A 144,179-nucleotide genomic window follows, 5' to 3' on the forward strand; every position below is an offset into this window, starting at 1 on the left:
TCAAGGTCTCATTACCAGTGCTTTCACCGTCGGGGTCATGTTCATCAATAGCTTCGGTGCTGGTATCGGCGTTATTCTAGGTAAGAAGAGATGATTTTTTGTTGTTTAATCTATCCACTATTTTATTTAGTATAATTGGGTTGTTTATTATGTGTATCAATCAGAAATGATAACTTATTTCTTGGACTGACCTGTAACGCCACCATCTGGAAAAAACATCATGACCATCAGGATTGAATAAAACAACCCGTTCCCTTTGGCAGTTGTACACAGTATTTGATATATAAGGGGGTCTTACCGTCCCCGGGATCGCCTTCCATTATTATTATGGACTTTACTTACACTGCTTGGCAAACAGTATTTAGTGTAATAGTTATCAACATGTTTAAATCATTTTTTTACCTGATAACGTGTTCATATTCAATGTGTCCCTTTTCTCTCTCTCTCTCTCACGGTCCTGTTAACATAAGGTCACATAACATCCATGCATTATGTGCGTTGTATATCACCCCTTGTCATTTCCTCATTCTAATTATCTAACCCCGTGAACGTGTCTAAATGTTAATAGGCCATTGATTGCTCTTCGAATCTAGTTGCAGAGGTTATCTTAAATGAAAATAGGCATAGGCCTACAGAGACAGTAGCTGTTGACCTTTTGACATGACAGCTTGCACCGTGACATATTACAGGACATGGCCCTGGGAAGCAGGGGTGCGGCGTGTATTATTCTCCATAGGCAACACCCTCTTGAATTCTGGAAGGTGGGACAAAATGGAGAAATGTAACAAAAATTACCTACATTTTGTATAGAAACCCCCTTTTTTTTGCTTGTCAAATTTGGCGGAACATAAATGACCCTCATTTTGTCGTGGAACCCTACTTTTTATGTTGCTTCCTTGCTTACATCAACACCCCTAGTAAAAAAATGTTCCCAGGGCACTGTTAAAGGGGTACTCCAGGCTGAAAATAATGTGATTTGGTGAGCCTCTAATAAATATATCTATAGTCAGACGTCATACATCATTATAATAATTATTAAGAATGTAACAATCAAAAGTGAACCTCTTACAAATATATATATTCGAAATTTATACATAATAGGCCTAATTGTTAAACAATAATTAAGCAAGCGATTCGATTAGCATAGGGTATACTAATTACGGGTGAGACACAGATCTTCGGACCTGTGCATTAGAGTGATGTATGGCTTTAGGGACAAAATAATGATTGTGTGAAACGGGTTTTCTGCGTGCGTGGTGCACATAGACGAATCCCTGAACGGTTGTAGGTGAAGTTGCACGCTCAGGTTTAGTTTAGAAGCGATACTCTCTTGGATCATCTAGGGATGGCAAATCTATTAAGCGTTGGACCATTTTGCTAGGTTCATTAAGTTTCTTCGAGTCATATTCCATTGCATTAGCAAAATAACTCACAATATTATATCAGAAGACTCTGGATGATGGACTTGTAAGAATAGGACAATTATTCTATACGAACAGCTTTTTCAAGGCCTTTACAAAATAAAGCCTTTGATTTGCTTTTTTCTGCAAATGTCAATATTATTTGACCAGTTTAGTGAATTACATTATGGTCGTACCAAGATACTTGTATTACTTGTTCCACTTCTTCGCCGTGAATTGTAACTGCCATAATGCTCGGGAGACCTTCGTCTGAAATCTACAATCACCTCTTTTTAATACTTTTACCATTAGAAAATTATCATCACATCAGTTTACGAAGTTTTTTCGTGTTTTAGTGTTAGCTTCAATATCATCGTCTGCAATGTAACCTTTGATTACGTTATCATCTGCATATTTGATGATGCGATACGGGTTTGAGGAGCATCGGCAGTCACTTGTGTATAAATAGAAGAGTACTGGGCACAAAACACACCCCTGTAGTGCTCCTGTGTTCAAGATTTTCACACTAGATTGCACATTACCCGTTGTAAATTTCTGAGGTCGGTTTCTGTGGAAGTTTTGGGTCCTTTTAGAGTAATCTGAAGTGGCGCTAGAGAAATTAGTTTCTACGTTAGGACTTTTTACGACATCAAAATTGAATAAAGCATTGTTAAATCGTTGAAATCTACTTCACTTCGACAGTCACCCTTACTCTGAAGTGTATATAGATGGCGGGCGAGGGCTTTAGGGTCACTGGAGACCTGACCCCCCCCCCCCACCCCCGGCCTCGAAATAATAGGCAAAGTGGGAGAAATAGAAAGAAGGAAATGTCAAAATCTATATCGCAACATTTGATTTTCGAGACCCTGGCGGCTCTTCTGTATTATAGTTACGTTAATCTCCCTTGTAACAAAATAAGTTTCAGCAATAATTATCTTACACATAAAATGAGTGGTCACTCCAATGTTTTATTTTTTTGGATATTATTTCAAGAAACATAATTTCATATGATAAAATACAAAGGAATAAGAAGTGATATAGGCCTACAGTGTGCTAAAATGTGAACCCCCAACAGAAGCTGAAAATATTTCAAGTTTTCCGGTTCTGCCATTGTTGAAGTCGGGTCATAAAATATTACGTTCAATGAAGTTTGAAGTGTTGTCTACATTCAACTCTCGGTGCGAAGGAGTACCTTTTGTGGTGGGGTTCACTAAATTTTAAGCACAATTATTGTACAGTGGTGATAAAATGTTATAGTGAACCCACCAGAAAATGAACATAAAAGTGTAATTCTGAAGTCAGGTGATACAATACATGTATACAATACATGTCCGTTCAACACTCGCATGAAGGAGTGCATTTTCTGGTAAGGTTCACTAACTTTTTAATACCACTGTATATCACATTATTAGCTTACTGCTTTGTTGTTTCAGCGAAATAACGCTAAACTTTATAAAATGCCATATAACTTCGTTATTCTTTGTCCGATTTGATGGAATTTTTCAGTGTTCTTTTTGTCTGAATTTTCTTTTTCTATTGATCTATATTTTCCTTTTGCCCGGAGTACCCCTTTAACATGTTTAATGTGCAGCACACAGATTGACTTTAATTTGTGCTTTTGATTTCACCCATTGAAAGGCAAGCTGAAAAGCAAATAATAATTATATTTGCTTGGATTGCTTTGCGTCATTGCGAATTGAATAGAGATTGGTTCCAGAGGAATCAAATGAAAAGAGGTTTCAGCTGCGCTATTGTCAAATAATTCTGGTCTGAACCAGATGGGATTGAATGCGTGTTTGCAGATGGGACTGTTAATTTACTCATTCGTACAGTTTATATAAAAAGGGCGTATGAATATAAACAAGAATCAAGGTTTTCGGAATAAAAACTCCAACTCCCTTCTGTTTTTCTTCGGGTTTATTGAAAGGGGAAGGAGCATATACGAACAATAATATTGAGAGTATTGGAGAAGAATTATTTTATATCGGAGAATGGTGTATAAATTAATGTTCATTGTTTACAATTAGTGGAAAGAAATCTTTCAATTACAGATTCCCCCCCCCTCATTTCCAAAAGAAGAGTACGTATTCCAGGACGTAGTCCATGGAAATACAATTATAATGCGCAATTGAAGTAAGAGCAAACATGTTTATATGATGATTTTGACGACGTGAGGGTATGGGGTATGTGTGCATCAGAAGCATACATTTGAAACTTAGATGTAATACTATCTACAAAATATTTAAACTATCAATTGCGGTATGATTATGATAGTTTATGACCTATCTTCGTTTCAAAATTAAAAATAATATTGATATTTTTGTGCCTCTCAAAGGCACGAAAAGGAATGTATGGGCCCATACATCAGTAATTTGCCTTTCACTCAAGTATAGGATTACCATGGGGGCGATACCCCGGGTAAGGAGGGGTGATACACCTGAGAATATGAACGCCATATCGGAGGCGAAAGAAACCACAGAGACTTCAGAGCTGGGCTCCAGAAATTCAATGAAGATGCAAAAAAAAATCATGAAGAAAAACGATTCTGATATTTTATTGTAATGGTGTATGCGTGCTTGCTTTATATATTTTGTTCAAAGAGCATGAATTGGGCCTGTGGGGATACATATGGATTATTTGCTTTGTCAGATTACTCTCAAGCTCAAACCTAATTGGAAATTATCGAATGTTTGCATTGCATATTCGATTCAGTATTCCACTATTTACACGAGTATGTTGATCACAAACAGATATTTACCCATTACCCCCCCCCCATATTATCTCGAAGCCAATAGAATATATGCCGCACAGACAGAAGAGAACATGAAAGGGACAACGAAGGTTTGGCCTCTCCAATATAATAATAATGATTATACAGGGGCGGATCCAGGATTTTCCAGAAGGTGGTGGCATTTTTGCACACACACAAAAATAATATTGATATTTTTTCTGCCTCTCAAAGGCACGAAAAGGGCACGAAAAGAAATGTATGGGCCCATGCACAAGCGTAACAGAGTCACTATTGTCACCAGACAATTGGGCCCCTGAAATGCTTTGTAGGATCTGATGCTGGATACGCGCCTGAAATGGGGGGGGGGGGGGGGGGCAGGCTGGATACTCCACTGGATAAATAACAAAGCTTCTTTGTATGATAGTTATTGATCGTGCTCAATGAATATAAAGCTAGTTTGACATTAACATAAATGATGGATGGAGTTGACATGGCAGTTTTCCACCACGGACGTCTTTACTTTATACATGTAGTGTCTTTTGAAATTTAATTCTTTTATATGTAGTATCATCCCATCACCGATTTTTTTCGTAAACATGGTGATTGCTTAGAATAGATGACGAAACATTATTGAAATGTATTATTTTCCTGATCTGAAATTATACCAGAATTTCCCATGCATGTTGTTTAGCTACATGATAAATCTCCGTTCATATTTTACCAACATGTGCACCTTGAGGTAAAATACTCCCCAGCAGAAAGTTGCCAGATTAATCAATAAAGAAAATTCTTTAGACTTTAAGCATAGAGCTATGCTTTAAGTATGGAATTTTCATTAGATCGGATGTACGTTGCGAAAGTTGTTGAATTTTCGTTATTTCCAAAACGGTAATGTACACATCTTTGGTGTGTGAATGAAGAAGTCGACAATGTCTCACGATATTTTGTATGTTATTACGGCCTATCATGCCTATTTTCAAAAGTAAATTTTTTTTAAATGTTTTTATTGAACAAAATTAATAAAAAACAAATCACAAACAATCACAAGCAATCAAAACATTTACAAAATATTGTATCATTAAATAAAACAAAACAAAAAAGAGGAAATGAAAAGATAAAAATAAAAAATAAAAAGGCAGCCTTTTTGTATCCAATCTTACATCATCTCTAATCACTTATGGTTGTCATGTAGGATTTTATAGATAAAAGAAATCAAACTTTTGAATTATCAAGATGAAGCAGTCACACCTGTCCCAATAAAAATGTGCACATTCACTGGGTAAAATTCTTAAAAAGCATATACAATATAGGGGTGATCACAATTGGAATCCCCACTTTTGGAAGTGACAAGAAAGAGTAGATTTGATGATTACGTAGTTTTACGAAGTCACTATATGTTACATTATGAATGTTCCATGAAAAGGGTTACTTTCATTCAGATTACATGCTACAAAAATATGATGTGCCTGTGACATCATCGGCTCCCCATTTTTAAAATTATTATTTTCATTTTCACCCCCCATAATTTACTTATCACTGTATTTTGGAAATAAGCGCAAGATCAAACTGTGCTACTTTTCCTACTTTACACCAGATCTTGATTAAATTATTCATGCTTGTTTGGTTTTTCTTTATTAATTTGTTGGGTACATCCTTGCCTTTCAATTTCATTTTTTTTATGAACCATTACTTGCAAGAATATTGATTTAATTGATGTTTGTCTCGCCTGCATAGCAGAGCGAGACTTTAGGAGCCGCTTTTCCGACTGCGGCGGCGGCGACGGCAGCGTCGTCAAATTGAAATCTTAACCAATTAAGGTTAAGTTTTTGAAATGTCATCATAACTTCGAAAGTATATGGACCTAGTTCATAAAACTTAGACATAAGCTTAATAGTGTATCACTGAAGATCCTGCCTGAGTTTCAGATCACATGACTAAGGTCAAAGGTCACTTAGGGTCAACGAACTTTGGCCATGTTGGGGTTATTTGAGAAATTGTCATAATTAAAAGTTATGGATCTATAGTTCATGAAACTTGGACATAAGAGCACCCATGTATCCCTGAATATCATGTGCGAGTTTCAGGTCACATGACCAAGGTCAAAGGTCACTTAGGGTCAACGAACTCTGGCCGTGTTGGGAGTATGTGTTGAATTGGCATCATAAAGTTTATGGATCTAGCTCATGAAACATCGACATAAGGGTAATCAAGTATGAATGATTGGTTTGCTCATGTCTTAGGTCACATGATCATGGTCAAAGGTCATTTTTGGTCAATGGACAAAATATTTGTTATCATATTAGTGTTTTCTTCTGTAAATAATTATTCTTTAGCAGTTTTCAAAGGCAGCACTGCTACTATATCGAATTGCGTAATGCAGGCGAGACTGCCTGAGCCGTTCCACTTGTTTAGTCATTACTGATTACTTTCTTTCGTCCTTTACACTATAGCATTATATGCTTTAAGAGCATTTTATCGACATTTTGTTCTCTCATTGATGGTCAAATCTGACAAGTTTCCTTGATTTTGATTGGCAGAGGCGCACTGTTACCACGGTAAATGTCAGATAAAACGGAATAGCGTTTCATCAGCATTTTTGTCCGACAAGTTGTTGGATATATATATCATTCCTTGATTTGGATGTTATTGAAAGACAGTCGAATCAAAATATACATCTCAATGACATATAAATGAAAATATATATATACTCCAAATGAAATAAAAGGCACATTTAATCGGCATATTACCCCATTGCACATTATTATGAATTTCTTTTATCTTTCTGTAGGTGTTGGATGTATGCGGGGTATATACCAGGTAGTTCCATACATGAGCTGTGTAGAGATCATTGGCACACGATGGGGAGACGAGGCACAGACCCTAACTCTCGTAGTCCAGGGCTTCGGATACCTTGTTGGGGCCCTTCCTTCAGGTAGGTGAACCAGTAAATTGCCAATTGGTATATATGGAAGTTTTAAAAGTACCACCAAGATGTTAAGATAATTATCTTGGGAAGTCGACATCATATTAGGAAAGGTCAGATGATGAGATCCCAGATCTCGCAATGATCAGATGACGAGATCTCGTAGCTCGTCATGTCTACATATTTTAGGAGAGATGATCCGATGACAAGATCTCGGATCTCGTCATGTCTACATATTTTCAAACAGATTTAGATCAGATGACGATATCTCGGAACTTCCTTCAGAAGATGTCTATGGAAGCTCCTTCTTCTACAGGATGTATACATGCCGAGATCTAAGATCTTGTCATCTGATCATCTCTCCCACGGGATGTATACATGACGAGATCTAAGATCTTGTCATCTGATCATCTCTCCCACGGGATGTATACATGGCGAGATCTAAGATCTTGTCATCTGATCATCTCTCCCACGGGATGTATACATGACGAGATCTAAGATCTTGTCATCTGATCATCTCTCCCACAGGATGTATACATGACGAGATCTAAGATCTTGTCATCTGATCATCTCTCCCATGGGATGTATACATGACGAGATCTAAGATCTTGTCATGTGATCATCTTTTCACTGGATGTAGAGTTGACAAGATCTAAGATCACGTCATCAAATCATCCCTTTTACAAGATGAGACATGACAAGATCCGAGATCTCATCTTTTTCCCTGAGAGATGTAGGCATGACGCATGACGAGGTGATTATCTGAACATCTGTGTGGCACTTTTAAGCCTCCCTAAATATCAGTTGACGAAATCTGGAATCTCATCATGAGGACTTCCTTCAAAGGAGATGATCAGATGGCGAGATCTCAGATTTCATCATGTCGACATCCTTGAGCAGTGATGATCATGTAGACTTTTTTTTAGACAAAATCATAGTCATGTTATTATCTTGTGTAAAAGGTCTTGACTTAACTAGATCTAAGATCTTGTCATGTAGTTATTCTTTTTACAGGATGTTGACATGGTTAGAAGATTATACATCTTGGTGTATTGTTTTTTTTTAAAGATACATGTAAACATGAATGGGTTGAAAAAACACCAGTATTAGATTGGTTCATATTTTAGGTTCGTTAGAGGACTGCTGAGAATTTTTTTGGTTGTGTTTTGCCAATGAAACGGGACCACGCACCAGAGCAGCATACATAGTTTATTCCTCTGTCTCCCCTCTATTTATACTCAGCTTTTACTTCAGTAACTTCATTATCATAAGTTTGCATTTGACAACTTGCGAGACCTCGGCCTTCCTCTCCCCCATTTGCTATTAAGTTTCCCTTTTACCTTGTGAGTAAAAAAAAAGACACCTCATAAATCCCAAATTTAAGGGAAAAAATATTTCATGAACACATTATCATTATATGACCAGAAACTTCGGAAAGAGTATCTTCCAAATAATTTGATACCACATTTATGTGGCATGTCTCCTGTGAGGTACGCTTGGATAATCAGTATGTATTCTTTGCAGTCATGTGACCTTTGATTTGCCCCAAAGTAAGGCATAACTGCAATTAATGATTTCAATTCATTCAATGACATAATCCTACTTCCATCTTCTGTCCTTTGAAATCATCAAATTTTCTGAATGTTTGTTAAGTGAATTGTAATGACCTTCGCTCCCTTAATTTTCTCTATACAGGTGCAATATACGACCTAACCCAGTCTTACCAAACGTGTCTTGTAATGGTTTGCATTCTCTTCATCGTGTCGTCGGTGGCGCTGTTCATAATACAGATCTACGATCGTTTCTGTGCCAGAAGACAGGAGAAAGAACTGTCTGCAGCCAAAGATATGCGTTTGAAACATTTATCCTTGCAAAATGAGATTATTGGCGACAAGGTCACGACTGTATAAGAGAGTGAATGGTAAGATATGTGGGTCGTGAGAGATAGATCGTGAAGAGGAAAACATGCGGCATGTGTGATTTGATTGGATATCCCGGGGGGGCCACTTACATTGACAAGTGGATACCATGCGCGACCAAAAAAACACGTAAAAAGGATGCCTTTTTCAAGATAGGGCACGTTACTACGTAACGTGATAAGGGTGTCAAAAACTCAATAATAATGAAAAAGGGTATCTATTTCGCTAGGAAAGCTACGTGTTTAGGGTCAAATTTGCGGGGATGATAAAACAAAATTAAAATGTTTTATAAAGGATGTTCTTTTAGCCCCAACACTACGTGTTTAGAGTCCGATTTGCGCGAGGTGTGGAAGGTGGGGCCGTATACTAAACCAAATGGTGTGTAAATTAAGCTTAGTAAAACCGACGACCGACGGACCCGTGACATAACAAGACAATATCGCTGTACTTGTTTAGGGGTTCATTTCAGGGAATACTTGCCAAGAGTATCGTTTTGTTTCCAATACTTGTTAAGGGTAGGGTTTCAGACGGCAATACTTGTTAAGGGGTGCATTTTCAGAATATGGAAAATACGTGTTTAGGGTGCTTTTTGAGACCCCATGGTCGCGCATGGTATCCACTCGTCAATGGAAGTGCCCCCCCCCCCCCCAGGTTGGATATCTACGAGGAAATGAGAATGAATCAATGTTGCCTTAAAAACATTCTGCCTTACAAAATGAGATTATCAGCGACAAGGTCTTTACTTTATAAAACAGTGAATGGATGAGAGATGTATTTTGTGAGAGGGATGCGATGTGAGTGGATATCTAAAATGAAGTGGAAACCACTGTTAACTTTAAATATTCTCTCATAAGAAATGAGTTTAATGGCGACAGGGTCACGAATGGACTTAGTAAGAGATGTAGATTATGAGAGATAAATAGCGAAGATAATAAAGAGGGGAGAACGTGATGTGATTGGATATCTAAGTAAAAACGAACCTCTGCATGGTCTTCAGAACATTCTGTTAAAAAAAAATAGGTAAACGGCGACAATGTCGCGATAGTATAAAACAGTGAATGGACGAATCATTGAGAGTAAGAGATAGTGCTTGTTATGATTGACAGATATTTAAGAGGAAGAAATAGGCAGTGTGCTATATGATTAGATATCATATACCGTGTTACACGCTGCATCGGCTCAGGGTTCAGAACCGCGAGCCGATGCAGAATCGGCTTTTTTGTTACATGTAAACGCGATTAACTTGCATCAGCTCTCGGTGCAGAATCGGCAATTTTGCACCACCAAAGTAGTAGGTTCAGAAACGCGAGCCGATGCAGGATCGGCTTTTTTCTACATGTAAACAGAAAGCCGATTCTGCATCGGCTTTTGGTTCTGAACCAAAAGCCGATGCACGTGTAAACACGGTATAAATAGAAGTGAAAAACGGTACCACTGGCCTTAACTTCAAAACACTCTGCCTTTAAAAAAATTAGGTTAACAGCGACAGGGTCGCGAAAGTTTCAATTAGTGAATGGACAAATTAAGCGAGATATTCGGAGTGTGAGAGAAAGAGTTAGGAGAAAGGATATGAAAATGTGTGTAGATCGGATATAAAAAATGTCGTGAGATGTACTTACAGCGATTAAACTTCAAATCATTCCGTCTGCCTTAGAAGTGAGCCTAGTAAGGTTATCAGCGACATGGATAACAGGCTCATTATTTTATAGCAAATGGAATGGACGATTTTTTTGTGAAAGTTTAGAGAAAGACTAAAAAAATATTGGATAAAGTGAAAGGAATTTTTATTTACAACCACCGATTAAACTTCAACCACACTGCCTTACGGAATATGGTTCTTTGGTTAATAGCGACAGGGTCACAATTGCGAAAAAATAGAAGAAATCTACTGAGAGATTAGGGTATGAGAAACAAAAAATAAAAGAGAGAGAGAGCAATAAAAGTACAGAACAAGCGTATCATTCTGCTCTCTACATTCTATAAAGAATATTCCAAACTTTTACCTAATTATTTCTTGTGTGTGAAATGAATTTCTTCAGGATAAATCATATATAATTACAGGGTCTATTTTTCAAGTCCCATTATGGCTAGTGTCTTTTGCAAGACATTAATCTATTTTTGCCACTTTTTCACCCAGGTTTATAACAGAGTGAATTCCTAGAATACTGTGAGCTCTTAATTTGTTTCCCTGATATCCTGCAGAGATGGAATAACATTGAAATGACCACGGTTGCTTTGAACACTTTGGAGAAATTGTAAATATACGTATATTATAATATGACGATTGTTTACTTTTGCAGAAAATTAATGTTGATTGAAAATCATGAGGTTTGTTGAAATGTGAACCATAGTGAACGTACAAACAATTTTAAGTGTTGGTATTTCATTTTTAACCAACATTTAAAATCAATAAAATATTTTTTTCTTTGGAGAGGGGAGCATTAGAATTTAACTTCAAAGCCTAGTGTATGAATGAGCAGTGGGTCTTGTGTACGTTTCATTGCCATATTATTTCCACATACTTTTATTTTTACTCAAGGTTGGAGCACCCGTTCTTGAGTTCTCTGCACCCCCCCCCCCCTCTCCCCCTTTCTCGCCAAATTATCTGACCTGTGTGGCTCAGTGAAGTAGACAAATTTGTCAGAACATCGTCCACTTCAATCATAAAACACTGGTGTTCTTATTCGACGTCATGTTCTCCTAACTAGACGTACTTTGGTTTATTATACTAAAAGGACAAGTCCAACCCAACAAAAAGTTGGTTCGAATAAAAAGAGAAAAATCAAACAAGCATAACACTGAAAATTTCATCAAAATCGGATTTAAAATAAGAAAGTTATGACATCTTAAAGTTATGTTTAATTGTACGAAATAGTTATATTCACGTTTCTTTTGTATTTCATTACATGGAATATTCTACTATTCTCATTGTCATGACAAACAAAATTTGATACCTCCCTGAACATGGCTTGTGTAGTTATCATTGTTTTAACGTTTTGTGGTTCAAACAAGAGGGTCCTTGTAGTTAAATTAAAAAAAAAAAAATTATATAATTGTTTTGATTTTTTTATGTTTCTCTTTTTAATAAAATCATTTTTTAGGGGGTGGACTTGACCTTTAGTTTTTTATATATCTAGTGTTACTGGTGGATTTCATTTTTTGTGTGAATATGTTAACAGGAAATCGAAGAAATACAGCTTTGCTGATTCAATTGTTTATTTTGTTATCATATATATAATTATGATGAATAAAAAGAAATATATAAATAAATGAATGAATGAATAAATTAATAAAATATATTTTACAGATATTATAAAGAGCATTTAATGCATGTTGAATCAGACATATAGAGGTGGATAATTTTTTTTATCATGATGAGACATGTAGTAATCTGTACATAGTGCATGGGCATTCTTGTCTTTCATTTCGCCGTTGGTGGCTATTCTGTTTCTACGCACAATTCATATTACCAATGTTATTTTGGCATGCAGGAATCTGTGAAGTTATTGTTCTTTTGGCCTATCCGCCTGTTGGCCAAAAGTCACTTATTCTTTGTTTTAAATCTATGCTACCGTTTTCAATCATTGGCCAGTAAGAATGAACAATAATAGTTATTGTTTATTTCCTCCTAGATATGTTTACATGATTTACTGTGATAACCTCGAAAATATGTTATACTCTGTTGAGTAGTTATATGATATCATGTGTTATGAATCGATGCACTGATCCATATACAGTGCACACAAATATCGCTTTGAAATGCAGGAAAAATATACAGAGAGTGAATCAACGACAGCCATTATTTTTACCGAGGAAGATTTTTTTTGAAATAAGAAAAGGGATAAATATTGTCATTAACATTCTCCCAAGTAGTGTAATGCGAATTTTGATATGGTTTATCATTTACGACTGGAGTATCAGGATGTATTCTAAGCTTTGATTTAAAATTTGATTTGTGCCAAAGCGATGTATGCATTATGACTGCGATTCTTTTACAATATATAGTAACATGTAGGCTCAATCCATGTTTAATATTATTTGATGTTGTGTATAAACATTTGATGTCTAATTTTTTAATTTACAATTCCAACCACATTTCTCGCTTTCCTCGCGCATAGAGACCTGTAGGTGTTATGCGTATTAAGAACTGTACTATTATTATTATTTATTATAATGACTCCATGGACGTCTAGATTCATACATTTCCAGGCGCGTTTCAAGGGGAGAGCTTTGGGGACTAAACCCCTCCAAAAATCGCTGAGACCCCCCCCCCCCCAAAAAAAAAAAAAAAAAATAAATAAATAAATAAAATAAAATAAATAAATAAATAAAAAATTAATAATAATCGACCACAAAGAAAGAAAAAAAATATATATATGTTGGTCCCTATATGCATATGTATTGATTAATGCAGTACCCTATAATACGTCGTCAAGTGCTCTAATTTGTTCTAATAAGCTCTAATAATCTTTTACTATTCAAATCCGAAAATTTTCTCGCTCGGTCGCTCTACGCTAAATTGTTATGTTTTGTGTAAAGAAAATTGTCCGTTCGCTATATTCTCCCTGACCGATGCTAGAGTTATTAAAACGAGTATATTTTAGAGTCAGAGATATCAGTCCATATTTCGGATTGGGTGGGGGGGGGGGGATACTCGAAAAATATTCTAAGTTTTCGGAGTAGACTACGCGCCAAATTTTAACACAATTTTTTGCACATGAAGAGCGTCAAATATTTGACAATTTCTGTATGTTGAATGGTGTCAATTATTAAGGTTTCCAATGCTTTTTCAAACATATTTTTTGCATTGAATACTATAAACTTTTCAAGTTGTCAAAATTATTGGGGGAGCAAATCGATATGTTTGTCCCCAGGACTATACAGGGCAACGATCTCAGGGTCATGTTCTTTTGCAGTTTATCTTCATGTTGAGTATTACAATCATGAAAATTTTTTAGATGTTCTATATCATAATAAGGTGCCCCAAATGCTAGGTTTCACTTCGAAAATTGTATCCCCGCTCACCACAGTAAAAGTGGATTGACATTCAAAACCCCATTACCTGCCATGTTATCTCCTTATTACGTTCAAATGTCTCAAAATATCACTTTTGAAAGAAAGAATTTCCGCTTGTTCACTAAATTGGCTCACTCCCATATAAATAAAGGATACACTTGGAAAGAGTGACAATTCCCTTCCTAATTCTTGCCCCCCCCCCCCTTATCGTGAAGTAAAATCGAATGCCCTCATCTACATGTACAATACCAATCGGGACCTGATGGATGTTATCCATTTAGGTGTAATGTTTATTGAAAATTCTCAAGTATTTTTAATATGTGATTTTTTTGTTCGGTCGCTACCCTCGCATAAAGTTAAAAATATTTTGAGGGCCAAGGGCGGGGTCTAGCTACTTGATCAGGTCAGTATAGTCTCCCACGTATATGCTGCCTACGTTAGGCCATTTCCATCGTATTGAACAAAACAACGTCGAAATTTTCTCAAGCCCTCGATCAGAAGCCCCCTCAATTTTGTTTACTCTATAGAACCGCGCAGGTTTATTTCAGTCATACCTTACCGAAGCACACATCGAATTTTATGTCAGATCAAAGAATAACTCCTGATTTTCCAATCATGAATATCTAACACCTAAAATGGATTCAGGTAATTTGGAGAAGATACTCCCGATAATACTTTTGTTTTTTATGGCAAGTTTCTCACTATTTTTTTTTTGTGGAAGTATGAGTTTCCTTTTTATCCCACTTGGTATATCTATTAGAAATATTCTATGCAATTGTAGATTACAGCTAAAATATAATTATATATATATTTAAGTCTGGATGATCGTTTACGATTATAAAATTTGTTTTTTTAAAGCAATTATATGATAAAATATTCATGTGCTGTCTTGCTCAAATCTTCATATCAGAGATTTTAAATACAGCCACCATAATAAAGGAATGTTGTATGGAATGATAATGATGCTATTAATGTTATTGGTTGTCGTGAACTGATAATGTGGTATTTTCTGTGTAATATCAAGGCCTTGGGTCTTTTCATATAAAGAGCTTATGAACATGGTGACTTTGCCAAATGTTAACTACCATGGTAACATGTCGCTGCAGACAATCACAATCAAGATTCATATTTTGATAAGCCTTATATTCATACTTTGGTAAGCCTTAGAATTTAAATAATTTATACCAGCCAGAATGTGTCTGGTAACCATGCACATTCGACCTAGATTCAATTATTCAATTATATTTAATTATATTCAATTATATAATAGACGTAAAAATATATCGACTTACATACCTCAAATCAAATATCGTTAAATGATTTTACCTGAAAAATATTTTTATTTAAGAAAATCAAATCAAATATCGTTAAATGATTTTACCTGAAAAACAATTTTATTTAAGAAAATATATATCTGAAATTAGTGATCGAATTTATATACTTATCACACCAAAATATATTTGCTTGTAACAGAATATGTAATGTAACATGATGAAGCTAGAATTTATTCCCATGATGAATGTTGTAGGTCATTGCCATTACCGTATAAATGTATATATAAATATTTATTTCTTTATAATTTTCAACGAAAATTTGCTAAAAATTCATTTGGATGAGATACAAATAAAATTTGTACCGTTTCAGTAGAATCTTATTTCCAATTGGCGTTCCTTATCGTGTTCGAAGAGATATTTTGAATAGAAACTGAATGCATGGGTGAAGGAATATGAAAATGTTGAATACCAATCGGAGTGTACGAGAGATATCATGTTTCGGTATTTTTTGTTATTTAATTTGCGAATTGTGATTTATCAAATTAAAAAAAATCAAAAGTTGTTATTTCTGACTTATGCCCTGATGACACTTTTTTTTTACTCATTCATTTTATTTTCATGTAGTACAGGGAGGCAGAGATCTTTTGACTATTTCTTGAATTGTTATTACCAAAGAGGCCGTACGATAAACATACATGTATACCTGTTCTGGGGCGGGCGGTGAGCCAGAAGAGACAAGGGTGTCGAACAGACACGATTCGATCATGGAAGTTATATATACAACCCCTCCCCCCCCCCACCATTCAGGCCACCCCTTTCATGGTCTTCAACGAAATTGTTATTGTGGTTTGTGCATTTAAGAACAACGATCATGATGATCCCGCTTAATGTTTCCCGATTCCATGGATACGTCATAAATATGGCCTAAAGTTCCATTGTAATTTTCATTTCATGAAATGTTAATGCTTGTTTGGATAAGCCAGACGATGGTAGAACTTAGCAACCACCAAATGCAAAAATAGGATGAGATCGATCGAAGAACAATAACCGACATCAAAAAGTGAGAACCATTAAGAACCATTACAATCATTAGACATGTCAAGGGTAAAACAATGTAGACGCTTCATAAGTAATTGCCAATCACATTCACATGTAATGGACCGAAAGGCCTTATGTTTTTGGTTCGAGGTTTGCACCAAACGACGGACTCGAGAGTCTCGCCCATCCATCTCCCTGCTATGTGCTTCCTGTTCTTTTTGTTTTCATTGTTCCTTCTTTTTCTTGTCTTCTTTTTCTCTCCTTCAAATTACTATTTTCTCCTCCTCATCATGCTAACCATGACCATCAGCATCATCATCAACATCCACATCATATTGTTATCATCATCTTCACCATCATCATCTTCACATCATCATCTACATCATCATCATCTGCATTTTTATAATTATTACGATTATAATCACGATAATAATTATTTTGATATTATTATTCCTCATCTTCTCCCCGCTCCTCCTCATCCTTGATAAAAAACGGGGTATGAAATTAAAATAAATTCGCATTCTCATCCTATTCATCCACCCTTCTTCCTATCACCCACAGGTATCACCATCCTCTGTTACGCACGCTGTCATTGTAAATCCCATCTCAAATAGTCAACGATTTGATTGACACTGATCGGATTTCATATCTCCCCTTTATAAATTGCAACATGCTCATTATTAAAATCCGTATCCACCAAGCACAGGCCGGCACCTATGTATATGGTCTTGATTTCTTTTGATACTACTGTAAATACGCCTTTCTTTTTTATTTGTTGGAAAAGAGGTCGAATTACTCTAGAAAAGCAAATCCTATTTTTTTATATGTTCGTCAAGAAAGCAGTTATACATAATAGTATTAGTTACGTTATCTGAAAAAAAAATCCTCTTTAAAATTATTGTGACGATAGAAAATTTTGCACTTGCAACAGCGATAAACCTATTATACTAAGTTTCTTTAAAAATGTTTAGCAACTATTGCTTTAAAAGAAAAGACTTCTCATTCAACTTCAATGAATTTTTTCTGTCAAAAGGAGCTGTTTAAGAACATTATCCCTGTTTTTTTTTTGTAGTTTTGTTCTCCACACCCGTCTGATCTCATTCTCTTTATTTCCTTTGCTTTCCTCCTAATATTGCGCGATTTTTTTTACAAATACGAGGGTAATATTATACCAGTCCAAGATCCGATTGTTTCATGTTAGGTGAGGTCTCCTCTCATTGGTGTATGGATAATAAATTCATGAAATTTGACGAGAGGAAGTTAATGTTGAGTTGAAACCAATGAAAGGGGAAGAGTGTCAATCTCAATAAAATAAATTTTATTGACTCTATCACTGTCTTGACTGACATTACATTGATAATGTCATCAAGGACAATATCCATTTGCTTTCTTTTATCTCTTTTGACAATGCTCACACGACGTCCTCTATAATCTATTTTCCGAAAGTTCCACATGAACATCAGTCCACCGAAAGACACTCGATTATTGACCAAAAATAAGAGGTAACGTGACTATTGTATCAAATACGGTTAGCGAAAGATCGATAATAACGCAGAAAGGATGAACAATAAGGCGGGAAAAGTCAATTTCACCATTTACAAATGATGAAAATATTGGCAGATGAATCGAGATGATATAAGCTGAAACCTTTGCGATTGCTTCACAATGCTCCAGTGATAGCGCCGGGTAGTACCGTTGATATACTTATTTCATACTGACAAAAACATTTGAAATTGACTTTGAAAATTCTGTTGAGTTACGCGAGGGAATATATTTGAATCACATTGAACGCAGAGGGTTGGTAAGCTACGATGCATACTGTATTTAATTTAAACATTATTTTGTATATAATATATATCTGGTATTACCCTTTTCTATTAAAAGAATTGATTAAGTGTTTATTACTTTAGTTTCTTATAAAAGTATTAACTGAATTTGGATAAATCTATGAATCATTCATGCTCAAAGTTTGACTTCATTGTTAGATATTATAAACCCAATATTAAAAGTAAATACATTTTTATTGTAGTTTTACTCACGAATGTTAGATTTAAGATTATATATATCACTCAATATTTTATTAAAGAATAATCATTTGACTATAACAACATGAAAGAGTATTCATTACAAAATTGAGTCAAAGATAAATCTAAAATCTAATATGAGTTAAATCAAAATGTCTTTATACTTTCGTGGGGGGTGTTCTCTTTTTTCGTTTTTTTTTTCTTTTTGGTATAAAACCATTTCTCAAGGATACAATCGTCCAATACATCAAGCTGATATAAAAGTTAAAGGGCATTATGTCAAGTAAAAATCAAATTGCCAAAAGTTTATGCTAAAACTGTTTAAATTTCGTAATCAAATTTCCAAAGGACCAATAAGTGGAAAAGGGACGTTAGACTGATGGTCCAATGTATTTCACATTCGAGCCTTTACCACACGGAGCCTTAGGCTACAGCCACAACCCCCATTGGCCCCAATATTAGCCTGCTCGGCTCCCGGGCGGCGAGTTTTTAGCCCATTTCGCCCGGGCACCGAGCAGCGGCCGTCTGGGCACCACTGTTTTTTTTTTGGGGGGGGGGGGGCATCGCTCGGTCGCCGCTCAAGATTCTTTAGCGCGGAGTTATAATATTCTGGAGGCGCCTCATCACTTTACACTCGCCGCCCGAAATATGCCCAGGTGATCGCCGTTCGAGCTCCGACGTAATCGAGCGGTCGCCGTCGATTTAGGTAAAAAATTGAACTCGTTGGATCAGAGGCTGTCAAGTGGTCACCGGCTGCTCGTAAACCGGTCGATGATCTAGCGGCGAATTCAAGATCGGCCGGGCGGTTCCGATCTTGAGTTCGCCGCTAGATCATCGACCGGTTTATGAGCAGCTCCGACGCCAAACAGAAAAGTTCCCCTGAGTTAAGATCTGGACGTGAGTAAAGGGTAATCGACAGGGCACCTCTCGGCCACTGATAAGTCTTTAAAGCCCGCTAGACTTCTACAAAAATCGTTCGGCGATGCTTTAATTCAGGCGATGCCCGAGCAGGCTACTGATCTGTCGGTCGCCGTTCTGAGTTGTGACTGAAGCCTCATCAGACAGAATTTTATATTCCAGTTCTGCAGAACATCTAATAAAATCGCAAATTTTTCAGAAAATTTGATTGCTGCAAAAGGCGTTCTGTCGAACCGGCATATTAACATTTGAACATTACCATTTAGGCCTAAAATAGACAGGTACCGGTAGGCCTATATGAACTTGGTACATTGTGATTCAAGGCTTATAGGACCTAATGATCATATTTTCCTGCATGCTGGTGCTGGTCGAATTTATTTTCTTTCAATTCTCATTTCAATTCCAATGTAGATCCGCCGTAAAATATTGATCAGAATGGATAGCACAATGTTTACATCGAATACAGAACATGATCGACAAAACGTGACATTGACTACCCAATCAACGCCCGCCATAACGACGAAAGCAACGATACTGTTCAGCGTTGAAATCTTCTTGTCAATCATGACAGTGCTCCTTAACGTCTTGATTTTACGAGCATACCACATCGAGAAGAAACTGCAAACCTACCCCAACCGATACATCCTTAATATCACCGTTTCTGACCTGCTGGTTGGATTCATCATGGTGATTCGCAGTACTACCGTCCTCTACAACCAATGGATATTTGGACATGACCTATACCACGTGTTTATCGGGATACAGAACACGCTTCTAGGGGTGTCTGTCCTCGGTATCATCGCCATATGCGTGGACCGTTACCTGGCAACAACGTATCCACTACAGCACTTTCAACGTCGGAAAAGGAGCATTGCGGATATCGTCAATGTCATCACTTGGTTGGTGTCCTCGGCTTTCTGGATACCTCTGGTGACAGTCTGGAATTTAGTGAAGCCCACGGAGTTTGCACCTAGCGGCAGATACAAAATGAATTTTCATAACAATATATATATTGTGGGTGCTATCAGCGTCGCCAGGATAGGTATACCAGTGGTTCTCATCATTACATTTTATGTGAGGATTAACTTCCGGATCAAAGCTGCTCGTAGCCAGCGTCTCTCTGGGATGTTAGGCAGAAGTGCAAGAAATACTGGAGACATGCACACCAGTCAGAGCGATGACTTGGACAACTGTACCTCTTCAGCAGTTCGACAAGGAAAGAAGCACGAAGATGGATGTAATGAAACAGCTGTATCACAGTTTGATTTGTCTTTAAGTGATCTGAAGGGAATGGGGTTTGATGAGAAGAGTCACCAGGATACTGAGGGTCAAGAGAATGCCATCAATAGCCAAGATGGTGACTCAGATTCCAATCAAGGCAACATCAAGTATCATCACGATGGAATTAAAGATGGTGAACAACATCGAGATTCTAGTGATAGTCAGATGGACATCGATACTGAACAACAAAACACCAAGCAACATCAATCTGATGATGTCCTTGAAGATGAAGACTATAAAAACAAGGATTTTGATGTTGAACCTCCGGAATTTAGTGGTGGTCACGTGGACATCGGTACTGACCAAGAAAACACCAAACAACGCCTTGAAAATGAGGAAGTTGTTCTTGGAGACCTTTCAAAGAATTTGCCAAAGCAAAAAAATGAGAATGTTCCATCACATCAAGACATATCAACTCGAACCATACCTTCAAAGCACTTGCAACCCAAAAGTATCAAGGGCAAGCTAAGACACCTAGAATCGTCCAATAACAACAAAGTAATACGAACTTTGACCTTTATCATACTAGCCTTCTTTGTGACCTGGCTACCAGGGACTATCAACTTGATCTTTTTTGAAAACAAGATATTTGCTGAAGTTTCCTTTTGGTTGACTTATAGTAACAGCCTCATCAACCCAATAGCATACGCCATAGCACAACCTTTATTCCGTTCATCCATGTTAAAGATCATAAAATGCCAATAATGAACAAATAGGGGCATCACCTATTTCATACTAGGCAAATCATTTGCACCTGTGCTTATTCATACAATGTTGATAATGAGGATTTATCTAAGGAAACTTGACGTCCCTCTGGCAAGCACCCCATAATATACAGTAGTTTCCAATCTACAAAATTAATTTTCATGAATTAAACCTTCAGGAAAGTAATACTTGTATTTCCCAATTAAGGTTCCTGGAATGAATCACTGAATCAATGTTTGATGAAACTGATGAGTTTAAAGACATGACTAAAGCCATAGTTGCCATTGACGAGCCCTTGCCTTTCAATAGAATTACTTTTTGTTTCTTTTATATACACACAGCCATAATCAGCCCAAGTGCATAATTTGTAATGGACTGGATGGGTGACAATCTTAGCAATATTAGATCTATGAAAGTTAGTCTTTGTTTTCATAGAAATTCAGAGGAGTCACTTTACTCAGTCCAACTTAAAGAGCTTATGTGTGATGTTTTGTATATTATTGTGAAAGAACTTAGTCTTTAGTCTCATATACTGAATATACCATGAAAACTTCAGTATAATTAATTGAGAGGGAAATTTAAAAATCAGCCCATGTCAGATTAGTGTTGCTAGGTCAGTGATTTATGTTCACTTTTATTTTAAGAAAACAATGATTATATTCTACGTTTTAATAGGATGCTAGCTTTCATCATCTTTGTGCAATATCCTTGACAAAGATGTATATAAAGATATAGAAATTAAATTTATATTTGTCTTCTTCTTTCATAGCAAAGTACATTTCTGGGCATACCAATGACTAATTTTATTAGTTCTCTGTTTTTCTTTCTCTCCTTCCATTTCCTGTTCTCATATTTTATTTAACACAGATATTTAACTAATTATGTGAAAGATAAATATGGTTATTCAATGTCCTAGAGATAAATGGAATAAATATGTAATTGGGTAAAATAATTTTGTTGTGGATGTTTTATAGCTATATGGGCCTCGTGTCAATGTCAAAGGCCCTGCATCCCTTATACATTTTGTCCATATTATGCTGTATTTTTGTCGAGCGCTCTCAATTTTAAGCACTATATAAGCAAGTATTATTATTATCATTATTGTGAATATGTTTATTATTTTTATCACTATAATATTGTTATTATTATTATAAGTAGTAGTAGCAGTGGCGTACCGTGGGTCACGGCATTGGGGGGGCACCAGCAAAAATTTCGAGTCACTTAGGGAGCGCGCGAAGTTGCCAGGTATACTGACCTAATAGAGACATTTTAAGGACATACAGTGCCATTAAACAGATATGTATCTCACTGATTAAATAATGCGAGCGCGAAGCGCGAGCTGAAGATTTTTAATATTCAGACCTAAAAAGGGACATTATAAGCAAATTTTTTGTAATCATGATACATACCTGCATGCCTCGCTAAACAATGCAAGCGCAAAGCGCGAGCTGAAATTTTTGTATATATTGACCCCAAACAGGGAATATATTTTAGGAATCCATTAAGAGTATACATATCTCAGCATAGTCATCTAATGCTAGTGCCATCCTTTGCTGATTTTGTTAGAATTACATCTAAACACATTTAGCACTTTTTGTAGACATGGTAATCATGATTATCATACGCATCTCACTTATCAAATACTGCGAGCGCGAAGCGTGAGCTGAAAATTTAGGAAATTCAGACCTGAAGAGGGGCATTCTAAGGCTAGTTTGCAGGAATTCACTAAGACCGTACATATTTCACTAACCAAATGGTGCGAGCGCGAAGCGCGAGCTGAAAATTTTTATATCGAGATCAGAAAAATTGACACTTTAAAGACTGATTTTAGGAATTCATGAAGAGCAGACATCTCACCAATCAACTAATGCGAACGTTAGCACGGACAGGAAATGTTTTATATTAAGACCTTAAATAGGGCAATTACTTTAAGTAGTCATGAAAAAGAAGCAAATGTCACTACATGAAATAATAATAACTCGAATTGCGAGGAAATATATTTGGTGTACAGTATATTGATTTGAAAATGGGAGGTTTAAGTACAACAGGATTATATATCTCGTTAAACAGTCTATGCAAGCACCAGGAACAATAAAGACATAGACCCTGAGCAAATAATGTTTCATAAAGTTATGAAAAAATGCTTCTCATGTAATATAACATAATTATAATATAACATTTATAATGGAACATAATTTCTTCTTTCCCCACTACGTTTCTCTTCCTTTCTCCCTCTTTTTCTCCTTTCCCCCCGTGTTTTTTTTTTGCCAGCCAATTGGGGGGGGGGGCACATGCCCCCCCCCCCCCCCGTAGTTACGCCACTGAGTAGTAGTAGTAGTAGTAGTATTGATTTTTAATGTGATTGCATTCAACTCGATTGGAACATGTTCATATCTTTGGTAGATTTTGAAGGATATTTTATGATTCTTCACTGTCACAGGACCCCATCTCACAAAGGAATGTGATTGATCGAGTCATTCAATCTCAAGTATGGAGAGCAAGCATTACCATCATCTAGAATGGACATTCCCTTTCAATCATGTCTTCTAAATGTGACCTATACTCATGCAATGTTATAATGGGGCTTTGGAGAAAAATTATGTTCAATTGTAAACCTTTGTGAATGAAAAATAATATTCTGCGATCCAAAAAGCTGGTCTTTTTTTTAACAGAAATTATTTTATGATACAAAAAATCTACAATGCTATGCAGAGTGAAAAAAAAATATTGGTCATAACGCTCGACCTGCTCAGGGTAATTGGCAGTAACATGGGAAAAAATGTATCAAGACAGAGGAATGATGTATGCTAGTATTTTCGTCTTAAAAATGATACCAAGCAGGTGAAAATGAAAAGTGTACTGGTTGACGGGTCTAGCAATACAAAATATTGTCCACGGTGAAATAAGGAACAGTAAAAAAACATTCACAAATCAATAAAAGAATATGATAACACCACATTTACATCATTGCCTTACCACTTGCCATAACTGAATCTCAGGTAGAAAATAAGAGAATTCTGAATACGGTACGAATAGTAATATTCTCAATATAAACATGTTTATTAAAAAAGAACACAAGTTTAGCAATGAACAATCAAGTGTCAAGTCATTACATCAGAGCTTGGCCTGAACAACTTAACATAACTTGTATCAGCAATAACCAAACGTGTATTTCTGAAACAACTAAACAATATAATGATAATAATATTCTGCTCATACTAAACACTTTATCCGAACTATGACCGTCTCTAAAGTGCTTTACAGATATATTATTACAACGGTCACTGGATTTAACTGAAGTTAAAATGATACAGCTTGCACACTTTCCGTGGGACGTAATGTACTGGTAAATGTTAACCCACGGTTAATTAAAAACACTGAATTTGTAATTCACTGATCTCAACTATCAAATAAAACAAAGGTAATTTACATTTAATCAAAACATACCATGAGATTGTATTCAAGAATACCTTATATAAGAATGAGCAGGCCAGATGCCAACTATCAGTTTTAAGTTTTTCATACATATGCCTGCTTTTTGAATGGAGCAGTGCACATACAATATATATTGTTATCTACTGCATCATGTAACAGCTTTAAAAGTATATATATATTGCCATGATTTCTATCACATAGTATTAATTTTCTTGAAAAACAATCATGCTATCAAGATTTTTTTTTGAGAACGAGAAAACCTCTGATAAGCTCTGAAAAGAGAATGAGCAAGAGAAAAAATATGATTTCATTTCTCTGACTCTGTTCATCCAAAATACCAAGCCCAAACAAAATGTACGGAATATTGGCAGCTTATCAGCATACATCCAAGATATCAAATTTGTAACCTATTTGCATGAAATCTTAATTTTTTCACAAAAAACCTTCAATTCTATGATTTATAGTTTCCAATAGTATAGATCGATATGGAAATGCATTGTGGGTAATGGCCGAAATCATAGAACTTCTTTCACAAATCACAATCAAGGGCCTTACAGGTTGATGACTGTATTTAGACGAGCTGTTTTGCTACTGTACTTGATAAGGCACTTCACAGCATAATGAATAATAAAAGAACAGGGTCTAGTAACAGTGATTGATCATACGCTTGATTTTCATGATTGATTGTACCTTGTAGTCAATGGAATCAATCATAAGAATATTCTTCTACAATGATTTGTGTTACGGGCCCCCACGCCCTCCATATCCATTAGACCTTAATGGCTCGAATTCACAAATGTGGTTTTGAAAACCCCATGCTGATGCGCGTTTTTGTCACAGTGTGCCAAATTGACGCCTGTTACCATGGTTAGATACGCTATTTTATACATTAGTCCACTGTTTTGAGTAATGAGTCCACTCTTCAAATAGTGGACTCATGAATAAAATAGCGTGGATAACCACGGCAACAGGCGTCAATTTGGCGCACTGTGACAAAAGCGCGCAACAGCATTGGACATTTTTAATATACGCGGTAAAATAAGCGTAATTTATACAGGAAATCTGCATAAACCATGGACTCAACCGTGGGTTTTCAAAACCACCGTTGTGAATTCGGGCCATTGAGTCTAGTAATCACCTGCTTGTGTACTGTAGCCTATGCGACTAGGTGTGATTAGACTTATTTAGCTTCATGAATATGGGCCCCGATAATAAAAAAGAATAAAAAAAAAATAGATAAAAATACTTAAGGGTGTTAAAAAAAATGCTTTAAAATATATATTTTTTGCTTGTAAGTGCATGAATAAAAACTAAAGCACACTGCCATATACCATTTCATGATCTATCAAGTGCTATGTGAATGCATGGCAACAATGCCTTGATAAATGATGACGGCACATTTGTATCATGTGCCAGCCAGAAGCAAAGCATACGGGCAATTCTCTAAAATAGTGAACCTGTTTTTATACTTTTCAACCCCCACTTTCCTCAATATCTACTTATTTCATGAACTGGTCAAGCCATGATAGTTCAAGAGCATGAAACCTATTCATATGACAAGTGGAGATGAAACAATGCAGTACTGTTCTGCATATAGGGATCATATGTGTATTACATGAAATTGCCCAAATGCAGATAGGATCGTGATAAAAATAAATCATACCTCACTCCAATAGCATTGTCTCCCTTACACTTCATTATAGGAGAATGAAACCCTGGGAACAAATTAGTTTGTGTGAAGAAAAAAAAGTAAAGAAACAAATCAATGAAAGTTTGAGAAAAATTGAACAAACAATAAGAAAGTTATAAGATTTTAAATGTTGACATCACTAATGATGTTGACATCCTCCCAAGGGCAACGTGACCAATGTGAGTTATATTCAATTTGTTGTACAAATTCCCAATTTCTTTTCTACATATTTTAATTAAAATTGCAACATATATGAAATGTATCCACAGATCACAGGTTACTTTTTTTTTTTTCACAGATGATGTTACAGAGATTCAATGAAATCATTGAAAAAGGGGTTTGTACTATCATAAGAATGAGCAAATTGTCTGTTGGAGGTATATTATCAGTGTTAAAAGGGGGTGACATCACAAATCTTGGTTGCAATGCCAATGGGAGGATCTCCATAGCAGTCATGATTTTGACATTCAAATGCTCATAACTTTTTTTATTGTTTGTCCTATTGTTCTCAAACTTTCATTCATCTTATTCTTTGATTTTCTGTTTTCATACAAGCTAACTTGATACAAGGGTTTCAGTCTCCTTAATAACAAGAAAGATTAGTGACAGTTTTGATAAAAAAGAAAATAAGCATGGAACTAAATGATTAGTCTTAAAAAAAAAAAAAATACATATTAGATGCATGCATCAGGTAAATATGTGTGATTGTTAGTGTTGTCTGTCCAAAATATAAAGCCACTTGCAATATACCAGATACCGAGAGGAAAATGTGCATTACAGAAATAGCATCACATATCTTTTGCAATCTAATTTTCATCTTTTATGTTTTGATGTATTGGTGTGTTAAAACAATTTTTGTCTGTGGATAGCACATATCACAGGACTCCATTTCAAAATCAATAGTTATAGCAGGGTTGCACGACTTTGTCTCAACTTCTAATTCAAGGGAAGTAACATTTTTACATCCTATTTGAGGGACTGGGCCTGCATGAGGACCCTCTTGAGCTGCTTAGTCTGGGGATGGTTTGGTTGTGTCTGTAGGACCATGGTGATCTGACGACAGAGTTCCGTGATGATACCAGATAGATGTTCTCTTGTTACTGGGAAGGTGGTGTCTACGGCAAGCAATGCCTCATCAATGTATCTGCGGGGAAGAGAAAAATCAGAGGTAAATAGCTTGGGCCTGTTTCATAAAACTTGTTAACAGTTAAAAGCTATTGAAATCCTCCAGTCTGATTGGCTGATAGTAAATTTGTTATAGAAATTGTGCATTTGTTATAATAACAAGTCTGAATGAAATGGGACCCAGGTACTCACAAGGATGTATGATGGGGCGACCTAAAGCTACGCACTTTGTTTACAAACGATAAAAGGTATGCCAATTTCAATATTTGAACAAATTATCTTTCACTTATTTATGGCAAACTTTCTAAAGATCATTAGCCAAGAAGAAAATATCACTAATACGAAAATCCCCTGTGTTTTCCGGGCACCTCTTGATTTCGCCGCCCGAATTAGGAGGGGTCCTAAAGCTACGCACTCATTTTATCATGCCAAAAAAAAAAATCCATGTGCCCCAATTTCTAAAATATGTTCATATTATAGGAAAATATGAAACTCAAGTCTATATAAATCCAAAATTACAAACAATTGTAGATTTTCTCTGCATTTAGATATTTAATTCAGCCTCTGTAGAAAAATTGAATAGGAATTGTTTGTCACGCTGTAGTCACACAGTTCCACACACAGAGTGCGCATTTTGCAATTGAAATTACATGCGTGATGAGTGGTGCGTAGCTTTAGGACCTTGTAGCTTTAGGACCCCCTACCATACAAACTTAAACTTGAAATCACTCCCTACATGAACACAAAGTCACACAAAAGGTTTTACCAGTCGTTCAGCTTTGTGAAACACCCATCAAGTGAGATACTTACGTGCACTTGATCTTGGTCTGTGATCCCAAGTCCTGAGAAAGCTGTTGGATGAGAGAAAGAAGCACAGGCTGCTCCAGCAGACATCCGTCAGTGAAGATAGTGTCAGGGGTCACTTCGTTACACGTGAACACCACCACTCGAAGGTCTGATGCGTTCAGAGCCTGGGATGAGAAATTTACCAAAAGGAAGATGGCATGAAATGATGACAGAAGACAATCGAAGCATGACAAAATTAGTATCAAGCAGTTAAAATATAACAATAAACTTGAATACTCCTCACCAATGCTTAAATTCCCACCCTCCCCTCTCCTTGGATCTCTTCTCCTCTTCCTGCTCCCCTTACTTTGTCCCTTCCATCCTTCTCTTCTCTCCTCCACCACCTCCTCCTTCTCATTCTACTTCTCCTCCTACTTAAACTTCTCCTACTTAACCTTCTCCTCCTATTTCTCCGGCATGTAATTCTCATATCTTGTCCATCTCCTGCTCCCATCTCCCCTTCTCCTCTATCTTATCCTCATCCCTAGCATTACTCACATGTTGGAAAGCTGCATTGATAAGCTTCTGTTCTATCAACTGTTTAATCTTGGCCTGTATGTGTTGTATGTCCTGTGCCTGCGGTATGGGTGTGGCTGCCTGCGACCTGATAGCAGCCATCATATCCTGCTGGAGGGTTGCCTGATGAGCCTTGAGCGCCGTCCCGATCTCCTCCTGGACGATCACCTGAACCTTGTCCAGCACGTCTCTCTTTAACCTGTAAATGGGTCAAGTTCTTCCAATAGCTAATCACTTGTCTACTCACTGGAACCAAGCGGTCCCTTTACAAAATCGTAGAATTCAGTAGACAATATGTTAGGTGTTTGCTTTTTCATCCAACAGTTACAGATTTCATGTATGCTTACAAACATATGCGTTGTTTCATAAAGCTGTTCATAAAGGCAGGGATGCCACGAAGGTTTGATTAAAAAGTTCTGAAAATCATCTAGAACGACCCCTTACCTGAATGAAAAAGGTGTTTCTATGGCTAAAAATATGTTGAAAAAGGCTGAATTAAGACTTTAGTCTGAAAAGTTGCATCTGTGTACAAAGGTTAAATATTCCCTTACCACCAACAGAGAAATGAATAGCCAAAATCTGACCCAGAATGCTTTTTAATGAAATATCAATGTATCAATGCAAAATAAATAAATAACTAATAACTTGCCCTGCATCAAGAGTAACAATTTTTAATCAATATCTGCAAAAATGTAGCCTCAGCTATCAAGACACAAACTTGGATGTATTCCATTACTTCGTAATGGTGTGCTTACATTTCGGAAAAAACAACCCCATCTCACACAGAGTAAGGTCAAAGAACTATGTAATGATGAGTAATGCCTCACTACCGGATACTAATGTATAAACCTGATTTTGCCAGATTACATATCTATGATGATAATCATAGATTTGGGGTAATTTGATACTGGAAAAATCAACAAAGAAAGGAAACCATAAAGCAAAGTAGAGGTGTGATGAGAGAGCAAAAGAGAGATTAAGAGGCAAGACATGAAAGTGGATGGAGGATAAGATAAGCTGAGGTGTTCATGTGAGAGTGGATGAATTTTGATATCATCTGTCATGGCTATTGACTATCCATCCATTTTTGACTCACTGAAACATGTGATTGTCCCTAAACTCACTTTTCTGTGGTTGTATGCAGCTGTTCAGAGATCTCTCCCTGTACATTCTGGAAGATGGATGCTTTGAGTTCATCCATGCTTGTCCTTTGTGTTTCAACCATTGATTTCAGTTCCTTCATGATGGGCTCCTGTCCCTCCCTCTGTTTCTGCTTCGTCTTGGCCAGATTTGCTTCAAGCTGATTCACATCTGACAAATATAACGTAAAACAAAACGTGATACAAAAAAGAAAAGGAGCAAGTTGTTAACTGTTGACAACATGCATATATATGTATATATATCACATGCAAGAAATGTCATAAACAATACGTTGGCAAAACAGAAACACACTCTACACCAGATTCAGTAACACCAGATCAGAAACTGCAATTACAACTCCACCACCAATCACAACACTAAGATCATCCCCTATGTCCTCCACTTTAACCTCGCTGATCATTCTATTAACGATGTTTCAATCATGGCAATAGAACAGATAGACAACAAATACCGCTCAATTATCTTACACCGAGAATCATACTGGATCACCACTCTACGCACCCTCGCCCCCAATGGAATCCATGTTGACAGTTAGTACCAATGATCCATCACGTATACCCCCAACACACGCACACAAACTCACATTCCCTTCACTTGACCTCATACATTCCCACCTTCTACACCCTCTCTCTGGAATATTAGGTAACTATTTCTGTTTTTCAACATTATCTGATCATATTTGATGCAACAGATACTTGTATTATGTTTGGCATTTATTGAACCCTCTACATATCTCTCTTCTACCCCTTTCGTTGTTTATTTTCACTGTTTCACCCGTCCCAACTGGCGCAACAGGCCACAGCACCCATATAGTTTAACTATGTCACTTTACTCCTACACAGTTTAGTATGTTGCAGTAGTATCTTGATTACTGTTTATGATTTTCTTGCTATTTATGGTTGTATGTTTATGTTGCTTACCGCAACAAATACTAATATGAATTATACAAATTTATTTCCCTGCGCATGAGATTGTATTGTTTTTAATATTTTTATATTTATACATAATAGACCATTGAATGTCAAGTTCCTAAAAGATATCTTGTACGACCATTATCTTGATTATTTGAATATTATGTAAACGAATGAATATATCAATATATTTATGTATCTAGTATGTTTTACTGAAACTAGTTGTCTTTTCACATGAATCATTATCCTTTATTTTAATTACAGTACATACTACACATGACTAGCCACCCTTTCAGATGCCTAGAAACCTCAGTTAATCTCCTTTGCCAGTAAATACCTTGTCTTTCTTCACAGTTTAAGTTACCAAATCGTTTCTATTGTACTCAACCATCTCGTTTAATTCATTATCCCCTCTTTTGTTATTTTACTGTTACCCTTCTGTTCTGTACTTTATGTTACCATTTATTTACTTTGTTATTATGATTTTATTTGTAAGGTTTTGTTCTGTTTGGTTTGTTTGTTTTGATAAAAATAGGCCTGATGAAGGCCGTACTGGCCAAAAGCTAGCCATTAAATGAGATACGATTGAAAGCTACGTCTGGCGTCCATGCCTGAATTATTTTACTTCTACATAGAACATGACGCACTGCAACAAACGTTGAACATATTATAGCTAAATCTAAGAAACTGGTCATCTGCCCCCCCCCCCCTCTATTTTCAAATTTGCTCTGGATCCACCACTAATCACTGTCACCTGTATCCATTATAGTGTCTCTGATTGAATATCTAAAGATGACATACATGGGGCTCCATGGAGGGCAAAGTTTTGAGCCGAAGGTAAAATGTTTGCTACATATGCAGCATATCTCTTTTTGGTCATTATTATATTTTTCTCTTTTTTTTTGGGGGGGGGGGGTAGGTGATATGAGGTTACATATAGGGTCGTTTCAAATAATCACAAATAATCTTCCATATGCATGTATATTACTTTCTCAATGCTGTTTATGCCTGTATTGCATATTTAGCTATGGTATTTATTTGTCAAAAAAAAAATGCAAAAATTTACAATTGCAAACCTATTTTGTAAATATTCAGAAACTTACATTCTCTTGTGCCTGCATCAAAACTGGTATTAATCTGTTCAAACATGGATGAACACGCCCTCTCAAAGGCAGGAACGACAGTACTGTGGAAAGCTTCTCGGTAGGTGTTCTGAATGGTGGTTGAAAGGGTGTTCGCTGCAGCCTGTCCCATGGTATCTGCAACGCCCTGGGGGAAAAATACAACAAATGTGTAAGGTGTATTATATACGTATGAGAGATTCTGACACACTCTTGGCATCACTACAAAAAAAAATAGCTAGATAATTCATGAGTGAATTAAGTAGCAAGCAGTGAAAATTGATCTCAATCTTTTCAAAAATTAATTTGGGTTCCAGGTATGACATGAAATAATCTAATAAAAGAAAATGTGCTTCAAAATTATTGAAAAAATGTTAATAAAACTATATTGAATAGTTATTGAATAGGTGTATTCATCTATTCATTCATCTCTCTCAAACAGTATTTTCCCTTTAAGCCATAGTGATATTGTCAACAAATCTGGGAATTAGACCCACCACCATTAGGCCAACTGAAATCAGGTCAACCAGTACACCAAGACATGGATGAAATCTTACCTTTGACTTGACAAGTTTTTGAATATTCTCCTTCATGAGCTGGTCAGTAGCAGTCAGTTTCTGGCCTATACTCGTATTCAGCTGTTCAGTGACCGGAACAAGTACTCTAGTTAGCTCTGGATACACAGATGCAAAATAAATAATTGGTTTCTGATGATTGATATAAAAAGGGCAATTCCTCATAATATAAAATCCGACCATCTATCTACAGAACCTTCTTGAAGTGGTTTGTCCCTGCTTTAAATAGACACATCATAATACAGTTGTCCAAGTCAAAAGATTACATACACCAAGGCATTCCATGACACATTTATATCCTGTGAATTCAATATGGACATTATATTTGTTACCAATATTTTTAGAGTTTGCTGTTTACTTGTACTTTTGCGTTTTAACTTATATTCCACTTATATTTAGAGAATCGTGGTATTTAACCTTAACATTTCTAGAAAATTAAACAATTTTCAGGTAACACAAGTGTCTTGCGAAATCAAACAGATTTAAACCTATATTGATTATCATGGCATGACTTGCTTATGTTTAAGATTCTTATCGAGATTCGTGTATTCTGGACTATACGAAAATAAAATGATTGAGATTGATTCTTCTTACTTTAGCTATGAGGTGAGGTGATAATTTTCTCATGCAGAATTACCCATCTCTAATCCCGGGGGGAGTTTCATAAAAAAGAGTTGTCAGTGATTTGCACTGACTAATTGGCTCCCAGCCAATCAGATGCAAGGATTTCAGTAGCTTATAACAGTTGCCAGTTGCCCCCCCCCCCCAAGGTCTATCATGTGTTACATAGGCCTCACCTGGCACGACCTTGGCCTCAATCTCTGTACGGACTGTCTTGTCGAGTCTACTGGTGACCTGTTGCTTGAGGGTCTGGGTGACTGTCTCTAGGAGACGTTCCTGCTTCTGCTTATCAAGATTGGTCTTCTCCTGCAGAGCAAGGCTGAGTCTTTGGCCTGGATATACTCGTTAAGGAAAATCTCTTCTGGTCTTTGGTTACGTCTACTACCACTAATAATAATTCATGTACTAGTACTTGTTTTTGTAGCACTTCTTCACTTACATTCTGATAGTAACATTTAAGGACGTTCCACAGTTAAAGTGAAATCCATGTCATTTTCACCAAACTTTGCACATAGATACTTCAGAACCTTAATATTCGAAATATGCAAAAATTAACATAGGTCCATGTGCTTGATTTTTTGCTATAGAGCTTCAAAGTTCACCCAAATTGATGTTCATAAGAATTGCGCATTCAAAAGAATTTGGCATTTTTAGACCGCCCAAGATTACTACAATGAGTTTAAACCTCTATTACTCAGTCAAAATACATGAAAAAGTCATCAAATTTTGCAAGAGAGTTAATAATTGTATAATTAGAATGGAGAATCTATTTATAGTGCTATTTGTTTGCAATTTTTAGTTTAACAGCATTGTCAGTTCTTAAAAATGGTGTAAAAGATAACAAAATTCCAATCATAAAAAATTGAAATTTCAGTAACAAACTACAAACGTACAATAAATGCTGCACTTTATTCAAAATCCATGTCATTTTCACAAAAAATTGCAGATTTGTAGAGGAAGGTATACCTAAGAGGTACAAACATTAAAAAATAGAGGTTCATGTGCTTGTTTTCAAACTATCAGCATTTTTATCAGAGCAAATGTGCTTTTTAAAATACCAAAAATGCGCCGAATGCTTTGTATCTATGTGAATAAAAAATCAAAACCACTCTACCATTTATTCAAACTCGGGGTAATATTCATGATTCTTGGCAGCACTGCAGAGTAAAGTATTTTGAAATTGTAGAGAATTTTTTTTTGAATGGTCCATGGAATAATTCAATTTTTAAGCTTTATGAAATAACGCATCAGATCTGCAGTTAAAGTGCAGAAGATGAGAAAAATCAGCTCATACCCGCAGCTAATTAGTCACCTGTTCATCAATTGTGACGTCAGCGCGCAGAGTGTAAACTATGCGCAGATCATAATGCGCACAAACATAACTGTGGAACGTCCTTAATTCATCAGAAGTCTCTAACCACTCTACAATAATAGGGTGGTGCCAAGCAACATTGCAAGGTTCTATAAGACGACATCCAAGGTATCACGAAGCCTGGCCTTAGCAGAGCAGCTGTTACTAGCTTCTTAACTTCAAGGAATGATTTCCTGCCTGGTACCCATTTATCTCTCCTGGGTTGAGTGCAGCACAATAAGGATACATTTTTTGCTGAAGGAAATCAATGCCTGGAGTAGGACTAGAACCCATGATCCTCTCATTAAGAGACCAGAGTCAGAACCACTACACCGTAAAGCCTCCTATATTTCAACAATCTTAAGTTATCATTCCCGCAAAGGAGATTGCAGATGCACCTTAAGTGCAGTAATTACCAGTAGAAATATGTTTTATACAGCCTTCACCCAAACATGAAAATAAATTAATATGCAAGCAAAATTACGGGGAAATGCTCTTAAATTTATCCCAATTTTGTCTGGTGTTTACTTGACCAAAGGTCCTCGCTTCAGTCCTTATTTTCTCAAAATTGTACCTAGCTGTTCCTCCCATTGACCAGTCAATTTTCAGCGAGGATTTTTCCCTTAATCAGAACCATTCACATCATGAAATCATTTGAACACAGAGCCCAGCCTGAACTTGAGTTCATTTTCAACTACAGAAAGCCAGCAACATCGAAATTATTGTTCTAGGTGACTGCTCTGTCCCTTTGTAAATAAAAGGTGCACACTAATAGATTATCATATCAACAAGTTAAATTGGATATCATCAAGAGCACTGTAGTCAGACATACCCTTGCACACTAATGCACAGTATGGCCAAAGGACAGATTCATTCCACTAACAATGTGCATAAAAATGACAGAAATAAATTGTTAATTGAAATTCAAAATGGTAAGTTCACACTAATCTTTCACCAAAACAATATCAAGGGATTATTCTTTTGGCTATTGTATACAGTAAATATTCTGGGTACCTGCAATGGCGAGGCCCTTTGCATGTACAATGGCATCACTCGCTTTCCACATTTGATGTGACAAGGCCCTAACACAATTTATAGCACTACTCGCTTTCCATACACTCATTCCCTTGTGCTGGGAAGCACTGTATGTGCTCCAATTCAGTACCGATGTGATTGTCGTCATAAATATTCATATACAAATCTATTTTTTCAGAATCTTGCCTCAATACTAATATAAAAAAAAAATTAAATCATTCATGAGATTCAAACCTGTGTCGAATGGTCTTGACTGCAGTTGACTTATTAATTACATGACACCAATTGAGCTAAACTAATGTCTTGGACATTACGCTATATCCTAACGTTTCATGTGCCCTATGAATATTCATGAGGCGTACTTACTAAACAAGTGGAATGCCTCTGGCCGTCTCACCTGCATCATGCGATTCAATATAGCAGCAGTGCTGATTTTGAAAACTACTATAACTCGCACAAGATGTTCAGTGATACTTGGTTACTCTTATTTCCACGTTTTATGAACTAGACCAATACACTTATAGAGATATGATGGCAATTCAACAAATACCCCCAACGTGGCCAAAGTTCTTTGACCTTACATGACCTTTGACCTTGATCATGTGACCTGAAACTCGCACAGGATGTTCAGTGATACTTGATTACTATTATGTCCAAGTTTTATGAACTAGACCAACACACTTTCAAATTTATGGCTGTAATTCAACAAATATTCCAATTTGGCCAAAGTTCATTGACCCTAAATGACCTTTGACCTTGATCATGTGACCTGAAACTTGCACAGGATGTTCAGTAATACTTGATTACTATTATGTCCAAGTTTCATGAATCAGATCCATAAACTTTCAAAGTTATGATGGTAATTCAACAGATACCCCCAATTCGGCCAAAGTTCATTGACCCTAAATGACCTTTGACCTTGGTCATGTGACGTGAAACTCATGCAGGATGTTCAGTGATACTTGATTAACCTTATGTATAAGTTTCATGAACTAGGTCCATATATTTTCTAAGTTATGATGACATTTCAAAAACTTAACCTTAGGTTAAGATTTTGATGTTGATTCCCCCAACATGGTCTAAGTTCATTGACCCTAAATGACCTTTGACCTTGGTCATGTGACATGAAACTCAGGCAGGATGTTCAGTAATACTTGATTAATCTTATGGCCGAGTTTCATGAACTAGGTCCATATACTTTCTAAGTTATGCTGTCATTTCAAAAACTTAACCTCAGGTTAAGATTTGGTGTTGACGCCGCCGCCGCCGTCGCCGTCGGAAAAGCGGCGCCTATAGTCTCACTCTGCTATGCAGGTGAGACAATAAAACCTATATATCGTAATTATACGTCAATCGCGTTGCCAAACTGGAGCCCATACAGTCATTTCTGCTTTTGCTTGATCAAGGATACGTTCTTGTTCTGATTGCTTGGTGAAAATGGTATCAAGCTTGGTGCCCAACCCCTTCTCAAGTTTGTCTATCCTAGCCTTGGTAGATTGTATGATACTGTTACTCAGCTGAGCTTTGTTCATTTCCTGTCTTAGATGCTTGATCTCTTGCTGCTGGGTCTGCAGCAGTGACATCATCTGCTCTAAGTTAATCATGATCTGTTGATAAAGAATTATAATCAATCAATGACTCGACGCACTCATTTGTCAAGCCATCCATCCACCCCTTCACCCATCCATCCATCAATGCATTCATTCATCCAGTATTCTCTATCCATCCACCTACCCATCCTACCTAGGAGGCAAAATTCAATTTGTTCTGCGTTCTTCAAACTTTGGATGTTGTGAAAGGTTGATAGGTGTCATTATGTTCAGAAAACTATCCTCAACAACTCTAATAGGTTGACTCCTTTGACAATTTGCTGCTGAAAAAAGTGGTGCCTACTATTTTTTCTGAATGGCTGCCATGATAAATGTATTTAACATCATATCAAAAGGTGTTAAATTCTCTACATGCTAAAACCATACTTTAATTTTTTTTCCATATGGAAATCTATGGACTAAAACATGCCTTACTATAATTCTTTTTTTTTTCAATTGTAAATGAAAGAATATATATATTACCATATGTAATACAGAGAACCCTTCGAAAATATAAATGAATCTGTTATTAAAAAAAAAAGGTTTGGAAAGGTCACAATACGTAGCTGAAGACACAATCAATCATACACCAGGTATGATCTACTTCAAGGCTAGGGGAATTCCATCTGGCCAGTCAAATATCAACGTTCATGAAGTTGCGTTCAGTTGATTTGTGGATGAACTGCAAACTCCCCTCTTTAGGGATCTGTCAGGATTCCTAGCCTCATCACTTCATGACAGGTACAGGGAAATTCTTAAAGACATTGGTGTTGAGAGGGCCGACCAGTATCAAACAAACCAATTGAACATATGACTCCAGAAATAGAAGTTCATTGCCCTACCCCATCACAGGTGAACAACAAAGTGCCGTCCAAGGAAAAAGCCCTAAATTAAATATCTTGTAGTTTTATTGGATGGGAAGTACTTGACATCTTTAAAAAAAAACACATTTACCTGTCCAATATCCTGTTGGTATTTCCCTTGATCAATGCTGTGTTGTGGCTGACTGTATTCACTCTGATGGACATTATCATCACTTCTAGAAACAGGAAAAGAGATGCAGCAAATGTAAGTCGATTACCTGAATCATACCATATAGAAGACCAAATCTATCAAATTCTGACATCCATTCTGTTAAAAAAAAATTGACTACAAGCTTGGATTGTGGTATGCATACAAAGTGATGGAATAGGTGAAGTAAGACTACTTGTTTGTCAAGTGTGAACAATATTCACTACATGCATCTGAAATAGAGGTTCCGATTCCAAGTTAAAACTTTTTTTTTTTCAGACCTGGGGAGTGTTTCATGAAAATAATTGTCCAAAGTTTTATCTGACAAGGTCTGTTTTTATCTGACAGTGGAAGTTCTTCCCAGCCAATCAAAAGCAAGGAAAGATGTTAAATTTGACAACTTGACGGACAAAATGTTGATGAAACACTCTCCAGAACATGAACATCATGCGTTATCTTGTCATTCAAATGTTGCCTTAGTCAAACAGACTGTTGTGGTTCAAAGAAATATGACTTGGGCAGATACATTACTACTGCTGGAAAATCTTCCCTTCCTGCTCTTTACTCCGTATGTATCTCATACACATAACCTAGCACCCATTTTCCTGATCCCTTCTGTTTCCTCCACTTTATTTTTACTTCAGTCTATCCGTCACTCTTCCCTACCTTCTAACTCTCTCTCTTCCCCCCTCTCTCCTCCACCTCAAGTGCATTTGTTCTAGCATATTGAACATTCTAATCCTGCATTCAGCCTGGTATTTATATTTATTTATTTTATTTATAAATCTTCTTATAGTAGGGTGGCTCCATCAGTAATAGTTCTTGGAGGCCCTACCTTGGAGGCCCAACTGAATGTAAAATACAATCTGTCTGATGTACCTTAAAGCATGATTTTGCAGTTGTTGAACAACAGGTTCTCCAAGTAACTGGATGCTACCCCTCTCGTCTCTCACCTCACCGTGAGCTGCTGAGGCTTGTGACCCATCATCATCATCATCAGTTCTACACCAATATAACCAATTAATCAAAGAAATCACAGTGCAGGACCTTTAAAGGGCTGTGATTGCCAATGAAAGTATGGCAAGCAGTTTTCCTATTTAATCATATTTCTTGAAATTAAATAATAAGATGTTGTTGACAAATTGCAATTCTTATTATCAAGAATTCAGGATGAAATAGGAAGAAATGGCTTGCCATAGTAAATGATGAAATGGCTTGCCATAGTAAATGATGAAATGGCTTGCCATATTAAATAATGAAATGGTTTGCCATACTGACATACGCTGACTAATACATCATACAGTGCAGTGAAATGCTATGTAGAGTTTCATTTTGTAGGAAGAATGGTTACAGCACAAACAGTACACTGATATCAATCACTTCAGTGACATCTAGCTAGTCAACGTAGACTAATCATATTGCAGATTTTAACCTTACTTAACTGGGGGGGTCAATTTGACCCCCTCAAAGAATTTTGTCACTACGCCGCTGTGCAAATTTTTTTTACCACGCAGCTCCATGACTTTTAACTTTCAAGTCTTGCGCATTTGCGAAATTATGCAACATTTTGTAAGTGCATGTCAGACCCCAAATTGCTCAAAAATGTGATTCCTTGTACAAAGTCAATGCAAACTGTGTTATTAACCAAAAAATCATAAATGTAAGATTTTTACTTTTGTTGGTTTAAATGGATTTATTTTATGCTATTTATGATCGCAAAAGTGTCCCCAACAAAGTTCACCTACAACAAAAGTTCGAAAAAACAAAGAAATACATGAAAATTAAAAAACAATAAAATACATAAGAAATTAATTTTGTTTTGGCAATTTTTTGTAGATATTTGTAAGAAATGTAATAATTGATATTTTTACCAAAAAATTAGCATTCTGCTAGGTATATAAAGTGAGTTAGAGTAAAAAAATTAACATTAATTTACTGCAAACTTCATGAGCTTATCTTCAAAATTAATTAATCAAAAAATATAAATTAATTTTTTGAAAATTTTACTATATATACAGTCTTGTAGTTTACATCCGGCTCTACACGCATGCACATTTTCATGGCGATCGCACAATGAGCGGCTGAGATCTGAAGGGGAGGTTGATTTGACCCCCCCCCCCGTACATCCTGGTCTGAAATAACCCAGTTAAATTAGGGTTAATATGCACTTGCCCAAATTCAAATGAATAATAAGGAACATCTCGTCTAGGACCTTGTCATCTTGTCATGCATGGTTCAAGTGATATATGCATACAAATTGAAGTGAGATAAGGGTTACTATTACTTGATATCCAATAAGTAAATAGTTTGTATGAAGTGACTGGACATACCTTGAAGACTGTACAATTCCTTCAGTATTAATTTCATCTGGTGTATTTGTTTCTTGTGCCACAACACCTTGGTTCTCCTCTTTACCATCATCAACATCCACTTTCCCTTTATCCATGGTAACAGGTGAACTTTGTCCATTATCTTCTTCTTCATCATTCCCCTCTTGTTCAATCACATCATCCTCTAATTCCTCATCCTCTGCCTCTTCCTCTTCAACGTTCGTACCAAGGATCTGAGCCACTTCTGCGCTCGAGTCCGAGATGCGTTTCTCCTTGATCCTGGCACTCTTCTTCAGCAGCTCAGCGACGTTTTCCGACGACTCCAGTAACTGGTCACCCTGAAGATCCTGGATGTCGCCTCCTACAGGTGATGGGGGTGGTGACTTTGGTCCCTCATCCTCATCCTCTTTGATCTGTTCATATGTCTTTGGCATGTGGCCACTTCCAACAGGCGATGGCTTTCCCACCAGGGGAGATACATAATTTGAAGCAGTTGGCGTCGGAGTGAGCGTCACAGAGCTGTCCGGTGTGGCAGCAAGAGTGTTCATTTCAGAAGTCCCGCAGGAGCTCAACAGATCATCCACCGAGACATTGGTGCCCGTGATGTGGGTGAAACTGCTACTTGAGCTGGTGGTGCTGTCTCGGAGCAGGTTCTGGGGCGTGGTAGTCTTGGTGGGTGAGCGGGAGCTGTTCATGAGGGATTCTGGTGTCATGAGGTATGGCTGGCTAGAAGAGTGAGTAGACTCGGATGTGAAAGAACTGGTCTCTGCGGAGGGTGTTTGAGGATCTCTGTGGGGTGAAGGTAATGATGCTGTGTCCAAGCGAGGTTGTTCGGTATCAGTGGATCCCAAAGAGCGTTCTGTGGCACTGAAGCTCACGTCAGAGAGTCCATCCAGTAATGCTACAGACAGAAGAGGAAATACATGAAAAGCCCAATTGATCAGCTTTATGACATATTTTCAATAAAAATCCATAAAATATGTGTATACTGAAACCCTAATCACTTTAAGAAGTTATCAAGGAAATGTACATGTATGGTACTTTACATAATATGTCAAATCCTCATATACCTGCTTTCAAAAGTAATAGCTCAACATCAATGAAATAAACCTAGCTAGATAGTTGTTATTCAATAAACAGGAAATAATCTTTCCTTCCTGAAAAGGGATGAATTACACCTACATTATGTGGCCTGCCTGGATGGAAACCCTCTTTGCAATGTGTATTACCAACTATGACTGTTTTTCTATTTGCCTGTTTTGGTGTGGGGGGGGGGTTGTTGTCTGGATGTTTTGAAGGCTTAAAAAAGCTCACAGTAATTTGCCTGCACTAAACTTGTATAAAAGCTAAGGTAAAGAAATCTTGAAAAATTAAGAGATGTCATTACAAAGATAATTGATGAAATATCATGTTCCTACAAAATAAAAACTGTGACCCAAAGAAAATTCATACCTGTCAACATTTAGAAATGCAAAAGCTAGACAACCAATGGTCAGGAGTCCAGGAGGTGGATTTAGACCCTGAATGGACTGGGCTATTTTATATTGAGGACATGAGGGCATGAATGGGTCTATGGCAATTTTTCCCACACATTTTTTTTTATCTCACATGAAATTTCAGAAATCAGGACATCCTGATTTTGGGGCATTTTTAAAATCAATACAATCCTGATAAAATCACGACAGTTTGCTGGTCTGAAAATTACACTCCAACTTACTATTATCTCCATGTGATGTTGTTGTATTAATAGAGCCAGCCAATATATCTTGCTTCACAGAGGGTGTTGGCTGGAAACGAATCTGTAGTTCTTGTAATGCCCTGAGCAAATTAAAAAAAGGTCAACCAGATGGTTTCTTGACTGAACAGTCAAATGTATGCATTCACAAAGGTCAGATAAAAAAAATATATCTCACACCTTATTTTCAACAATTTCAAATAAACTGTGTGATCTCTGACCTTTGACCTTGTGATCCCCAAATCTTATGTCATAGGCCTTCCTATATGCGTACATGAGCTACGTTTGGAGTTGGACCCTCGAAGGTTCTTTAGCCATCACCAGAACAAAAACTAGACAGCCTGACAGACGGACAACCCAAAAACACAATGGCCCAAATTCGCAAATGTGGTTTTTAAAACCATCGGTTGAACCCATTGTTTATGCAGATTTCCTTTATAAATTACGCTTATTTACTGCGTATTTTATAAATTGTCCAATGCTGATGCATGCTTTTGTCACAGTGCGCTAAATTGACACCTGTTGTCATGGTTAAGTATACTATTGTATCCATGAGTCCACTGTTTAAAGAGTGGACTCATTAATTCAAAACAGTGGACTTATGAATAAAATAGCACAGATAACCATGGCAACAGGCATCAATTTATAGACGAGAATGAAGGTAGAGTCCTTGAAAAAGCCAAAGAGATCCTGACCAATGAGAACCATGCCCTTCATAAATATTATAATTTGATGAGGTCAGGCAAACGTCTAAGATCCCTTCCCGGCAGAACCTCACGCTTCGTAAATTCTTTTGTTCCAGTTTCAATTCGTGCATTTAATAGCCATACTTGAAATTATGTTACCCCACTGCCTTTATCTTACTTTCTCTTATCTTTTCTTGTTGATTTGTATAATGTTTAATATATGTATCGTGTAATCTTCTGTGTGTATCATGTGATATTCTAAATTATTTTGTGCGAACAAATTGAATTTCCATTTGTACTTGATTGCAATTGGACAATAAAAATATCTGAATCTGAATCTGAATCTGAATTTGGCGCACTGTGACAAAAGCACTCATCAGCATTGGACATTTTTTAAATACGCGGTAAATAGGCGTAATTTATACAGGAAATCTGCATAAACCATGGGTTCAACCGTTGGTTTTACAAACCACTTTTGTGAATTCGGGCCAAAGCCTCTGGCAACCACATGCAGTGGGCGGAGGCGTGTATTTCTGGTCCTTGAACTAATGCAAGTCAAACCCCAAAAATGCTCACAAGCATGGTTTCATGTACAATATCAATGCATACAGAGAGTTTCTTGTATACCCCAGTAGAATAAGGGTTAATATCTAGCCACAACAAAGTCAAATGAGATACGCTTAAAGAATCAAATGATCACACATGCTATTATGACATAATCCTTGAGGCACATTGCTGTGGAAAACTCTGGACACTCTCACTTACAGCACAGCATAGTAATTTATCAATTTTGCTTTGTCTCTTCACCCCTACAATAAGAATGCTATGTTACATGTATCTAAGTATCAAAGTAATACATGTCTGTACTTTTGTTTCCTCATTGGGCGCTAAGAAAAAGATTAAATTCTAAAGTATTCTTGGGTCGATTGAAATTACCTTGAAAAGACACAGAACATCTTGACCAGGACACTAACTGCTTGACCGTTGTCCACCCTATCACCATCCTCTCCAGGGGATACTTCCTCAAATTCACCTGTAACAGTAATATCAATAGAAATTTGTGATGTATAACCACTAACCAATCAATAATACAGAACATTTACATAGCATTCACTTACATGTTTAAGTAAATGTTCAAGTGACCTCTTCTAAACAATAATAAAGCACCCAAAATATGGAATATTTTGGGTTACTGAGAACGAATACAATCTTGAGAGAAAAGTCTGCATTTTTCTAAACTGAATAAATGGGACAGGGCTTCACAAGAAAGGAAAGAGTTGATCATTTTTTAATAATAGATTTTTTTTAAATTTTTTTTTTAATAATCTCATTGGACAATTTCTAGATAGATTCTCCTTAAAAAAATGTTGGACCTGTTCAATCATTTTTCAAATTATGGGCAAACAAATTTAACAACATGGTGGTCTTCCTGTCTTAATATTTGTAATCTGTGATTGCCACTCACCACATTAAAATGTTTTTATATTTCCCTAATCCAGCATATCCCAACATATCATAATGTAAGTTTGAGATGATCAGTAGCTCTGATGTATAAATGACAGGCACATCTCAAAATAATGCCTCGGCCACTAGAAATAATGTAGTAAAAGTAGCCTTAGAGATGACAAACTTGTGAACAGCATCAAAGGGCCGAAAGGAGTATTTTGGGTTGACATTCTGCAATCTAAATGAACCCTAATAGTTTGCATTCTGAAGATTAATTGAACCCTAACAGTCTAATAACAATACACGGGAAAAATCCAAGAGACTAACCTGGTTGGAGCTCCTCGCCATCTTCAACCTCCTCTTGTGTTTGCTTGGCCCGGCATCGTCCAGCATCAACGATGGCGAAACTTAGCATCGGTTGCATCAACAGGAATTCTGTTACTGAACTGAAATGAGCTCGCCCTTCTTCATGTTCTTGGTACAACTGAATTACGTACAAAACCTGTAAGAAAGAATGAAACAAGGTGGTTCACGAACCACGAGTCTCGCCTGATATTGCAATCGCTAAAATATGCAATATGATCTTTTGACCTTATCATCCTCATGGACACACGTGTGGTATTACCCAATGGTCATTTGTAACAAGTGTAAACAATATTGATGCAAAAATAAAGAAATGAGAGCAATTTGAACAAAAACTTGAACTTTTGACCCCTAGATGACCTTTGACCCCATCATCCTCATGGACACACATGTGGTATTACCCAAGGATCATATGAACCAAGTGTCAACATAATTGATGAAGAAATTAAGAAATAAGTGCAAGTTGAACAAAATCTTTAACATTTTAATTTGACCTTTTGACCCTTCATGACCTTTGACCCCATCACCCTCATGGACACATGTGTGGTATTACCCAAGGATCATATGTACCAAGTATGAACTTAATTGATGCAGAAATAAAGAAATGATAGCAAGTTGAACAAAAACTTTTTGGAACAGACTAATGGACTAACAATACGAGGTCTCTACCGAACTTCGTTCAGGCGAGACAATTAGATGGACTCAATGGATTCTCTAATGCTATGACCTATGGAAGTAATATATCAATCTCTTGACCTTTGACTTAAGCCATTCTGTTAAATCCAAATCTAATATTATAAATCCAACTTATTCTAGGCAATTGGTGTAAAAAAGAAACAGTGGAAGATAAGCTAGTATAAGACATAGATGTAATCATAACATTTGGTGAATCAGTGACTTGATAACTGCTCTCCAACTCTCCGCAACAACGTAACATATAGGTATCTATCATCAGGGAACTGGGGACACTTTCACAATGAGTTAAGCATGACTTAAATGTCATACCTAACTCTTTGTGAACCATTCCCCCTTATCTTCATGAAAAATTGATTTTAAGAGACAGGGATGACCTCTAACCTTCCTCCTGAGGTCAGTAGCCATGAGGAAGCTGGCGCTGAGATCAAGCTTGACCTTGAGACACGGCTGGATATCGTTTGGGGAGGATCCAAAGCGGATCTTCTGTAAACAGGTCCACTGGACGGTGCACCAAACCTTCAGCTCTCGGTTCCGTTCTGCACCGGTGATGAGGAACCGCCAGAATGGCAAGCTGAAGAAGAGGAAGGAAGGATAAGTTCAATAAGTTTGTCAATTCTGTAAGATGAAGATGAAAGATTTTTTTTTCCCATATAAAACGGTCTGTCTGAAACAGAAAGATGTTATATTTGGGTTCAGCTAATTATACTGTCCCATCAGATTGAATCAGAGACATTCCTTTGTCTGATCTGGGCCCCATTGCAGAAGGAGTTGTAATCAAAAGCAACTCCTGAAATGAAACGCAACTTGGTTTTCAACCAATCAAAAGCGCAAAATTACAGACTTATCATTGATTTTTTTTTTAGTTGAGATCAATTGCAATTCTTTCTGCAAAGGGCCCCCCGGGCAGTTTTGTTTTGTCTCCTCTGACATTTTTTTAGTTTGTTAAATTTTTTTTCTTCTACATTTTATATAAGAATAAAACTTGCATGTGGGACAATATGTACATTTTTATAGAGAATGATATTGTTTTTACAAATATCAATAGTTATGTTTTTTGAAACATTTCATAAAGACCTACAACTAGTGTAACTCTGCCATTATTGTAACTTCCATGAAATCTTTCATTGCAATTGGCTACCGAGCATTGTTACCATGGTAGTTAACAATAATGCCATAGTAAAAACTTTATCGAAAGGTCCCTGTGACGGAGAGATAATGACTTTATCGTATGAGGCTAGGCAAAGAATAGTATATCAATTACAGACTGTCTATAGGTCGCAAAACTCTGTTTGATAGACAACACTTATAAAGGTAGGCACTTTATAGAAGTCAAGCTCCCTATCAAATGCTGGTGCTAGACAAGTCTAAATAAGTCTTTCCGACACCAAACTCACCTTGCATCTTGTTGCTTGTGATTATCACAGAATAGTAGAGACATGACCGGTTCACCATCATGGGGAGCAAACTGATGAAGGCATCTTGGTGGGTCCTCGGACACCTCCCAATACATCTGCCAGAATCTGACGGTGCCATCCATACTGGCACTGGCCAAGACTGACCCGTCGGGAGACACTGCCATGTCCGTGATTGCCTGGATCAATGAAAAGGGAGATTAAAGGAAGTCAATTGCCTCGGGTGCACCATGCTGCCCTAAAAATTCCTCCATCACCAACAGTGATTCTAAAGATATTTTTCAAATTTTCTTTGCCGTCCTGAAGGCTTTCTGCATAGGCTGTAACATGACATTGAAAGGTCATTATGAACAAAAATTCTAATCCCTGTGACTACATGTACTTTTAAAGACTGAGTGGATTATGAGAGCAGCAAAAAGAGGAAATTAAGAGCAGACCAAGTATTAAAAACAATCTATAATTGTGACATTGCTGAAAGCAGGCAAAGCTCTCAAACTTGTCTAGATAATTGCTTATGATGACAGTCCTACTTCTGTTTGATGAAATGCATATTATTTCAATGTAATTACATATAATTAGTTTTAAAATAGTCACCTGTTTTGGTTGTGTTTAAAAAAACATTACAATTGATATTTGTAAAAACTATATCATTCTCTATAAAAATGTACCTATTGTCCCACATGCAAGTTTTATTCTTATTGCAAATGTAGAAGAAAAAAAAATGTCAGAGTAGACAAAACAAACACAAATTTAAACATGCGTCATACTGAATAAAATACTAATAGACCATGAGAGTACCTTTGTATGGCCGTTGATTCTGATCAGTCCATTAGAAACCTGCTCATACAAGATTTCATCGGTGCCTAGCTCACTAGCAACTACTGAAATGTCCCAGAGCTCAGCCTGTAAATGAAATAAATAGATAATTTCAATGAATCAAGTGATGAGGGGATGGCCTTGTCAGCTTCATTCCCAGTCTTAATAATAAAGACCTTATCAAGTGATAGTATAATTGAGGAAACAGAGGAGTGGAAGAGGAGCAGGAAGAGGAAGAGAGATTGGAGAGGGGGAGCAGGGGCAGAAGGACGAGGAACATGATGAGGAAAATAAGACGGAGGGGTAAAGGAAAGGGGAGGAAAAGAAGGGGAGGAGGAAGAAAGGAATGGGAGAAAGAAGAAAGGAAAGGGGAGGAAGAAGAAAACAATGGGAGAAAGAAGAAAGGAAAGGGGAGGAGGAAGAAAGGAATGGGAGGAGGAAGAAAGGAAAGGGGAGGAGGAAAGAAAGGGGTAGGGGGAAAGGGGGCAGGATGATGAAGAAAAGACAAAGAAAATGGACAGAGGAGAAGGAGACCCAGAAGGAGGATGAGAATAAAAAGAAATAGCCTTTCACTTGAAAACTTATTTATTGTGGTATGACCATTTTACATGTTGGAATATACAACAAATATTGTTACATAGGAATTGTTTTCTTCACCTTTTCACCGTGTGAGACTGCAAGGAGATTGCTCCACTCATTAGGAAGCTCCTCGTCAGATAAATCATCTGGAAGGTAAGGGCACCAGACGATACGATGGTAGTCACTTGGCGGTAAGCTACGTTTCACCTGGATCTTTGGTTCGTAGCTGTAGTATAGAAAAACAATATGGATAATAATCATAATAACACACTTTTTGTATAACGAATATCACATTATGATATAGCGTACCTATTTACTTTCAAAGGACTTGGATATTATTATCCCAGCTTCAGCAAAGCAGTCTTTTACAGCGTAGAAGCGTTTCAAGGCATAAATTCCTGCCAAGTACAATTTACCTCACCTAGGTTTAAGTGCAGAACAATGTGGATTAATTTCTTGCTGAAGGAGATATTATGCCATTGAAGGGATTCAAAAACACAACCATCTGTTCCAAAGTCAGGAGACTTACCACTGGGCCACAAAGATTCAGTTTCAATCATTAATACAGCTAAATTCAAGTAGTTGCACAGAGCAATGATTTTGAGAAATAGTCTTTAAAATTAAGGCCAACTGTTACCAAATTATCATACATGTAGATAAATAAATATATAGTACATGTATATGCAATTCACATGAAATTAATACAGTAAACCAAATGTTGTGAAATACACCTGGGATGTCATACCACTGGATTCACTTTGTAATCATGACCAAAAGCTGAAATATAAATTATGTTTACAATATCCAATAAAACAATTCATGATAATGCCTTTAGTATCCTTCAGGGGAACATTTCATGAAATAAATAGTCAGTGATTTACACAACTATTGTTATAAGCTACTGTAAATCCTTGCATCTGATTGGCTGAGAGCAAAGTAGTCAGTGAAAATCACTGACAAAACACTTTCATGAAATGAACCCCAGGAGAATGGCATGAATCTATAGAATAAAATCAAATCACATTTCACTTTCTGATATGAACGTGATGGATCTGAAAACATACAATTACCTCTAAAAGTCTACATCTTAACGATTATTTCAAATCTTATTTTCACTCACGTTATTTTACCGCCTTCTTCCTTGATGTGCCAAACAGAGAGATTTCCACGCTGGTCAACACAGCCTAGAATATCTGCGTTGTGAAACGCAAAAGCAATGTCAACGATGATGCAAGAAAATCCTTTCAACAGCGCCCTGACTGTGCTGCGTCTGTTGAGAATCCTCAGGCCATAACCAGATTGTACTGAAAAGTGAAAAGTGAAAGGACAGATATTCAATATTGTGTAAGAAATATTCTGATTAAGTTTTCTATAAAAAGGGGGGATCAGCCTACACAAGGGCAGAAGGCACTGAGTGGCAGGAGTTTGAAAATAAATTGAACCAATCCCAATAGAGTTATAAATGTTTGAAACAAGATCAGAAAAAAAAGGAAACTAAGACGACTAAATCTAAAATTGGCATTTCTGTGACTGGTTGATACATTCAATCTCTTTATCAAGCAAAAACATACTATGCATACTTTCAAATAGTATTTGCATACATATTTCATTTGTTTAACAAAGGATATAATTGTTAAAAACAATATTTTGTGGAAAGATTACTGTAATCGATCAATAAGTAATACACATCAATATGACATCAATATACATGTATCACATATATTCATAATTTTCAATACTAAAGCTTATATTGAATCAAATAACTGATTGAACATCTCATTTAGCCTAACTATGAATATTCTGATGGAAAATGAACTTTAACAAAATGTTGCCTTACTTCTCAGCACATAGACAAGGAAGGTATTGTTGACGGCTACTAGGTTTCCAAAGTAATATTTGGCCTCCCATTCATAGTTCACAACAGGTGTAATCTTTACCTAAAGATATGAAGAATGGGAATTTGAAAATGTCAGAGTCAGAATATACAAGAAGAATACAGATCTTCAAAAATCTTGAGATGTTAAAAGATTGCTGTATTTCTGTACCAATTAGTTATTTCAAGAAACTACAAATTGAGCACTATCAATAACATCACCATCGTCTTCATCATTCTCAGCACCTAGAAATAACCATGAACATTACATTCATTGACCTCATCAATATCAAATGCAACATCACAATTAGTCACATTTGCCATGAACAGCATCATCATCACCATTGTCATCACCATCATCAACATTAACATCATCATTGTCATTAACAATATCATCACCATCACTGATATCTCACCATAACTGTCAATGCTATCAACAATAAAAACATCATTGTCATTAGCAGGACCATCATCTTTGACATCATCATTATCCCTGTCATCATTGTTATCATCAACAATATCATTATCACCAACATCATCATTAATGCTGTTATTGCCATCACATCAGTCACCTCAACCCTGTAAAAAAAGTCTCATTAGGTGGTTTCAGACCGCCTCGAAGTTCGTCAGTTCCAGGTATTTTCTGATCGGAGTAATCGGGAAATTTACTCCGATCAGAAAATACCAGGTATTTTGGTAATGTGAAAGCAAACTACGCGTAATTTCCCCAAAAGAAAATACCCGCTATAGTAGGTACTTGGCGAAATTACGAGAACTTTCGCGGGGATTTTTCCAAGGTGGCAGATATTTTGGCAATGTGAAAGCAATTTACGGGAACTTTTAGCCCAGCGTGTCGTTGGGCGCGGGCGCCGTGGGTGGCTGCTGGGCTAGTGGTTTTGAATCTCGCGCCTTGCCTGCTTATTAGACCATACTGCGCATGCTCCTAACTTCAGGAATTTATCCCGAAGGGTATGTTTCGGGGCGGTGTGAATGCAGGAATAATTAATGGGTATTTTTAAGCCTAAAAATGTTCTTGTAATTTAACGGGGATTCTTGTGATCGAGGCGGTTTGAAACCACCTATTAAGGCCACCAAGTTTCATGCAAAGGACAGGTCAAGAAACTCACCTTATTGCTACCTGGGATAGGGCTATCAACACACGATGCTAAGCTGGGTGTAATGTCAACCTCACGTCCATATATAGGAACTGACCCTCCACGGTCATCACCTTCTAGGACACTGTACGACAGAGATAGACAGTACATTACAAAAACAGAATCAAGCAAAGATATGTTGTGTAAAAGCTCAGCAACTTTCTTACAGTGTTCATGCGTACATGTACATGTTGAGACAAATTGCAATACTTCAAATACGTGTAACTCTATGCGAACTTAAAGGAGAATGAAACCCTTGAAACCAGCTGAATCCATATCAAAGAGAAAAATCAAAGAAACATATTGTTGAAAGTTTGAGGAAGATTGAATGAATAATAAGAAAGTTATGAGCATTTGAATGTCGAGATCACTAATGCCATGTAGATCCTCCCATTGGCAATGCGACCAAGATCTGTGATGTCACACACGTACAACTCCCTCATTACTTTAGTACTTATTTCGCTTATATTCTCACTTTTATAGAGTCTATCACAAGGTGCGGTGTTCTCTTTATGAGAGGACAAGTACAGAGGTTTCACAACATTATATCATTGATGAATCGTTTTTCATATGATTAGAATGAGCAAAAAGAGATGTTTTTGGGGTATATTTTCAGTGTCCAAAAGGGGAGAGTTGTTCATCTGTGACATCATAGATCTTGATCGCATTGCCAATGGGAGGATCTCCATAGCATTAGTGATCTCGACATTCAAATGCTCATAACTCTTCTATTGCTAGTCCTATTTTACTCAAACTTTTGTTGATCTCATTCTTTGATTTTTCTGGTTTCACAAAAGCTAACTTGCTTTAAGAGTTTCATTCTCCTTAAAAGATGAAATAATCAAGAAATTTCCTATGTGTGCAACTGCAGAGATCCAGTTTGATGATTTTTCAAAGACTACTAATTTTTTACATCCTGCACGTTTGGCAAAGCGATTTTAAGACATTTTCAAGAACAAACAAATGACTAGAGAAGCTGAAATGTCTATAAGAAATCACAACATTTCTTGAAATTCCTGTCTACCTGAAAACACAAATGAAATTTTACACCTGGTGCTTGTTTTTTTTTTAAATAATAAGTAACAACAAAGGTAACTTTGTCATTATGGCAACTACCATGGTAACAGGGCTCGGCAGATTTCCATGGTAGATACCATAATGGCAGAGTTACCATAGGTGTAACTGTATGAAACCAGGCCCAAAATGCTTCTATTCTGAACCACATTTCTGGTTAGGCTTCTTATTCAACACATATCTTGACTGTTGAGCTTTATCATTATTAAAAATAAGGGCACCCTCTGCAAATCATTTACAACTCTGCCATGCAATAATAGAAATAATAGTTGTACATTTATATTTCATTTATTTTTATTTATCATTTTTTTATATTGCACAATTTCTGTTTGTATATACTCAACTGCGCATTACAATAATAAAAGGTACAATAGCTAACAAGATAAATATACAAAAGTATGATTAAGTTCTAATTACTGGAAAAGGGTAGCCTATTATCTCTATAAATCATATAACAAAAAGTGACTTATCCATTGATACACTCTTGAAAAAGGTAGATTTTAGTCTAGTTTTGAAGAAGGTAAGAGATAATGCATTTCTTATTGAGGAAAGGAGACTATTCCAGAGTTTGGGTGCAGCACTAATAAAGGCACAATCACCTAGTGTAATATTTATTTCAAAAGGTGGGTGACTGAGGAGCATGGTGTCATGAGAACTTCGGAGTCTGTATGACTGGGTGGGTGTAAGGTTTAGGAGTTAGGAATTCACTGAGATAAGTAAGATGAAATGCAACATCTTGATGAAGGCAACATCATATTAAAGTGTTTTGGCTGATGATTTGATGGAGTTGGTTTCAAGATGAATGTCACAAGTAAAATCATTAAAAGATTGCATCACATGTTGATACATCATGTACACATTTGTTGTAAATATTTTTTTAAAAATTGTACATGTAGAAAAAAATAACACATTAAGTTACACTGCATGGATTATGTGAAAAATCTAAACATCAAATCGATTTTGATTAAAACACAAATCCTCAGATAATACATGTATATCCATGTACAGCATTCTGGATCAAAGTACATGTACAGATCCTGGGTACAGATATCAAAAACTCAAAATAGTAACACCAATTAGTGTATTTCAGATACATGTACATGTATGACACTACTGGAGCTCCACAATTGTTATCCCAGCTTTAGCACGACTGACGATGAGCCACGTTGCAGGAATAATTTCCTAATAAACTGACAGGTATCACGCTTGTGGCAAATGTCTATTCACAAAGGATATAAACTAGAGCTCCATCAGGATTTGAACCCTAAATCATGTGATCTATCATATATAGACTTAGCCACAAGACCACAACACCTGTACACCAACATCAACAAACAAACATCGATTCTCTGGTCACATTACTGAAGTTAATCCACAAGTTCCGGCGGAACAAACAAATAAAAAATGAAACTGAAATTTCCCAAACTGGCCAAATAACAAAAACTTGCATCTGACTCTGAAAGATGTACCTGCAACGACTCCTTCCAGATTTGCGGAATGGTTTCGGTACGCCAAAGTATTCCCGAACAATTTTGAGCACGGTGGAAAGAAGGCGAAACCTGTGTGAAGGCATCGTGATCAATCGCTTCAACTCATTTTGACAGCTTATTCCTAATATTTCACAACATTGCCACATGAGTCATCAAGCTAGGAATATCTCGCTTAGTCTTCCTATCACTCTCTCTGATCTGACCCTCCCATGATACTTTTATCCCTTCTCTATACTTTATCTATCCCACTTTAGAAAATACTTGAATGTATATTGCACCATCTGCAAGCTTCGTTTCCTGACATATTATCCTCATCATGCTCTTTTCCCTAGATTAATATTTTCTTTTCCTTTTTTTTTTTGGGGGGGGGAATTGTGAGGGAGGTTCTATTATTGCTATTTTTTTCATTGAAAGAATCGGTATTCTTGGTCTTACACGACAACTTATCCTAATGTTGATGAAACTGTTACACAATTCTCTTCCCCAGCCTCTTGCTTTCATTTATCTCTCTTTCTCTATTATTACACTCTCTATTTTCCTCCATCTTTCTTTCTCACATTATTCCCCACTGTCTAATTTCTCTTACATCCTCTCACTCTGTCTCTCTCATACTCATACCTACTTACACATCAACACCCAACCCCCACCCCCGCCAATTCCCGAACTTACTACATTCATTTCATCCAGAGTGTCACTTGATAAAGCCAGCCAGAGAATATGGCTCAGAAGTAACACTTCTGGATTACTTTGATGGAAGCCTTGAAGAATCATCTCGAAGTGATGTATTCTGACAGCTACAAGAAAGTGATCATGCTTGGGGGAAGGGAGGAGATCTTCGGAAGGGAACAGAGTCTGGCCATAATTGATCAACTTCTTTGTCACCAAACGTTCTTGAAGTTAAAATCTCATTTTATTGTCAAGCAAATGATCCCCCATCTCTAGAGACCACTGATTTTATCCCATCATGTTCTTCCTCTTTTAATGTTGCCTCTGATTCATAATTACAATTAGATTGCATTATCTTTACATTGACTCTGAGATGAGATCCTGGTTCAACACAGTAACATGTCAAATTCTATCAACACGGAGGGTATTTGACAAGCGAGTCATGACCTACATGTAATCTCTAGAATAAAGCATGCCATGTACCCTGCTACCCAGTGGATATGATCCGACATTCATTTTCTCTTTTAACATGCCAGAGGAGAAGCTTAGAGACTCTTTATCGGGGAAAAAATAACATGTGGGCTCTGGGTGATTTCGCCCACAAAATGCTCATACGAGCCATGGAAAATAAAAGAACCCTAGAAATCCTCATACACTGCCAGCTCTTCATACCTGTACCTGTAAAGTGTCACACCTTCTCTCATCATATTGATTCATTGTGTCATCCAAGGGCTAACCAGGGCTAACAGCCAATCAAAAGTTGTGCCATGTAAAAATGTCACAGGTAACCAAGGTAAATTATCTCAATATTTTCTAGACACTGAATAGGAATGGTACACTTTGGTGCAGCACAGTAAGGGTTAGTTTGGTGCATACTAGTATTGGAACAGTGGAGTTAAAAAAGAGTAAGAAAATAGCCAAGATAACCGGGGTCCATATTCCTTTGCTAAATAAAACCATAGATGGTCAAACTTTAACAGCAAGTCAGAAGAAAAAACTACATTTAATGATAATAATATGCAAACATTTAGTGCTTGATATGAACACTTCGAAGCACTGCATATTATTACCCCAGCTTTGGCTACCATGATCAAGAATTTTAGTACTCAAGATATTTCTTTCAAAGTGTATACATATTTAATCAAAGCATGCCACATTTGAGAGGTCATTCATACATGTATTTCAAATCATAAATTCTGTACATGTATCTCTAAAATTAATCAAGACCATAAACTAACACCATATAACTCATTAAGACACTGGCACAACATTACAATAATCTCAACCAAATCATCAATTTGTGAATTATCAAACCGATTTCATTTCAACATCAAAACTACATGTAGACTTGGCAGTATAATGCAAATGAACACATCTAAATCAATATGTTCACACATGTAGATTTCGTCTCATGCAACCAATTAATGTTAAATGGCTTTTAATGATCTTGATCTTGAGAAAAAATTAAGAAAATAACATTGCCACACCCATGAATTGAATTAGCACTGCTAGTCTCAGGGAGGGTATTTAATACCCATATTCAAAGATTGTTAGCCTGGCTTCCAGACTACAAAATTCTATTTAAAAAAAATATTGCAAAATTACCATTCCTATTTTTACATCTGTACATGCACACTGTACTAAATCAAAGTAAACAAAGTGGTGTCTACCAGATGATGATGACAAAGCCCTGATAATACTGATGATACATGTACAGTATATCATACTGCAAGTTTGTCTCATTCGTTAATTTGTCAGGACTTCAGCTGAAAGAATAGAAAATAATTGAACAAAATCTACAGAAAAAATATCAACACTGCCTGACTTGTTGCTATTTCCAGCAAGCTTTTGAACAACTTTTTATGTATATAATACAATTATTGAAAAAAAAATACATCAGTAGTATCATTGTACAAGCATGCTTACCATTTTTTACAGCAATGAAAAATTGGGATAACGCCCATCTTAAGTTCACTTCGTAAACAAAGAGTAGTTCTGCAGAATATACTATTATTAATGATTATTCAACTCGACAGTGCAATTTGTTTTAGAAGGCTTGAAGTATAAACAGCTCTACATAATGATCAATCTAATGAAGCACTAGTTTAAAGAGGTCTAAAATCAGTGTACTTAATTCTTAATGCAGATAAGATATATCTTTTTCCATATATGGTATTCAATAAAATACAGATACAGCATACAAATCATCAATTACAGGATATTTCCAATTAACATGCCATTTAACTATCTGTGGCCAAAATGTCTCCAAACACATGCATCTAATTTGTGCACTTGGAAGGAATACTTAACTGTAAATTATATCTACACTTGTTTAATCTCCTCAAAGAACCAGTCTGGATTATTTTCAAATCAGGGCAAAAGCCACCGAAATACTCAAACTTTGAAAGACAGAGATACAGATCTGTTTAATACTAAAGTTTGATTAAGTACATGTATAAACAGCTTTTAAACTGATTGACAGACAGACATGCCAATTTCCAAATACAGATATGAACCCATGTAGATGAGCTCTGATTTATGAAGATGGTATTTTCAGCAAATTAAACCACATCCATGTGTTCTACGTGTAGGTGATTTTTTATTTTAGTTCATACTTGGTCTAAACGCAGTTGGCCTACATCTCAGATAGTCTAATGCCACATGTTTATTAATTTGGTAAAACTGCCATTTGATATACATCACACTTGGTATAAAACCCACTTAGTCTAATTCTCATTTTAGTATAAAAATGCCCAGGGGCGGCTGCACAGAAACGTTGTTGAAGCTAACAGAGCACAAACAGCAGGTTCAGTCACATCTTTTGGATTGTGATTTTTTTACACAAGTTACCCGTGTGACATTACCGGTTGTAACAAATCCTATGTTAGCACACTGTTAGTGTTAGCACTAACAACATTTCTGTGCGGTCAGTATATTTTTTGCTATTTTGTCTTCAAGACTCCTCTCATCACCTTATAAATATCACTTATTACTTGGCCCATCCCCCAAAATTTTTTTATTTAAATGTGCTCAAGCAGTACTTGCTCTTAACATATTTTACTCAATTACACCATCATGAGACCAAGATTTGAGCTAGGTACCTTCTTAAACTTTGTATTAACCAATCTTCCATTGCGAAGAAATTGGTGAACACGTCCCACTGGGAACTGAAGACCAGCACAGGATGAGCGTGGGCGTTACACAATGGTTAATGTGAACATGAACAGAGCACAATCTGACATATACATTGATATACCGTGTGAGTAAGAAAAACTTGACACCTCTCAAATCCCAAATTTAAGGAAGAAATATGTCATGAATGCACAATTATTATATATGGCCTGAAAGAGTATGTTCTCCGGAATAATTTGATACCACATTCATGTGGTATGCATTAACGCTTGGATTATCAGAAGGTATTCTTTCCAGAGATGTTTATTATTAAACTCATGTAGGATTATGACACCATTGGCATCTGGATTCATTCATTGCAGTCCTGCCTTTGGCGCAAGTCAAAATTTACATCACTGCAAAGAATACCTTCTGATAATCCAAGCGTTAACAAATACCACATAAATATGGTAACAAATTAATTGGGAGATGCTCTTTCAAGCCATATTATAATGATTATATGTTCATGACATACATGTAATTTTCCTTAAAATGGGAATTTGTGAGGTGTCAAGGTTTTTTTTTCACTCACACAGTATATACTTCAGCCACTAAGCATTTAAAATAATGACTTAAAGGGGAATTCAATCTTGGTAATAACATGGACGAGTGGAAGAAGAAATATTAGAATGGCGAAAGGTTGAAAGAAGACTACCGGTAAGACCTGGCTTAAAGACTATTGAAATTTCAAATTGGCAACTTTTGAGTAGACTAGGACAAGTGGCAACAACAACTCTCCCCATTCGTCATGTTCTTCATGATCAGGATTTGTGGTTTTCTCCTAAGCCCCTGTTCTCTCAGGGCCTTACATTGTTACATTTATAACCTCATAAAAGAAAATATCACTCAAAGTGTATCTTATTTTCTTATCATGGAAGAAACAGTCATTTTGTGAAATGAAACAAGTTGAGAAATTGTCCCTACCATACATGTACATCACATCAATATCACAGATGGGGCCAATTTGAAGTCCCCATACACATCTATTACAACTTCATAACTTTCACATATCTGCTTCTCTGAGTTTTTTTTTTTTTTTACATGATTTTCCACTTGGGTCAGATCCCTTTCTTTAAGTCACACTTCAAATTATATGAAACACTCCCCAAGAGGCTCTTTCATTAAAGGTAAAAGACAGTAGTTGCCTGCAGCAAACTATTATTTCATGAGAAGATCTTTGAAATCAAGGTTAATTGTCAAAATATTATCATACATCTAGATCTGGTACATTAATGTAAACTTATCTAAGTAAAATCATGAAATCTTAGCTCAAAATCGATAATTCTGATGATCACTAACACAGAAAAGCATATGTAGGACAATGTATTAATATTGCTTTAAAAAATACCTGACATTTGATGGAATTCTGTGCTTCTTTTGCTCAATTCTCAGCAATTACGCATAATTCCAGAGCTATTTGGCACATATTTTTTATTTATACATACAAACACTTTGGTGGTAATTTCATTGGATTCTCTTCGAACTCTAGTCGAGATCGTTACCACAACTGGAATTTATCTTTAAGCATTTCGCAATTATGCATGAATTTATTGATGACTGGATTATGAAGTGCCACACAAGTTCCTACAGATCCCTCTATTTTTAACCCATTGGCTGCTGAATTCTTTAATTCTAATACAATTTGAACACGGAAACCTATTCCAATCAGAAACAAGTTAACAAACTGCCTTTTTTAACCAAAGGCAATCAGAGGTGATCGCCAGGCTTGGGGCACACCTCAACTGCCTTCCTGCCAGCGAAATTCAGCAGAATATCATTAAAAAGGATTGCCTTGCCCTACTGAGGGATTAACTGCGAGGCCCTGGGCATTCCCTTCAGAACTTATTGATAAGACATCATAATCTCATAGTGCCCTCCCTCAGATCAGGGGGGGGGGGCTTCAAAATTAGAATAAAAACATTTTCAAAGGTTTATCCAATGAACCAGGTGCATTGCTATATCAATGCAGACATTAGTTTTTGTTAGGTATACTTGAAGCCCTGCAGTTAGAAATTACCATAAAAAACAGCATCCAAACCGAATTGGTGTCAGGAATACACGTAAGCAGAGTTCTCAGAGATGCTCCAGCTGCAGATCACCAAGTAACACATGCAAGGCAATGGATTCGGTCTCTATAGAGGTTGATGCAATGACATCAATTCATAAAGCCTATATATATAGACTTTGTGACTCGGTATGAGGACAAGAACGGGAAAATGTGGCCTGAACTTCACCACTGATATGTATATGTGAAAACAATGTGTATTTTAATTACAACTTACACAAAAATGATTTTTTTTTCTCACAAATAAAGTACTCACATGCTCTGTTGGACTTTCTTATCCGTTGACATGATGTCTGCTAGTGCTGTAGCATCAGGTAGTAAGTTCTGTTTACATAGAGAAAGATGAGCATAAATCATTTGAATTATTCTATTTATTGGAAGGAATTGGATTACTGACGTGAGATATAAAAGGGCTAAACAGAATGACATATAATAAAGCTTCATTATGTCCAGAATTCTTTTACCAGACTTTATTATGTCCAGTTCTGCAAAATATTCTAGTGACTGTGCAGTTACATTTTCCCTACGGTGTACGGTGAGACAAAAACTGCCATTTTTATCAATTTTGTACCAAGCGGTTTATATTAAAAAAAAAAAATTTTAAAGACTGTTTTGGACTCGCAGTGACAGCAGCATGAGGTATAGAATTGCATTTAAAATTCCATGAAAAATTATTTTTTTTAATGATGAATCGCCAAACCCCTGATTATCAGTTTTGATTGAAATCATTTTAAATCACATCAATATTCACATTAACCTACAAAGGATACACAGCAAGTTGCTTTTATAGCAACTGCATCTAAAAACAAACATTACTCTTTGAGATTATACATAAAAAATGCCTAAAGCTAAAAAAAAGGATTTAATTATAAAAAAAGGTTCTATCACTCACTCTTTTCAAGTCCTTGTTAAAGATGTGTCTTTTCTCAAATGCATTAAATTATTTTTTGAGAATAAATTTTTTGTGTCATGACGGGAGATCTCTTTAATATACAGCATAGTTAGTGCCTGGCGCCTAACCAAATTTGAACTCAAAAGCCAGGCAGTAATTTGCCTTGCCAGGTGGCTGCTGCCCGGTGTTTATAGAAACCTGGTGCATTGATTGTTGTGTATGATCAAACAGATCAATCGTTAAAATCAGCCCCGCAATCGATCACTGAGCTTTGTGTTATACTGGGGGGGTGTTTCACAAAGATTTAAGTATGACTTAGAGTCACACCTAATTGCCTAGTTGCTTGCGGTATAAAAGGCATGACATTGGTCAGATCATGCCAGGTGGACGCGCACTACTGCGTTTTGATCAATAAGATTGCATATCATGTACACGTCGGCATTTAAGTGCAACTTTAAGTCATTCTTAAATCTTTGTGAAACACCCCCCTGGTCAAATAAAATTCTACTTGAGATGTCTGTGTAACCTACCTTGGCAGACTGGCTTGGCATGGCATTCATGACAGCAGGGTCACCTCTGAAAATAAAAGCGAATTGAATTTAAGAAAAGAAACTAGCTAAAGAGCAAACGAACCAGCAGCCTTTCATAGCCCCACCTCAAGTCTTCAAATACTCATATCTGGCCAGGGGGCTGTTGCATAAAACTTTTTACCTGAGAAAACTCAGGTATTTTTTACTTGAGTTTTTGCCCTGTGTTAAAGTCAATAGCAGAAGTCAGACTAACCTTAGTTTTCAGTTTTTACCAGAGTTTTCTCAGGTAAAAAGTTTTATGCAACAGGCTGCAGGGGGCTGTTTCATAAAGCTGTTAGTAAGTTCAGAGCAACTTTAAGAATGATTGGTGAACCTTTCTTATGCCCTAAACCACCATTAATTAACATTTTGGTGTCACCACTTGTGAGAAAGGATCACAATTCTTTCTTAAAGTCACTCTTAACCTACAAACAGCTTTATAAAACACCCACCATGTTTATTACCCACAATGCAACATTCTCAACAGTGTAGTCTTGTGATATAGGTCCACTTGAATGGTTAAAACACCAATTCAATGCTCAATACATTCATATCCCAATAATCATTTTATCAAGTGGCAAATCGGGTATATTTCCTCTCATAAATATTTCAGTTTATCAACAGAGATAAAATAATAGGCTAATTTATCATCTGTATCAATCACAGTTATCTCAAAAGGTATAAGACCTAGCCATTTATAACAAACAGTTAATGAGAGATAAAATGCACTCAGTTTGCTCCCCCTATAATTATATATAGCTACATGTAGAAGCATGAAAATATATTGGACCATACCAATGACATAATGTAAGAAGAGGAACTGACCTTGATACAAAATTGCATATTTGCATTACAGTGCCTTTAAGTAGAAAGGCAATGAAACATTGTATTACCTCTTTGCAAAATATATGTACATGTCTTTATGGCAGCTTTGCCATTAATGGTAGAAGACAATAATGCCCAATCCATATTAATGATTTCACTATTTTATGAGACATTTATACATGACTTTTAAATGTAAAATTAGAAGGATGAAAACCTAGCTCCACAAATCCTGTAATTCTACCCACATCAAGAAAATTCAGATTGTATACAAATAACGAATCGAGCTGAATGCATTGGTGTAAATGCAGACATATGCAGTACATTAGCTGTTATCAAATATTGTACAGTGGATACATGATGTATACGTATAAGTGATTTTATGTTGCCCATTTAATGTTGGTGTAAGTCAACATGTGAACATATTGACAGAAACTCGTACTACAATGTATGTAAGTAGTTCTGAAACAAGTACTTCATTAGTACCCATTCCAATGTCAGAAAAAATGTCTGTGAGATACATGTATTGTGCAATCTACCAGATATTATTTATCTGGGGATTCCCCTTATTCCTGGTACTTCCAGTACGAGATAACAGGAAGTGCATTAGTCCATTTGTGTAAACCCTGCATTTCAGCATTCATGAATGCTTCAACCCATTTCCACCTCTGTGCTCACTCACTGCTCATTCTGCAGAGTGCAGACAAAATGAACCATGTATTTTATATTTAATGTGCTTTGCTTGTAATTGAGGAGTATACATATACACGCAATGTATTTTCTTGATGAACTACAAATAAAAACATACATAGCACTACACACTTACCTGTTGGCTTGAGATGACAAATCTGTACAACAATGGAGGGAAATGAAAGGGAGAAAACAGAAGGAATAGATAGTAATTCAATTAAATTCAAAGTGGGAGTTTGAAAGTTAATCCAAAAATTTACCTGTTTTGAAAGTATACCATTTCTTTACAGAGTCACTTGACAATGTAAGAGCATACGGCATTCATTTTTATTTTCAAAAAGCACTTTAGCAGCCATCTAGACTTGCAAAACTATTTATGGGATAGAGAAAGTACACTGGAAAATTCTTGAATCAAGTTAGAGTTTTCATTACAAAATGTAAGGGTCTGGTCAGAATTAGGAATAGCTCCCTCTTTCAATGAGTTTTGTACAATAAAAAATGTCCATTTATCACAATCTTGGACTATAAATCCCCCTTAACCACTCAAACATGACTTGATGAATGTCACCTTCTTAAAAGAGTAAGTCACTGAGGTGTCGCACCTGTAATAATTTCCCACAGATATGGCACTAAACCAAAATTCACACAAAATAAGGATTAAATTTTTAACTTTTACCACTAGACCAATTGATGTCAGATCCATCATTCATGTGCTCTAAATATTTACCTCCGCTCTAGTCTTTTTTTCTAACCCTGTTTTGCATCATATTTACACGTATGTATACATTCTTGGTAAGAATCTTACAATTTTGAGGGTTAATGTGCATATTACTAGCTAAAAGGGCTATTCTGGAGACACAAAGAGTAGAATGATTTGATTATGTGAATATTAATGTGGTGCGCAGATTCCTAATACTTTGTTGGGTAACTATAATATTTTGTCTTTGCACATTGTTCTCCAGAGCTCCTACAATCTATATCAATATTCTATAGATCTAGATATCTCGGTGTTTATGGTTGTAGTTTAATGTGAATCTAATGAAAATATATAATTTTATATGTATTTTTGGTACCGTATTTTCCGGAAAATAAATCACAGCCGAGAATAAACCACATCCCCAAAATTGGGAAGTTAAAAAGAAAAATTGCAATCCAAATTAATAACATTTAAAATGTTAATAATTTGGACTGCAAATTATATTGGGTTAGCCAATTCCACTGAATAATCATTTAAAGATCAGAAGATACATTTCTGATTTTTGTATTTTTTAAAATGGTTATTTCATTCTTTTAAAAACTTTATTTTTCAAAGAATATTATTTTTTGTAGAAAAAAGAAAAAAGATCTTGAAATGGTAATATTGAATACAAGGTTGGCTGATTTAAATCGTGATTTAAATTGTGATTTAGATAACTTAAGATTTTTTTAAATCGCATCCATTGAAACGTGCACAAATGGTTGGCATTTTTTGTTGTTGAGGCAATTTAATTTTTTTATTCAAAACAAAAAGATTTTAACAACTTTATATCATCAAAACATAAATCCTTCATATTTACTCAGATAAATTTAAATCAAGTCAATAAAACCAGGTTAATCTTGCAAAACCAAAGATGTACATGTAGCCTTTAAGTAGTTAACACTTAGACCCCTACTCAACTAAGTAGACAACATTTTCCCTGTAAAATGTTTCTGTTGATAGTAAACAAATTTCTCGTTTCTTTAAAGGGGAATCCAGCCTTGGCCATTAAGTGTTGTGTTGGGAAGGAGAAAAACTAATTAAAAGAATGGTGAAAGTTTGAAAGAAATCGGACAAGAAATAAGAAAGTTATAGCTGCTTTAAAATTGAGATCACTATTAGTATGTAGATTTCAAATTGGCAACTGGGTAAGCAAATTATGACAAGGGGCAAGGACAACTTTCCCATAGGCCATGTACAGTATTATCAGGGATTTGTGGTTTTCTCCTAAGTACCCATTCCCCTGGGGCAGTAATCTAAATATAACCCAGGTAATATATTGTTTAATGTCCTCATGAAAGAAAAATATAATTTGAAAATAAGAATTTTGGGAAAAATGACATTTTAGCCATAATGTGTAGTGGAATACATGGAAGAGTAGTCCTTGCCTTACATCACTGTGACATCACATATGCGGCCAATTTGAAGTCTCCATGAGTATAGTGATTACCAATATTTACAACTTTTAAAAATTCATAACTTTCTTGTTGTTTGTCCGATATTGTTCAAACTTTCACCTATCAACTTGTCTGATATTTCTTTTTCTTATAAAAACAAGTTTTTATTTGGGTTGGATTCCCCTTTAATGTCAACATCAAAAAGTGTTTTTGGAGGACAGTTATTAAGGAAATATAAGAGTAAAAGGGTTATTGGCAGTTCTTCTATTCTGATCATTCACATGAACTACTAGCACATACTAGGCTTATTGCTCTCCAACATCAACAATTTGTTCATATCTATCCATACTATAGCAATGGCACTTCAGAACAAAAAATATGTAAAAATTATAAAAGAGGAATTAAAAAAAGAATCACTGAACTTATAAGGCTGAATTCCATCAGAAATTCTTTCCAGGATCGGTTTGATACAAAGCCTGTTCAGACTTTCTGTATACGATTACAAGTGCTTCATTCAGCTGGTTCACTGACGTTAGAACGTTTAATTCCTTAGAAAAGAATAATTATAATTCTTAGATGCATGCCATGGTGGAACACCGTGGAGACTGGAGAGTAGACTAATCTATGTAATCTTTCATTAATTCGAGGGGTATCAATTCTGTTGCACAAAGCAAATTCAATGAATATTAAAGTGCACATAGTCTTGACCTAAACCTGAGCCGCCATCTTGTTTCTTATTGTACTTCCCCAACGTTACGCGACGCTCGCGTTGGGGAAGTACAATGAGAAACAAGATGGCGGCGTAAACATCGGGCAAGTCTCTTCCATCTTTTCACAATATTTTTTCATTTTTTTGATGAATTCTTGTTTTAAAAATAACAACGAGAGCGTAGAAATGTTGGAAATGAAGTTTTATCCCATTTACATGAATTAGAGCTAGATCTTTTAGAAGGAAAGTAGTAATCTCGGGGGCGAAAGCTTCAGGGTTTTTTGCGGTACACGCAGATGAATGGGGAGGACTGCCTGGCTTCGTATGAGAGTAACATCACGTTAGTAAATGATTTTTACTCTCTAGAAGCCGCCTGGCAACCCCCCCCCCCCCCCCCCCCGGGTTAGAAGTAGAAGTTAGAACTTTGTCTTTGCACAATACATTTCTACTTTCTTTCTACATGAAAGTTTGAAACAATAGTCAATATCGACTAAAACGTTTTGTCCATTTATTAAAGATGTTCATGTTTAGTGTTCAAGACCATTTTGGGAGCACAGCTCGCTCCTCCTTCTCCCCAAGGCTTCATTCCCTGATCCATACGTTTCATACATACCCGACACATTTTGTGGCGATGCTCCGGATCCAGATCCAACACCCCCGTTGTTCGACTGATTTGGTTTTCCAACATTCAACATGTTCTTTAAAATTTGTGAGGCATCTCCACCGCTAAGTAGCCTGTTTAGCTGATTCCCACTAGTCGGGCCTGGCTCCATGATGAAATCAAACCCGATTTCGTCGACGCAGGAAAGCTGTTAAACAAACCCTAAAACAACTCCGAAAATTGGAGAGTCTGAGATTGGCTTAAGTTGTTGTGTGTGTATCGTATACGGTACATGTACTGTAGCGCTAGCTAGTACTCATCTACCATGCATAAAATATAGACAACATACACGCGCGCAGCTAGCTCGCACGAGATAAACTGACTGAGCAAAGACACTAATATGACTGAAGAAAAAGCATCATGGTATCCTATTATTCTATTTTCCCTTTTTTCCGCTGTTGAGACAAGGATCGGAATCGGGGGGGGGGGGTGCAAAATAATCAGATAAGAGAGCAAGACAAAATGGTAAAATGTCAAATTTTCCCATAGCGATCCCTTGTTAATTCATGTAAGATTCTCTTTTAAGACTCCATTACCCCCCTTCCTTCTTGGTGCAACGCGGCCATGAGCCCGGGCCATGAGACCCGAGGGGCCATGATCAAGCGATGACCCCCCCCCCTTCTTATCTCCTCTCGATCGCATTTTCCTTATGATACAAACTTCAAGCCTGCATTAAAAAGTTCAAAATGTGTTTTTTTATTATATTCTATTTGTTATGATTGAATGACCCACTTTCACTTGACGATATCTATTTTTTTCAGTTGCCGTCTATGCAACATTTCGTTTTCATCATAATTATTATTTTTTCCTGCGAAAGTTAATATTATCCCTTTGTATTTCTAAATTCTAAATTATTAAAATTCATCATATACTGCAAAGTATTTACCCCCCCCCCCCTTAATAAAAAAATCATGCCAGACCACTTAAAGAGACCAATTAATGGAATTCTTAAAGGGGAAGTTCGATCACCCTGGCGAAAACTTTGTTGTAAAAATAGCAGAAAAAAATAATAATAAGTGTTTGGTACTGCAAAAGCTCCAGTATGTCCGTTTTTAAGGTTATTTAAAGATGAAAAAGATAAAAATATTGGTGAAGGTTCGAAGAAAATCCATTAAAGATTAAGAAAGTAATTAGAATTTCAAGTTTTGGATATGTGACGTCATAAACGAACAGCTGCCCCATATCAAGAAAAGAAAGGAAAAAAGTAGGGAAAGAAGAGAAAGAAAAAAGGGGGAAGAAAGGGAGAAGAAAAAAAAAGGAAGGGGCGCCAAATTGATGTTCTACATAGGGGGGGGGGGGCGCGCCGAATCGTTGTTTTACTTAGGGGTGCCGAATTGATGTTCGACCAAGGGGGCGCCGAATTTATGTTCGGCATAGGGGCGCCGAATTTATCTTCAACCCAGGGGGCGCTGAATTTATATCCGACATTGGGGGCGCCGAATTATTTTTTACTTAGGGGCGCCGAGTTGATGTTCGACATAAGGGGCGCCGATGATTGATCTTTAAACTAGGGAGGAGCCGAATCGATGTTCTGCTAGGGGCGCCGAATTTATGTTCGACCTATAGGAACGCCGAATTGATGTTCTACTATAGGGGCGCCAAATTGGAGTTTGATATATAGGGGGCGCCGAATTGATGTTCTACCTAGGGGCGCCGAATTTATGTTCAACATAGGGGCGTCGAATTGATATTCTACGTAGGGGGGGGGGCGCCGAATTGATGTTGCGCCTAGGTGCGCCGAATTGATATTCTATCTAGGGCCGCCGAATTGGTGTTCGACATAGGGGGCGCTGAATTGATTCCGACCTAGGGGCGCGCCGAATTTATGTTCGACAAAGTGGGGCGCCGAATTGATGTTCGACCTATATAGGGGCGCTGAATAGGAGCACCAATTTGATGTTTGTCCTGATGCGCCAAATTCATGCTTAACCTAGGGAGAGGGCGCCAAATTCATATTCGACCTTTGGGGCACAATTTGATGTTTGTCATGGGGCGCCAAATTCACCAAATTCAAAAGTGCTTAGAAAGTTCAAATTTTAGGTCAGAATATCAAAAATTTTCATCTCTTTCTTTGTGTTTGTATCAAGGTGACGATCGATCTTGTTAAAGGTTAGATAAGTGCTTAAAATGTCCAACTTAGGTCGAAACATTAAACAATTTAAAAAAAATTACCTCGCGCTTCGCGCTCGCATAAAATGCTTTGTTAGATACTTATCCCGTTCATGATTACCAATAGTGCTTAGAATGTCAAAATTTTAGGTCAGAATATCCAACATTTTCAGCTCGCGCTTCACGCTCGCATGAATAAAGATACTCATCCTGTTCGTGGTTACAAAAAGTGCTTAGAATGTCCAGTTTTGGATCAGAAAAGTTTGAAAATTCTAAACTCGCGCTTTGCGCTCGCATAATATGATTTGTTAGATACCCATCCTGTTCATGATTACCAATAGTGCTTAAAATGTCAAAATTTTAGGTCAGAATATAAAAAATTTCCTGTTCGCGCTTCACGCTCCCATCAATTATAAAAATAACCCATCCTGTTCATGGTTACAAAAAGTGCTTAAAATGTCCAGTTTGGGGTCGGAAATTAAAAACCCTAAGATCCTGTTAATGGTTAGATAAGTGCTAAGAATGTCCAACTTTGGTCGAAAAAATAAAATAATTTCAGCTCGCGCTTCGCGCTCACATAAAATGTTTTGTTAGATACTCATCCTGTTCATGATTACCAATAGTGCTTAGAAATAATGTCAAAATTTTAGGTCAGAAAAAAAAAAATTTCAGCTCACGCTTCACGCTCGCATGAATAAAGATACCCATTCTGTTCATGGTTACAAAAAGTGCTTAGAATGTCCAGTTTTGGGTCGGAAATTCAAAAATTCTCAGCTCGCGCTTTGCGCTTGCATATTATGTTGATATAGATACCCATCCAGTACTTGATTACCAAATATTCTTACAGATTTTCCGAATTTCGCACTCGCATCCATGGGCGGAAATCCAAGGGGGACAGGGGGACGTGTCCCCCCTACTCAAAATAGTAGGGGGGACACAATATCAAATGCCCCCCTACTATTTTTGGTCTTTTATGATGGCAAGAAATACATCATTCTAAATCGAAATAAAACATGTATTTTGGGACGAGATGACCTTACTTTGGCGATGATAACCTTTTTTTTTGCTTGTCAAATTTCCCGCCCCTTGTCCCCATAGGCGGATCCAGGGGCCGAGGGGTCCGCCCCCCCCCCCCCCCCCTCTTGGCGGAGCAATAAAAGAAAAAAGGGAAAGAAAGAAGGAAAAAGGAGAAAAAGGAGGGAAAAGAGAGGAGAAAAAGAAGAGAAGGACGACGAGTGCATAAAATAAGATGAGGGGAAGACTTGGAAAATAAAAAGAATCTTTCGTGCCACTATATAAAATTTTCGTTCGCGCTTCGCGCTCGCATTGCATGTTAGATGATTTACATATCTTGTTCAATATGGAATTCGAATATCAAGTTTGGAAGTCAATATACAAAACATATTTCACCTCGGAAATCGAACTTTCATTATTTTGTGTAATTTACAAATTGGTTTTTAAAAAGTGCTCTGTAAAAATGTCAGTTTTATGGTCCGAATGTTAACATTTGCTGCTTGCGCTGCGCGATCGCAAATTTTGATTTATCAGGTACCTATTATTTTCGTGTATTCCGTAAAGTTTTCAAAATATCACTTTTCAGGTCTGATTGTCAAGACGTATCAGCTAGCGCGCTGCACGCTCGCATTTTGATTGGCGAGTTATATAAATGTTTCAATATTGATTATACAAAAACTACTTAAAATCCCCTTTTCATGACAGTTTATCAAAAATTTTAGCTCGCGATTTGCGCTCGCATTAATGGTAAAAAATATAATAACTGATGCATCCTATTCATAATCACAAAAGTTAAATGTTCAGTTTTTATGCCATGATATCATCAGATTTCACGTCCTCATTAGGCATTAATAAATATGATATTAATTTAATAATTAAATTGTCCCTTTTGTTTCATCTCGCGCTTAGCAAGAGGAATAGGAAGATCATTTTCATATGATGACATGTCGTAAGGATGTCCCGGTCCTATGTCAAAACTCAAAGTAATAATAATATCAGCTCTTTTTTAAATGCGATCCATATCCACCTTACAAGTTTTCTACAAAGTGCTTGAAATATAAAGCTGAAATTGACTCTTTTTTCAGATCGGAATATCAAAGGTTAATGATTTTCATGATTGAAGTTGTATTTAGAATGCCTAGATTCTAGGTTTAAATATGAAACACGATCGCGCATTTATTCAGATACTCAACTTGTTCTCTAATTTAAATCATTATCCAGTTTCAGATCACAATATCAAAATTTTCAACAGGTACCAGTTCAAAACGTATATTAAAATTTTCTGCTCGTGCTTTGCGCTCGCATTATTAATACTCATCCTTTTCAGGATTTACAAAACATGAATAGTGTCTCGTTCAGTAAATATTATAGAACTAAATTTCGAAATTTTTCTGCACGCGCTTCGCGCTCGCATTAATTGTTTACTTATACACCTATTCTGCTTGGGTTTACAAAAAGCGCTTAGAATTTCCATTCTTTAGGTGAAAATGTCAAAAAAATTCAGCTCGCGCTTCGCGCTCGCATTATTTGATTGTTAAATGCTACTTTAACAGGCCATCTTTTCCATCAGTTCATTTCTGCTCGCACTTTGCGTTTGTAGTAATTATTAAGTTGCATACACATCTTTTTCAGGATAACAAACATTGCCCAGAATCAGTTCAAATTTTAGGAAAAAATACATAAAATTTCCAAAAAAAATTGCTCGCGCTTCGCGCTCGCATCATATAAATAAGGATTATGATATTATATATTAATTTATAAGAATAAAGCTAAGAAGTGACTAATGAGGACTACCCCTTCAAAGAAACAAACAAAAATCATCTTCGAGCTGCCGATCGGGGAAAATATGGCTGAAACAAATTTCCGCCCCCCCCCCCGGCCTATTGGCGAAGGCTGGATCCGCCCCTGTGTCCCCCCTACCTTTTGGGAGAGATTTCCGCCCCTGCTCGCATCAATTGTTTAGATATACGTATACCCATCATGTTTACGGTTTTAAAAAGTGCTTAGAATATCCGATCGGGAAAACATAAAGATGAAAATATTTTTCCACCCCAGCAACCCTAGAAGTGAAAGTTGGATCCACCCCTGGTAAAGAAACGTCAGCTCCCGCTCATACAATTTTAGTAGGGCCTACTCTGATGAGAAGTTGAAACCCCAAAGTGCTTAAAATTCTATGCTTTCAGGGGGCCGTTACATAAAGCTGATCGTAAGTTAAGAGCTAATTTAGAAGAACGACTGGTGATCCTTTCTTTTTTAGAGCTTCTTCTGTCTTGTGTTGGGTTGGCAACCAGTCAGAAAATGAATATTTTGCCATTGCTTTGATTTGGAGCCTTCTTTGTGAGGATGGAAAAAATTTTCCCTTCATCCTTTTTTTTCTATTTTACTTTCTCTTTTTTTTCCTTCACATTTTTTATCTCCTTTTGATTTGTTTTTTCTCTTCATTTTTTTCTCCTTCCTCTTTTTCTGTTTTTTCTTCCTTTTTTTCTTTTTTTAACCTATTTTCTTTTCTTTTTTCTGTTTTCTTTTATTTTCTTATGCTTTTTTTCCTTTTCTTGTTCTTGTTCTTTTCTTTTCTCGTCTTTTTTTTCCTCTTTAATTTTTTCCTCTTTTTTTTCATTTCTATTTTTCTTTTTCTTCTCTTTTTTGTTTCATTTTGCTTTTGTTTTGATTGCAAATAAGAATTTCTTATAGTACCTTTCTTCTGTTATGTTGTGCTAAAACAGCAAGGAGAGAAAGCAAAAATAAACTGGATTTGGGGGCCTGTGTGAAACAACCGCGTAGCCAGGATTTCATTTTGGAGGGGGCGGTAAATGCACGCGAAGCGTGCCAACAATTCGCGCGCTCTCTAGGGGGTGGGTGCAGGGAGGGGGAGTTTCCCCCTCCCGTGCAAAGCGCGAAGCTTTTGGTGTTTCATAAATTAAAATAAAAAGGAGCCGTCTCTCTTGTCTCTAGTAACTATATCAGCTCCAATTCAGTTGACTATATTGTGATTTTGAACCTTGTTTTTAAAAGTGATTGTGAACGCACAAAAAATGAATACAATGGAGGAAATTAAAATAATAATAAACCCGCGCGAAGCACGGAAGCTAAAGCGTGTCATCAATTTTTTCGCCATGAAAAGGGTCCCGAGAAAAGGGTATTCTCAAAGATACATTGAATACTTCCCTTGGAAAGATCAGATTTGATTACAATTTAGCGACAGTGCATATCTTTAACTCGCAAAACAGAGGAGAAGAAGTGTATATGCCGGGAGGAAGATATTGCTCCCCGCGCAGAGCAATGAAACTCTGAAATTTCAAAGGGCGGACGTTTCATCAAATGCAGATATCTCTAATACCCCATCAAGCCCATCGGCTCTAATTCAATTGATTTGATAAGATTATTGAACTTCATTACAAGGAAAATAGTGCGCAAAAAGTTGAAACTTCTGTGATTTATTGAAATTATATAAAAAAGGATGCCTAATTTCTTTGACTTATCCTGAAGCGCTTCATTTTGAACCATCTCAAGTGTCATTCAAAATTTCAAACTGAGGGCGCAAAACAGGACAGGAGATGAATGTGCAGGGAAATGACATGAAGTTTAATAGAATTCGATAAAAATATTGTACTTTTTATTTAATACGACACGAATTTTATACCTTCCTCTTTTTAAATTAGGAACCTGTTTGCCCCAAAATTATGGTTGTTTAGTAATGAGCTGAAAAGCGGGAAAAGTTGACTTTATGGAGGTGACGGCAGAAATTGATTTTACCCGCCTGGAGCCGACCCGACCAGAAGTTGCGCGATAAAAAAAAAAAAGATAACTTCATATAGTTCGGCCTAATCTTACTCAAATTCCATGCCCTAATGTGTACATTTGAACTTGGCAAGAAACACATATAGCTGAGGTGGAAAAACAGGGTTAGAGAAAGGGTGGGGGAAACAATGGAGAACTTCAATATTGTCATTTAATTTTAATTTTAATGAAATTTAATTCATATATAAATTTAGAGCAAGAGTGAAGGAGTTTCTCTTTTGAGAAAAAAAATAAAGAATAAAAAAAAAAAAAAAGCTACCTTTCTTCCCTTTCCTCCCTTCCCTTTTCCTTTTCTCCTCTCTTTTTTTCTTTTTGGGGACGTTTTTGGGGGCGACCGCCCCCACCGCCCCCCTGGCTACGCGCCACTGTGAAAGGGAATGAAAAGTGCGAGAAGGAAAGACTCAGAAAACAAATTAATTGTGAAAATAATAATGATTATTATAGCTTTATACAAAAGATGGGTAAGTAGATGAACAAATAAACAAATAATAATAATAGATTATGAGTTTTTAGTATATAATGTATGGATGAGTAAGTTCATAAAGGCGTACATAATTTTGTACACGCACACATGTCAGCACAAAATGCGTATAAGTATAGGTTAATATATTTTACCTAAGGTAAAACACGTAGTCTCTATCTCTTCCATGGATGAACCTACATAAGAAAGAAAGGTTCACCAGTCGTTCTTAAAGTCGCTCTTAATTTACAAACAGCTTTATGAAACACCCACCTGGATCCCCTGGACGCAATTATTCTTTTTTAAAAGTGGTATGACAAAATATTCATTGATATATTTTTTTTTCATGAACACATTTTGGTCTTCGATTGCCGTTTTCCACGTGATTATGAAATGAAATAATTCAATATGTATTTAAGCATGGACCTACAATATGAGTAGGTCCATGATTTAAGGCACCTATGTTTGCCTGGTGGGAGGGGGGGGGGCAATTTTCCAAAAGTTCACAGGGGCGCCAAAATTAGGTCGGGCCCCCGGGGTGCAAAATCGTGAATACGCGCCTGCACCTACACTCTTAAAACAAATCAGTCATATTGACTAAACCAATAGTCAACTGGGTGCAACTGATATGATAATCACTGATAATAATATTTTTGACATATTTTCTAGTCAGAAATAACTATGTTCTAGTAAAATACGACTAGAAAATAGTCAAACATGACTAGAATAACAGTTGCACCCAGCTGACCCTATTAACTAGTCATTTTTGACTGATTTGTTTTTAGAGTGTATAACATGCATAAATTTCATTTTTTTCAATGGTTCTTGATGACTTATTATTTTTAATTTTATATTTAGGAGCGGGTGTGAAATCATATAAGTATTGATATACTGATGGTACAATAAAAACCATTTTCAGTTTTCTGAGAAAAATAACTACATTTCATTAATTGTTTACCATGCAATGTGTTGCTCGCATATGACGTCACAAATCAAATAATAAAATTCTAATAACTATTTCATTCTTTGATGGATTTTCCTAAAACTTTCACTAATATTTGGTACTTTTTTTTTTTGGGGGGGGGGGTATTTTTACAATAATTTTTTGTCAGGGTGAACTTCCCCTTTAAAAGGTTGATTATTTTTAATTCTAAAGAATTAAAATAATCACCCTGAAAAAAAAATCAACTTTCGATTGATTTCTATACACATCTCACAAAAAGTAACATTAGTGTATATCGTATTGGGCACAGGAAAAAGACCCATACCCCCCCCCCCCCCCATTGGAAAAAAGTCAGGGGAGCCGGGAAGGAGCAGAAAGAATGGGAGAAAGAAAAAAATGTGAGGAAACTGAGGGAAAATATAGAAATATCTTATTACCAAATAAGAAACGCTTCAGTGCATTACGCATCATTTCTCTCAAAATGTAATCAAAAGTTGCATTTTGTTTCATGACTTGTGTACACTCCTTCCTGGTTTATATCTCTTATATGGGTCCCACTGTTACGATCAAAATCAAACACTCATTTGTGGCTACATTAACCACTGGTGCTGCAAATCGTCTTCTTACATGTTGATAAAATTCAAAGTTTCAACTATTCTTCCATTGGAGGAGGGGGGGGGGGGGTCATTGTCATACCTCCAGGATAGACATGTGCGTTAATTGCACCAGAGGCGGATCCATGATTTTTCCAAAAAAGGGGGGATTTTTTGTACAGGAAAAAATTAAAGCCCCCAAAAATGTTTACTCCCATGGTGATTTATGTCATGAAAATTTTGACAAGCAAAAACAGGTATTCACTTGTGCATGCACGACATCCCTAACAAATGTTTCTAGGGCTCTCAAAAAGGGGTGGGGCATGAACCGGATATATGCCCCTAACATGGATCCGCCACTGCGTTGCTAGGGAAACAATTAAAATTAATTGGTCGTCCGTGCCCACTCATGCGTGGTTCTCTGGGGATGGTTTGAGAGCCTTCAAGAAAAAAATAAGCCACCCTCTAAAAAACAAACTGACGATTATTTGCAACTCGTACAGTGGATCTGTATAACAACGAATAAAAATGTTTCAAGTAAAGGGTATGATCATGTAATTGGTCAATGGTATGATCAACCCAGGGGCGGATCCAGGATTTTCCAAAATAGGGGGCATTTTTGTACAGAAAAAAAATTAAGAAGCCCCCTCCCCCCTAAAAAAAAAAAAACAGGTCTTCACACCCAATTAATGTTGATATATGTGTGGAAAAATTTGACAGGCAAAAAAAATATTCTCACTTGCGTATGCACGACAATATTCGACAAATCCCTGGATGTGCCCCTACCTCATCCGCTACTGGATCAACCTATTTAAATACACTGTTCTCAGAAAAAATGTTTCTCGCTTGCTAGCTGCGCAAATGAAAATCGTAAAACATTTTAATATTTTTTCTATAGAACTCAGTGGCGTACCTGGCATATTTCGTCGGGGGGGGGGGGGGGGGAGCGACAAGGATGAGCAGGGTGGGGGCTGATAATCATTGCCCAAATATAAATTCACAGTTTTTAATTTTCGAGCGAGCGAAGCGAGCGATCATATTTTTCAATTATTATTTAGCCTTTTTTACATGATATGAAACTTGCAGAAATTATAGTACATTCGGTCATAAAATTACCAATACACGAGGATATTTGGGCACCTCGCAGTCCATGTTGCCCTGCATTTTGCAGCCCACCCCCCCCCCCTCATACACGTTTGGATGTGTAGGTCTGGAAGTGGCACTGAAGGTGGGAAAGGTTACCCAGGGGGTGCCCAATAAAACAGTTGGGATCTTGCTACTATACTGATATTGCTATCGGGCGATTGCACTTTATTGTTGAAATTAATTATTTTTTTGTATATCATTCCAGAAATGAAATCTATTTGATCGTGATCGACATATTTCTAATCAAGTGGTAATTGCAATGTTTATATTAAAATACTTCTTTTATTCCTCTTTGAAGGTGTTTACATTATGTTCCCAATTCTGCTCATTTGGAGACGTTATAAAAGAGGTATTTGACATTGAAATCAGTTGTATTCATGTATTGATTTGCATTTTTTTAAATTTCCATACACACAGTTAAACCAAAAATAAATGCATCCATTCACTCATTAAAAAAAATATGAACGTGAAAATATATGCGACAGTAACATGATATATCACTAGATAATAGATATGGGGAAAATCACTCACTCACTGGCAGGAATGTCAGAAGGTTGAGGGAATTGAAATTGGAAAAATATAGATAGGCGGACGAAGGGATCGGGTACATAGGATATAAAGAGGGACGGTAATAACCAGAGGAATGTGTAAGCAGGGGTATAGCTAGGCCTTTATTGACAGATATCAGTACCGATTACTGACGTCCGACGACCAATACTCATCTATATCCAATCCAGGATTTTCAAGGGGAACATTTCGTTTACAAAAAAAAATTGACAAGCCCCTCCCCCAAAAGTCTTCACTGTCACTTGCACGTGCCTACAATTTACACTAAAATTATATAAAAATAATAGTTGCGAGCGCGAAGCGCGAGCTGAAATTTTCTAAAAATTTAGACCTAAAACGATACATTTGTGCACATAATTATGAATAGGATGGGTATCTTCCTTAATGAATTATGCGAGCGCGAATTTTGATATTCCTAACTGGACACTAGACATTCTAAGCAGTTTTACAAGATGGGTATCTAAACAGTCGTGCGCGCGCAAAGCGCGAGCTAAAACTTTTGATATTCCGACCTAAGAACTGGATATTCTAAGCACTTTTAGTAACCATGAACAAATTGGTTTCTAACTGAATAATTAATTGATGCAAGCGCGAAGAGCGAGCTGAAAATTTGAGATATTCTCCCTGAAAAGTGGACATTCTAAGCACATTTTTTTTAAACTATGAACAAGATGGTAGTTAAAAACAATTAAGTGGTGTGAGCGCGAAGCGCGAGCTGAAAACTTTTGATAATTCGACCTGAAAACTTTACATTCTAAGCACTTCATTTAATTATGAACAGGATGGAATTTTATGCGAGTGCGAAGCTCGAGCTGAAATTTTTGATATTCCGACCTAAGAACTTGATATTCTAAGCAATTTTGTAACCGTGAACCAATTGGTTTCTAATTATTGATATTTCAACCTGAAAACTAGACATTTATCTCAGGTACCCAATTAAAACACTGATGCGAGCGCGTAGCGCGAGCGATATTTTTATTGTTATAATTATTATATTACCCAAAAGTTGTTCTCTACCCTTTTCCTGTCCCTGGTCAGCCCAGTCCATCTTCACTATAGGTAGAGAGCTATAAAAGTCTCATTGCGTAAAAATCACAATTTACCGCTAAAAGTGTACAGTTTAACTGACATTTATCGACAAAGATGGTGGAACTAAAAAAACAAATCAGTTGGAACAGCCCCGTGTGCCCGACAGTTTATCATTTTTCCGACATGCAGTCTGCAGCTAGTTTAAGAGTTTTCTCTTAAAGTCACTGTCTTAAGGACGTTCCACAGTTATATTTGTGCGCATTATGATCTGCGCATAGTTTACACTCTGCGCGCTGACGTCACAATGGATGAACAGGTATTAATTAGCTGCGGGTATGAGCTGATTTTTCTCGTCTTCTGCACTTTAACTGCAGATCCGATGCGTTATTTCATGAAGCTAAAAAATTGAATTATTCCATGGACCATTCAAAAAAATATTCTCTACAATTTCAAAATACTTTACTCTGCAGTGCTGCCAAGAATCACGAATATTAGCCCGAGTTTGAATAAATGGTAGAGTGGTTTTGATTTTTTCTTCACATAGATACTAAGCATTCGGCCCATTTTTGGTGTTTTAAAAAGCACATTTGCTCTAATAAAAATGCTAATAGTTTAAAAACAAGCACATGAACCCCTATTTTTTAATGTTTCTACCTCTTAGGTATACCTTCCTCTACAACTCTGCAAATTTTGGTGAAAATGACATGGATTTTGAATAAAGTGCAGCATTTATTGTACGTTTGTATTTTGTTACTGAAATTTAACATTTTTCAGATTGGGATTTTGTTATCTTTTACGCCATTTTTAAGAACTGACAGTGCTGTTAAACTTAAAATTGCAAACAAATAGCACTATTAATAGATTCTCCATTCTAACGATACAATTATTAACTCTCTTGCGAAATTTGATGACTTTTTCATGTATTTTGAATGAGTAATGGAGGTTTAAACTCATTGTAGTAATCTTGGGCGGTCTAAAAATGCCAAATTCTTTTGAATGCGCAATTCTTAAGAACATCAATTTGGGTAAACTTTGAAGCTCTATAGCAAAAAATCAAGCACATGGACCTATGTTAATTTTTGCATATATCGAATATTAAGGTTCTAAAGTATCTATGTGCAAAGTTTGGTGAAAATGACATGGATTTCACTTTAACTGTGGAACGTCCTTAAACTCTTTCTTCTTTTTCCCCTTCCCCCTTTTTTCTCTCTTTTTTTCTTTCCCTTTTTTCGCTTCCTTTTTTTTGCTTGTGACTCGTCAGGGGGGCAGTCTGCCCCTCCCTAGGTACGCTAGTGATAGAACTCATATTATCATGTTGTATCGTTAGGTTTCAAATGTCTGTTTAGTGATATTTGGGTCTCATTTTTATTTTATGAAATCTTCATAAAGGCCGATCGCAATGTTATAATTTTTCAAAATCATAGTTGCACTGTTGCAGCCTATATTCTTCCCTGGTCTTCGTCAAACTATGTACATTTTGAGAGCTTAAGATTTTTAAGAATGTTTTTAACCAAGTTGTTGACTTGTTGACCATAAGGGTTTTTGCCTTGGCATAGAGATAGGTTTTTTGGGGGTGTATGGATGGACGAGCACTGCACCGTAGAAGTTTTTAATCGGCAATTTCAGTTACCGGTACCTACTGACCTCTGGCTCTGCCCGCAGTGGTTTGGCGTCGTCGATCGATTGCGAAGCAGGGAAAGGTGAGATTTCTAAATTATAGCCTTTGAATTGAAGGCTTTGATCTTGATTGATTTCAGATGCATTCGGCATGCTACACGCAACAACTATAGAAGCTGAGCTACTCTAGATCTGTCTACCATCAAGACCATGAGCTGCATCATCGATCATCTAGCATCTGGCGCACGTCGTTGCGCTGGCAGGTGGCTCCGCCCGCGCCCGGGGAATCCCCATTATGATTACATTAATTCGCAGTTCAGACGTACCGGTAATGCCCGAGCGCGAGCTAAAGTTATAGACTTGTTAGAGCAGAGTCGGACGCCCGGTGTAGCGGCGCACAGTGGGCCGGGGCGAAACAAAAGTGCGCCAAAACCAAAGTCATTTTGGTAATCCTGGGTTTTAGGGGCGTAAAATATTTGTATACATTACCGGCCTCTAACTTCAGCAAATCATCCCAGCATATAGTATGGACGGCTAAAAGGGCAAATATTCAAATATGATTGAGCTGTTTTCATCATTTTTGTCTCGCATGTTATAGCTGGATCTTTTCGTGAAACTTTCGCATTAGGGCAATCAAGTTTCACTGACCGAGTCGAAGGTCACATGATCAAGGTCAAAAGGTCATTTAGGGTGAAAATTTTAAGAAATGTATTTTCCCCAAGAAATTTGAATGTAAGGGTAATTGAGTTTTACTTTTAATATCAACTTATTGCTGGTCACCTAAACAAGGTCAAAGGTCATCTTAATTCGAGGGGAATTGGCTTGAAAGGGGGAGGGGGGTTCTTCCAAGTACCCTACATTTTAGTGGAAAGGGGATCAAATTGGCCTTTATATATATTGCACCTACTGGGATTGAGGGGTATAAATTATGTTTTGGCTTAAGGAGGGGGGGGGGGTACTTCCAAGAACTCTACATTTCAGTGGAGAGGGATCAAATTGGCCTATATATATATATTACCGTATTGTACCTACTGGGTTTTAGGGGCATAAACTATTTTAGGGATTTGAAGGGGGGGGGTACTTCCAAGAACCCAACATTTAATTGGAAAGGGGATGAAATTGGCCTATATATATTACCATATTGTACCTACTGGGTTTTAGGGGGATAAACTATTTTTTGGCTTGAGGGGGGGGTACTTCCAAGAACCCTACATTTAATTGGAGAGGGGATGAAATTGGCCTATATATATTACCGTATTATACCTACTGGGTTTTAGGGGCATAAACTATTTTTTGGATTGAGGGGGGGGGGAGGTACTTCCAAGAACCCTACATTTAATTGGAGAGGGGATGAAATTGGCCTATATATATTACCGTATTGTACCTACTGGGTTTTAGGGGCATCAACTATTTTAGGGATTTGAAGGGGGGGGGGGGGTACTTCCAAGAACCCAACATTTAATTGGAAAGGGGATGAAATTGGCATATATATATTACCATATTGTACCTACTGGGTTTTAGGGGGATAAACTATTTATTGGCTTGAGGGGGGAGGGTACTTCCAAGAACTTGGAGAGGGGATGAAATTGGCCTATATATATTACCGTATTGTACCTACTGGGTTTTAGGGGCATAAACTATTTTAGGGACTTGAAGGGGGGGGGGTACTTCCAAGAACCCTACATTTAATTGGAGAGGGGATGAAATTGGCCTATATATATATTACCGTATTGTACCTACTGGGTTTTAGGGGCATAAACTATTTTAGGGATTTGAAGGGGGGGGGGTACTTCCAAGAACCCAACATTTAATTGGAAAGGGGATGAAATTGGCCTATATATATTACCATATTGTACCTACTGGGTTTTAGGGGCATAAACTATTTTTTGGCTTGAGGGGGGGGGGTTCTTCCAAGAACGCTAAATTTAATTGGAGAGGGGATGAAATTGGCCTATATATATTACCGTACTGTACCTACTGGGTTTTAGGGGCATAAACTATTTTTTGGCTTGAGGGGGGGGGGGTACTTCTAAGAACCAAACATTTAATTGGAGAGGGGATGAAATTGGCCTATATATATTACCGTATTGTACCTACTGGGTTTTAGGGGCATAAACAATTTTTTGGCTTTGAAGGGGGGGGGGGGTACTTCCAAGAACCCAACATTTAATTGGAAAGGGGATGAAATTGGCCTATATATATTACCATATTGTACCTACTGGGTTTTAGGGGCATAAACTATTTTTTGGCTTGAGGGGGGGGGGTACTTCTAAGAACCAAACATTTAATTGGAGAGGGGATGAAATTGGCCTATATATATTACCGTATTGTACCTACTGGGTTTTAGGGGCATAAACTATTTTTTGGATTGAGGGGGGGGGAGGTACTTCCAAGAACCCTACATTTAATTGGAGAGGGGATGAAATTGGCCTATATATATTACCGTATTGTACCTACTGGGTTTTAGGGGCATCAACTATTTTAGGGATTTGAAGGGGGGGGGGTACTTCCAAGAACTTGGAGAGGGGATGAAATTGGCCTATATATATTACCGTATTGTACCTACTGGGTTTTAGGGGCATAAACTATTTTAGGGACTTGAAGGGGGGGGGGGTACTTCCAAGAACCCTACATTTAATTGGAGAGGGGATGAAATTGGCCTATATATATATTACCGTATTGTACCTACTGGGTTTTAGGGGCATAAACTATTTTAGGGATTTGAAGGGGGGGGGTACTTCCAAGAACCCAACATTTAATTGGAAAGGGGATGAAATTGGCCTATATATATTACCATATTGTACCTACTGGGTTTTAGGGGCATAAACTATTTTTTGGCTTGAGGGGGGGGGGGTTCTTCCAAGAACGCTAAATTTAATTGGAGAGGGGATGAAATTGGCCTATATATATTACCGTACTGTACCTACTGGGTTTTAGGGGCATAAACTATTTTTTGGCTTGAGGGGGGGGGGGTACTTCTAAGAACCAAACATTTAATTGGAGAGGGGATGAAATTGGCCTATATATATTACCGTATTGTACCTACTGGGTTTTAGGGGCATAAACAATTTTTTGGCTTTGAAGGGGGGGGGGTACTTCCAAGAACCCAACATTTAATTGGAAAGGGGATGAAATTGGCCTATATATATTACCATATTGTACCTACTGGGTTTTAGGGGCATAAACTATTTTTTGGCTTGAGGGGGGGGGGGTACTTCTAAGAACCAAACATTTAATTGGAGAGGGGATGAAATTGGCCTATATATATTACCGTATTGTACCTACTGGGTTTTAGGGGCATAAACTATTTTTTTGATTGAGGGGGGGGGGGAGGTACTTCCAAGAACCCTACATTTAATTGGAGAGGGGATGAAATTGGCCTATATATATTACCGTATTGTACCTACTGGGTTTTAGGGGCATAAACTATTTTTTGGCTTGAGGGGGGGGGGTACTTCCAAGAACCCTACATTTAATTGGAGAGGGGATGAAATTGGCCTTTATATATTACCGTATTGTACCTACTGGGTTTTAGGGGCATAAACTATTTCAGGGATTTGAAGGGGGGGGGGGGTACTTCCAAGAACCCAACATTTAATTGGAAAGGGGATGAAATTGGCCTATATATATTACCATATTGTACCTACTGGGTTTTAGGGGCATAAACTATTTTTTGGCTTGAGGGGGGGGGGGTTCTTCCAAGAACGCTAAATTTAATTGGAGAGGGGATGAAATTGGCCTATATATATTACCGTACTGTACCTACTGGGTTTTAGGGGCATAAACTATTTTTTGGCTTGAGGGGGGGGGGTACTTCTAAGAACCAAACATTTAATTGGAGAGGGGATGAAATTGGCCTATATATATTACCGTATTGTACCTACTGGGTTTTAGGGGCATAAACAATTTTTTGGCTTTGAAGGGGGGGGGGTACTTCCAAGAACCTTACATTTGAGTGGAGAGGGGATCAAATTGGGCTATATATATTGCACCTACTGGGTTTTAGGGGTAGAAACTATTTTATTGGCTTTCAATCACATGATGACGCATTGGTACAGGGGCAGATCCAACTATTGCCAGTATGTGGGGGGGGGGGCACAAATTTGTTCAACCATATTTTCCTCGATTGGTAAAGGGGTAGTTGTAATTGACACTTCTTGTATTCGTTTTATTCTTGTAACCTTATAATCTCATACGCCCCATTCAAACAGTGTGAGCGCAAAATATTTTAATGTACGTTCTGGCCTGATCGAAAGGGACCTGTTTGCAGATAGCCAATAAGACGATCCATATTTCAACGATGGAAAACGCGAACGAGCAGCGCAAGCTGAAAATGTTTTACATTTCGAACTAAACAAATTCATATTCTACGCACTTTTTTTAATCATAAAGTTAAGCACCATTTGAAGCACTGTGTAGGAAAATTGTGAAGTGGATATGGATCACACTCTATAAATGATGCGAGCGCGAAGAGCGAGCTGACATTATTTATTTAGACCAAGGGCCTGAACATTTTATGGACATTGCGTAACCAGGGGCGGATCCAGCCTTCGCCAATAGGGGGGAGGGGCCGGAATTTTTTCAGCCAAATCCATGTTCGGCTGCTCGAAGAAATTTTTTTTTTAATTTTTGTTTGTTTCTTTTGAGGGATAGTCCTCATAGTCACTAAATCAAGCTATATATATATATATATATATATATATATATTTATATGTATATATATAGCTATTAGGACTATATATATTCACATAATATCATAAGCCTTATTAAGTGCGAGCAGAATTTTTTATATGCGCTTTGATCTGATAAAAAAAGATTCTGTTAACGGCAGCTTCTTAGCCAAGAGGACGTTACAAATTTCAACTATCAAGTGCGAAGAGCGAGCTGAAAATTTTTACAATTTTACCTGAAGAATGGAAAACGATAGGTATATAACTAAATAACTGATACGAGCGCGAAGCGCGAGCTGAAAAAAAATCGAGATTTTAATCTCAACTTTGACACTCTATTCATATTTTGTAAATCATGAAAAGGATGAGTAACTTGAAATTTTCCTATATTAATAATGCGAGCGCAAAGCGCGAGCAGACAGTTTTTTTATATTGTGATCTGAAACTGGATAATGATTTAAATAGAGAACCTTTGTATCTGAATTTCAGATTTCGTGTTTCAGATTTCGACCTAGAATTTGGGTATTCTAAATACCTTTGTTATCATGAAAATCAATAAAGCAAGCGCAAAGCGCGAGCTAAAAATATATGATATTCTGATCTGACAAAAAGGTCAATTTAAGCTCTGCATTTCAAGCACTTTGTAGGAAAATCTAATAATATTATGGCCTGAAAAGTGGACATTATTTTAAAGCACTTTCGAAATTATGAATAAGATGCATGAGTTAATATCTTTCAACAATCAATGCGAGAGAAAATCACGAGCCGAAATTTATGATAAACTGTCATCAAATTGGGATTTTTAAGTAGTTTGTTTCAAAATTAGTATTGAGATATACATAACTCACCAATCATATTGCGAGCATGCAGCGCTAGCCGATACGTAATCTGACGTGAATAGGGATCTTAAGTTTTGATAACTTTATGGAGTACAGGAAAATAATAGGTACCTGAATAATCAAATTTTGCGAGCGCGTCGCAAGCTGAAAATATTAATATTCAGACCATAAAACAAGAAATTTTTACAGAGCACGTTTAAAAAAAAAATTGTAAATCAAACAAAATAATGAAAGTTAAATTTCCGAGTTGAAATATGTTTTGTATATTGACTTCAAAATTCAATATTTTAAGCTCCATACTGCGTAAGATATGTAAATCACCTCAAAGGCAATGCAAGTGCGAAGCACGAGCGAAAATTTTATATCCCTACATGAAAGTTTTTTTTATTATTTTCCAGGTCTTCCTCTCTTCTTATTTTATTCACTCGTCTTCCTCATCTTATGTTTCTCTTCTTTTTTTCTCCTCTCTTTTCCCTTCTCTTTCTATTTTTTCTTTCTTTCCCCCTTTTTTTCCTTTTTTGCTCCGCCAATAGGGGGGGGGGGCGGATCTCTCGGGCCTCCCTGGATCCGCTTCTGTCTGACAAATAAAATTTTGCGAGTGCGCAGAAGACAAAACATACATTTTTGCAGAGCACTTTTTAAAAATCAAGTTGTAAATCAAATAAAATAATGAAAATTCGATTTCCGAGCTGAAATATGTTTTATATATTGACTTCAAAATTTGATACTTAAGCTCTGTATTAAGCAAGATATATAGAAATCACCTAAAAGTCAATGCGAGCACGAAGCGCGAGCGAAAATTTTATACTGTATGGTGACATGAAATACTTTTAAAATTATTTTCCAACTCTTCCCCTCATCTTTTTTTATTCACTCGTCTTCCTCCTCTTATGTTTCTCCTTTTTTGTCCTCTCTTTTTCTTTTTTTTCTTTCTTTCCCCTTTTTTTTCTTTTTTTTGCTCTGCCAATAGGGGGGGGGCCGGGCCCCTCAGCCCCCCCCCCCTGGATCCGCCTATGCTATGCGTAACCATGTAAAAATGATGACTGTCTTCCTATTCCTCTTTCTCATTGCGAGATGAAACTTGTCGATTTCCAATTCTTAACAAGTGGAATGCCTCTGGCCGTCTCACCTGCATCACGCGATTCAATATAGCAGCAGTGCTGATTTTGAAAACTACTATAACTCGCACAAGATGTTCAGTGATACTTGGTTACTCTTATTTCCACGTTTTATGAACTAGACCCATACACTTATAGAAATATGATGGTAATTCAACAAATACCCCCAACGTGGCCAAAGTTCATTGACCTTACATGACCTTTGAACTTGATCATGTGACCTGAAACTCGCACAGGATGTTCAGTGATACTTGATTACTCTTATGTCCAAGTTTCAAGAGTAAGATCCATCAACTTTCCAAGTTATGATGGTAATTCAACAGATACCCCCATTATGGCCAAAGTTCATTGACCTTTGACCTTGGTCATGTGACCTAAAATGCGCACAGGATGTTCAGTGATACTTGATTACTCTTATGTCCAAGTTTTATGAACTAGACCAACACACTTTAAAAGTTATGGCGGTAATTCAACAAATACCCCAATTTGACCAAAGTTCATTGACCCTAAATAACCTTTGACCTTGATCATGTGACCTGAAACTTGCACAGGATGTTCAGTAATACTTGATTACTATTATGTCCAAGTTTCATGAATCAGATCCATAAACTTTTAAAGTTATGATGGTAATTCAACAGATACACCCAATTCGGCCAAAGTTCATTGACCCTAAATGACCTTTGACCTTGGTCATGTGACGTGAAACTCATGCAGGATGTTTAGTGATACTTGATTAACCTTATGTATAAGTTTTATGAACTAGGTCCATATATTTTCTAAGCTATGATGACATTTCAAAAACTTAACCTTAGGTTAAGATTTTGATGTTGATTCCCCCAACATGGTCTAAGTTCATTGACCCTAAATGACCATTGACCATGGTCATGTGACATGAAACTCAGGCAGGATGTTCAGTAATACTTGATTAACCTTATGGCCAAGTTTCATGAACTAGGTCCATATACTTTCTAAGTTATGCTGTCATTTCAAAAACTTAACCTCAGGTTAAGATTTGGTGTTGACGCCGCCGCCACCGCCGCCGCCGCCGCCGTCGGAAAAGCGGCGCCTATAGTCTCACTCTGCTATGCAGGTGAGACAAAAAGGGGCAAATTCGATTATTCGGATTTCATCAATATGTTATTATGTATTCATTAATCTAATAAGCCTAATACGAGCAAGAAGTTTGTTGATATTAAGGCCTTTTGATTTTTGTACTTTTGTATTTATCAAATGCATGCGTTAATATAGTTTTAACAATAATGCGAGTGCAAATCGCGAGCCGGATTTTTTACTGTCATGCGGGGGGGGGGGTAGGGGCACAGTGTCCACCATCTTTTGAAGCATTGAAAAAGTGCCCTTTTTTACGCAAAAAAAATGTCCCATCATGAACGTGTACTATGCCCCTTTCACCTTAGGATTGATTGATTGATTGATTGATTGATTTTATTCGTCAAGAATATCACAGGAGATTACAATGAAATTGAGGAAATACCTTGACAGGATAGCCCATGAAAGCCGAAAGGCTTATTTCCAATGGGGTCCTATAGTTAGTATAAAACATTAACATATTGTAACAAAAAATATAAACTACGACAAGTACTGGAATATTGGGGGGGAAAAAATAAAATACATACAAACATATCCATCAGTCATATAATTTGCAAACATCTGAAGCAAACAATAATCTTCCTAATATGTAAAACAAGATTATATTTTAACATACCCTAATGTATACATTATCTACAATACTAGAAACCAACTGTACAAAATGTGTTATTTTACTGGTAATGCTGTTCTCGGGCAGTTTCCAGTTTTAGGTGATTTTTTAATGCACTCTTAAATTGACAAAATAATTTAACGGCTTTTATTTTATCAGGAAGAGCATTCCAAGATTGGATGCCATTAAAATAAAAAGTGTTTTCAATATGTCCTTCACGTTTTGGTAATACGAAATTAAAATTACTATTTCGAGTATCGTACCTATGGATATTTGATACCCGGGTGAAATTATTTGCTATATAATGATCTAATTTATCCGAATAGAATATTTTATGCACGTGGTGTAATACTAATTGTTGTGACCTGTGATCTACATGAAGCAATCCTGCCTTTTCAAGTTCATTATATCCGACATGTGCTCTTGGTCCTAAAACATTTATATATCTCACAATTTTATTTTGAATTATTCTTAGCTTTTTCTTATCCGTAACACCCAGACTACCGTACCAAGCCGCATTAGCATAGTCGAATAAACATTGTATTAACGCAAAGCATAAAATACGTCTAGACTTCATATTCAAACAGGTTTGATATCTATACAAAAATTTCAAGCGTGAATTAGCCTTTTTGGCGATTGAGTCTACCAGACCCGTCCATGATAGGTTACTTGTTAAATTAATTCCCAAATATCTTACTGAATCTTTTCTTTCAATTACCTGATTATTATATGAAACATTGAAATCGTGTGTATATCTTAACTTTCGTTTAGAACAAAATAAAATGCTTTCCGTTTTCCCAACGTGTAAACTAAGCTTGTTGTCAGACATCCATTCGATGCAATTAGCCAAATCAGCACTAAGTTTTTTATCAATTATCTTGGGATTTGTATCCGAATATAGCAAGACACTATCATCAGCATATAAAATTAATTTAGATTCGTTAATACAAGTACACATATCATTGATGTAAGACATAAAAAGAATGGGGCCTAAAATGCTTCCTTGAGGGACTCCGCATTTAATAGGCAGTGAATCAGAAAGTACCGTCTGCATGGTAACTACCTGATGACGGTTAGATAAATATGATCTAAACCATGTCACACATGCAGAGTCTAAACCCATCACTTCTAATTTCTTTAAAAGTATGCTATGATTCACAGTATCAAAGGCTTTTTGTAAGTCTAGGAGAACCATTCCAACCATGCGCCCATGTGAAATTTCATTCCTGATAAAATATGTTAAATGTATTAAACAAGTTTCAGTGGAATATCCGTTACGAAAGCCGGACTGAAATTTATATATTAGGTTGGTTTCTTGGAAGTATTTCTCCACTTGAGCATGAACAGATTTTTCCAAAATCTTCGACACTACACTTAATACACTTATTGGCCTATAATTACTAACGTCAGTTTTATCTTTCTTTTTATGTAGCGGGGTAACTTTTGCGAATTTCATATCATCAGGAAAGGTAGAAGACATAAGAGATAAATTAATAACATAATTCAAAGGTTTGTACAAATTTCTTGCCCCATCTTTTAAAAATCTTGCAGGTATCATATCTAAACCAGTACTTTTTGATATTTTCAACCTATTTAGTTCATCTAAAACAAATTTTTCTGTAACAGGGGAAAAATGAAAACTACCTTTTGAAATACCCTTTTCTTCATAAAACTTTTGAAATTGGTCACTTTCTGCATGAAATTTGTTTGTATTTACTGGTAATTTACAAACTAACTTGTCGGCCACAGTTGTAAAATAACGATTAAACTCATTTGCAATTTTAGCCTTATCGTGACTTAATTCACCTTGCACATTAATAACTGTTTTTTGATCAGATTTCCCTTTACTTTTTAGACCTAAACCTTTCAAATTCTTCCACAATTTTCTAGTGTCATGTTTGTTTTCTTCGATTTGTTCTTGAAAGTATTCGGTTTTGGCACTTCTTACCTTCATTTGAACTAAATTCCTTAAAACTTTATATTTCCTTTCAAGGTCTAAATTGCCAATATTCCTTTTCATATTTTTGTAAGCTACATTTCTCTCTTTAATTAAAACAATAATTTCATGGTTCATCCATTTTTCAGTTGATTGCTTAATTCTTACCTCTTTCAGAGGTGCGCTCATATCTATAATTGACAAGAATATAGATTTAAAATTTGCCCAAGCCATATTTACATCTTTACATTCAGTTACCTTGGACCAGTCTGATCGGGATAAATTTAAGTTGAAATCATCTACATTATAACCTTTTAAGCTCCTGATGGACACAGTTCTGTGGTGCCCAAATACGGGCCTGACAATCTTTCTTGAACAATAAATCAATAAATGATCACTTATACCTAGGTCAATAACACCACTTTGACTAATATGCTCTTCTTTACTACATAATATGTGATCTATCAGGGAGGAAGATGTCTGAGTTGTACGTGTGGGCAGCTTTACAAGTTGGCTTAAACCACTTAGATTAAGTAAATTCTCATATTTCTGGGATAAAGGAGACTTTTTCGAAAGGCAAATATTCATGTCCCCCAACACTATAATCTCATCATCTTTTTGAAATTTGTCTAAAGTGTCAGAGAGTGATTCAATGAAATTATTATCTTTAGGGGGTCTGTAAAGAGCACCAAGTGTAATGGGCTTTGTCCGAGGCAATAGAATATTGATCCACAATGATTCAATATTTCTTGGAGTCAAGTCTTCTCTTATATTAAATGCAATGTCATTTCTTATGTAGAGACAAACACCACCACCTAGCCCACATTCACGATCTTTGCGTAATATACAGTATCCATCTATACATACTTCTTCATCATTTACAGATGAGTTTAACCATGTTTCAGTGATGGCAATAATAGCTATTTTACGTTTAGAAAAAAGAAGCCGAAGTTCGGATATTTTATTCAATATTGATCTCACATTTAAATGAATGAAATGCAACCCTTTTGTCTCAAACTTTTCTTCAAAGGACTCATACACTGATGTTTTATCGGAAGGTGGGGTATTAGTTACGTGTTCAGTGGGAGGTAAAAGTGGTTCGGTATGACTATGACCAACATTTGTTTGAATGGGGTGCAAGAATAAGGAATCACAAAAAGACGGTAAAGAGCATGTTAAACAAGTCCAACATTCATTAGGGTTGTAATATAATCTTGTGTACTCCTGTTCACTTATGCCTTCACATTTGGAATGGTGCCACTTAGTACAGGTAGAACACAGGAGGCCAGTTTGGTTTTTCTTCACAGGCTTTTGACATTTTCTACATGGAAATTTATAATTTGGACCAGGATTTGTTTCCACATCCCCAGATAATAACAAAAGATAACAAAAATGGTCACTAGGTTGGCATAATTCGGCTTGAAAGGTTGCTACAGAGTTATGATAGTACAAAATAGGCGAACGGAAATATTTTAAACGCTTTACCGCTGGCAGACTAACATACTGAGATATTGTGTTGACATTATGAGAACATATTATAGAAATTAAAAAATAAAGTACCAGTACATTCATCTCAGTGTAGTCCCACACCAACAGAGTTTAACAAAAGAAACAAACTTAACTACAATGCTACAAACTACAATACAGCATAAAAGTTCCTAGTCTTCAGTCAGCCTCGATCCTATGGATCCCTGGCAGCCAGACTTCTCCCCTCCAGCTTTCGTCTGTCCTGGTCCTCTTAGAATCTCCTCCACGAGACTGGACACAGTTCAGCTCCATGATGAGACAGCAGCAGAAAACTTTAATATAAAAATGTCATAGAAATGGGATGGGACAATACGAAGACTGTTCCGAAGTGATGCTATAGTGATTGGTGGACAGAGCCCTGGCCGGCTGACAGATCGTTAACAGGTGGCAGCAATAAAAGAGAGTTTGATGACGTAGCGCTCGAAAGAAATTGAGAAGAGGAAGGTGACCTGAATGTGAAAGTGAATCACATCATACTCCCAGAAAGTACTATAGGTGGGACAACAGAAAGCAAACTGCTTGATGAATCACACAAATATCTCCAGACAAAATCAGGAAAATAATCAAAGTCCATTGACGATCATGTTACAAAACAATCTCCAAAAGTCTCCAAGAGACCTTTATAAACATATGCAGCACAATTACATGATGACCGAAGTACCAATCAAGTCCAAAGAAGAAAACTAGAAGAGCACATATGTGCTCACATGTGTCAAGACATGATCACCAGTCATGATTTAAGTCAGATTACATCTCATTATCAGCATGGAAATCAGAGAGCAATGTGTATCCTATTTTCTTTATCTCCAAATGGTTAGAGAAGTATTTTTTCCGGACTTAAATCCATGTGCACATCAGGAAATATCTACACCCCAAATATCGAGGAGGAGCCTGAAAAACCCTTTCTCGTGTAAGTGCCTATTTTTAAAGTGCCATTTAAGTGCCAATTTCTACCCAAAAATCCCTCTTTAAAAAGGAATTTATCCAAGACAATATAAGTGATTTTGATTTCGAATATAGATCGATCATATCAAGACCACCTTCAACTATCGGTCTGACACAAACATTACGTTTAACTTTCTCACGCTTTTAATTCCATATCTTATGTAAACCCTGGCATTGGAATAAACGAACCAACATAAACGATTTGAGGCACAATTAAAGATTTCATATTTATCATTATATCGTTACATGTAAGCTGACTCATTTTCCATGCTTTTAGTATGTTATTGACCTTTTCAATTTTCCCTTCACAAATGAGCTTTCGTATATACTCTTCATCCCCCCCCCCCCACACAAACATTCCTAAATACTTAACAGGATCGGTAAAATCAAACTCGCTTCTTATCTTTCTAAGTTTAATATCCCTATTTTTAACATGTTTGTCTTATTCCAATTTACTTTGGAACTTTTGGAACCGGAATTATTTATCTCTTTCATAATATTATGAAGGGATTTAATCGAATTAATGAATATCGTCGTATCGTCTGCGAACAGTGTTATTTTCATCTTTCTGTGTGGTAAGCATAAACAATACCCTGAAACATCTATACCTCTGATTTTATCATTTTCTTTAATACGAATTGCTAAAATCTCTGAAAACAAATAAACCACTATGCTGACAATGGACCCCCTTGTCTTACACCTTTATTCTGATAACCAACCACATGCACTGTAGTACTCTACCTTGAGCATGTTTATGTAACATCTTAGTCCAACTTATAAACGATTCCTTAAACTTTAATGTTTTAAACAGAAATGAGTGGTTCACATTGTCGAATGCTTTTAGAAAATCTGAAAAAAAATAATGACACGGGAACTTTTAAATTTACAATTAAGAGTCAATAATATCTTGAGCAAGCATAACATTTTTGCATGCCGATCCACATTGATCAGTTTAATGATGATAACATTTTCTGTAAACGCATCGCTAAAACCCGAGCTGCAATTTTGTAGTCGATACTGAGTAAAGATATTGGTCGTCAATTATCAAAAGATAATTTTTATAATAGAGTAACAACTGACTCCATGCAGGGGTATGGAGTGATAATTTTTGAAGGGGTGATGTCATCGATGAAGCATCAGGAAGCCTGGGCCATCCACTTCCAAATGCCTATGCGTTGACATTTCCCTGATAAAAAACTCTCCATATCCTAATTGGAGAAAGGTACAGGTATGTACAGTTTATTTGCCAATATAGAATGATAGAATTTGCCATTAATACTATTTGGCATAAATATAGAATGATATTGAAATGTTTACATTAATTGCTTATGACAAGAATTGAAAGTGTCATGGATGGATGACCATCAGTAACATTTTTTTATGGAATCTAACTCAATGAAGTGATTACACTTAATCCGTCTTTTTCATTTCATTCATTCATTTATTTATTTATTCATTTTTCCAACAAAATTTATAATGCAATAATTACAATAAATAAAACATATCAGAAAATATAAATGACATTCAGTTTTATTCATTTTTATTCCCCATTTATAATGTAGGCCCAATGGTGGGGGAGCTATATTAGTGATTGGAGATAACATTGTATGTTTTATTTGTTCTAACTAGGTATGATATCAAAAACCACAACCAATGGCACACATTAATTTCATGTTCCTGCATAAATTGTGAGTGAAATCATAAAGCCTACACTTCTGTTCGAAATGAAACGGATCACTCTATTAAGAGCCATTGATAATAATGACTGTTTGTTTTCCCCAGAAGGTTCAGTAATGTTTCATCCTATTCGTTTCCTTTTTCCATTTATTTTTTTCATCGGACATGGATTTCTCTGGGGGGGGGGGGCTGATCTGTATAGCAGTGGATCAAGACGTGGCCTTACCCCGGGGGGGCCACTTCCATTCACGAGTGGATACCATGCGCGACCATGGGGTCTCGAAAAGCACCCTAAACACGTAATTTCCATATTCTGAAAATGCACCCCTTAATAAGTATTGGCGTGAAACAAAACGATACTCTTGGCAAATAATCCCTGAAATGAACCCCTAAACAAGTACAGCCTACAGGAATGTTTTATTGTTACGGGTCCTTCGGTCGTCGGCTTTACCTTATTTGGTTAAGTACGACCCCACCTTCTACACCTCGCGCAAATTGGACTCTAAACACGAAGTGTTGGGGCAAAAAGGACATCCTTTATAAAACATTTTAATTTTGTTTTATCATCCCCGCAAATTCGACCCTAAACACGTAATTGTCCTAGCGAAATAGATACCCTTTTTTCAATATTTTTGTGTTTTTGACACCCTTATCACGTTACGTACGTAACGTGCCCTATCGTAAAAAAGACATCCTTTTTACGTGTTTTTTTGGTCGCGCATGGTATCCACTCGTCAATGTAAGTGGCCCCCCCCGGGGGCCTTACACAACAGACGAGGAGACCTTTGAAGCGAGTGACTATGAAGAGGAGGAACCAATCACACAGTCAGTCACGAATGAACAAGAATTTCAAATGACAATAAAGGAACACCAGTCTTGTCGAAGTTTGGAGATGAGGATCGACCTGAATTTAAAAGAGACCAACGCTTTTTCATTTCTTCAATTAACTCTGGATCTACAACGTGCCTAATGAACCCAACAGCTCTTTTCAGAGCTACCTTTATGACACTATGAGAAACGTCCCCGTCGTAGTGTCGGTAATGCGTTTGCAGCTAATTCTCTCATTTTGCATGAATCAGAAACAATCATCAACATCTTTTAGAAAAATCGTGGAATCAAGTATTCTTCTAAAAGACAAGCGTGCGATCAAAACCTCATCTTTTTATGTAATTGATTTAGTAATCAAGATTTTCATTTATTTGTATATGCACAAAGAGTCGTGTGGCTGAAAAGGCTTTTGACAGGAGATTCAGAATAGGATGGAAACGTTTTTTTTTATATATGGAACCCGTGATGTTGGAGGACTTTTGTTATTATTCACTAATACTTCACTGAATATCTGTAAACTATCATTGCCAAAATTTTATATGGATATGTTGGAAATTAGGGCCGCTACCAAAGAAGTACTTCTTAAAAAAGAAACATCTAAAAGAAATGAGATATTTTTTAACAACAAACTTATTGGACTAAACGGGCAAATGCTATTTGATGAAAAATCATTTCTTAAAAATATATAGATTATAAATTGCATCATATTGTTGACAAGGAAAGTATCATCAAATCTCCTAGAAACTTTATGAAAATGGGGTTAGATGGAAATGAAATAGATAAAGTTTACAAAGTTTTTAAAAATATTCCAGCAACATGGAAACACCTTTTGAAGAAAAACGACAACTGTGAAGACACTGGTCTAAATCTACAATTTATATTTAATTGTAAGATTAACAGTTAACCAAACGTTACATCCAAGAAAATATACAAGGCACTTTTTAAAAATTGTATGCGTTTAATAATATAGAGAAGACATATAATTTCTCCGAAAGATATCTGTGCTATATTGTCAAGACCCAGAAAATGTACTCTAAGCAGTAGGCTTCGAGAGTTTCAAATACAATTTAAAATGCTTTATTAATTAATATACACGAAGAAATATTTACATTTATTCAAAATTTTCTCAGATAGTGAATGTTCGTTTTGTGGGAATACTGAAGAAACTTACGAGCATCTGTTTTTTTCATGTGAAAAGACGAGAGATAGTCCAGTAGAAATTTTTCAAAACTGGAAAAGTTGTTAAGTACAAGGTTTTTTTGTTGATTTGTGTTCTAGATGGGTATTGAAGTAAATTCAGCTTGGTAATAGCCACCTTGGTAACCTTGAGCAATTTTTATTAGCCTAATTAGCATAATCATCTAATTAGCATATTACGATATGTAATATGCTACTTCTCTTAAACCAGAAAGATTTTTTAAAAATGTAATTTTACTAAGAGGTCCCGTGACGAGGAATCGATTTAAAGCAATAATTTAAATATTTAAGTTATGCAATTATCGTAATAATCCCAATTAGCATAATGAGCTAATTAGCATTGAAGTGCAATATGTATATTTGTGGATGTCTATCCAACAAATGCCCAATACGTAGACAATGCATCCCTTTAAGGGTTTTTCTATAGCGAGGAATTCATTTATGACCATATTTTTCAATTTTAACCAATGAAATTGCTGTAATTAACATAATTAGCATAATGCACTAATTAACATATATATATGTATATGTGTAATACATATAAAAATATATATTTCTTTGTCATTTCATATCGAGAATGTCCGAAAACATGATTAATACAGCTACATGTACCCTAAGCTAGTTTTATATGGCGAGGAATTAATTTATGACATTATTTTCCCTTCTTACCAATGTAATTGTCGTAATTAGCATAATGCGCTAATTACCATATATGTGCAATATATACATTCCTTTGTCATTTTATATCGAAAATGTCCGAATACATGAATAATACAGCTATCCCATGGTTTTCTATGACGAGGAATTAATTTCTGACATTATTTTCCCCCTTTTTACCAATGTAATTATCGTAATTAGTATAATTAGCATAATGCGCTAATTAACATATATCTGCAATATATATATATATATATATATATATATATATATATTCCTTTGTCATTTTATATTGAGAAAGCCTGAAAACATAAACAATTACAGCTATCCTATGGTTTTCTTTGATGAAGAATTCTTTTGTGACATTATTTTCCCCGTTAAACAAATGTTATTGTGTAATTAGCACAATCAGTATACTGCGCTAATTAACATAATTAGCAATATAATTACATATGAATATATATTCCTTTGTCATTTTATATTTTAAAAATGCCCAAAAACATAAATAATACAGCTATTTCATAGTTTTCTATGACGAGGAATTCATTTATGATATCGTATTTCATTTAAACAATGTTAATGTTGTAAAATTAGCTTAATGATTGGCATAATGAGCTAATCAAAGTGGATCGCCTCTGGCAGTCTCGCCTGCATTACGCGATTTGATATAGCAACAGTTTTGACTTTGAAAACAGCTATTGCATAAAATATTCACGTAAGAAGAATTCATATGATGTCCATCGATCCAAAATGGCCTTTGACCATGATCAAGTGACCTAACATGTGTGCAAAACAATCCTTGATTACCCATATGTTTATGTTTCATGAACTAGATCCATAAACTTTCTAAGATATGATGCCAAGTTAAAAAATACCCCCAACATGGCCAAAGTTCATTGACCTTACATTACCTTTGATCTTGGTCATTTAATTGACCTGACATGCGCACAGGATATACAGGGATCGGCCTACATGGTTGCACTTATGTCCAAGTTTCATTAACTACATGTGGATCCATAAACTTTTAAAGTTATGACAATTCCACAAATACCCCCAGCATGGTCAAAGTTCATTGACGCTAAGTGACCTTTGACCTAGGTCATGTGACCTGAAACTAAGACAGGGTATTCAGTATGACTTGATTACCTTTATGTTTAAGTTTAATGAACTAGGTCCATATACTTTCTAGGTTATGACAACATTTTAAAAACTTATCCTTGGTTAAGATTTCGATATGTATTCCCCCAACAAGATCTTAGTTCATTGGCCCTAAATGACCATTGATCTTAGTCATGTGACCTGAAACTAAGGCAAGATGTTCAGTAATACTTGATTACTTTTATGTCCCAGTTTCATGAACTAGGTTCATATACTTTCTAAGTTATGATGACATTGGCATTGCTTATTTTATATATCAATGTTGACGACGCTGCCGTCGCCGCCGCCGTCGCCGCCGCCGTCGGAAAAGCAGCGCATATAGTCTCGCTCTGCTATGCAGGCGAGACAATAAATACAGAGACAACGAAATATATGTATTGCACCTGTATTTTAATTACCACTAACCATATGTTAGTGATATATTTTTCATGTTTTTCAGGCACACTCGATAAAACTAACATAGAAAAAATGAAAATCCATAATTTATTGTTCGAAATAGACATGAAATGAAATAGTTCGAAAATTTGCTATGCCCAATTGATCATGGGCCCGGCGGCCGTTGTGCAGCACCAGATTGACGAGGTTCTATCCCTTTAATCATTGAACGTCAAACAGGGTAGCAGCAACTCCCATCTTTAACGTCTTTTGGTCTGACGCGGGCGGGGTTTGAACCCCCGACATCCCGGTTGTGAGACGGACGCTCTACCAACTGAGCCAACACACCGGTCATAGGAATATATACTTGATATATTGCACATAGATGTTAATTAGTGCATTGAACCAGTAATTCTGATTAAGGCATTGGTTAAAATGGAAAATTACTGTCATAAATGAATTCATCAACATAGAAAACATTAGAAGAGCTGTATTATTTATGTTTTCAGGCTGTTTAATAGGAAATTTTATCTCCTCTCCAATTAAATGTAGGGTTTTTGGAAGTAGCCCCCCCCCCCCCAGCCAAAAAAATATTTTATACCCCTAAAACCCAGTAGGTACAATACGGTAATATATATAGGCCAATTTCATCCCCTCTCCACTGAAATGTAGGGTTCTTGGAAGTACCCCCCCCCCCTCAAGCCAAAAAATAGTTTATGCCCCTAAAACCCAGTAGGTACAATACGGTAATATATATAGGCCAATTTCATCCCCTCTCCAATTAAATGTTTGGTTCTTGGAAGTACCCCCCCCCCCAGCCAAAAAATAGTTTATGCCCCTAAAACCCAGTAGGTACAATACGGTAATATATATAGGCCAATTTCAACCCCTCTTCAATTAAATGTTTGGTTCTTGGAAGTACCCCCCCCCTTAAGCCAAAAAATAGTTTATACCCCTAAAACCCAGTAGGTACAATACGGGAATATATATATAGGCCAATTTCATTCCCTCTCCAATTAAATGTAGGGTTCTTGGAAGTACCCCCCCCCCTCAGGCCAAAAAAATAGTTTATACCCCTAAAACCCAGTAGGTGCAATATGGTAATATATATAGGCTAATTTCATCCCCTCTCCAATTAAATGTTTGGTTCTTGGAAGTACCCCCCCCCCCTCAAGCCAAAAAATAGTTTATGCCCCTAAAACCCAGTAGGTACAATACGGTAATATATATAGGCCAATTTCATCCCCTCTTCAATTAAATGTTTGGTTCTTGGAAGTACCCCCCCCCCCATTCAAGTCCCTAAAATAGTTTATGCCCCTAAAACCCAGTAGGTACAATACGGTAATATATATAGGCCAATTTCATTCCCTCTCCAATTAAATGTTTGGTTCTTGGAAGTACCCCCCCCCCCTCAAGCCAAAAAATAGTTTATGCCCCTAAAACCCAGTAGGTACAATATGGTAATATATATAGGCCAATTTCATCCCCTTTCCAATTAAATGTTGGGTTCTTGGAAGTACCCCCCCCCTTCAAGCCAATAAATAGTTTATCCCCCTAAAACCCAGTAGGTACAATATGGTAATATATATAGGCCAATTTCATCCCCTTTCCAATTAAATGTTGGGTTCTTGGAAGTACCCCCCCCTTCAAATCCCTAAAATAGTTTATGCCCCTAAAACCCAGTAGGTACAATACGGTAATATATATATAGGCCAATTTGATCCCTCTCCACTGAAATGTAGAGTTCTTGGAAGTACCCCCCCCCCTCCTTAAGCCAAAACATAATTTATACCCCTCAAACCCAGTAGGTGCAATATATATAAAGGCCAATTTGATCCCCTTTCCACTAAAATGTAGGGTACTTGGAAGAACCCCCCTCCCCCTTTCAAGCCAATTCCCCTTGAATTAAGATGACCTTTGACCTTGTTCAGGTGACCAGCAATAAGTTGATATTAAAAGTAAAACTCAATTACCCTTACATTCAAATTTCTTGGGGAAAATACAATTATTTGTTAAAATTTTCACCCTAAATGACCTTTGACCTTGATCATGTGACCTTCAATTCGGTCAGTGAAACTTGATTGCCCTAATGCCAAAGTTTCAAGAAAAGATCCAGCTATAACATGCGAGACAAAAATGATGAAAACAGCTCAATCATATTTGAATATTTGCCCTTTTAGCCGTCCATACTATGCTGGGATGATTTGCTGAAGTTAGAGGCCGGTAATGTATACAGATATTTTATGCCCCTAAAACCCAGGATTACCGTCATTTTGGGCAATTTCAGATTTTTAATTTTTGTCATGCCCAGCTGATACTAAAAAGGTACCTCAATTCTCAAGCCAAGGCCAAGCCCAAGGCGATTTTTTTTTGGCGCTGATTTTTTAAAATTTATTTTAATATTTATTTTTATTTTTTTAACCGCACATGTACTACTAGTACTACTAGAATAGATCTTCCACAGCACTGTACATACTCCTGCATAATTCTACAAGTACGATGATACACCAACCTGGTGGACTGTACTTTAACGGATGATGATGATGATGATGATGATGAAGGCTCAAGTGATGTTCGTGCAGCTGCATGAACATCACTTGCAGGCTCCACTCCACTTACTTTTTAGTACTGCTACACTACGCTCCACCTACCCGAACATCAAGTCGGTGAACTCGTTCGGATACTCCGAGTGGCAAAGGTGGGAAAAAAGGATATTGCAAAAATTATATGAAAAAAATACATAGAGTTGGAAAAGAAGGTTAATTTCAGTCCGTGTCCATCCCCCGGGGGGGGGGGGGGTACTCGACCAAAAAAGTGGTAGGTATGTGCCGCGGGCGAGACAAAAACCGGGGGCCTTGGAGCGGACTTATTGTAAAAAGGAGGGTCCTCGTAACGGGCTTCGGAACTACAATGTTTGTGAAAACGGGGGTCCTTGGAACGGGTGGCCTGCGTGTGCATCGAAACGGGCATACGTGTATGCAGCTAGCCCAGCGGCACAGGCCCCGGGTGCGCTCGCGCAGAGGCGATGGTCGGACAGCGCTCTGCGGCCGCTTTTCACCAAAATTGCAGCTCATTGTAGCGGATCAATGCGACCGGAACGGCGTAACGAAAAATATGCGAAGCTTTGGAGCGGATTTCTTTCTTCTTTTCTTTCGATAAGAAGAAAATGCTATGCTTTGGAGCGGCTTTCTTTGTTCTTTTTCTCAATAAGATGAAAATGCTATGCCCTGGAACGGAAATTTGAGTGTAAAAATGGGGGTCCCCTCCGTGGCACATACCCACTATGCATTATACACTGAGTGCCCCCCCCCCCCGGTCCATCCTCCGGTTATCCTCAAAATTAGTGTTTTTGGGCCAGTACCGGTATCTAATTCCTCACACGTATTATTCACGGCTGATTTCAAAACATCGCATGCGCGAGGGTCGCAGGTCAAACGGCATTCAGACAATAAAAAAAAGAAAACAACTCGTGAGTGACATCATTGACTCTCATGTACATTTAATGGGTTGTGCATATAGCATTTAAGGACGTTCCACAGTTATGTTTGTGCGCATTATGATCTGCGCATATTTTACACTCTGCGCGCTGACGTCACAATGGATGAACAGGTGATTAATTAGCTGTGGGTATGAACTGATTTTTCTCATCATCTGCACTCTAACTGCAGATCCGATGCGTTAGTTTATGAAGCTAAAAAACTTTAATTATTCCATGGACCATTAAAAAAAACATCTCTACAATTTTAAAATACTTTACTCTGCAGTGCTGCCAAAAATCACAAATATGACCCCGAGTTTAAATAAATGGTAGAGTGGTTTTGATTTTTTCTTCTCATAGATACAAAGCATTTGGCGCATTTTTGGTGTTTTAAAAAGCACATTTGCTCTAATGAAAATGCTGATAGTTTGAAAACAAGCACATGAAGCCCTATTTTTTAATGTTTGCACCTCTTAGCAGGAATTTTTTTTTTTTTTTTTTTTTTTTTTTTTTTTTTTTTTTTTTTTTTTTTTTTTTCTTCTTCCTTTTTTTTTTTTCTTTAATTTTATTTTTATATCCATGAAGGAAAGGGAGAAATATATCTAATTGATTAGTATGTAATTACTTATTTGTTCATATAGTGTGTATTTGTATATATATATATATATATATATGTCTTTTATATGAGTATGATGACCACATGAGACGATGGTTATTGTTCTTTTTGTTTTAGAATAAGATGTATCTCTCTTCTCTCTGGATTATATTCTTTATATTCAGTAGAGCTCATTACCCATTTTGAAAAAAAAAAGAGAAAGAGAAAGGAAAGGAAGGAGAAAAGAGAAAAAAACTGAGAAAGACAAAAGGAAATAAAGAGAAAATAAAAGGGAAAAGAAAGAAAGGAGGAAAAGACAAAAGGAAAAAAAAAGAAAATGGAAGGAAGAGGAGAAGAAATGAAAGGAAAAAGAATAAAGATGAAGAAATGGAAAAAATGTATACGCATGTGTGTGTATATTTATATATTTTTTACTAACTCGATCATATCCATCTAACTTACAACCTTGATTTAACAATGCACCATTTCATTTATTAAAGCCCTCATTTTGGATGCCCCCATAAATTTCGAATAATCCGAACCTCCCCATATCAAATTTTATATTTTCTCTTACAAAACAAAACAGACATACATGTATTTGATCGGTAATTATATGCGAGATCATTTCACGGGAAAAGACTCTTTAACAGTTTATTGCTCTATTTCTTTTCCGAGTTTCAAGACTATAGAGTATCCCAAAGGGAGCCCCCTGTCTACACCGGAGAGACAGGACGATGTCTGGACGGTGTCGTTAGAAGGGACAGGATCATGCGGTAACCTGTAAGATACGATAGCCTTTGCCTTATAATTATAAAATTATTAATAAAAAAAAAAAAAATAAAGAAGGAGAGGAACGATTATAAAGGACACGTCAAAGAAAGAAAGAAAATAATAGTTGACCAAACGAGTTGGCGGTAATAGTCAAATATGACTGGTCGCCATTAAATTCCAACCAACAACAACTTAGGTATACCTTCCTCTACAACTTTGCAAATTTTGGTGAAAATGACATGGATTTTGAATAAAGTGCAGCATTTATTGTACTTTTGTAGTTTGTTATTGAAATTTCACTTTTTTGAGATTGGGTTTTTGTTATGTTTTACGCCATTTTAAAGAACTGACAGTGCTGTTACTCCCTGTTAGACTTAAAATTGCAAACAAATAGCACTATAAATAGATTATCCATTCTAACGATACACTTATTAACTCTTGCGAAATTTGATGACTTTTTCATGTATTTTGACTGAGTAATAGAGGTTTAAACTCATTGTAGTGATCTTGCGAGGTCTAAAAATGCCAAATTCTTGTGAATGCGCAATCCGTAAAAACATTAATTCGGGGAACTTTGAAGCTCCATAGCAAAAAATCAAGCACATGGACCTATGTTAATTTTTGCATATTTCGAATATTCAGGTTCTAAAGTATCTATGTGCAAAGTTTGGTGAAAATGACATGGATTTCATTTTAACTGTGGAACGTCCTTAACTGTTTTGTGAAAAGATAACATTACTTTAAAATTTTTAAAAGCTTTCTTATTTTACATCTGATTTTGATGAAATTTCAGCATTATGCTTTTCTCTATTGATTCAAATCAACCTTTTTCTGGTGTGGACTTGATCTTTAAGTTTAGCCTATGCACAATAAAAGCCGATATGCACTTGGGCAGTAAATTTCAAATATATTGAATTTTCCCCTTCAAAATCCTTATTTTATCACACAGAATAATAAAAACAGGAACATTTTACATTTCATGTAATACAATACACAAGAAATAGTTGGTGATGTCATCAGCTCCCCTATTTGTATATTTACCAGAACAAGAAGTTTTATGAAAGTGAATACCCGGTAAGCAAAACATTTAAATTTCTTACATTTGGTCTAATTTGATTTTAAAAATTTCAATATTATGTTTGTCTTGTAATTTCTCTATTTGTTCAAATGTACTTTAAATGTAAGGGTGGATTGACCTTTAAGCATTATATTTATTACATGTATATTTATTGGTAATTTTGATTAGTTTCTTCACCTCACATTGCAACTGATGTCATTTTTTAACAGAGATATCAAATTGCCTCTGATTATTAGAATTTTTCTTCTATTTACATTTTCAGCTCCCCAATCCGAATGAATTTTATGCAATGGCTTCGAGAACTTTGATTTGTGCTGTCAGGACATTACATTCTAAACTAACGCTGCATCAATCATCCAAGTGGTGGCTTGTGGGAAATCTGTCATCCACAAGCCATTATTCTACAAAATCAAATTTCACCCAGACAAAACCAAAAGACTCCGAGGTCACTATACAAGACAGAACATTCACCCAAGATGCCTTCACGACCATCACGCCAAAGATCATCTCGCGGGTCGGTACCAACCTGCACAATAAACCCCACCATCCACTCTGCATCATCAAGGAGAAAATCCGCGACTACTTTTACAGTAGCTTTCTCAATCGTCGTGGCAACCCACTATTCTCCATCTATGACAACCTAAGCCCTATTGTAACCGTACAACAGAACTTTGACAGCGTGCTGGTCCCGAAGGATCACATATCGAGAAAGAAAGGGGACAATTACTACATCAATGAGGAGTTTATGTTGAGGGCGCATACATCAGCTCATCAGCATGAGCTGGTCAATGCAGGGCTGGATGCATTCCTGGTGGTTGGCGATGTCTATCGTAGGGATGAGATCGATACCAGTCATTATCCTGTCTTTCATCAAATGGAGGGAGTGAAGCTCTTTACGCAGCATGAGGTGATTTCAAAAGTATTTCAAGGGTATTTGTAACCCCCCCCCCTTTATCTCCTTCATTTTGTATTTGTTAAAATTGGGCTAAAATTGTATTTTAGAGCCCTGAAATAATACCGGTAGAATTGTTTCTGCACTGTGAGGGACACTTCTAAAGATCCAGGATATTTTTTGTTTACTCTGTTGCATAATTATGTTTCATGGCACTAGTCCCTCAAAAGAAATATAATAAGTATAAACTGAACATACTTGAATTGAGAAATTCATTAAAAAAATTCAAGGATTGCCAATGACTGTGAAGGTAGTGCTTGGTAACCTCAATAATGACTGTGCCACGTACATTTCAGATGGGAGGATGGATATGACCATAAGTGTGTTCAAATTATTTTATATAAAGGAATGATTATATTTTTCAGCTTCATAACTAATCCTCCTTTCCATGCATACTTTTTTCCCTATTATTTGTTTCCCTTCCATCTCTTGCAAATTATAAGCATGTGTGGGGGTGGGGGAAGTTGCTGCCCCCCCCCCCACCATTGCATCACCCCTGTTCTGAACAGCATCCATTTCTTCTGTTAAAATGTCAGAGGGGATAATGTGACATACAGTGTGAATGTTGACAAGCTCAACATTCATTACTTTACACACAAAAAATCAGCAATAAACTGCCCGTCTAGGAACTGAATACATGAATTCATCCATTGAAACCTGTTTTAAATTATCTTTATGTTGTTTTTCTTATCAGCTGTTTGCAAATTGCAACGATGCCACAAATCTGAGTTTGTTTGAGACCCGGCCAATGACTAGAACCCCTGACAGGCAAGAGTGCCATACCTTGGAGGCTGCCAAGCTGGTGGAGTTTGAACTTAAGAATGTAATCACCTCCATGGCTGAGATGCTCTTTGGAAAGGGTAGGTGACCATGACCTAGACAGAAACCCTCAGTCTCAGTTTTGTCTCGGTCGTTCCTCTGGACTATGTCTTGCTTCATTACACCTTCTCCTTAGACTGAAATCATTCTTACACTTTGTACATGGAATGTATGCCTCCAAATTGGTTTTTACTATTGCTTGTAAAAAATAGGTTTAAAAACTGAGAATGAAAATATGTGTTGGGCATAGATAAACATTGCATTGTTGTGATAATCAATATTTAAAAACAAGTAATGGAGATATATACATATGTCTTATCATGGCTCATGAATATTCACCTTCATTCTTCATGAATCAAAGAATGACAATCTTTTCTTTTTAATCTCCATTACTTTTGTTCAAATATTTTTTTCTTTTACACAGCAATGCAATCTTTAGCCATTTTCTTTCCCTGTTTTCAAACTGTTTTGTTACAAACAATATGTCAATGGCAAAACATGATTTCCAATAGTGAACCTATCATTTAGAGAACTAATATGGGATAGTCTGAGTTACCAGCCTTTTGGAAAAGATTTGTATGTGGCAAAGATTTTGGTGGTAATATTCATGTTGGGACAAATTTTTAAGAAGCCACATGTAAACAAAAACGTGTGAATGCTGCGTTTGGGGCTATCAAACCTTTGCAAGTGCCAACGTGCCCTGATCGTTTTTCTGATGATTCACTTTATCGAGAAGGGTAATTATACCGTAAATTGGATAGATGATGGTCATCAGGAATTCAGATAAATTAAAACATGGAAAGGTAATGATTTCCTTTTATTGCATGTGCATAACTTTAAAAACTTGGGTCTTGTCTGAGTTATATCTTGTCCTACATAGACCTATCTCTATCCCTCCAGAAAATGATGCACCAGTGAATTATCCCCCACTGAAATTTTCGGGTACATGGTCCCCACCTATTTCGACCACTCAAACCTGGGCTGGGTAAAACTCATGATGACTCAGGCCTTGCACATATCTTGCATATTCTTGTCTAAAGATTGCTTCAACTTAGAGGTGAATATTTGAATTATGCAAGGTCGCCTAAAATGCAAATTTTCCTGTATTTAAATGAATACCTACATGTACCTTATGTTTAACAGTTGGTTTTTTTTTTCTTTCTCTTTTTTAGACATTGAATGTAGATGGATTGAGACAGAGTTCCCTTTCACTCACCCTTCCTGGGAGTTGGAGATCTTCTTTCAAGGAGATTGGTTGGAGGTGCTAGGATGTGGTATCATGGAACAGAAGCTTTTACAGTCAGGTATATAGTCGGATATCATATGGCCACTTGGTCCGTGTAATCCTAGAGGGTGTTTCTTTAAACTGTACCAACATCCACAAATGTGGGTAAACTTGTTTGATCTGCGGTCATACTGGTCAATTGCCATGATTATTCATGTTATCGCTTTGTCCAATGTCCCACTTTGGCCACTTATCTGATCAGAGTTTAATTTTCACGTTGCTTCCTTAGTTTTTGTCAGTTTGCCCTTTTTACAATTTGGTCTATAACTAGACTTTGCGTTGTTAGTCCATTAGACAAAACAAGCATAGCAAAAGAGCAATCAGACATATTGGTCAAAATTATTTGTGGCAATTAGCATAATAGTGGTTTTTTTTTTGTGATGATTGATCATTCATTTTGGACTTTCCCTCTTTAGAGATCAGTACTAGTCATGGAAGGAGCTATGTACATGTACAGTTGTGCTCAAAAGTTTGTGAGCCCCACCACAAAAATGCACTCTCCTACATGCTGAGTGTTCAAATGTAGACAACACCACTACAATGTTTGGCGAGCCTAACTTTACTAACTTTTGAGCACCACTGTTTATCCACTGATATGTGTATCACATCAACATATTTATGTAACTTCCATTAATTGCCTATTGAAAGGATGTGCACATTTTTTCATCCCTATTCCTTTTATGAAGCTGGTGCTGGAACTTCTATAGGCTATGCCTTTGGTCTTGGACTAGAACGCCTTGCAATGATCCTGTTTGACATTCCAGACATCAGACTATTCTGGAGCACAGACAATCGGTTTCTGGACCAATTCAGGGACCAAGACATAAATCAGTTCAAATTCAAGGTAGGCCTCAATTACTCAAGATCACCAAATATCAAATCAGTTTGAATATAGAACTGTATCAAAGAACCTTAAGTGTTCATCTAGCCTAAAGTTGATATGAAAAATAAATGTGACATCCATAACACAGACTTGTTTTAACCCAAAAAGTACTGGGCTATTTGAGATGTATTGAGGACTGGGGGGGGGGGGGCATGATGCCCCCCCTGATCTCGGCCGCCGTTAGCGCGATTGCGCCGAAATTTGGCACGCACATTCTTTACCACATAAACTACAAGCTAGTATAAAAAAAAAGATTCTGAAAATAATTATTTTTTAATTGTTATGAATAAAATATGCAAATTTATTCATGAAAACATTTGCATATTTAACACCCTATTTCACTTCAAACTTTCTTCTTTTTTGCAGATGTCATCTTTTTAATCTAATTTTAAGGTTTCCACAAAGAAAAATTGCGAAAGCCAATTTTTTTCTTATGTATTTCTTTGTTTTTAGAATTTCTTATGTATTTCTCTATTTTTTCATCTTTTGTTTTTCATTGTTTTTTTCAATGGAAATTATTACAGACAATTTAGCACTAAATTAAACACTAAATTAATTAAGCAGACCAATGAGAACGAAAAATAATCACCCTTTTATGAATTTCATCTCCCATAGACTTTGTACACAAAGTATGAAAATTAGCCTTTTTCGGCATGACATTGCCTCGTAAAAAGTCATGCGACGTCGCGATGGTATACCCGTATGTCGCAAATTTGGTCTCAAAATTTGCGTGAGACATCAAAAGTCATCAAGTTTTGCAGAACCATCTTTTTGTGTTTCAGAAATATCGCGCGAAGCGTCGAAGGGGGCCATCATGGCCCCCCCCCCCCAGTCCTTTGAGGGTTAATGCAACTATATTTTAATAATTTAGTTTAATTTTTTGTGTTCTATTATTCAATGGTAATAGCACAAGTCAGGTTAAAAAACCTTTCTTCTTCGTTATTGCTATTAAAAGCATTTTTAATTGTAAATAATCACATCTGAAAAATAACACATTAGGATTTTCAGAATAATCTTATTCTTCCCGTCTACAATATTTGTTAGTGATATTTTTACGTACCACTAACGAGTTATATTTTTAGACATCTGAACAATACCAAGCAATCAATTATATGGCCTTCTTTTATTTTACTTCAGCCATTCAGCAAATATCCACCTGTCATCCAAGATATGTCGTTCTGGTGTCCCGAATCTGACTACGAATCCAATGACTTCTATGATCTAGTACGAAATGTAGGGGGAGAGCTTGTAGAACAGGTTGCAATGATTGATGAGTTCACACACCCAAAGACTCTGAGAACCAGCCATTGTTACAGGATAACGTATAGGAGTATGGAAAGAACTCTTGTTCGAGAGGAGGTTAATCAAATTCACGACTTAATCAAAGAAACTGCAGAAAAACAGCTTAGAGTGGAGCCAAGATGATTTTACACCTGGAATGATTAGAATTTATTATGCAGTAATAATGGTAAACCTTCAGGATTATATTAAAAGGAAAATATGAATTGAGAATGAATTTACTTGGATGAAAATGAGGGGAGTACGTTACTGCAAGCTTGAGTAAATTTTAATAAGCACCATACTTTTCAACTGTCCCAGTGTTGGAGAAGTAGACCAAGATGTATTTCCAGCCATAATGACACTTATAGTTTGGTAAATATCTCGCCAATGATAATGTGAAAGAAATCATCAATGTCCCTATTTTAATGCCTGCAAGGTTGGCAAATATTTGAGATTTTAAAGTTGTCAGTTTTCAACAGGAATATGTAAGTTTGTGAAATATCTTTTGAGCTCTCAACCTTAATACCTTTTGTAATTGATGAAATAATACATTCAGTTCAAACAAGAGTTTTATAGGATATGTCCAAATTATTGATATACTGTAGGTGTAGGATTTAACATTTTCTTAAGAAAAAAAAAGAACAACGAATTGTGTCAATACCAAAAATTATCTAAGTTTGACCTTCTTGAATAATAGAGCAGTTTTGATTTCATGCTGATAATCTACAGACTATCACAATTCATTGAGAAATTAACTGCTATTTTGTGGCTTATGCCGTGGATGACAAGCATGATGATTTTCAACCCCATTTTATGTTTGACATTTGAGTGGCTTTATGATCTACCAAAAGAACCTGGCCTAGCTAGGGTGTTAACTAAGGAAAAAAAAAGAAGATAAAGGCCCAGTCACATCGTTCAATGCAAGCCTTGCAGGTAACTATTGTTGCTACCCGCAGGTTGGCCGCATTGACAGTATTTCGCACGCAACTCACGCACAGAAGCGCATGCAAGTCTGATTTGCATGCAGAAAAGTTTTTAACATGCTCAAAACATTTTTGCGGGCAATCACCCACAAGGCTTGCACGGAATTGTGACAGGGCCTCAAGCTAATGGTTCATTGTATTTGTGTAAAAATGTAATATTTTATGGAATATAATTTTAAAGGGTTTATAAAAGATGAAATCTACTAAAAAAACTTTACCATTTATGTGTCTATCATTTTTTTACGTTCTAACAATCATTTTATTCAGGTGAGTTTACTTATTGTGTGAGAAAAGCTGGCATTCAGATAGGGAGAGGCAGATAGAAAACAATGAAGAAAGAAAGAGATGAAGATGCAAGAGGAATAGAGAGAGGAAGAGGATGAGAAAGAGGAAGCATAAAGAGAGAGGAGGGATAGAGAGAGGGATAAAGCAAGAGGAAGTAGAGTGATGAAGAGAGACTGAGAGGGAAGGGTAGAACAGACCTGCCAACCAGTATGTTTTAGCCGTATTTAGTACGTTTTTGCAACCAAAATACGGCAGTACGTTTTTTCTTTGAAAAATACGTTTTTTGTATTTAAACTAAATCGTAATTTATTGAGAAAAATAATCTCTATATGTCTCTATTTCATAAAACGTGCACAAATATGGTTATTAGATCAATGTAATTTCAGGTAACTTGTTTTTTTTTTCAATCAGTTTGTTCAAACCAGGGTGAAGATATACACATGTTTTAATGTGTTTTTTTTCATCTGCAAGAGCAGTGCGCATTTTAGCTTGCATGCAGCTTGAGCGCCGCGATGAGCGAGTGCGCCAAGCATTTTATTATGAAATACACTTTTTTTGGGAAAAATACATTTTTTTTAAATCACAGAATACAGTTTTTCATTCCCAGAGGTTGGCAGGTCTGGTAAACGAGAGAGAAGGCGACCAGATGAGAAAATTTGTGTTATGCATCAAATTATTAAAAACATCATTATCAAACATACCATTTGGGTTGAGGAAAAAATAGTCTCTGACCACCCCACCCCTTTCAATCCATCTTTTCCATATACCCTGAATCTTATTTATCTGACTCATTATTGATTCACATTCATTTTTACAACTTTCTCATTTCCACTCGCCACACTGGCTTTTCACCTTTCTTTTGCTCTCTCTAATCTCTTCTCCCTCCAATGTTCTCATCTTCAACCTTCCTCATGTTTCTCCCATCTCTCTACCCCCATCCCCTCTCCTTATTCCCTTTTCTATTCTACTGTTCCTTCCTAAACCCATACCTGCTCTTCACTTCTTTCTTTTCTGATCTCTCACTCTCATTTTCTTTACCCCCCCCCCTCCCCCTATGTCTTCCCACTTCACTTTTCAACCCTTTACTTTCTAGACACTTCATGTTTATCCCTGAAATGAGAGAAGTATAAGACTCCAATGTGAAATTTCTTCAGAAAAACATAACCTGGCAGTGCTTCATACAGCTGTTTCTAAGTTACACATAACTGGTGATCCTTACTTTAAACAAGTGGAATGCCTCTGGCCGTCTCACCTGCATCACGCAATTCAATATAGCAGCAGTGCTGATTTTGAAAACTACTATAACTCGCACAAGATGTTCAGTGATACTTGGTTACTCTTATTTCCACGTTTTATGAACTAGACCAATACACTTATAGAGATATGATGGCAATTCAACAAATACCCCATACGTGGCCAAAGTTCTTTGACCTTACATGACCTTTGACCTTGATCATGTGAACTGAAACTCGCACAGGATGTTCAGTGATACTTGATTACTATTATGTCCAAGTTTTATGAACTAGACCAACACACTTTCAAATTTATGGCTGTAATTCAACAAATACCCCAATTTGGCCAAAGTTCATTGACCCTAAATGACCTTTGACCTTGATCATGTGACCTGAAACTTGCACAGGATGTTCAGTAATACTTGATTACTATTATGTCCAAGTTTCATGAATCAGATCCATAAACTTTCAAAGTTATGATGGTAATTCAACAGATACCCCCAATTCGGCCAAAGTTCATTGACCCTAAATGACCTTTGACCTTGGTCATGTGATGTGAAACTCATGCAGGATGTTCGGTGATACTTGATTAACCTTATGTATAAGTTTCATGAACTAGGTCCATATATTTTCTAAGTTATGATGACATTTCAAAAACTTAACCTTAGGTTAAGATTTTGATGTTGATTCCCCCAACATGGTCTAAGTTCATTGACCCTAAATGACCTTTGACCTTGGTCATGTGACATGAAACTCAGGCAGGATGTTCAGTAATACTTGATTAACCTTATGGCCAAGTTTCATGAACTAGGTCCATATACTTTCTAAGTTATGCTGTCATTTCAAAAACTTAACCTCAGGTTAAGATTTGGTGTTGACGCCGCCGTCGCCGCCGCCGCCGCCGCCGCCGCCGCCGCCGCCGCCGCCGCCGTCGCCGTCGGAAAAGCGGCGCCTATAGTCTCACTCTGCTATGCAGGTGAGACAAAAATGCTAAGATTCTCATAAATAAAAATGCATATTGCCAACTAACTCCAACAAATTCAAAATTCTAAAAAATCTGATCCGGGATACAGGAAATGCACTCCCATTACAACGAAACAACAGAAATTTGGGCATCTCCACAAGAGTCACCAGTCGTACATTAAGTCGAGCATAACGTCTAAACAGCTCTATAAAACATCACCGTTCTGAAATAAAGCAGACCATAAACATTATTTTGAAGGAAATATTTTATCATTGAACATGGGTGAAGGGAATAATATACACTGTCCTTTGATGTAGTCAAATTCATATTAAAGCAATCAAATTTTACAAATTTCTACATCTATAAATCAAATCCATCTTCTGTACATATTTTTCTTTTATACCAGATATGAAATTCAATCATTGGTACATCATATTTTGTTCCTACAAACACAATGGATTCACCATACTACAGTCACACTTGCAAAACTATCTCCAGACGGACAAGGGTGTTACATAATTATCAATGGCATAGTGTTGGTTGGTCTGAAGTCTGTTTTGCTGAGGTTGTGACTTAAGCATTAGGACTATGGTCAGTTAAAAAACAAATGCATGTACTCTTCAAGGAAACTCCTCAGAACTGTTCAAGGACATTTTCATCTCAAAGAGAACAAAGACGTAAATTTGAATGTCCCATTTTCACTTCAGAAAAAGCATTGATCATGACCCAATCATAACACCTCTCAGCTCTTACAATGTAACAATTTCATAAAGAAAGATTAAAGGTCTTTAACTTATCAAATAATAATGATTTTGTCCTTCAGATTTCCACAAAGTGAATAGAAACTAATAAGGGGGGTGGAGGTAACAAGCTTTAAAAGAAATACAAATTATGATGGATTTGAATATCTAGATCTGAAAATTTCCATCAAGATGACAACACTGTACAATATTTGTTTAATAGGAAGCCATATTATATGTGCAGTATCATATTTACATTTCAAAGCTGCAGAGTGTGAAACAGAAGATTTTAGCACTGCAAAAAGAGATAACTCCATAAAAAACATAAAGAAACATAACATTACTACAGTTCTACACTATATTATAAGATAAGAAAGCTTTTTAACACACAGTAGGTAAAGAGGATGGTAAATTTCATCAGGTACCCCTTATGGGGTGTCTGGGTACTCTACCTTTTTTCCTCTCTCCTTTTCTACTTCTTTCTCAAGTGCACTGCGGGAATTACCTCTTCATGCCCAATATTTTATACTCTTTATTGTTTAATGTCTTATTTTTTCTATTTGTAATTCATTTTCATTTCAGTTTGTACTGCTAGACATATTGTTTTCAATATAATCCATTTTCCATCTTATCTAATTAAGATAAAAATCGATATGAATAAACTCAGTCTCAAATTTCCTTCTATCATTGTCCCAAAAAATTGGTCATCTGATTTTTTTTTAAGTGTAAGAACTTGGCTAAACTTTTTGTTCTTTGTTCTAAACCACCAAAATATCATACATGCATCACTTACAATGCTTCAACCAAATAAATCAATAAAAACAATTGAATCATAATCTAACAGTTCATTGTCATTCAATACAATTCTAATTTCACACAATAATTTAAATGTACAAATGATGGTGGAATAATAGTAGTTATAACAATAAAAAGTATTAAAAAAGTAAATATAGTTAGTTAATCATCAATGCGAGTTCTTCTTTTACTAAATTTTCCCTTTTTATTAGAAGTGATCTTATGAAGAAAGTCAAACTCATTTTTTTTCCAATACTAGTATTATAAAAGAACATTGTTGGACAGCAACTCTTATTTTTCAAAGGCATTTAAAATGAGATTATTTCATCAACATTTAAACAAAGTTTTATGAACCCAAAACCACTCTGTATCAGATTTTTTCATCCAACGGTCATTTATGTGAGTGAAAATCTAAAACTTCCTGATATTGAAGAAATACCTATGGAAATCTTAACCAGAGTAACTCTCTTTTTTTGGGTGCAAATTCAGGTCAAAAGGCATGATGAAAATTAAGACAATTTGCAAATAATCATACTACTCATTACTCATACATGTATATGAATAATATGACATTTTTAAAAACTTATTTCTTCAATGCTATTTTTAATCACCCTTGAACTACTTCTGTTGCAGCTTCTTCTTGGATCTCTACAGTGACATCCTGAACGTTTCCCATGGTTTGGAGCCAGGTAGCTGCTGCTAAGTCTTCTTCAGTCACCAATCGACCTTGCTGATCAAACTCCACTACAAATTGAGTTATACCTTCCCCTCCCTCCCCTGCAGGTATCATCACCTCGGTTGTTTCCGTCGTGCAGACCTCCGTTTCGTTCTCCACCTCTGGAACAATGACGATGGTCTCCCCGTCTGTACCCAGCCCAAGCTCCTTGGCAGCCAGGCTGACCAAGTCTTCGAGATTACTGCCTGTGACAGGTACAACAGTTTCCACCTCCTGTGAACTGTTACCTGCCTCCACTATGTTTGTTTCCTCTGCTTTTTCTGTAGCCTGAGATTCTTCTGCTGCCTTGGCCTCTACCTCAGCAGAATGGTCTTCAAGGGCCAAAATCACCTGCTCCAACTTCTTTTGAACTTCTTCTCTGTCATCCATGATGGTTACATTTCTTTTCCTCCCACCTTTCTTTCCTGGCACGACAGTCACTACCGAGAAAGACTGCAGATCCTCCTCGGTCATCATTTCTTCCGATTGTAACATATCTGTTGCAACGCTCTCCTCACCTCTCAAGGCTGCAGCCATATTTTCATTTTTCCTAGTCACACTCTCTGCCACTTCAAAGTAACTGATATACTTGTCATCGTCGGCATGGTTTTGGCGAATGTGGTAGACATAATCTCTGAAGACATTGGTTTCATAATTTGGGCATACCTTGCACCTATACATTTTCAAGCCAGAGTGTGATTTTGTGTTCAGCAGGTGCTTCCGCAAGTTTTGCTTATTGTTACACGAATACAAGCAGAAGGGACAGTGATAAGGCTTAAGCCCTGTGTGAATGATCTTATGGCGACTGAGATGGGTCGAAAGACGACACTTGTAATTGCAGTTTGGGAAGTCACAGTGGAATGGTTTCTCCCCAGTATGAAGACGAATATGTTTTGTGAGACCGTACTTGGTGGAAGCTTTATATCCACACTCAGTACACAGGTAAGGTTTTTCTTGAGTATGCATACGTTGATGGGTCACCAGTGATGATCTGAACTTGAAAGCAAAGGTACATCCTTCAAAGTCACATTTAAATCGTCTCTCAAGGTTGTGTTTCATGTACTTGTGCTGCTTCATCAAGTACTCTTCGCAATACCCTTTGCCACATATGTCACAGATGTAATCCTTGGAGCGTATAAGATGTGTTCTCATGTGCCTCTCCATGCCATGCTTGGTCAGACTCTCAGCTTCGCACAGGCCACACTTGAATGGCTTGATTCCCATGTGACGTAGCTTGTGCTTCTTCATGTCCGCCCACTGTGCACAAGAGTAATCACAGATATCACAAGTGTATCTGCAGTCAGGGTCGTGTATCCTCATGTGGTATCGAAGATTACCCTTGCTGGAGAAAGTCTTGTCACATGTCGGACAACGATGCACAACCCTGTGACCCGATTCTTCCAGATGTTCTTCCAAGAGTTCCTCCGTTTCAAAAGTTTCTTTGCACTTTCCACATCTTGGGACGCTGTGAAATTCTTGATGATTCTGAAGCTCCTCTTCGGTTTTGTACTTTCGGTGGCACTTGTTACAAGCATGAAGATTCACTTCGCTTTTCTGAGCATGACTGATGGAAGCAAGATGCCTAGCAAAGTGGCCCTCATTCTTAGTTCTGTATGCACAAATGTTACATTCAAGCAAATCCTGGTCATCAACTTCAAGAGGTGGTTTTTCTTCCTCTTCAGGTGCAACCATGCCCGACTTAAACCTTTTGATATGCTTTCTGGTATTACAATGCACATCTACCTTCTTCTTTGAGGTGCAGTAGATCCCACATACTGTGCAATAAAATTTTCCATTTTTAATGAGGATCTTTGCTTCTTGATGATTTGGTAGATCAGCTTCATCGGCAATTGCAGCTTCATCATTCACTGCAGCTACATCATCTAGGACACCACCCTCATTGCTATCTAATACATCTGTGTCTTGTTCTTTATCTTCTTCTTTCTTCTCCACTCGTATACTCCTTTTCTTCTTCTTTTCTGCAAGTTTCTTCTTTGCTGCTGCCTGCAATTCCCTTCTATTTTTCAGGGTCTTCTGATTTTTCTCTTTAAATGCTCTAAGCTTCACCATTTGACCAAGTTTTTGTGTGCCCCTTATCTTTCTTTCACCAACCTCCTCTCCGACTGCCTTCAACTGTTCTTCACTCTCCATCCATCCATCTTCATCCACTTCCTCTTTGATTTTCTTTTCTACTTTTTCTGGTTCTGACCCTTTTCCTTTGGTAATCTTCCTTGGCCTACCAACCTTCCGAGGGGGACTTTCCTTTGTTTTGCCCTTTCCAATTACCCCTTTGCCTTTGGAATCCTTGACCTTGGTATCCTTAGCTTTAGATTCCTTGGCTTTAGATTCCTTAGCTTTCTTACTTCCCATTTTTTCATTCTCTCCTTTGCCATCATTGCTGGACATTCTGGCTTCGCTCCTGTCTTTTCCTGCGACTAGATCCACATATGATATCCTAATTCCCCTACGACCAGATCTCCTTGGGGAATCGATAGTACTCTCTTCCATTTGCTTCTGCTCAGGAGTTTTCTGAGGGGTAGCTTCTGGGGACGTTACCTTCCGTTTCCTGCCATGTTTCACTGGTGAGCTTTCAGGGGGAAGTGGAGGGTCTATTGCCATAGGTTCTCCATCAATCACAGCATATTCTGCATTAGCATTGTGTACCACTGCATCTTCCTCAGCATCACCATTTCCTTAAAATTGAAGAAAGAGGAAAAATAATGATCACTCACTAAAAGAAAGAAAAAAAATCATCATTTCAACAATTTGACAATAAGATGTTGAAATAGAAAAAAAAATTAGAATAGAGATTTTATCAGTTCATAAATATACAAGAATTTTCAGGCACATTTGAAAGAGGGGTTAAAGGACTAATACACCCATGTCATGTTTAATTAATAACAGAACTTGTTCATAATCCCACTCTTGGTAATAGAGATTTCAAACCTCATGTTGAGATTTTATCAGTTCGCTTGCTCACGCAATTTGATCATGTAATAGGAGGGCTATGTTCTTTAAACATAATGCCATTAAGTTTGCCTCAAGGGCAGACATACCTTTATCCTGAGCATCTTGAACATCTGAAGATGCATCATCTGGCGAGCATCCAGTCTGACAGTGAGATACGTAAGCCATCAACCCTTTAATCTCTGTGTTACAACGAAGGCAGAAATGAGCATCTTGTTCCGTCTCCATGGTGATGTGTGTAGCCTTGAAGCTTCCTTCAAAGAGAAATATAATAATTAAACTAGATTTTAATTCGTCATGTGGACAAATTAGGTGGTCTGTCCTTATTTTCGCCATCATGATCACTATCACCATGTTCATGCAGATCAATATGATCATCATGATGACAACTGAATGTTCATTATTAACAGAATACTCGTGAAAGACGGGAGATGATAAAGCACTGTGAAAAAGGTCTATTTAATATATGACAATACATGTGATATGAAAAAAAGTAATTGTAATCTGTTTTATCTTGCAAAATTTTAACTTTTATGCCTTTTAATTGTCATAAAGGATCACGTACGAGGTGGTAAAAAAAAATCATCTTGTTCAACCCAGGACTCGAACCTGCGCCCCCGAGAACGCAAGTCAAGTGCGTTATCCATTGAGCCACGATATTCCCCATAGAGATTACACGTTAGCAAATTTGAGAATTGCAATTCCAATTTTGCAAGCGAAAAACGGGCATGATCTCGGCATCTGATCAAAAAATGGAGGGCACACTTATGAAAGCTTAGAATCTCAGCTACAACATTTTAAAAGCTCAGGGATAACTAACAAGAAAAAATGGAGATATAGCTCACGAAATAGAGGAATGTAGAATCTAGTTTTGAGAAAAAGTCATGTCCCATAGAGATTACACGCAAAATGAGGAAAAATGACATGCCTCTTTTCATCGCTGTTTTACGCCATGATGCGTTTTTCGAAATGAAAATTTATGTTAACTGAGGAGAAAGAGTACATTCTAAACTACAATACATCGAAATCTGGGCGAAAAACGATCAATGTTTACGGAGTTATGATCAAATTTGCATAAATTTGATGACGTCATTTTTGAAAAAATGAAATTGTCAGTTTAGGCGCAATTTTGATGACGTCATGATTAAATTGAGGGACAATGGTGACATGAAATCGAATCTACAACTCATACTCTATCGATATATGAAAAAAAAAATTGGGGTCAACGGACTATTTAAAGAGCTACAGTGAATTTACAATAGGCATATTTTTGCCCATATATGGCCTATAGTGAGAGCTCGCGCGCACACATGCTGCAAACTTTAACGGGTGTTAATTTTGTTTCTAATGGTAGTAGAAGGTTGATCAAGGTATCAAATTGCTCAAAATTATATTATCAATGCAATGATTAAAAAAAACGGTGTTTCTGCGTTGCGTTAAGGCGTTACGCGCGGGCAAATTTTTGAAATGCTTAAAATGACCTGAAACGTACCCAAAAAAAATTATAGGCCATTTGGAGAATTTTTTTGGCTTTGACGCGCGCGTCATGACCTTTACATGACATTTGATGACATTGACAGTTGACCCTTGACCTGAAGTCAATGAGATGTAAATATTGTTAATTTTTGATAATTGATAATGAAGATATGATCAAATTAAGAATTTTACAAAATGGCGCGTAGATGACGTCATCATGACCAGATGACCTTGAAAAGCTTTAATAGTATTCCGTCTCTATGATAAATTCTATATATGACAGAAAAATCAGCCAAATTGATTTAGCCAATTCGGAGAAAAATTGGCGACAAACATAGGTGCTAAAAATAAATAAATAAAGAATAAAGAAAATTCTGACGAAATTAAGAGGTGATCTGTCATAGACAGACCACCTAATGATATACATGTTAAGAAAATATTCAATACAGTGATCAGAACCACAACAGTCAGAGAGCATAGCTAAGGACTTTAAACTCAGTTTATCCCTTTTCTTTTTCGTAATGTCTCCGGCAACCTCCTACTGTGGGCGAAGGCTTAAAAACAATGGAATTTACTTATTCTGTTTTTCCATCAATGCTAATTCTTCATTTGTGAATGGATTTCATTCTTCAATCTATCTATTGCCTGCTCTTAATGTTTCCCATCAATTTTAATTCTCTCCCCTTCACCCAAGTATTTCGTAAATTTCTCAATAACACGGGCTGCGAAACCGGAGCCCCCCCCCCCCCTGTAAAAATAATCATCTGATTGTTTGTTTTGTGGCCCCTGAATAAAGCACTTTCTTCCCTACAGGTTTTAATGTAATTTATAGTGTTGCATATCAAGAGAATGATAGAAGATAGAGTAATGACATGTGAGAAGGGGACAAATCAATGCCGACTTTTCTAATCAATTCAAAACATCTAATAAAAAAAAATCACTAATCAATACATGTAGATGATATCAAATTAAAAAGAAGAAAAATTAGGTGTTGTGCCAGAAAATACATGTGAAAAAGCCAAGATATGACTTGTATTAATACACCAGAAAATTATACATTGAATGAAAAATAATGTTAAAAATTACATAAGGAACAAGATACACAGTAAAGAGGAAAATAAAAGAAATTTATCAAAAGCAAAATGATAGAGATTCTGGTTCTGAGGGATATCAATCAAGAAAGGCAACAGGAGTTAGGATAGCTAGTTTGAAGGGGAAATAAGGGATTTAAAATTTTATATTGAAAATTTCACCACCAGATTTTGAAGGGGTCCTAATGAAGCTACACATTCCCTCTCTTATGCAAAGAAACGAGTTTCCTATGCCTCAATATCTTAAAATTAGACTAAATATTTTCATGTTATCGCAGGAAAATACAAAATTCAAGAAAGGGAATTTAAGTGTTTAAATAAAACAAGTGGAATGCCTCTGGCGGTCTCACCAGTCCTGCATCACACGATTCAATATAGCAGCAGTGCTGACTTTGAAAACTACTATAAAATAATTATTCACAAAAAACACCATTCATATAATGATACAATAGTATTGTAGTATTGTAACAATACTACGTTCATTGACATTTGACCTTGATCATGTGACCTAAAACTTGTCAGTGATACTTGATTACCCCTATATCCACATTTTATACACTATATCTATAAACTTTGAACGTTATGACAGCAATCTAATAATTACCTCTAAAATGGCCAAAGTTCAATGACCTTAAATGACCTTTGACTTTTATGTTTTATGAACTAGTTTTATGAACTAGATCAATACACTTACAGAGTTATGATGGTAATTCAACAAATACCCCCAACATGGCAAAAGTTCATTGACCTCAAATTACCTTTAACCTTGGTCATGTGACCTGAAAGTTGCTGAAACTCGCATGAGATGTTCAGTGATACTTGACGACTCTTATGTCCAAGTTTTATGAACTCGACCAATATACTTACAGAGTTATGATGGTAATTCAACAAATACCCCCAACATGGCCAATGTCCATTGACCTTTGACCTTGGTCATGTGACCTGAAACTCGCACAAGATGTTCAGTGATACTTGGTTACTCTTATGTCCACGTTTCATGAATCAGATCCATAAACTTTCAAAGTTGTGATGGTAATTCAACAGATACCCCCAATTTGGCCAGTTCATTGACCCTAAATGACCTTTGACCTTGGTTATGTTACGTGAAACTCATGCAGGATGTTCAGTTATACTTGATTAACCTTATGTCCAAGTTTCATGAACTAGGTCCATATATTTTCTAAGTTATGACATTTCAAAAACTTAACCTTAGGTTAAGATTTTGATGTTGATTCCCCCAACATGGTCTTAGTTCATTGACCCTAAATGACCTTTGACCTTGGTCATGTGACATGAAACTCAGGCAGGATGTTCAGTAATATTTGATTAACCTTATGGCCAAGTTTCATGAACTAGGTCCATATACTTTCTAAGTTATGCTGTCATTAAAAAAAAAAAAACTTAACCTTCGGTTAAGATTTGGTGTGGACGCCGCCGCCGCCGGAAAAGCGGCGCCTATAGTCTCTCTCACTCTGCTATGCAGGTGAGACAAAAAACTAGTTACAGGTTTTCTCTGCATTTTGTTTAAATAATTTTAAATGATTTTCTTGTTTTATTCAAATCAAGATTTTGTTGGGGTGGACTTGTCCTTTAAAAAGAAATTATGACCTAGCATTACACCAAATAATAAGATTCTTCACATATAGTTGGTCTGAATATCTCTGACCTGTCATTTGACTTTTAAAAATCTGTAACAAAAGTATCATTCACATCCTACAGAATAGTAGAAATCACATTTTCTGGATTTTTTTACATGAAAGTCACACTGAAATTAGGAATAACTCTGAACTAAATATGTGTCAATATGGAAGAATTGTTGTAAAAATGGGAAAATTTCTACAATTTTCATATTTTTTCCCAATGTTTTTTACCTTATTTTTGTTTTTACATTACAATGACATTGCCAAACTTATTTTTCAATCAACTAGCAGTAAAATAGAATGTTCTACCTTTAATTTAATACCACTTTGTAGTTGGAAGTCACGTTTTCACAAAAATATAAATGTTTTACCCAAAGTAGCACAATATATAGAGAATCCCCATTGACTCTGTACCATAGGCAGTACCGCTTCTGGCACCACCCTTGGTGTTCCTCTTTAAATATCTATGTGTAGAGTCTAACTCAAGTTCTATTTATCCTTGAGCAATTCAAGATTCTTTTATTGGCCAATGTATGCATACAAAGAAATTTGGTTTCCAATGGCTTTAACAATAGGTATACACAAAGATGAAAAGTACAATATATCATAACAACAAGGCTCCACATTAACTTTTTTTGGTGGTGGCCCGTTCGGGCCACCAAAACCTTCAAATAATTTTTTTTGGTGGCCCGATATTAAAGTTTGGTGGCCCGAAAAATATAAAGAAAAACATTGAAAATTAATAAATGGGTATAAATGGTTTAACCACTGTCAAAAAAATGAAAGAAAATAATAAAAGGGCAAAAAAAAGTGTGAGAAAATTCCTTCCCTAAATTTGCCAAAATATTGGAAAAATTCACATTTCATATTAATGAAATGCCTTCCCAAAGTATTAACTTTCTCAAGAGTTGTTTAAGAAGTCATTTATAAACAAGAAAGAAAGTAACTGTCTGTTTATTTTTGGCTAGAAAAGACCGGAAAAGACACAGCTTCGAAAGAAACCAAGTAACAATATACATACAAATGCACATGTGGGACTGTGATGTACTCGCCTATGTGTTTTTATGTGTATTATTTTCATTTGGAAATCGGTCTTTTTGAGTCAAAAGAGAGGTCATGATTCCTCTTTTTAATGCTTGCAAATAATCAGGATACACCAGATTTTAGCAAAAAGTTCTGTAGAACGGCATTTCATTGGTGTAAAATGTGACTTTGACTTGGATTTTCACAGTTCTGTGGAAGATTTCTGCAACATTTCGTATTGCAGCTCCCTGAGTCTGAATAGGCTGCTAACGCACAGCTGCTTCAAGCATGCAAAGCTCACGCCAGCCGGCCGGCGCGGCCGGCTGGATAAAAGCTACTTAATGCTATAGCGGTAGGCCAACTTTGTGTGTATGTTTGTGTGTAGATCAACAAAAAGGGCGCATGACGAACTGGCTTGCAATTTGAACTGTAGAAAGTTGATAAATGCGTGCAAAATGGGGAGAAAAATTGCGCTATTCTGAAAATTATTGGTTGCCCGATTCGGGCCACCAAAACTTAATATTTTTCAATAATGGTTGCCCGAGGTGAATTTCTGGTGGCCCCGGGCCACCGCTAATGTCGAGCCTTGATAACAATATTGTAAAAACAGAATAAGTTATTAACTTTCTGCAATTACTTCAATACCCCTAAAATCATAATGCATGTGGATGATGATAAAAGATCTGTATGCTGCTATAATATCCCCCCATATGCTGAATATATTCATCATTAAATTTCAAACACAATAAATGTAGAAGAAATAGTACCTAAACTAACATAATATAACAATTGTACGAGACAATGGTGAAGTAAGTTAGAGAGAGGAAAACAGAGGAAGAGAAATGTACATATGGGCAATTCCACAGGTTGATGGACATGAGCTTAAAAATTCAAATTCAATATTTTCTTGAATTTTTTAAAACTTTAAGTCCTTCATGCTTGATAGTTTCAGGAACAAGAAATAAAAAGTTTATTTTCATATGTATACTTTGGAAAAAAATGGTCAAAAGTTGTGTCTTCCATTCTGTACCGAAATACAAGAAAAATAGTGAAAAATGAAATATGCCTTATTACCATTTTGTTATTGCAACAACATACCACTTTATATATTTCTGAAGTTTAGAAGAGTCAAATTACCTAAAATACACAACAGCTTTTCAAGTAAATTTGTAGTACTCATTCAAAAATGAATATTGCAACCTGCTCAGGTGATGTAACGTGAGTAACCGAAAAAACTGACTTTGTTTTCTGAGAGAAAAATTCTTCACAGCTAATTGGTGGGATTTTAAATTCTCTTCCTTCAAACAATCTTTGACACAGTGATGACTAACAAAATCATTAAAAAGTACAATTTTTTATAAAAATGATGAAGAAAAACTGTAACGAGAGTAACTTTGTAACGTGAGTAACCATCATGTAATGTGAGTAACCAGTAAAAATTATGCAGTTAGGTAACATTTTCTGTGGGATGTCAAGTTTTAAGTCTCATGGTGAGTTGTGAAGTTATTTTTGATTAATTAAAAGCAAAATGAGGGTACACCTCTTTGATGTGACTCTTTGTTCATCAAAATATCAGTGGTCATACAATCACACAAAAAAATTGAATATTAGTAGAAGTATTCACAATGCGAGAGTGCATTAGTAAGACTTGGTTTCAATTAACCAAACTTTAAAGAGTGTTTGAACAACACATTGAATGTCCTTACCTGTAACCCTATCTAGGCTGGGGTATTTTGGGAGTTAATATGGCCCGGGGGGGGGGGGGTGGGGGGGCCTCCTAGGCCCCCCTTGAGATCTCGGCCTTTGGCCGCACGATCACGCCGAAAATTTGCACGCAGGTTGTCTTGGACATAATCTACAATACTATCAGTAATTTATTTCATGCAAATTGGTATTAAGCAATTATGCTAATTTATGCATAATTAGTAAGCAAAATCATACTTTTCCCTCTTACTCCCTAATAAAGCTCCAATTGTTCAAATTTTTTGTATAAAATCTCTTTTTGATGTTCCTAGCAATGAATTTTACACACATTATTGAATTTTTAATGACATTTGTGTTGTTAACCATGCATGGACAAAATGTAATGTGAGTAACCGTAACGTGAGTAACCATATTATCTGCACCCCAAGTAAAAACCATGTGTTCTTTATTTTTTTAATTATGTACAAAGTTTGTCTCCCTAATATACTTCTTTGAAATGGATATAATCAACTTTCATAAAAGCCTTGTATGAGGAGACTTTTCACTTATATTGACTTTTCATTTTATGCATGTCCAAATCATGTAACGTGAGTAACCGACACATTCCAAAGATTTGCCAGGAGCATAATAAAATTTCCCAAGTTTTGTTTTTATACAAAGGATAGTCAGACTGTGTACTTTGTTGTGATAAAGAGAAGTTTAGTTCCTATCAATAATAATGGAGTTACAGCTCCAAGTATGAGTCAAGGTGTCTCCAAATGTAACGTGAGTAACCGTGGAATAGCCCATATGAGTTGTACATATGCATAGAATTCGGAAAATGGAGTCCTGATAACGTGAAAGACGTGTGGGGTGGACACAGTCGTTCTCCAGAGCAGTTAAATCTGTAACAATCATTGAGGGGATGCGAACTATCAATGAAACTAGCGATGAAACTTTCTAATGAGCCAATGAATTCAGCTTTTAAATGACACCAATTTTGTTGACATAGCTTCTTTGGTTTTGAAAATATTTAGGAATACAAATTAACCAAAATATGTGACAGCACCACTAGCCTGGAGAGTAAAAGTAGTACTACTGACTAATTACTACTGAGTACTGACGTAGGCTTACTCTCCATGAAGCCTGGGTCGGCATACCATTGCTCTACACGCACCGACGAATTGGGCAACAATAATATTTTTTAGCCCAAACTCGAGTACATGGGCTACAGTATTGGTTGGCAACTTTTGGCAAAAAATTGTTAGTTTTTTTTTCATAAAATGATGATTAAATTCATTAAGATATTAAAAGTAGAGGAATGTTTACCTACATTTGTTGTTGTTGCCATCTTGCCGTCTTTGCTATCGTAGCCAAAGATACTAGACGCATATAGAGGACGACAATATCATGAGCAGTGCCAAATTAGATTTTTAAAATACTTGCAACGGCCGATAAATATCATGAATCGTAAAATATCATGAAGTGAAATGATATTTATTAGCCGATGCAAGTATTTTACAATCCATATTTATCGGCCGACGCAACTATTTTTTAAACATCTAAGTTGGCACTGCTCATGATATTGTCACCTTCTATACACGTCTAGTATCTTTGGCTACGATAACAAAGACAAGATGGCGACAACAACAAATGTAGGTAAACATTCCTCTACTTTTAATATTTTAATGAATTTAATCGTCATTTTATGAAAAAAAACTAACCATTTTTGGCCAAAAGTTGCCAACCAATACTATGCTACCTGTAGCCCATGTACTCAAGTTTGGGCTAAAAACAATAATAACTAGTATTTTGGCGCAACATTATTGTCGCCCAATTCGTCGGAACGTGTAGAGCATGAGCAATGGTATGCCGACCCAAGCTTCATGGAGAGTAAACCTACGTCAGTAGTACTTTTACTCTCCAGAAGCCTCCAGGCTAAGCACCACGCGACGTAGACCAAAAGCTGCCGGTCTCTGTTATGTTGGTTGTTCCGCCGAACTCTGTTGGCTCCACTGACCAAATACAGCTACAGAGACCAAAGTTCTAGCTCGATCTGTACAGGGACTCAATGGCCATATGTTTATGTATTAAGTTCGGATAAAACAACAGGGAAGTGAAGTTGCGCGACAGCGAAGTTAATCACTGTTTTTTCCCCCTTTTAAGTTTATTTTTCCGTTTTGGTGCATTTCAGGCCAGAAGGGAATAATAATCTTTAATTTGGTCCAGTTCTTTTTATATATTTTTATGAAATAAAGACAAAATTCAATGTGCCCTGTCGGGGGGATTTTGCATTGTTTACCCCCTAATGGTGCCTGCACGATAGCTAGCCGTCTGTGTACGAGGAGAAATAAAAAAATAATAAAAATTAAAAATGTCAAAAAACTCCTAGTCCTAGAAACATATGGCAGTGCCAGCTCCAGCTGTCTAGCCTAGCTAGCCTGGACTGGAGGCTTCTGGAGAGTAAAAGTATCTACTGTACGTGTACGTAGGCTTACTCTCCATTATCTTTTAATGATATTTATCGACCGATGCAAGTATTTTACGATTCATGATATTTATCGGCCGATGCAAGTATTTTTAAAATCTAAGTTGGCTGCTATACACGCGTGTGGTAGGTATCGATAACATAACAAAGACGGAATTAAAGATGGCGACGTAAACAGTCTGGGTACCGTAAGGGTACTAGTATTCAACCCGTTTGGAGAGTTTCTTCAAATATACAGAAATATGGAATTTACCTGAGTTTCAGACCTGTCTTATTTCCAAGAGCAAATGCTAGTTATTCTTATTCCGTTATTTTTTTCTTCAACCCGTCAACTGCGTGCACGGGCGATCAAATTTTACGGCAACGGTTTTTGGTACTAAAACTACTAGGATTCAATCCGTCGGTACTAGTAGTATTCAACCTAGCGATGAAAGATGGCCCTGTCTCTCAATCTGCCCTTGTCCCATCCGACTATTGACTAGACCATTTGAGATGAGACCAAACAGGGAATTAATCAAAGCCAGAGTCAGAGACTTGCATAGATCTAGATCTAATTTAGCGATCCAAACCATTTTAAGATTCCCTATCTATCCTCACCAACTTAGGTTGAATACTAGTGCCATTCAGTGCAAAAGGCCATCGCCGCATAATTCGATCCTCCGCGCGCACAGTCGACAGATTGATAAAGTAAATACCGACAACAGATTACCGTATGGGCACTAGTATCCACCCAACCCTAAAATGGCCTTGCTGTGTTCGATGATCAACTTCGAACCGCCCTAGTTCCACCGTGCGCGCAGTAAATTTGATGAACATCGGCAAGCTTATGGCTATGATGTAGTTCTTTGCGCCCAACCGCATTGCGCATCGGCGGGGCAAAAATTTATACGAAAAAAATCTCGTAAATTCCTACCTTGTTTGTAGTAAATCAGACGATATTGGCGTGTGCTTTCCAGTGAGAAACTTGATTATCACCTATAAATTCCTCTAGAATTACTTGAAAATCTTTTGAAATGCTTAAAAACTTATTATTTTGTGGAAAACAGGTTCCGAACTCGTAGACTAGGTGAGTTTGACATCGTAAATAAGCTCCGCCGATCGTAAAAATGGAATTGAATGTGAACGTTACCGCTGAGATGGCGCTACACTAGTTTACACCCACCTGGGATTAAAACAATTACCTTATTGAGTGGTGCATATCAAAACGTTGAAAATTTCTAAATTGTCATATTTGTGCATTTTTGTGTGAATAAGTCTTATAAACCTAAATAAAACCATATATGTACATATTGATCGGTATCCCAGCAACATAATGGTAGAAATTTTAATGTATAATATTTTGTATGGTTACCATGGTAACCAATTAAGTGCATGTGAATAATACATGTAGCCACAAAAATGTTGTTTTATACAAATACAATGGAAGACATAATTTTTGGTTCATGATTGGTGAAGATCCAGCTCATAAGATAGTAAACATTGGTGAGATTTTTGAAAATTACTTTTCCCAGTTGTCATGGTAACAATTATTTAATCAAATTTCAGGTGCCAATAGCTTGAAAAACACCATCTATTATTCTACATGTACACATTTTTATCATGTTTTATGTATTACATAACATGAGTTTCATTTTACAAACAGTTTGATGTAGAATATAGACTATTAACGATGTTAACTTACATGTATAATACTGGCAGATATTTTTTTTGTTCAAGTAAATGAATGATGAAATAAGTGTTTATTTCATTTGTATTATGTTACTTGGAAAAAAAATTATATGTTATTGATGTATTGAATGAATCAAATAAATACCAAAACATAAAATGTTTATTGAATTTGAGAACATGTATCAAAGTTTCTAGAGTCAGATTGTACTTAATTTAGATAGGGGTATTAAATCATCAGTCACTTAAGTTGGAACTTTTAGGTGGTTTAAAATTATAAATGAATTTTGAGAGAGGAAATTTCACCAATTTTTACTGCTTACTTTTTTATGGAGATCAACTTATTATAGGATGAACCTCACTTTTCACATCATTGGTCTTTATTTGAAGCCTTCATAAGTATATACCTGTACAGATATATATATATTTTTTTTAAATGAAAATAAGAAATTAATCATGATTACTTGACATTGATAAATTGATATGGGTGATTATTTGGAGGCTATTTTTTCTTATTAGTTGCTTATTCAAACAAAGAAGAAGAAAAATCGGGATGATGGTGTTGATGACAAGGCTGATGATGGTGGTAACAATGATAATTATGATATGTTAAGTAATGATATCATTAATGGGTTGCTTGACAGCTCAGAAAATGGGGGAGGAATTTGAGGTTGAATTCACATTTGTAATGGTTGTATGCGTGACTTTTTTGTATGTTTATTTAAGAAAGTTGGAGACTGTCATTTAGGAACAGTAGGCCTTCAATCTGAGTTGCAGGATGGCCCTTTCCTGGATATCAATCTTCTCTAAAATCTTGCATATTTCATGTTGTTAGTTTCAAGTTATATTGACTTAGTACAATTCTGATTTATAATCGGTATTTTGTTAGTCTATTATTATATATACATGTAATTGACATTGTCAATATCAAATACTCCTATTGCACATAATGGTAAATTGTAACTGTATTTTTTACTGTCTTTTAAACTTTTTTTTGTAAATCATGCAAGATTTTGAAATCCTAATTACATGTAGGTGTACAAGTTGTCATTAGGTTATTTTATCATTACCAGATGTATGATGAAAATGCATGAAATGCTAATTATAAAGGTAAACTTTCATTGTGTTCCTAGAACAGAAAATAAATATAAAGTTTGAACAGTTGTAGAGGAATGCTCTGATTATTTGTATAGGAATGTAGCTGCATGAAAGTTTATGTTAAATAAATGATTGACGTTAATTATTGATTTTTGAAAAAAATTATGTTCTTTTAGCAAGAGGAAATTTGAAAAAAAGTAGAACTTGGCATTGACAATATGAAATGCCAAGTGAAATTAATTTGCTTTACACAGTATTGCTTATAATTAAATGTTTCTGTTTATGAGTTTTAATTCAAGTTTCTTGAAGGTGATATTTGTGCTTAAAAATTACAATAATTGTGAAATTATTTTGTCCACAAGAAGAAAAAATTATGATTAAACAACAATATTTATGTTATAACTGTTTTTAAATAATAATTTCAAAAAATTTCATGTTGAAAATTATTTTCAAATAAATTAAAGATATAAGAGAAATAAATTGAGGAATACAAGAAGAAGATTAAATGAAATACATTTCTGTCAACCAGTATTTTCGGCAATCAAATAATGATGAATTTAAACAGACTAAAAAAGAAATATATGAAGGAAATGTTTCAAGGGATAACGTATACATTTATGTGCATTGAATATTTCTATTTATTTTTTAATTTGTTCTATAAATTTTGTTTTTGATTTTTTTATTGAGATTATGAATTAATTGAATTGAATTTGATAAAAATAAAAGTAAATACGGATCAAGTAACCATGCGGGCTTGATTTTAATTTTCATCCAATTATACCATCAAAATAAACATAATATCTTGGGGAGAAAACTATGGTCTTATACAACTTTTAGAATAGTTCATCTTGAAAACTTAGATCAAAATACTGTAGGGAAATGTCTCAGAATCCATATTGTCAATAATATTTTTAATAACGCAACATGTTCATTGCATGAAATAATATGTTAATTACAAGAACACAAAAAGCTTTCATAAATATCACATTTATTAATTGATTAAATATAAAACATTTCAAGCTGTACAATTAGTTCTAACACAGAGACTTTACACATCATCGCAACATGAAATGTTTTTAGCAAATACTTGAAATGTTAAATGAACTTAAATATGAACAAGATAAATTATGCATGATAATTATAACTTTCATAATGAATACTTTAAAGAACTTTCAAAACCATTACAATTTCTGTAATAAGTCTATTTGTATATTTTGGGTGAAATGAATAAATGTACACATATATAAGCCTATTTTAAGACTATTGATAAATTCTTGAAAAATGTATTATATTACTATTATTCTCAATCATAATTTTCACACACCTTCAAAAACATGCATCTTATTTTAAAAAAGTCACAATATGCATCATTCCATTGAAATAAAATTCCAATCATATTTTCGTTATAAAGGAATGTGATTGTATCCACAAACAAAATCACACATTCATAAATGTATACAAAAATACATGTACCCCACCTCCTGCCCATGTTAAAAAAATGTTTACTAGGGTGGATTTGGGATTGAAGTTTTGAACAGGGAGAAAAGAGTCATCTTTGGCCAATAAGGACAAGCAAAAAATATGTATAAAATGGGATAAAATATGTCAGAGAGTGATGATATATGCATGCTATACATATACATGTACATGTATCATCCCTTTGTGACATATTTTATCCCATTACAAATTACACAACAGGTAAAAAACAAGTAAATGCCAACTTTAGGCGGGGGGAACATTCTAACCCCCCTTCCTGGATCTGCTAACCTCTAACTTAAATCTAATTCTGGGTCCACGATAGAGCTCCTTGGAATTGAAAACAAGCAGTGATTAATTGAGACCGTGCAAATAGCGCCATCTATATGTCTTTGGGTGTATACTAGTGACGTCTGGGTGGAAACTAGTGGTGAAAATAACCTGCGCATAATTCGATCTCTGGCGCGTATCGGCGAATTTTTTTTCAAGCGAACTCTGGTATCAAGAAGCCCAGTATTTCCTCTTCAAAGTATGATAGGAAAGTAAAAAAGGTAAATTCAATTTTCATGATTATTCAAGCAAGTTTCCGAAATTGGGTGTATACTAGGGGTCATACGGTACCTTGGAAATAACAAAGGTATGAAATTAAGATAAATTCCCTAATCCTATTTCTAAAATATATTTGGGGGAATATGTCAAAATCTTTGAATTATGCCAGGTTGAATACTGGTACCCATACGGTACATCGTACAGTAGATACTTTTCCAGAAGCCTCTGGCTCCAGGCTAAGCTCTGTCTACACGCGACGCCATCGCGAGTCAGGCGCGGCCGCCGAGACAAGTGAGACCCGAGCAGTCTTGGGTCAACTACCCGGTACGGTACGAGCGCTGAGTTCACAATGCAATACACCGCTACTGCACTGCACTGTTGTTTCCGTTGCATACATTACACGTCTCTCTCGCACACGCACATCTCTACGGCTTTACTGTATCCTGTAGCACACGCACAATATACGAAAGCACTACTTCAGTGCATTTTAGAATATGGCAAAGTACGAGCGATTTCTTTGACAAAAAATAGATTAAATATTATCAAATTTTTCCAGAATATCTCATTTGGATATTGATTGTATTCACTTGTTAAAACATGAGAAAAACAGGTACAAATTTTCTTACCGAATTTGCAACAATCTCGGAGAAAAAATTGGCGCTTCTTCAATTATCCGCTACCATAAAGTCGGCTATGGAAAGCTAAATTTCGAGACAATCGAAATATATATGGTCGAGTAAATGGTATTAGGGGCCTACACCAGAGTAAAATAAGGTAAAATAATAGGCGTCTTATTCCCGGGTCTTATTCATTGGAAGTTTAATAATAGTCTATGTATAGAAGATGATATAAAAATAAAGTTTAAAATTGTCCGTTGAAATTAAAGATAAAAGAGTATATGGAATTTTATGAAAATGGAAATAAGGAAATTTGCAATTAAAATATTTGAAGGGAAAGGGTGGAGCCAAAGGAAAGAAAAGTAATCGAAAAACTGCAAGAGAAGGACTTTTTCTACTGTCGATTAATATTGGACATCACAATGTTATGTTTGAAAATATAAGATCAAAGAAACAACAGCTAAGCTTACTTTATGATTATTTTAATAATGGTTAGAAAGTCCGGTCAATGTCCTTATAAATGTAGAATATACAGCTTTCAACCGTTACGGTCAATATAGGGAAAAAAGTAGGCCTATATTAATACAAAAATGAAATGAAAACATCACTCCTAACGAAAATAAAATTATATTATTCATGGTTTATTTATTTCAAAAAGCAATACACATTTGGCAGCCAATGGCTGAAAAAAATGTGTTTACAAATGGTTACATATATATATATACAAAAAGAAAATACAAATTCAAAATAATACATGTATTAGACCTCGTAGACTTAAAATCGTTGATATGGTGACAATGTTGGGTCAGTTGAAGATAGTAAATAGATTAATCATAATTTGCCACAAATTGTTCAAAAGGAAATACTAATTAATTAAACACCAGTGCAATAAATACAAAATCCAGTTATCAATAATACAAAGTTGAAGTATTTTATAATAAATTGTTGCGCAGGAAAACGATATTAATGAAATTTTGAACAGATTAATCAGCATTTGCCACTAATTATGCAATAGAAAAATAAAAATTCATTAAAATCTAGTAATATAAATACAAAATTCAACAGAAAATAAATAGAATGGGGAAATATATTCTCAAATTTATATTAACACCTGAAAACATTACACACAGAGGAATTATATGCCGGTATATTACATTTAGATATTGTTATATGAATATTATTTGCATTGAAATGTCTCTATAGAAGTTTCACAAAAATCGTCATTAAGAGTCATTCGGGATAAATACCAATTAGACATTGGGTTTTAAATCATTGTTAAGCAGGCGGACGACAGATGAAATACAAGATTGATAATACCTAGCAGTCCTACATTTGGGTTCCTGTAATAGGTGAGAGTTCCGTAACTGCCTTCCAGACACAGACTGACGAGATTGGGGAAGAAAGTCACGGTGGCGCGACGACCTGAGGAGATTACGCGAAAAGGAAAGAAGAATACCCTCTCGGCGGGATCTAAGCGATTCAAGATTGAGCTGGTCCAGAGCCCGGCTGTAGGAATGATATCCACCAAGAATGATCCTACAAACTCGCTTCTGTACCCTTTCAATGTCATCAGACTGGCGAGCAGTTATGGATGAAGACCAAACAGGTGATGCATACTCTAATACCGGTCTGATGTACGTAGTATAGGTAGCTACCAAGTCAGATGTTTCGATTCTGCACCTCTTTAGGCGATATAAGATAAACAGACGCCTGCTAGCTTTGGATATCACAGTGGCAACATTGATATCCCATTTGAGGTCAGATTGAATAATTACTCCCAATAATGTCAAGCTACTAACTGCGGCTAATTTAGCATCAGCAATCTGGAGCGTCGTAAACTGTGCCTTTTTGGAAAATGAGATGTTCATAACTGAACATTTGGACGGGTTAGGTTTCATGTCATTTGATTCACACCAGTGGACGAGTTGATCAAGCTTAACTTGAAGAGTGGATGGTTCACTTACACGACGAATTTCGGCCATACTGAGATCATCAACATATTTCCACCTGTTGTAGCAATCTGTCATGGCGTCGTTGATCATGGTAAGAAATAGCACTGGCCCCAATTTTGTACCCTGGGGAACACCGCATGTAACTCCCAGGTCACATGATATGGAAGAACCAAGTTTGACAGCTTGTTTGCGCCCATCAAGGAAACCACAGATCACTGGAACAAGTGCAGGTGTTACACCATAGTCAATCAGCTTTCTCACCACGATGTTGTGATTGACATGATCAAACGCCTTGGAGAAATCAATGGCGCACAATGAGGCACAGTAACCCGGCTTGTCCAAGCTCTTCCCGATAGAGTCCAGAAGACTAATCAAGTAATGTGTGGTAGAACTGCCAGAAACATTTCCAAATTGCTTCGTGTCAATCACAGGAGAGAGATCACGACTGATCCATTTTGAGATGAAAGTCTCCAACACTCTCGAAAATACTGCAGTAATGGAGATAGGCCGCAGGTCTGACAGTTGTGAAACTTGTTGTTTCTTTGGAATGGGGGTAATCACTGCTCTTTTCCAACAGGAAGGATAGCTACCAGTGCGAAGAATAACATTGAATATGGTCGAAAGTGGCTCCGCCAACTCCAACGCGAATTCCTTGATAAGTTTAATAGGGATATCCCCCGGCATGATTGCCTTGGAAGCATTCAAATTGCGCAAGATATTGAATACTTGATGTGCATGGATCGTAGGTGGTCTTGAAGAAGAAGGTAGGTAGGATGGTAAGGAAGCAAGATTTAATGATGGAAGCTGGCTACAAACCCCAGCGAAGTGCTCATTGACCCTAGCAGCTTTCTGTGAGTCATTGTGGCCAAAACAGGTTGGTAATTTAAGCGAGGCTTTGCTGACTCCAGCCATGCTTCGGATCTGTCGATGCCATTGGGAAGGTTCACTCTTCCTTAGCTCTTGAACCCTCCGAACATAGAACGATTCTTTGCACTTTGATATTTCTCTTTGAACAAGATTCCGTACCTTTCGGAACATCTCACCATTACCAGAATCAAAGGCCCGTTGTCGCTTACTGATAAGATCCTTGATACGTTGTGTAATCCAAGGTTTGTCAGATGACTTTCGACGAGAGATGACTATTGGGAAGTGCTCGTAGTAAGCCTGTGTGAGCACGTCTTGAAAGGAATCTACCATTTCATCGGCAGTATGGATCGAATGTAACCAATCAAAATTGTAGTTGATTATCCATCTCCCGAAAGATCGAATGTTGGAATCACGAAGAGGGCGTCCAAAACTCTTAATGACATTAGATGAAGAGAGTTGAGACGTCCCAATCATCAATACAGTAGCATGATCTGTATTGAAGGAATCCAATCATTCTACAGGCAAAAAATATAAAAACAGATTCTATAGAACATGACACGTAAGATTTCTTTTCTAATAACCTATACCAAAATGACGAATGGCTGAATTAAGAGAATGATTAGAGATGGGAGGTATGAAACTCAACAAATCTCCCGCTTGAGTGTAGAATTTTATCATAAATTTTGGCCAGTAACTGGAGATCTATACTTACATCCTTTAACGAGGCTCTGTATGATGGAGAACTGTAAGCCTCTCAAAGACAAGCAGTTATTTCTATAGAGACGGCAAAGATCCGGAACTTATTAACAATTACATACAGATTTCGCCGAATATAAAATTTTATCTAGAGGTACTTTCAAAGAGAATACAAGAAGTTTTACAGGACACTGTATAGGTTTTCAGCTGCATGGGTTATTAGGATAAAGAAAGAAACATTGCATTGAGAAGCAATGCGAATAATTGATGGTGATGCTCTTTCATACTGCTTTCTCTATAGAGAACCGGGTTTTTAGTAGCCATTGATTTCGAAAAGCATTTGACTCTGTGCATAGGCGGATCCAGGGGCGCATTCTGATTCGTAAGTTATACCTCTCCCGGGGGGGGGGGGGCGCGACCATGGGGTCTCGAAAAGCACCGTAAACACGTATATTCCATATTCTGAAAATGCACCCCTTAACAAGTATTGGCATGTGAAACCCTACCCTTAACAAGTATTGGAAACAAAACGATACTCTTTGCAAGTATTCCCTGAATTGACCCCCTAAACAAGTACAACGATATTGCCGTCGGTTTTACCCCTGGGGGGGGGGGGGGCACTCGACCAAAAAAGTGCAGGGGTGTGCCGCGGGCGAGACAAAAAAACGGGGGCCTTGGAGCGGGCTTATTGTAAAAAGGAGGGTCCTCGGAACGGGCTTTGGAACTACAAATGTTTGTGAAAACGGTGGTCCTTGGAACGGATCGCCAGCGTGTGAGTGCGTATGCATGCCTATATGGAACGGGCATGCCTGCATGATGCAGCTAGCCCGGCAGCCCGGCCGCCGGGTGCGCTCGCGCAGAGGCGATGGTCGGACAGCGCTCTGCGGCCGCTTTTCACCAAAATTGCAGCTCATTGTAGCAGATCAATGCGACCGGAACGGCGTAACGAAAAATATGCGAAGCTTTGGAGCGGATCTCTTTCTTCACGATAAGAATTAAGAAAATGCTATGCTTTGGAGCGGCTTTCTTTGTTCTTTTTCTCAATAAGACAAAAATGCTATGCCTTGGAACGGAAATCGTTTAAAACGGGGGTCCCCTCCGCGGCACATACCCACTATGCATTATATACTGAGTGCCCCCCCCCCCCGGGGTTTTACCTTTACCTGATTGGGTATAGTACAGCCCCACCTCCAACATCTCACGCAAAATCGTACCCTAAACACGTAGTGTTGACTCTTGGGGCAAAATGTACATCCTTTATAAAACAATTTAGTCTTAATTTTTTACACCCTCGCAAATTGACCCTAAACACGTAGCTTTCCTAGCGAAAATAAATACCCTTTTTCATTATTTTGGTGTTTTTGACACCCTTATTACGTTACGTACGTAACGTGCTCTATCTTGAAAAAGACATCCTTTTTACGTGTTTTTTTGGTGGCGCATGGTATCCACTTGTCAATGTAAGTGACCCCCCCCCCCCGGATACCTCTATATATTAATTTTATATACAATCTACTTAAAATACTTTTTTTCATGACAGTTTATCAAAAATTTCGGCTCGCGATTTGCGCTTGCATTAATTGTTTAAATTAACCAAGCTATATATAGCATCATATTCATACTTATAGAATTGTATAAAATGTCAAATTTTCAGGCCTTAATATCAACAAATTTCAGGGTAAAAATACTACAATGCGCGTGTATAGTGGATTTGTTGCATAATATATTGTTAGAAACGATCAAGTGGATGGACATGTATTATTCAGCCTCTAAAGTTAAGAAAAATCTGAGTCTTTTGATAACTCCGTGGCGTAATATTTAAAAGTTTAATGTTTGGAACAATAATATTATGTCAATACAAAAGCGACGAAATATTTCATTGTGTTTTTATTATTCTTAAAAATGGAAAATATCTTCTTGTTGCAGGTGATATGATCCCAGGGTATGATCATACTGCAATTTACTTTTACATAATATCAAAAATATACATTTAAATTAATGTATACGAAAAGAAAGACGACGGCACATATAGATGAATAATGAAAATTGCTATAGCAACGTATTCCACCTAATTATAACAAACCCAATAAATTCTTCTAATGAAGCTTCGATCAAAATGATCATAATTCGCGTGGTTTTTATTTCAAACTAAAGTATTTAAAGTATAACAAGATTCGACAATACAACTTGAAAATGCTTCACAATTTATTACCCTTTAAATTCAATTTATGTCGTTGGAAATTAGCTAATGACACATCTTGTATGTTCTGTAAAGCAGAAGAAAATTTTGTTCATAATATGTTAGAATGTAATCCTGTTGCCAATTTTGTTGTTCATTGGATACAAAATTCACGATCGCAAGTTTACGTTGGTTAATTTGTTTATGATATTTGCACAGTATGTAATATACAAATCCTATGTCATGTATAAGATGCAAGGATGAGCTTTTAATATATATTCAATTTGGTATGAGTTCTAGAAAGAGATACTTTTTTATGTAAAATGGCGATTTAAATCCAAATGTTCATTTAATTCAAATGTTCAAAGAGCTTTAACCCTATAGAGAAATTTAATCTTTATTACATTTTAGATTAAATAGTTGATGTCTATGTTTATATATGTAACTTGTTTTGTAACTCTACACGCACTGTGCCTCGAAAGAAATTATTAAAATGAGAAAGGAATATGAAGAATAAAGTATTTACCTCTGAACGAGGAAAAGAAAAAAAATAATTCGCGTGGCGTCATCCAGTATAGGCCTACATAATTATACAGTGCGTATAAAAAAAACGGATCGGGGCAGTTTTGAACAATTTGTTTCAAATTATGATATCAAATATTTTGATGTTATAGACACTCTGAGATCTTATCTTTGAAATGCCATTAAAAAAATAAATTTTGTTCATGCTTGAGCGAACGCGGGACGTTTTTGTCGGGTATTCAAAAAGAGGCTTGCGCCAAAATGGCAGAAATTTGAAATTTGATGATCAGACTTTTTGCTAATCAGCAGACTTCTTCTTAACCTTTTCATTATCTTTGCCATGATTTTCGAATTATGCTGTCAAATTTCATTTACAAATTTGTTTATTTACTTGAATGTTTTTGTTTTTCATTAAATCTTCTTTAACCTTTGAATTTTCCTTGATAAGTAAGAAAAAAAGACTTTTTGTCAACCCTAGCAAGAAGATTTGCATTATTAATTGGGAGAATTTTAGTGTTCAAATCGTATTTTATTATGTGAAACAAATTATGTTATGGTACCTTAAAAACATGAATCCTATTTTCAAGGGGTTATTGATTCCTTGACCAAGTTTAATTATGTGCATGACAGGACAAACAGAAAAGGGTTCATGTCTTTGGCAATGGTGTATTGAGTCAATTTTGAAGGAGCTAGATATGGCATATCGGATAAAATGTATTTTAGATAGTTGTGAGCGAGCGATGCGAGCAAGCAAAAATTTCCACTTTTTTTATTACAATATCAAATTTTGTGATAAATTTTTACATAATATTCAGAAAATAAATCATATTTCACTTTCTATCTTTCCTTTTATTTCCTTTCCATTTTTTTATATTGGGGGAAAACCCCGAGCCGGGCGAGCCCCCGCCCATCTGCCACTGTTCAAAGGCAGCGGCGTAACAGGGGTCGGTGGCCAGGGGGGGCAAGAGCCAAAAATTTCCCGGTCATATCATGAAACAGGCAATGGCGTCATAAGGCATACATTTCTAGGGGGCGATATGGCGTATCGGGCAAATATATATATAAGCGAGCGAGCAAAATTTTTTGACATTTTTATTGCAAAAATCAAATTTTGTGATAGATTTTGACATAATGTTAAAAAGATGATATCATATTTCACCCTCCTCTTTTTCCTTTTTTCTCTCTTTTTTGTACGCCACGGTGAACAGGATTTTTGTTATGATTGTGAGCATCAGGGCGAAGTTCTATATGCTCGAGGGGGCCGAGTATGGCGCTTCTGGCAAGAAGTAGCTTAATATAGGTCCCGAGCGAGCGAAGCGAGCGAGATAAAAAAAATCACCTTTTCATGAGAATCTAACATGAAGATAGATTTTAACGTGATATTCAGAAAAATATAATACACTTTTCTTTCTTTCCTCTTTTTTTTGTTTGGTTGTAGAACTTTTGGGGGCCATGGTCCAAACTCATCCATATAACAGTGTTTTATGGGTGGGGTCCAGGGCAGAGCCCCGGAACCTTTTGATATCAAAGCCATTTTAAACCTTACAGATGGCCACTTATTTTAATCAAATTGCGTGTATATTTATATAGATTTAACACAACACGTATATTCAATGCAGTTGTGTATCGTAATCATCCAAATATTGTGAGGGGCACACCATAGCAAATGTGGGAAAATTTATAAAAAGTCGCCAGCGAGCGAAGCGAGCCAGAAAAAAAAGACCTGTTAAAATGAAATTCTAATTATGTGATAGATTTTTACATCATTATAGCAAATATCATGTCATTTTTTTTTCATTCATCTCATTTCGCTGCCTCCTTTATTTTCTTTTATTTCCCCTTGGCTGTGGAACCACCCCCCGTTACGCCAGTGCTTCAACGTAAAGCTTAATTCAGGAAGGGTCCATATAGGGGCCCGCTTTAGAACCCATTAAAGGTTACAGATAAAGAGCCCCCACTGCATGGGGTCGTGACTCTTGGACAGAGCCTTTGGAGATTTAGCAAGTTTATGATAGACTTTCATACGACATTATGCTAAACCATCCATTTTTCTTCCCGCTCGTTATCTCAATCCTCGGCAGCCCGGTAATGTACGTTATCTTGTCCCTATTCTTTATTTTCCAATTTAGATTTTGGCTAATTCCATTCTGCCTTTATTTCCCGCTTTTGTTTGCCTTTTTTTCATCTTTAATTTATTTCCCTGTCTTACTAATCATGCTAATGTATTTGTATATCGGGACGAATTGTTTTTTCTCACTTGTTCTTTTTTCCTACCTTTTCCCGTTATCTTTCCGTTTTTCCTTTTTTTATTTTTTCTTAGTTTTCTTTTCCCTTTTCCTTTCCCCTTTCCCTTTCCCCTTTTTTCTTTCCTTTCCCTTTCCCTTTCTTCCCCCTTTTTTTCTTTATTTCCCCCGTTTTTTTATTTTCCCGGTGAGCTCCGCCAGGGGGGGGGGCAGCTTGTCCCCCCTACCTCCCGCCTGTTACGCCACTGTTCAAAGGCTCCATAACCTTTAATTTGTAGCACATAATGAATTTTTGTTTTTGCTTAAAGAAGGAACATTGAAAGCTAAAAGAGAACATATCAAAAATAAACAGCAGAACAATTCAAGCAAATAAACAGATTTGAAAATGAACGGACCGCATAATTCGAAAATTATGGGAAAGATAATGAAAAACTTAGGAGTCTGTCAGACTAGCCGCCTGACAGACATAATGTCTAGACACTGGTACACTGAATGATATACTGAATTTGGCAGACTGTAGACTGTAGGCCCTATAGGCCTACTGATTGCTTTGATAAATGTCAGAATGACAGACTGATGACCGGACTGGCTGTCCACTATATACGCTCATTGAACTGCGATCCTCCCAAACGGCACCGAATTATACCGTACAAGGCCGAGAGAGGGGGGGGCAGGGGCGGATCCAGGAGGGGGCCGAGCCGGCCCCGGCCCCCCTATTTTTTTGATAATCTGCAGAAAAAGTGTACTATAGGAAAAACACTAAAGAAAAGTAGGAAAGAGGTATCATACCCAGGATGTGTAATTTACAACCTCGTAACGGCCGGCCCGACCCCGAAAGGAAACAAGAAAAGGGTGAGGGGAAGAATTGGAAAAAGAACTTTATATAAAAAAATTTCGCTCGCGCTTCGCGCTCGCATTGCCTGTGCCAATGAATCCCATTCAAGAGGATCTGAAATCAATTTGCACACAATATTTTAGCTCGCACATCAAGCTTTAATTATTTTGTTTGTTTTACACAAATTGTTTATATTAATACTTTCAGCTCGCGCTGCGCGCTCGCATTGTTTGATTTGTGAATTACCTATCCTCTTTGGAAATTCTTACCAAAATTTGTCAAAATGCTCCTTTATCATGTCAGTATATAAAAAAATTGAGCTTGTGCTTCGCGCTCGCATTTAATTGTTTGAGACACACAGCTTTTTCTGTATTTAAATAAAAACGCGCTTAGACTGTCCAGTTTTCAGGTCGGAATATAAAAAAATTTGAGCTCGCGCTTCGCACTCTCATTATTTAATTTGTGATACTTGTATCCTCTTCATTAATCACTAAAAACAGTCCTAATTGAGTCCCTTTTCACGTTACTATGATAAAATTTCAGCTCGCGCTTCGCGCTCGCATTGTTTAGTTGGATACTTATCTTTTTCATGATTATAAAATCTCCTCAGAATCTTCAGGTCTAAGGACATAAAATATCAAAGAATTTGAGCTCGCGCTTCGCGCTCGCATTATATATTAAGACCACATGAGATACCTTATCTTGTTTATAACAATAAAAACTAACATATACTTAAAACTTCAGTCTCTAGTAAGGACTACCCCCTGAACCCCCCCCCCAAAAAAAAAAATCAGATTATAGCGGCCAATCGAGAAAAATGTTGATGAAAATATTTTTCGGCCCCCCCTATTGGCGAAAGCTGGATCCGCCCCTGGGGGGGTTGACTGATAGTACAGATAGAAAAATGAATCAGGAGCTGGCTGGCTGGCTGACTGACAGCTCGCTATAGCGTATAAGAATAAGTATGAACATTGCAAGTATGTTCCTGAAGTTCCTTTAAAAATAAGCTCGCGCTTGAGTTGCTTTGTACAAATAAATTTACCGTGGTTACTAATATGGTAATGCCATGGTAATATGTACTTATATGGTACATTTTTATAAGGGCGGAGCGCTTGCATCAACTGCTACTTTAGATATATCTCTTTCCATGATTACGAAAAAAATTAGTGTTTAGTGTTATTGTTTTATATTTGTACTATTCGTGGGGTGAATATATACCGGGACATACCGAACCATAACATTTTTCCTACCCCATTCGATGAGAAATGTCATCACGTTCCATTAACATGTGGAATTTACGGAATTCTGATTACATGATATGGGGAAGCTGCTCGTATATTATTATGACGTCAATATAATAATTAAAAAAAAACATAATTGGGATCTGACTTTTTTGTTTGGTAGATTTTCATAAAAGCTTCTTTTTCCGCACAATATGAAGTTGAAAACCAACTGATCAACACGGTAAGCTCCCTTTTTAGAGATAATTTTCTTAGCAATAGTATGTTCTTCATCTCTGCACATCAAATTAAACAGATGCGCTTGCTTTCGTGTTTAATTGCCTTCCAGAGATTTCTTCAAGCGGGTTTTTTTTTATTATAAATGTGGCTTACCATAGAAAAAAAAATTGCGCTTCGTTTCATGTCACGTGATAGTTTTGGAATGACGACAATGTCACGTGACCTGGGTATACAAATTCACTTCGATCTCCGTTTTAATTTTGTTGGTTAGGAAATCCCCAGTAAAGTTAGAAAAATACTGAACGTATACTTGGTAACTTACCTTTCATCGTCATTTACAAGGTGAGTGAAAAATCATTCTTTCTTTCACACTAACTGTTTGATTAATTCAGTTCATTTTGACCTTCTGGCAGTGCTGCTGAGCTGAATGAGATGAGAGTGAGTGAGTGACTAAGCTACGCGTCTACGTCTGCGAGCTCGAGGTGACGTGACGCGACCATCATGACCATTTCACCGGCGCATTAGCCAGGCATTGGGCATTGCCATGCCCATTGGCATTGGCATTTAACTCAAATTTTAAGACTTAAGTTCAGTTACAATTCAATACCCTGTTGCAGTTGTTCTGTGT

At 36.5% G+C, this 144,179-nt stretch overlaps 5 protein-coding genes across 12 annotated transcripts in view; 3 read left to right on the plus strand and 2 right to left on the minus strand.

Annotated features, from left to right (window-relative positions):
* LOC129269795 (monocarboxylate transporter 9-like) overlaps positions 1 to 10,858 on the plus strand; it is a 12,549-nt gene extending 1,691 nt beyond the window's left edge. The window contains exons 3-5 of the mRNA XM_064095387.1: positions 1 to 80; positions 6,920 to 7,063; positions 8,750 to 10,858. The exon at positions 1 to 80 is cut by the window's left edge and continues 146 nt beyond it. Coding sequence (XP_063951457.1) covers positions 1 to 80; positions 6,920 to 7,063; positions 8,750 to 8,964 — 439 coding nt within the window. The 3' untranslated portion in view covers positions 8,965 to 10,858. The remainder of the gene's footprint in view (positions 81 to 6,919; positions 7,064 to 8,749) is intronic.
* Positions 10,859 to 19,678: 8,820 nt separating this feature from the next.
* Positions 19,679 to 21,229, plus strand: LOC129268824 (5-hydroxytryptamine receptor 1A-like). Its single transcript, XM_054906321.2, has one exon. The coding sequence runs from the start codon at positions 19,679 to 19,681 to the stop codon at positions 21,227 to 21,229; it is 1,551 nt and encodes a 516-aa protein (XP_054762296.2).
* Positions 21,230 to 24,265: 3,036 nt separating this feature from the next.
* LOC129253802 (enhancer of mRNA-decapping protein 4-like) lies at positions 24,266 to 66,510 on the minus strand. Of its 3 annotated transcripts, XR_010292693.1 has the most exons (26): positions 66,201 to 66,510; positions 62,882 to 62,903; positions 61,195 to 61,240; positions 60,029 to 60,096; positions 51,280 to 51,391; positions 50,117 to 50,216; positions 49,400 to 49,583; positions 48,358 to 48,505; positions 47,683 to 47,787; positions 46,867 to 47,063; positions 45,854 to 46,043; positions 44,741 to 44,915; positions 43,904 to 44,000; positions 42,264 to 42,364; positions 40,547 to 41,447; positions 39,096 to 39,218; positions 38,160 to 38,244; positions 37,028 to 37,223; positions 33,407 to 33,562; positions 32,592 to 32,707; positions 32,017 to 32,182; positions 29,966 to 30,152; positions 28,824 to 29,040; positions 28,290 to 28,450; positions 25,682 to 27,498; positions 24,266 to 25,520 (listed from the first exon to the last, which is right to left on the minus strand). XR_010292693.1 is itself a non-coding variant. In XM_064095388.1 (25 exons), the coding sequence occupies exons 1-25, from the start codon at positions 66,358 to 66,360 to the stop codon at positions 27,321 to 27,323; spliced, it is 4,191 nt and encodes a 1,396-aa protein (XP_063951458.1). In that variant the 5' UTR covers positions 66,361 to 66,489; the 3' UTR covers positions 24,266 to 27,320. The 3 variants fall into 3 exon arrangements, 2 of the variants coding, with proteins under 2 accessions (XP_063951458.1, XP_063951459.1); XM_064095388.1 differs by having other exon boundaries at positions 24,266 to 27,498; positions 66,201 to 66,489; XM_064095389.1 differs by lacking the exon at positions 39,096 to 39,218 and having other exon boundaries at positions 24,266 to 27,498; positions 66,201 to 66,489.
* A 33,790-nt stretch (positions 66,511 to 100,300) lies between these two features.
* On the plus strand, positions 100,301 to 110,510 carry LOC129253801 (phenylalanine--tRNA ligase, mitochondrial-like). Of its 6 annotated transcripts, none has more exons than XM_064095394.1 (7): positions 100,355 to 100,391; positions 102,917 to 103,021; positions 104,353 to 104,997; positions 105,737 to 105,902; positions 107,034 to 107,165; positions 107,833 to 107,990; positions 109,167 to 110,510. In XM_064095394.1, exons 3-7 carry the CDS (start codon positions 104,380 to 104,382, stop codon positions 109,452 to 109,454), a joined length of 1,362 nt encoding a protein of 453 aa, XP_063951464.1. In that variant the 5' UTR covers positions 100,355 to 100,391; positions 102,917 to 103,021; positions 104,353 to 104,379; the 3' UTR covers positions 109,455 to 110,510. The 6 variants fall into 6 exon arrangements, with proteins under 6 accessions (XP_063951465.1, XP_063951464.1, XP_063951461.1 ...); XM_064095391.1 differs by having other exon boundaries at positions 100,367 to 100,493; XM_064095393.1 differs by lacking the exons at positions 100,355 to 100,391; positions 102,917 to 103,021 and adding exons at positions 100,614 to 100,662; positions 100,795 to 100,866.
* Positions 110,511 to 113,017: 2,507 nt separating this feature from the next.
* LOC129253800 (zinc finger protein 37-like) lies at positions 113,018 to 120,319 on the minus strand. Its single transcript, XM_064095390.1, has 2 exons — positions 118,081 to 120,319; positions 113,018 to 117,717 (listed from the first exon to the last, which is right to left on the minus strand). Exons 1-2 carry the CDS (start codon positions 118,370 to 118,372, stop codon positions 114,917 to 114,919), a joined length of 3,093 nt encoding a protein of 1,030 aa, XP_063951460.1. The 5' UTR covers positions 118,373 to 120,319; the 3' UTR covers positions 113,018 to 114,916.
* Positions 120,320 to 144,179: the final 23,860 nt, after the last annotated feature.

Source organism: Lytechinus pictus, chromosome 2 (assembly GCF_037042905.1).
Source record: "Lytechinus pictus isolate F3 Inbred chromosome 2, Lp3.0, whole genome shotgun sequence".
NCBI classification, from domain to species: Eukaryota; Metazoa; Echinodermata; class Echinoidea; order Temnopleuroida; family Toxopneustidae; genus Lytechinus; species Lytechinus pictus.

What these genes read in the sequence shown, in the direction of transcription:
- LOC129253802 (XM_064095388.1), bottom strand. Translation starts at nt 66,360, where the DNA reads ATGGAGCCAGGCCCGACTAGTGGGAATCAGCTAAACAGGCTACTTAGC. An exon ending in ATCGCCACAAAATGTGTCGG is followed by an intron (nt 62,904 to 66,200) that starts GTATGTATGAAA and finishes ATTGTTGTACAG; the next exon opens with ATTTGTCATCTCAAGCCAAC. An exon ending in CAGTCTCACACGGTGAAAAG is followed by an intron (nt 47,788 to 48,357) that starts GTGAAGAAAACA and finishes TTTCATTTACAG; the next exon opens with GCTGAGCTCTGGGACATTTC.
- LOC129268824 (XM_054906321.2), top strand. Translation starts at nt 19,679, where the DNA reads ATGGATAGCACAATGTTTACATCGAATACAGAACATGATCGACAAAAC.
- LOC129253800 (XM_064095390.1), bottom strand. Translation starts at nt 118,372, where the DNA reads ATGATGATCATATTGATCTGCATGAACATGGTGATAGTGATCATGATG. An exon ending in TCAAGATGCTCAGGATAAAG is followed by an intron (nt 117,718 to 118,080) that starts GTATGTCTGCCC and finishes TTCAATTTTAAG; the next exon opens with GAAATGGTGATGCTGAGGAA.
- LOC129253801 (XM_064095395.1), top strand. Translation starts at nt 104,380, where the DNA reads ATGGCTTCGAGAACTTTGATTTGTGCTGTCAGGACATTACATTCTAAA. An exon ending in AGCTCTTTACGCAGCATGAG is followed by an intron (nt 104,998 to 105,736) that starts GTGATTTCAAAA and finishes TTTTCTTATCAG; the next exon opens with CTGTTTGCAAATTGCAACGA. An exon ending in ACAGAAGCTTTTACAGTCAG is followed by an intron (nt 107,166 to 107,832) that starts GTATATAGTCGG and finishes CCTTTTATGAAG; the next exon opens with CTGGTGCTGGAACTTCTATA.